Source organism: Strix aluco, chromosome 18 (genome assembly GCF_031877795.1).
Source record: "Strix aluco isolate bStrAlu1 chromosome 18, bStrAlu1.hap1, whole genome shotgun sequence".
Classification (NCBI taxonomy): Eukaryota; Metazoa; Chordata; class Aves; order Strigiformes; family Strigidae; genus Strix; species Strix aluco.
In genome coordinates, this window is record NC_133948.1 from 1,393,800 (window position 1) to 1,515,695 (window position 121,896).

At 47.2% G+C, this 121,896-nt stretch overlaps 3 protein-coding genes across 14 annotated transcripts; all 3 read right to left on the reverse strand.

Moving 5' to 3' along the window:
* Window positions 1–16,674: 16,674 nt before the first annotated feature.
* CRYBB2 (crystallin beta B2) lies at window positions 16,675–20,420 on the reverse strand. The gene is made up of 6 exons (XM_074844097.1): window positions 20,288–20,420; window positions 19,409–19,484; window positions 18,589–18,707; window positions 17,635–17,767; window positions 17,087–17,229; window positions 16,675–16,985 (listed from the first exon to the last, which is right to left on the reverse strand). The coding sequence occupies exons 2-6, from the start codon at window positions 19,463–19,465 to the stop codon at window positions 16,817–16,819; spliced, it is 621 nt and encodes a 206-aa protein (XP_074700198.1). The 5' UTR covers window positions 19,466–19,484; window positions 20,288–20,420; the 3' UTR covers window positions 16,675–16,816.
* A 2,581-nt stretch (window positions 20,421–23,001) lies between these two features.
* Window positions 23,002–29,508, reverse strand: CRYBB3 (crystallin beta B3). Of its 6 annotated transcripts, none has more exons than XM_074844306.1 (7): window positions 29,036–29,508; window positions 27,319–27,949; window positions 25,734–25,813; window positions 24,255–24,373; window positions 23,996–24,128; window positions 23,735–23,877; window positions 23,002–23,322 (listed from the first exon to the last, which is right to left on the reverse strand). In XM_074844306.1, the coding sequence occupies exons 2-7, from the start codon at window positions 27,818–27,820 to the stop codon at window positions 23,157–23,159; spliced, it is 1,143 nt and encodes a 380-aa protein (XP_074700407.1). In that variant the 5' UTR covers window positions 27,821–27,949; window positions 29,036–29,508; the 3' UTR covers window positions 23,002–23,156. The 6 variants fall into 6 exon arrangements, with proteins under 6 accessions (XP_074700407.1, XP_074700406.1, XP_074700405.1 ...); XM_074844305.1 differs by having other exon boundaries at window positions 27,319–28,933; XM_074844304.1 differs by having other exon boundaries at window positions 28,868–29,508.
* Window positions 29,509–31,272: 1,764 nt separating this feature from the next.
* On the reverse strand, window positions 31,273–118,939 carry KIAA1671 (KIAA1671 ortholog). Of its 7 annotated transcripts, XM_074844624.1 has the most exons (13): window positions 118,791–118,939; window positions 96,355–96,490; window positions 94,152–95,811; window positions 92,865–92,958; window positions 87,842–91,051; window positions 87,006–87,128; window positions 45,068–45,186; window positions 38,804–39,059; window positions 36,563–36,737; window positions 35,095–35,222; window positions 34,592–34,731; window positions 34,358–34,440; window positions 31,273–33,815 (listed from the first exon to the last, which is right to left on the reverse strand). In XM_074844624.1, exons 3-12 carry the CDS (start codon window positions 95,756–95,758, stop codon window positions 34,362–34,364), a joined length of 5,931 nt encoding a protein of 1,976 aa, XP_074700725.1. In that variant the 5' UTR covers window positions 95,759–95,811; window positions 96,355–96,490; window positions 118,791–118,939; the 3' UTR covers window positions 31,273–33,815; window positions 34,358–34,361. The 7 variants fall into 7 exon arrangements, 6 of the variants coding, with proteins under 6 accessions (XP_074700725.1, XP_074700723.1, XP_074700727.1 ...); XR_012625682.1 differs by lacking the exons at window positions 96,355–96,490; window positions 118,791–118,939 and having other exon boundaries at window positions 31,273–31,826; window positions 32,225–33,815; window positions 94,152–95,806; XM_074844622.1 differs by lacking the exons at window positions 96,355–96,490; window positions 118,791–118,939 and having other exon boundaries at window positions 31,273–33,628; window positions 94,152–95,806.
* Between the last annotated feature and the right edge of the window lie 2,957 nt (window positions 118,940–121,896).

Sequence of the window (121,896 nt, forward strand, 5' to 3'; positions counted from 1 at the left end):
TCTGTGCTGCAGCTCTGGCCTCCTGGAGAAAGGCGATGGCTCCTCTGCATCTCTACAAATTCATCTGCTTTCTCCTGAAAACTCTTAGCACCACCTCTGATAGGTAAAGCACTCAGCGTGGTTCAGCAGCAGCACGTTCCTTTTTGTAACTAGCTGACATGATGATGAGGCTAAGTTTTAATTAGGAAACAAACGGCAATTAAATTCTCAAAAATATTATTCACCATCAAACATTTGTACTTGAATAGTCTGACTAGTAATAATAATGTCCTCTGGGGATAGAGATAAGAACAGAGTTGAAAGTCATGCAACATCTTAAGTCTTGCATGAGAAAACACAGGCACAAGCGGTACGGGTCCTTCAGTTTGCAATTACATCACACCATTTCTCTCACCACTATAATAAAAATATCTTTCAGACATTTTCCTCTGCACATTTTCTTAAACTGACACGCCACACAGAAATGTCCTGCTGCTGCCCCCTTCCTCAGTCTGCGCCTTGTGGTTCATGATCCGAGGCCGCTATTGTCTCGACAGCTGCCTGAGAGCCCGGCAGATGTGCCCCAGGTGTGCTCAAGGAGTCTCCTGTGATTTTTTTAAACTTTTAAATGGTCCCGCGGGGGCAATTTAGAAGCTTCTCATAGTCTGTCACAGGCAGCAGGTCGAGGAGGCTGCGCTGGGGGCAGCAGGAAAGCTCATCCTCTCTGCCCCGTGCAGTGGCAATGCCTGGCTGGGCTCCTGGCCTGGCTTGATCCTCCAGGAGGAAATATGTGTTCTTCTGAAATGGACTGAAATGATTTTAGCTGTACTTTTTTATCAAAATAAATTGTGAAGAAATAACAAATCTAATTCAGATGATGGCAACATCAGAATGCATTCTTCTGGCCCCTTGCTAATTCGATTGCCAGCCACACAGGACATTCTCCAGTACAGATCATCTCATAAAAACTGGGGCCCCAATTCCGGGCAGATATCGACTGATGTGGCTACACTGGCTTTGGTGGGCCAGTACTGATGGCACCTCAGGCATCTGGCCCTCACCCTCCTGCCGCTCCGTTTTAACCATGCTTGCTCCCCAAAGGCGAGGAGCACCCTGGTCCTGATGGCTCACGGTGGATTTACTGTGGGTCTGAGCCCGGTGATCTCGGCGTCCGTGGCAGCCTCCAGCCTGGCTCTGGTGGACTTGCAGCAGCCCACGTGTGTCCAGTGAGCAGTGCAGGGACCCGGCCTGCCCACGCTCCACCCCAGAGGGCTTTCAGTTCTTGCAAGTGGCTTCTGTGCAACACGACTGGAAATTCAAACGCGTGCTTGCCCAAATTATGAAGTGAGGCTGCAGGAAGAAAATTAAAATAAAAATCTTCCAAAACTGCGGTGGCTGCCTCTGGTGCTGCCAGGCAGAGCGCACCCCCCCGAGCACCCAGCACGGCACGTATCCTGCTGGGCGTCTGGGAGAGCCCTCACTGCAGGGCACAGCTGGACACCAGCGATAACCACTCTGATTTGTCCTTCTGCCCATTCAGTGGGGAATAAAAAGAAGCTAGAAAGGATCCTCTGCAAATTCCCTTTTTTCTGCCCAAAAGAATGGTCCGTATACATCAGCACTAATTCTAGTAATAATCCTCTTCTGTAACAGTCTAACAGCTACTAATGTCATGTACTGCCTGGGCTGCAAGACAATATTCTATTCTACATCTGTCATAATCTGGCTTTTGAACTGGAACAGGACAACTCTGCGAAACACTACAATTCAGATCCCGCTGGTGTGCAACCCACCACACCCCAGCGCTTTTTTCCTCACCTTGCTTTCATGGCACATCTGTGTTCTGTGCTCCCAGCCTGCGCAGGCTCAGTGAGCTGGTCCTTTACCCGCCAGCTGGGCTGACGCTTGGGCAGCGTTGCTCTCTTTAAGAGCCATTAATGGTCGTTAATAGCAATAGAGAACATCGATTTTGTGACTGAGCCCAAATGCCCCACTGCAGACGAGCTGCTGCACCAACGGTTTATGTCCCAGCACGTATCACAAGCTGGGGAGGCTCATCATGGACCTGGAGCCCTACAAATTTTTTAGCATACTGTGGATATCAGTCAAAGTTGTAAGGCAACTCAAACCCAAGAGGCATCCCAGTCAGTTCCCCCCTCTTCCCAGTCTCTCCCAGTTTAACAGAAACCAGCTGAAATCCTGCCTGCTCTTCGCACGAGCTACCAGGAGCTGAAAGCCTCTGAGGGGCACCTTTCCTGTTGGTGTTGGGATTGCTGTCCAAAGTAAGAATTTTGCTTTGGGGGTTACTCACAGAAACGGTGTTTTCAGGTCTGCTCACATGGATGAGCTTTCTCTTCCGGATTATTGCGCGTTGAGCCCTTCGTCCGGACATTTGGCTAACGGGGCGATCAGACCACATCACCTAAACCTTACCGCTCAAGTGTTAACTCTTGAAGCCTTGAACAGTTAATTTCACAGATTTAATCTGCAGGTTTAAAGTCATGTACACGAGTGATTTCTTAATTGAGGATAATAAAAATATTCCAATCCCAGCACCAGCTAGTGGGCAACTCAGGGCCGGCGAGAGGTAAGAGACACAAGTTGAGTTTTCAGCCATCTTTTACTCTACGTGGTGATTTAAAAATGAACTTTATATAAAGCACAAATAAATTGCCATGTGCAGGAATTCCTGCATTATTAAGATATTTTGAAAAAATGGCTGAATACAAAGTCAAATTTAATCAGTTTAAACTCATAAAGAGACTTTTTTTTAAAGAAGGGTGCTCTCTTTCTCTCTTTAAATAAGCATACTGTTCCCTCCTCTGGAATTACTCTACATTTTTAAGACAGTCTCTACCATTTATTTCCCTTCACTTCCTTGCAGTGAAGGAATGTAAACAGGCACAAATGAAAACGCTGAATATTGTGAAGAAAATACGGAGTTTTTTAAAGACAACTTAATATCAATAGTGGGTGCCCCTTCCCTGACACTGCAGGAGACCACTGGGAAGGGTTTCTGAGGCTCATGTGTGAATTGAAACTGCACAGAGAGAAACAGGGTTTGGTTCCCCACCCGCCTTGCTCGGCTCCTTCTTCTGCAGCTCCAGCCCAGCGCTGGGGTGCAGTTTCCCACTGCTTGCACAGGTATCCCCATTGCTGAGCAATGAAATTAGCCCTTCCCCTGCCCTGCAAATCACGGGCACCGGCTCCAACAAGGCAGAGAAAAGCCAAAACAGCAGGTACACCGGAGCGGCTGCTGACGTGCCACGGATCCCTCCTGGGTTGGGTTTTTTTGTGAATAAATTCAACGCGTTTTGGTTTTGTCCTCCTCCAACTGAAGGGGAAAAACCCAGCCTAAGGGCTGGGAAAGCCTGCTCTCACTCGTCTCCAAAGACACAGGGTGCTCTGCTTTCCCCAGGAGGTGATGCTGGTGGTGAGGCAGGTTGGCATAAACCTGTCATGGAGAGGGTGTGCTACAGTCGGGGCCGAGGACCCGAGGGGTTCCCTGGGACTGAAATCGCAGCAGTCCCTGTGCTGGATTCCCCACAGCAGCAGATTCCCCACACTTGTTTGCTCATATTGAGAGCCAGAGGTTGTTTGAGTGGCTTCTCAGCAGAGGGTTCAAACCCAAGCCTTGTGGGCTGAGCCAAATCATTTACTGGGAAGAATGGTTATTAAAGACTATTTATTTATTTACCTACAACTGAGCTGTAAACAGAGAGTTAACGGGGACGTTTGTGTGCTGAAAGATGCCCTCACCCGGGCCACCCACAGAGGTCAAATGTAAAAACAGTCTTAGCACCTGAACAACCACAGGCACGGCAAAAAAATAAAGCTTTTCCTAGAAACCACGAGTGCCAGACCACCTCTCCCTCCCAGCTGTGACACACACCCACCGCTGTGCAAAGCCACCAGTCCCTGGGCTGGGATTTTGCTGTCCCTGCAGCCCGGTGCTCTCGCGCTGCCGCTGGCTCTGACCCCTTTGCTGTATGCATAGGACTGTTACTAAAACCGAGTGTGGTGATGAACCAGCTTGCTTCCCCACCACACACACATCTGAAAAAAGCAGCACGTCTCTGACCTGGGCAGCGCAAGCTTAAAAATCGCAGGAGCAGCATCCCTCGTGCAGAGCCGGGGCTGCAGAGCCGGCGTCACCACGCTGAAGCCAGCCCGAAGAGGATAAAGCACAGGAACAGTGCTGGTGGGACAAAAACACCCACCGATACTGCTACAGGGGAAGGGCAGAGCCAGAGATCCGGGCTAAAACCCAGCCCTGATCCTGCTCCTTAAGCAGCATCACCTGGTGCCACTTGCACCCACCTGGAGTTCCTCTGCGAGGGGGGGGCTGTCCTGCATGAATTGTCACGGGGCAGGAGGGGACCAAGGAGAAGTTCGAGCCGTTTTTACCCCTAGATCTCCACCCTTGATTCTCCTTACAGCTCGATCGCACTGTGGACACAGCATCTGGCTCAGACCTCGCCGGCGAGGCTCGTCACAGCCCTGCCCACGGGGCTCGAGGGGCCTGATGAGAGCCAGGAGAGGTGGGCAGTGACCCTCACAGACCCCCCTCCCAGAGGACCTTCCCCACGTCCCTCTGCCCAGCTCACAACTAACCCATCTTCAAAAACAACAAGAATCTTGTTGTTACAGTTTAAAGCAAATAAACCCAATAAGGACTGTAACAGCAAATGTCTCAAAACCCTAAAAAGAGTCCTTCAGCACTACATGGGAGAGCTAATATCAGCTGGCATTAAAGAAGCTTTTTCCCTGTACAGACTGATTAGACAAACAGATGTCAAGAGGGAACCATTCAGCATTCACTGTTCCACAGTCTGGCTTGAATGTAACTTGATAAAGGAAAAAAAAACCCAACCAATAATTGACTGATTTAGCTATAAATTTTGAGGGATGGAAGGAGGAAAACCGACAACTGTGCAGATATTCTGTCACAACATCTTGTGGAAGGTAAATCATGCAGTGCTGGAAATAAAAGCCCTCATCTCCAGGGTGGTTTTGTTGCCCGTCGCAGGAGTGTATCAGAAGGACACAATTAACTCTGGCAGGCGGTGGAGGGGCACAGGGCTCACCCCAGGCAGTGGCACCCCGGGTGATGCACCAGGCGCGGTGGGAGCAGGTTGGCAGCCGGGGGGGGGGGGGGGGGCTCCAGCGCCGCTGCGCTGCAATCCCCCCGGCGTGCCAGCGAGGCTGCCTGCGCCGAGCCAGCCAAGCCAGCCTGCTAGGAAACCTTTAAAACACGCTCCTTGGAAACAATTCTAGTTATGTGGGAAACGCTTTCTAGTTATTTCTCTTCCCTGGCTTTTCGTACTCAAAGTCTATTTGCACACAAATTGGCGTTTGCTGCCCTGGCTGATCATTCACCCAAATCCAATATTACACGTCTGGTCTCCGAGCTGGTCCTGGGTACCTGATGTCACCGACGACGACAGCAGTGACAGCTCGAAGGGGCACGGTGGTGGAAGCCCAAGTCGCTGGTGGAAGCCCCCATGGCTGAGCTGCCCCTGAGCCAGCGCATCCGCGGTGCTGGATGAGCTGCTCTGCTGCTGACATCTTGCTGGAGGCAGGAGCCCCCCAGGCAGCGGGGAGGGATGCCATCTGCCTGCAGCACCAGCCATCACCCCCCAAATTCAAGAGGTGTGAAAGGAGACTCATCTCCATCGGCTGTGGAAGGAGGAAGCAAGACACGGGCCCAGCCGGGCTGCCCCAGCCTCCTGCTCCTCACCATCTGTGTCTCAGCCCTCCTTTGCCCCCTACCTGGGCATTGTGTTTAAAACCTACACGGGAAAAGTCCTCCCTCCCAGGCTGCTCAGGAAACCAGCGGGGAAATCACACCGTTCTGCCTGAGCCAGCCATTATTCTGTTAATTTTTCTACTTGGCTGCATCACTCTCTATTTCAGTGAGAGAAAACAACCCTCTCTGCAAAACAGAACCAACCTGGTGCTCTCCGTGTTCTGTGACAGTGCAGCGGTGCCGTGGGCTGCTCCTCCACCTCGGCCACCCAGCTCCGGGGCACCCCATGTGCTGCGGATCCAGCCCTCGTGCAGGCAAACCCCAACAGAAAGAGGGGGTGAAGTGACAGGAATGCACTGCCAGCTTGGGAACAAAACAGCATGGAGTTTATTTGCACTTCCATCACATCAAAGGGGCCCTTGTTTGAATTTTTCTCCCTTTAGCCTGGAGGAGAAGAAGGGGAAAGATTGGTTCCTATTAATAGCCTCGCATCCCACAAGATCCAAGCCTTGCAAGAAGCCATGAAAGACTGCAGCATCTGATTCTCTGAATAAATGAGGTAATTTTGGAAGAAGTGTGTGCTCAGCAGCCTTAATTACTGCCTCTCCAGTTTGGTAGGAGATGACAGTGATAACTTACTTCGGTGTCGGTAGTGCCCAGGTCCCAGAGGAGCTGCACAGCGCCGCTGTGCCTGGAGAGCCACCAGCATGGGCAAGCGCGCTGCCTTCCCCCAAAACTGCCTGATTTTGCAGCAAACATCCCCAGGACTGGCACGGAGTGAGGGGAAGGAGCACCCCAGCGAGCTGATGGGCCGGCAAAGGAGGAGCACAGCTCCATGCAGGGATGTTGAGGGATTGGTGCTGGTGGCAGGGGAAGGGGATGCTCAGGAAATCATCCATACCGGGGACAAGGATGCTCGGGAAATCATCTGTACCAGGGACGGAGCCAGCAGGGAGCAAAAGCTGTGGGGTGGCTCCGGTCCTGCAGCCCTGGGGATGGATGAGGCAAAGGCACGGGGGACATCCCTGCTGTGAGGAAGGGCTGGGGGCTGCGGGCAGGCCGGCCTTCTCGAGGATATCTGCTGCCCATCTGCAGGCTCCTGACACCGTCCCGTAAGAGGATTTTCCTCTCATCAGCTGTAGGATGGTGCGAAGGGGCTGTGGGCAAAGCTCAGGGTGCACTGTCCACCAGCACCTGCCTTGGATTAGCATGAAAGCGGGGAGGGACCTGCCCCTGCTCTGCAGAATTGTGTCAGTTCGCCCTGAAGCAGATTTTCAGGCTCTAGGTGCCAGGTTTAACCCAGACACCAAAGGGACATGTGGCAGCGGGTGCCTCGGGCCCTTGTAAAGCAAACCAGTAAATTATCTTCATTTCACAGCTGAGAAAACGTGGTTCCAATGGGGCTGCCCTGCCCAGGGGCACACGGGAGCCAGCGGCAGGACTGTCCGTGGTTACGGGGTGCATCGGTGCAGCTGGGCAGATACCTGCAGCATCCCCAAGGAGAGAAAAGGGACAATTCCCCGAGAGATTTACATGTCAAAAAAGCGCCGTGAATAAACTGCCAGTGACCTTCAAAGCATCTTTCTGCTGAAATGCGTTCCCATGGATTTAGCATCTTTAGCTCAGCTTGACCCCTGGCACTGGAGGAAAGTACCGCTCCGACAGGATGATTTAGTTTGTGCTCTGAAAGAAGCAGTCGGCACCATGCGCTGCACCACGAGCAAATCAAACCCAGATGGGCTGTAGAAAAGACACTTGTTTCAATTAAACACTAAAAGCAGCGAGCGCCTTTCTGCTTGGGTAGGGCAGAGAAGGACTAAACTCCTCTAAACCACACAGAGAAAAAGGCAAACTATTAATTACTGTTGTTGTGTAGGCGCAGGCATCGCAAACTCAGCAAATAACACCTTTCGTGGGGCTTTTGCCGTGCGAGAGCGACAGCGCGGCAGGCCCGTTGCACGCGACAGGTGTACAGAGAGCTTAAACCCAGCCCCGCCATCCCGTCTGCTCACATTTCCCCTGCAACCAGGCCGTAAATAACAGAATCGGGGCTAATTCAGGTACCAAAACGGCATTACTGTGGTGAGGGAAAGGCAGCGCGTGGCCCTGCTGCGGTCCCCGTGCCGACACCCTTGCAGGGGAGGAGAGTCGCTGTCCTTCGGGTACCAATCGGTGTCCAAAGGGACTCCAACAGTTAAAGCATCCTGCTCCCCCGTTCAGCACGGCCTCTTCCTTGGAGCTCCTCTCCGCAGATAATGGACTTCGCCTTCTGACTTAATCTTCTGTAACTCTCTCTTCCTTAATTGCTTATCATCCGGAAACCTCAGAGCGAGCCAGGACAGACGCTCCCTGCCATGTGATACGGCCATCCTCTCCCTCCCCGCTGCCGTCCTGCTGCCAGCGTGCACCCAGAGCACCCAGCACGAACACCCAGACCACCCAACACAGACAGAGCACCCAGAACACCCAGAGCACCCAGCACGAGCACCCAGTGCACCAAGAGCACCCAGAGCACCCAGCACACCCTGCGCACCCAGAGCACCCGCTTGCCTCCACGCGTGGCACATCACAGCCAAAATCCACGGCGGCACGAGCGGCCCCATCAGAGCAGGGGCTGCTTTTCAACCTGCTTCCCCAAAAGTGCTTTTTTCTGAGCAAAATGCCAGGCGGGTTTTACAGCTGTGCTGCGTTTGCCACCAGCCACTGCAACAGGAACTGAAATCCCAGCTCTGCCGCTCCGTCTCAGACGAAAGGGCCCTGCTCCCCCCCGGGCCCCAGTGTCTTTCCACCCGTGGAGGAACGGAGGGAGCCGTCGGGAAGGCAGCTCGTGAACCAGCACTGTACATGAACCAGTCGTACACCAGCCCTGTAAGTCAGAACCCAGCACGCCCCAAACCACCCCTCGTAGCACGAGGGCGACCTGGGGTCTAACTTGGGGCACAAGCCTGAATCAAGAACTTGATGTTAATGGGAGCTGATGTGTCTTTCAATTAAAAATGCCTCTTATGTCAGCAGCGAGCAGCATTTTGCTCTCCTGGCTGTCGAAGGAGCAATCCCGTCCTGCGGAGGGAAGACGTCACGCCACGGGAAGGTTGCTAAGCGAGCGGTTCCCTCCTCATGATGCACGACTTCATTACTCGGCTCCCTAAATGGATGTTACATATAAATGACATTTGCCTTAGAGCAGATGAGCCTCCCAAAATAGTGTGCGTGTTTCTGGGTTATTTGTATGGTTTTCAGAAGAATGTCCCTATTGTCTGCCGGGTTCGCGGTGCCTGATGGCTGGAATCGCGGCTCGACGCTACGCAGAACCCTTCCATGGTGGCTGGGCTGCGGCGCGGGGGGGACGGGGACCCCCGAACCGGCTGAGCCGCGCCGGGGGGTCCCAGCGGCGGGGGAGCCCCGTGGGCAGGATGGAGCAGGTGGGCCGGCCGCTGCGGCTGGGGCGCACGGGGTACAGCGCCAGTTTCCCTCTTGCTCTGATCATCCTCCTCTCCCTGCCTTGAATTTTTTCTCTCCTAATGCTTCACGCGGTGTTTTTCTACGGGCCAAATGTTACGAGCGGAGGACAAAGCCTGAGGGGAAGAGCCTCTCGCCGCTGCTGGGCTCCAGCCTCTTGCAGCAGGCACGGCTCGACCCCAGGGACCGAATCCTGCTCACGCTGCACCTTCTGAGCCCGCCAGCGGGAGCAGAGGCCCGCACAGAGGTGGCAGAGGGGGACAACCACCGTCTCATACCCCCAGGCACCCGGGTCAAGCCAGTTCTCAGGGGCTGCAGCCTTGCACCACGCAGCCACGGCCACGCAGGCAGCGCCCGGGGACCGGGAGGGACCAGCTGCTCACGTGGTCATTTCATCTAAAATTGCTTAAACCCAGCTCAGCGCAGGCTGTCTTTTTAGATTAGCTGAACCGTACAGAGAAAAGGTATGGCACCAGCCCCAGCACGTTACATAAGATACAAATTAAGAAATAATAATAGGAAAAAAAAAGGTTATGTCCATCCTGAAGAGAGAAATTTGTTTTTCATTTTTTCCCTGATTTCCTAAGAACATCCACAGCAGCTGATCTTTGCAGCACTAACATAATCCGGTGATATATTTTAATCCCATTATGTTGCCATGTGCTTGCTCGTAGTCTGCCTGGACTATGAGGAACAGATGTTTCCTAATTGGCACTTCTGCTGCCCAGGAGTTCACATCACTGGAAATAGTTTCTTTGCCTTTTGTGTTGACATTGAAAGCGAGACCCCGCCGCTGGCTTTTACAGCCTCAAATTATATCATGGCGTTGGCGGCTCATATTCCAATTACCCACCTCGAGCTGCTATTTTCTGTACAAAGGCAGCACCGCCGATACCAGGTCGGAGCGCCTGGCTGCCATGGCTGGGTCACGCCGCGTTTGCTGGCGATCGCCGGGGTTTAATTGCCGGCTGCGGCGGGACGAGGAAGCAATCGGGGCTGCCCTGGCCGCTCGCCCGGAGGGAAAGACAACATTTTCTTTTTTCAGATGTGTTTTGGTAAAGCCATTCGACGCAAAACCCCGTCCCACCGCAGAGCACAGCACGGGGTGGCTGGCGGGGCCGGGGGCTGAGAGCCGAGCGCAGGAGGCTCCTCACCCCCGACTGCAGCTGACTCGTTATTTCCCAGCACATACCTTTGGCTTTTCATATTCTTAAAGCGTTTTGGTTTTGTCCTGAGTGTTTCATAATCAAGCATTGGGAGAAAACACACTGAGCGACTGACTGCAGTGCGTGGGGCAGGAGCAGCGTCGCCGAGCCCTGACTGCTGCTGTAATCCCTTGGTGCATTTTAATTCCATTATGTCGCCATGCGGCTGTTTCCAATTCTGGCCTTTGAAGAAGTGATGTTTCTTAATTAGCATTTCAGCTGGACAGGAGTTTGCCTTGCTGATAGAAGCCTAGGAAGCTGTAACGCTTGCTGCCCTTCCTTTTTCTCCCTCTTCGCACTGATGTTAGGAACAAAATCAAGCAGCAGGAAAGCAAACGGGAGCCCGACATTCTGGACAAGAGCATCCATCAGCTCGGATCAGCTGGTCCCGGCGCAGCGCGGGGCCCTGGGCACCACGGGCCGACGGAGCCACGTTTGTCTCGCCGGTTACTGGACGTTGACGTTCCCTCCGCCTGTAAATAGCGGGATCTCCTCCGCTGGCCGCACGCTGTAAGACGGGAGAAGCCAGACTCCGGGCTGGCGCCAGCCCAGCGATGCTAACGGGTCCTGAGCCAGCGGCCAGCACCCATCAGTCCCGGCTTATTTCCTTTCCACTTCTAATCCTGTGTTCTGGCTGCGGCATTCAGAGCCTGAAATGGAAAAATTACTTGACCCACCCCACACACCCTCCACATACAAGTATCAAAACCTTGTCTCCACAAACAGAGGTGACTTTATAAAGCCAAGCCAGGATGTTCTGCTCACCACGCAGCACAGTGCCAGCACACAGCATGCCCCCCCCAGCCCCCCCATCCTCCCGGCCGCTGGCAGGGACCCACCATGCAGCAGATCCCCTCACTCGCAGCAGCTACTTTTTCTCTCCAGATGTTTTCTCTAATCAGAAGAGGGGGAAAACAAAGGGGCAGCAGCGTTGGGAGCTCAGCACCCGGCTCCGCTGCTCCCCCTCGCCCTGGGGACAGCAGGAACCCGGCCTCACTCGCCGAAGCGGCGAGAGGCTCCTCTCTCTGCTGGGGAAATAACGCCAAGTTATTCCACTTTTGTCCCAGCTTTCGCATTAATCAGAGTTGAGATTACTTTCCCGCTCCACATGCCAAAGCTGAGCACTGATAAATCACAAATCTGCCCTGAAAACCCACAAGACTTTAATAATACATGCTGGGTTCCTGCTTATTTTTCCTTCCTTTCTTAAGCCTTTAGCATTTGTGGCTAGGGTCTGTGCGCGTATGCACAAACTTAAGGCTAGAGGCTCAATTTAATTTAAAGAAAAAAAAAAATCGAAGCTAAGAATCTCATGTAATCGTGTGGCTCCAGAAGCTGGAGAATTAAACATAAGAATAACAATAATTTTCAAAGGACAAAAATCTATGAAACCCGCAGTAAACCCCTAAGAGCTGGCAGGGCATATTCAATACCCAAAGTATCCGGGCTGCAAATAAACCTCCCCCCCACTATAAGAACAAACATTTCATACTCTTCAAGACTATTGGTTTTTAGCCAAGGATCTCCCTGACCTTGGTGTGTCTCCCAGGGCCTTGGCACCCTGCGCACAAAGAGGGATTCGCCCCGATGCTGCGGCAGGAAGGGAAAGGAAAGTCAGCGTGAACTTTCATCTCTTTTCATCGCATCTGCAATTCAACAAGGCCAAGGGCAAGGTCCTGCCCATGGGTCGGGGCAATCCCCAGCACAAATCCAGGCTGGGCGAGGAGTGGCTGGAGAGCAGCCCCGAGGAGAAGGACTTGGGGGGGTTGGTGGGTGGAAAACTGCCTGTGAGCCAGCAACGGGCGCTGGCAGCCCAGAAAGCCACCCGTGTGCTGGGCTGCACCCAGAGCAGTGTGGGCAGCAGGGCGAGGGGGGGATTCTCCCCCTCTGCTCCGCTCTGGTGAGACCCCCCTGCAGTGCTGGGTCCAGCTCTGGGGGCACCAACATCAGAAGGACACGGACCTGCTCGAGCGGGGCCAGGGGAGGCCACGAAGATGGTCGGGGGGCTGGAGCACCCCCCTGTGAGGACAGGCTGAGAGAGTTGGGGGGTTCAGCTGGAGAAGAGAAGGCTCAGGGGAGACCTTAGAGTGGCCTTCCAGGACTGAAAGGGGCTACAGGAAAGGGGGGAGGGACTCTTGATCAGGGGGGAGGGCTAGGAGAAGGGGGAACGGGTTTAAACTGACAGAGGGGAGATTTAGATGAGATCTAAGGAAGAAATTCTTCCCTGTGAGGGTGGGGAGGCCCTGGCACAGGTTGCCCAGAGAAGCTGTGGCTGCCCCCTCCCTGGAAGGGTTCAAGGCCAGGTTGGATGGGGCTTTGGGCAACCTGGGCTAGTGGAAGGTGGCCCTGCCTGGGGCAGGGGGTGGGACTGGATGGGCTTTAAGGTCCCTCCCAGCCCAAACCATTCTGTGATTTGTTTCCTCCCCACCAGTCAGCCCATCCCTAGTGGAACATGGTCCCCCATGAAGGCACATTCCGAGGACAGATAATGGTCGATGCTCAAGCTGAAAAACAAAATAGGAAGGAAAAGGCACCTTAATCTCCAATGTGATTTAGCCAGAGTTTTGCATTATTTTTAGTCTGGCATGAATTACTCCGTGGCAAATCACTGCTGCGCGTTCCCTGGCAGGCAGCATCCCTTCCTGCCTCCAGTCCCCCAGCACAGCCAGGCTCCCAGCACCTGGGGGGGATAATTTTATTTATTTATTAATTAATTATCCTCCACCCCCTGCAGAGGGTCCCAAGGAATCCCCCACACCTGCAGCTCCTGCAAGCACCAAACCACCACAGGTGTTGAAGGGCCACCCAAGGGGGCTGAAACCCAGCGTGGCTGGTGCCAATGGGGGTTTGAGCCCCCCCCATAGTATTTTCGGGGTAAAAAAGAAATAGTTTGCCAGTCTGGAGAACAGCTTTAGCTCTCCCGTCTATTGGCATGACAGCAAAACCACCCACCCGCCGGCAGAGCCGTGGGACCGCTGAAATATCACCAGTTACCGCCGCTGACTGTGCCCGCTGTTCCCCCCACAGCCCCCCGGCAGCGAGACCGGGGGGGCAGCGGCGGGGGAGAAGGTCCAAGAGACACAGATTGGGGTGGCCGGGGCCACTGAGCCGCTGCGGCGAGTGGCCGTGCTGGGGGGGGCCAGGCGGCAGGATAGCAGTGTGCCAGATGGCACCTCCGCAGCTCGCGTGGGATGGAGGCGATCTTGTGCTTTTGAATAATTTTTTTTTCAAAATTTAAAAAAAAAAAAAAAAGAAAAAAAAAAATTCCCAGCACATTTCTCTCCCAGCCAGCGACGGCGTCTGCTGAGCCGTGCCGAGGAGCTGCGCCTTTGGGGTGACCACGTCTCCCGCGACGCTCGGTGTGGTGGTGACATTTCCGATGGTGGCGAATCCCCCCGAAGCCAAGGGCGATTTCCGCACAGATTAGTTGCTTTCACCCTCAAATCCACCCCTCACCCTTCGGCTTGGCTTCAGCATTGAGGGCCACTCGGTGGCACTGGCTGTCTGGCTGCCTGCTGAGCGGAACAGCCCCCCCAGGCTCAGATTTCTCTCCCGGCTCCCAGTCCTACTGCTTCTGTGGTTAATGAGGAGGGAAAGGGAGAAGGGAGCTGGAAGGGGGAAGCACCCCGGGGGTGCTCTGTCCTCTGCCCCCCATCCCACCAGCCCCGTGGGTGGGTGCCACAGCCAGGGACTGGCACAGCGGGTGCAGCGGGGGCTCATGCTGTCACCTCCCAAGCGCTGCCGGGCAAGCTGGGTGCCAGCCGGAGCCCCACCGTGTCCCGACCACATTCTGGCATCCGACAGCTCCTGCCTCGGCCTTTGGCACTGGGTGGTACAAGACCAGAGACCTGGCTCTGTCCTGGTGACACCGAGTGACACCGCGCCGTGGGTCTCCGCTCGCCCTCCCCAGACCAGACCCGGCTCGTCGCCTCTCTCGGCCGGGAGCGTGTCTCTGGGAGCTCTGCCTGCTCTGTCTGCGCTCCTGGGCAGATGGCGTCACATTTGTCACCTGTATCTGCTTAAAAATGCAGCCAGATGGGGAAGCGGCTCTCTCCGGAGCCCTCCCAACCCGGGAAGAGCAGCGATGCCGGGAGCCTGGCCGGGGAACGCCACCATTCCCGCTGGCGTGGCCCCGCTCAGGCCCAGCCACAGCCGCGGTGGCACCAGCAGCAACGGGGCCGTCCCTGCAGCTCGGGGTCCCCCCGGGGACAGCGGGGGACGTGGTGCTTTGTCCCAGCACCCATCCAGCCTGGCCGAGGTCGGCTGTGTGCGGTGACAGCCAGCAGCACCGTTTGCAGGGGATGTGACTTCCTCCGGCGAGGGCAGGATTTGGGGCTGGGGTTACCGGTGAGCGACCGTGAGTCAGGCCGGGAGCAGCTGCCACGTTACACAAGTCCTCGCTCAGTCGGGAAAACATGTTTCCTCCTACGTGAGCCCCTGCAGAAACCGCCGGCGCCGGCACACGCTGCCGTCGCCCTGTGGCAAGTGGGGTGCAGCCCACCCACCCCAGCAAAGCGCCCGCCTGGGGACCAGGCTTATTCCACGGCCACTTCATTTCTTCCAGTCTCTTTTAGGCCACTAAAACTTGGGGCCAGCAACCAGGAGTGTTATTCTGGGGGGGTGATGCCACCGGGCAGGACTCCAGGGGGGTCGGGGCATTACTGGGTCCACTTGCCACGGGCACCTGGGGCAGCGCGGTGGCTTCTGATGCCCCAGGGAGCAGCCTGGGGTCAGTGAAAAACCCACCTCAGCAGAGCTAACGCTGCATCGGGGTGACCTGCGGGTGCCCACCTGAGCGCACCCAGCCACCAGACGAGGAAATTCCCCCAACAAGTCCCAGACGAGCTGCCTCTGGGCTCATTCATATTTTCCTCTTCTGCTTTCGGTGCTTTTCCCCCCAGGACCGCCCCCAGAGCTCACAGCCGGGCTCCGTGGTCCCCGAGGCAGCTGCCCTGCTCCCCATCCGCGGGCACTGCGGGTCTCCGCTCTCCGCCCCGTTGCTGATTTTAACCGTTTGCACCCACAGAAGACGCCGTTTCCCACCGACGAGCCACAGCCGAACACCCAGATGAGGCAGAGCTCGCCCGGCAGCGGCACAGCGGGGCGTGTGTCACTACTTCCATTAAAGCCCCATTTTTCACGAGAAATTTTCAGTTCTGGAATCATTCTGAATTTTCCCCGTTGAGGGAAACGCACAGATTTTTTTCGCAGGGAAGCGGCTCGGCCGAGGCGACGCGGCAGCGCGCTGCCAAAGCACGACTCACCGAGGAGCTGACATTTCACAGCAACATTTGGCAAATGATTAATTCAGATTATCGCCCCGTGGAGCTGGGCCTTGCCAAACCGGTGATTTATGCCAGGCTCAGTCATCCTGCACCCAGCGGAAAAGGCTCTGAAACGCGGAGGATTCAGGGGGCAAAACCCCGTCCGCCGGGGCGGTGGCGCGTGGGAGCTGACGGAGGAGGGGGCCGTGCACCCCCACCTCCCTGCCAGCCCCGTTTTTGCTCGTTTTCACACGAAAACGCCGCAGCTGAGCCAGCACGGGGGTGGTTGGGGTGTCCCATTAGATGCTTTGTCACCAGAGGTGGGGAGCAGCCTCCCCGGACCCACGCAGCCCCCCTGAACCCCTGCAGCCCCCCCAGACCCCTGCAGCCCCCCTGGGCCCCTGCAGCCCCCCACACACCCGCAAAGCTGCAGTGGGGACCGGGCTGGCGGTGCTGAGCCCCGGGCCAAGGCGCTCCACAGCTTCCTTTGCTTGACTCACGTTGCAAATAATTAAAGCATTCTTTAGCATTATTAATGCTAAATTAAAGCATTATTGCTAATTAAAGCTTACAATGCCTAATAAAGCAATTATCTGGCTTGGAGGTGTCCTGACCGAGAGGACAAACCCCCCCCCAGCCGTCGTTGCAGCCACCCTGGCCCCACGGTGCTTCGGGGACACCGTTGTTGGCTACAGCGGGACCGCGGAGGAGCCGCTCGCCCTTGGCCGTGCACCCCAGGACAGGGCTGAGCCCCGCAGCCGTCGCGGTGGGGCTGGACCCCCGGGGGTGCTGGCTGTGGAGTTGGGGAGCAGCTCCTGTCCCTCCCGCCGAGCCCCCCCACAGCTCACCTGCCCCCCGGGTGGTTTGATGAACACGGCGAGGGTGGGGGGGACACACTGAGAGCATTGGGGATGCGGCGATGGGCCCCCCCTCCCTGCCCAGGAGCACGGGGTCGGGGGGGTCCCTCTGCACTTGTGTGTCCCCCCCCAAAAAGGAATGAAGGGGCCAGAGCCAGGACTTTGAAACTCCAAGCTTTATTCAGTTGCTTCGGCAGCGGCGGGCATCACACGGGGGGAGGCGGGAGGCGAGGCCGCGGGCGAACAGCGGCGGCCGGGGAAAAGCTTGTTCCGCTCCCCGCGCCCCGGCACGGGCCAGGGGCTCTAGTTGGTGGGGTGGTAGGCGCCACGCTGGTGCCACTGCATGTCCCGGATGCGCCTGACTGACTGGATCTGGGGGTGCTGAGCGCCGAAATCTGAGCTGTCCTTGTAGTCCCCCTTTTCAAACAGGTACTGGTAGCCCCTGTAGCCAGGGTACTGGTATCCCACCCACCTGCCAAGGCAAACACGGGGGTCACCCACCATCACCCAACCCAGCAGCCGCAGCCCTCAGCCACGCCACACGCCGGCATCGCCCCGGTCCCGGGTACTCACGTGCCGCTCTGCACCCGCACGGATGAGACCTTCTCCTGGTAGCCGTGTGCGTGGAAGCTGGGCACATCGTCGTCTATGATTTCGATCTTCTTGCCGGTGAAGCTGGGGTTTTCGTACAGCACGATCTTGTGCTCCTGGCTGTCCTGCAGCGGGGAGAGCAGAAACAGGGCATCAGCAGCCGCCGGCGCCGGGTGCTGGGCAGGGAAGGGGGCAAAGCCCAGGGCGATGGGGAAACCGAGGCGAGGGGCCGCTCCCGCCGATGCCGGGGGTGCTCCGCATCCCTCCGTCCAGCTCCGAGAGCCGGCGCGGGCTCTGCCGGACTTACCGGCAGCCGTCCTCCGCTCTGGGGTCACCTGCCACTGCCCCCGTCCCCGCGCTCCCTCCGACCCCCCCACTGGCTCCCCGGGCCCCGGGGGCTGGGGCGAGGGTGCGCAGGAGGGGGTGCCCCTCCGCCCGCGGGGCTGGGGGGGGCGAGGGAAGGCTGGGGAAGACTTCTGGCTGCAGACCTTGGTCTGGCGGGTGGGTAGTGGCTGTCTGGGTGCTCTCACCACTTTGATGGGTCTCAGGGAAGTGATGCTGTCGCTTCTCCGGCTGTTGGTCCAGGAGTCCCAGCGGGGGTACTCCCCCTTCTCAAACACAAACTGCTCCCCTTTGCAGCTTGCCTGCTCGTAGCCCACCCAGCTGGAAGAGAGCAGGGGATGAGCTTCAAACGGGGCAGCGGCTTGGGGACCGGCACCCCTGCCAACACCCTGGGGCTGAGCCCCGGGCCGTGGCCCCGGCAGGACACAAACCCCTCTGCTCTTTGCTGGAAAACGGCAGCGAGCACCGCGGTGCCCGGCGAAGCGCCGCCAGCAGCGCTTATGTCCAACGCACAAGGCCCAGCCCAGCCAGGCCCAGCTCTGCCAGCCGTGGCACCGCAGGAGCACTGGCCTTGCCAGCGTGGCTGCTCCGACGCGGTGGCCGGTGGCCGCACACCCCAGGGACCCGCAGGGTCACCCACAGGCCCCGGATGGGGCTGTGCTCCTGCCAGGGTGCTGCGCAGCCACCCCGTTGTTCCTGGGTGCAGCGTGTTGCGGGGTGCAAGCAGGGAACCCCCCCTGCTCCCCGGGACTGCTCGGGGGCTCCCCATTGCCTGGGGACCCCCCAGCCCCCCTCCAAGACCACACACGGGGGTCAGCAAGCGGATGGGGAGCGGGGGTGCTGCTGGCAGCGCTGCCAAGCAAGCACCATCCCTGCCTGTCCCTGCTCCCCAAAGGAAGGGATCAAACCGGGGGGGAAGCCGCGATCCGTGCTAGCCCAGCAGGCAGGGTGGGGGGACAGCACCCCGCCCCGGGGACCCTGTTCCCCCACCCCAGGGTAAGGCGGGGGAGCAGCGTGGCCGTGTTGGCCACGTGAAATCCAGGGTGCGGTGCAGGTGCCAGCAGCGGGGAGATCCCCTCCACATCCCAGCCCCTGCCCACCTCCCCACACCACCGCAGCCGCCCCCCCGCCCCAGCACGTACGGTCCGGAGTGCACGAGGATGGAGCCCACTTTGTCCACGCCGGCTTCCTTCAGGTTGGGGCAGGCACCACTGAGCTCATGGCAGCGGCCCTGGAAGTTCTCCTGCTCGAAGATGGCAATCTGGAAGAGAGGGGGGGGACCTCAGAGCCAGGCACAATGCCCCCGGCACCGTGACGGGGGGGCACACGCTGTCCCCGGCCACAGGCTCAGCTCAGCCCCATATCTGCTGCAGCCCAGCCCTTGTGCTGTCCCCCAAAACCTGCCCATCGGTGGCTTTTAACCAGCCCACGAGCATGAACCACGGTTTCCATCCCCTTGTGAGTCCCCACCAGCACCGGCCCAGTGCCCCAGTGCTGTTCGCCGAGGGATGCCCGCGCTCACCCTGGGCTTCCAACAGCCGAGTGAGCCCAGGCCCCGGCTCCAGCACCGGGACACGGCGAGCAGAGCACCCTGCACACACGGGGAGGGGCTGAGCACCACCAGCTCAGCACAGATTTCATGGGTCAGCGGGGCGGCGGGGGGCAGATCTGCTGTGTCTGCAGATGAGGAGTTGATCCCTTCCCACCCGCCTGCGCCGGGGCCACGGGATGCCAGCAAAATCCCGGGCATCTCCCACCCCGCTCCCCATCCCCATGTCCTGCTGCAAACAGCTCAGCACCCGCCAGGAGCACTGCGGGGGTCTGCCGAGGGGCTGCATGGCCACAGCTCAGCTGCCTCCAGCCCCACCAGAGCCCCGGCATGTCCCGGGGGGGTGATGCGGGTGCTGGGTGAGGCTGAGGGTGCCCCGGCCCCGCCGCAGAGCAGAGAAGCTGCACACTGACCTTGGAGCTGGCTTGCTGCTGCTTGGAGGCTGGCATTTGGTGCTCGGAAGCCATCATAAGCTGGGTTGTCCGCTGCCTTGGATGGAAAACTCAGAAGGTTAAAAGCTGCCACCAAGGATGCACCCGGGACGTGCTCGCAGCCCCATGTCCATGCCCCATGTCCGCACCCCGCAGCCCACCCGGCACCTGGCCGCTGGCTGCTCCTCGCCCTCGAGTCACACACAAAGGGGTGCCGGGGCACGGGCTCGCCACAGGGTGGGCTCAGGCTGGGTGTGCTGGGGCCAGTCCCCGCTCAGGGCTGCTCAGCACCACTCACTCACAGAATGAAACCTCCCCGGGCTCGTGGAGGAGCCCAGGTGACAGTCCCAGCCCAGCATCACCCATGGGGGGACTTGCAAAGGGTCTCCAGCCTGGAGCGAGGGGACCCGGGAGCTCAGGACATTCCGGAGTCGTTCCCAGGGAGCCCAGCCCCTGCAGCTGAGGCTTTTCCCACTGTCCTGCCCAGCAAGTGACAGCCAAGGAGCCCCTGTCCCACGCGGGTGCCTGGACGGGGTGACGGGGAGAAGCTCTGCCTGGTGCAGCCACCCCTACGAAGGACCCTCGTCCTTTGAGCAGGACCCCCTGGGTCTGAGCAGGCTCCAAACCAGGTGAAAACGGCTCATTCCCGATAAAACAAAAACCGAGCCATGGCCAGGCAGCAATGCTCCTGAGCTGGCCACCTGGTTTGGGCTGCAGGGACAGGACGGTCCCCAGGGCTCATCCCCCTGCGTGCCTGCACCCCGCTGCCACCTCTGCCCGGCAATGCGGGAGGGAGCTCCAGCGCCGGGGGTCGGGCGGAGGCAGAGACAAAAAAGAGGACAATAAACAGAAAAGTCTTACCAGTTATACCAGTACCCGCTTGAGCCAGTGAAGGGCTGCGGCCGAGAGGTGGAATTTATACCGAGCCGCAGAAGAATGGTGCCAAAACTATTTACAAAATAGTTAAAGCATGATTCAAAGCGAGAATGCTGGATTAAAACCCAATGAAAACCAAGGTCAGCTGATCAGCCGCAGCCTTTGTCTCCCCAAACACCAAGTCGGGGAGTTATTTCATTAGCTTTCACATTCGAGTTGCCCGCTTTGTTGGGTTTGTTGGCAAGGAGATTTGGAGTTTGCATGCATCAGCCGAATGCATGCCAAGACCCAGACTGGCCCTTGCAAACAAAGCGCCCGCCAGCCCTGCTTCAGGAGTTTTGGAGCCAGAGACTTTATCCCTCCAACAAACGGGCGAGCCGCCCCGCCGCTGCAACCGCCGAAAACTGCTGAAGTTGGCTCTTTCCATGCGCGATAAAACGAGCCTTCAAATAACTGGTAAACGTCTGGCTTTGCCCGTCTGCGTCCCCAGCAAGGCAGCGCCCGCACCCCGCTCTGCCGCACAGGGACCCCGCGAGGCTCCCGGGCCCGGGGGGCACCAGGGGAGCCCCTTCCCACTACCGACCTGGGGCTTCAGGGATGGGCAGGGGCAGGATCTGGCCCTGCTGGCACAATGCAGTGGAGCAGCACCCTCAGCCTGGGGTGTGGGAGCAGTTGGGTGCCAGGTGTTGGGCTCCTTCACCATTATCCCGCCCCCCCCCACTTTTGGGGTCCCTGAGAAGCATCCTGGCCCCCCGGGGGCAGCGGGAACAGCAGCACAGAGGCCCCTCCTCCACGCCAGGACAAAGCCAAGGCCAGCGGCGGGGGGTCACAGCCTGGGACGTGTCCCCACAGCCAGGCCAGGCCCAGCGCGGGGGACGAGCCGAGGGTTCAGGGCACCAGCAAAACCCCGTCACTGGCATCTTGCTGCCGGCTGACCCGGGCGGACACGTCAGGGCCAGGGGCTGATTCTGGCTGCAGCAAAGCGAGTTTCCTAGGACACACACACACACACAGACAACGACATGGCTGTCAGACTCCCTGGGCAGCACCCACCGCCCCCTCTCACCCCGTGGAGGAGCGGGACACCCCTTGTCACCCCAACAAGTGTCACACTTTAACGTGGCCCAGACCCACTCTCTTCCACAGGCAGCATTTCACGGGGGCTCCCACTGCCAGCCCCAGCGACGGCTGCAGCCCCCCCCCAGCACCTCTGGCCACGGCCACAGCACCCGGGACGGCCACACACAGGGTCACCCCCGCCAGGGAATTGCCACCAGCCCCAACAGGGACACACGGAGGGGTCGGTCCCCACCGTCTGCAGCCGCTGGGGGTGACGAGGCCTCGGGGTGCACCGACCGTGTGGCTCAGTAAAAACTTTTGCCGAGCCACGGCTGGGTTTTGGCGGGTCACACTGGTGACCTACGGCGCTCCCAGCCCTGTTGCCTCCCTTCTCCCCTCCCTGTGCCTCCAGCTGCGGCACCGCAGAGGGATCCAGCCACTCTCCCCCTCCTCATCCGGGGGTAATTCATAGGGGTCCCCAACCCAGGAGCCCCATGGACCTGCCCCAGGTCCCAGCACCAGGCACGGGCACCCCTGTGGCTGCCGCCCGGCACATCCCAGCCCCTCATGCAGCCCAGCCAGGGGCAGACACGGGGCTGCAATTCCCTCTCCTGGGCTCTGCTGGGTGGTTTTAGCTGATCTCAGCCGCTAGACATGGGCGATGCCGCAGGGACTGGCCTAGAAGCAGGTTTGGGTGGCACAATCTCCTTTAATAGCTGCAAACCGACGTCCAAAGATAAAAGCTCCGGAGTGGCTGTTGGTGACCGGTGTCAAGCGCTCGGGCAGCCTCGAGCCTGTCTCCCATCCCCGAGCGTGGCCGCTGGGCCCTGCGGCGGGGGGGATGCTCTGCACCCCACAGCCGGGATGGCCCAGCTCCCCGCCAGCATCCGCGGGGCACGTGGCAACCCGAAGAGTGTCCCACGTGTCAGAGGGATCATCCCCAGGGAGCAACAACTCTGGTGCTGGGGGGAAGCTCCCTCGGGGCTGGGTTGGGGGCTCTGGAGGGTCACAGCCCTCAGCCTGGGGGGTGAGTCCCACTTTGGCGAGGTGAGTCCCGATTTGGGGGGATTGAGTCCCACTCTGGGGAGGTGAATCCTGATTTGGAGGTGTTGAGTCCCACTTTGGGGGTGGTGAGTCCCACTTTGGGGGGCACAAGGTTTGGCAGCACCCGGGAATGGTCGTTTTCTGCATCCCCACTGCTGCTGGGGCTCCACCACCCCTGAGGGCCCCCCCAGTCACCCCCCTGCCCTTTGGGCTGGATGCCCTCCTGCAGGGGAGCAGGCAGGGCTGGGGAAAGGAGCAGAGCTCCCCTGGGCCAGGGAGACACTTCGAGAAGGGGCAGAGTCACGGGAAAAGCCCTTGGCAAGTGGCCCAGGACCACTCCGGGGGGGCTGGGCTGCCCCCAGAGCGGGGCTCACTGCCGGCCACGCCAGCACCAAGCCGCAGCACCACGGGGGGTTGTATTTGGAAAGCTGCAGCCTTTATGTAACACTGCAAATCCTCTCTCTTCCCCCGCTTCTGCTCTGTACGGGAGATGCTGGGGGCACGGGAGATGCTGAGGGCACGGCCGTGACCCCCATCCACCTCCTCCCACCCCCAGCCCGCGGCCCCACTCACACCACCCTGCCACGACCCCAGCCCAGGACCAGGCCAGGCCCCCAGCAGCCTCCAGCTCAGAGCTTTATTGAGGTTTTTGCACAAAAAACACCAAGGTCACGGCATCAGCCGGTGGCATCACGTCAGCTGGCCCCCGGCGCGGGGCTGGGGGGCACGACGGGGGGGGTCAGGGCGTCCCTCAGCTGTTCTCGAAGCAGCCCCGCTGGTGCCACTGCTGGTCCCGCACGCGGCGTACGGACTGGATGAGGGGCTGGTTGGCGTCCCACTCGTTCCAGTGACGGTACTCGCCCTTCTCGAAGACGTGCTGGCGGCCCCGGTACCCGGGGTACTCGTAGCCCACCCACCTGCGGGGGATGGAGGCTCAGCAGAGCTCCGGGGGCACGTCTGTGTCCCCCCCACAGAGCTGGGGAGCAGCATCCCCGTGCCACCCCCGAGGCTGCAGCCACGCGACGCTCTGCAGTGTTGTGGCGGGAGAGGTTGGGGACCCCGGGGCAGAGAAGGGGCCACGGCTCCTGCAGTGGTGGCCAGCGGAGCCCCAGGTCAGGGCAAGGAGCTGTCACACAGCCCTGGTGACACTGGCTCAGTCCCCCACGCTGGGGGGGGGCACTGGGGAGGGAGTGGGGGACACGATGGGCAGCATGGTGGGTACAGCCACCCCACGTCCCCGCTGGGCTGGGCACCCCTGCTGTCACCCCAGGGGGACCAACCACGGTGCCACGGGACCTCGTTGGGGTGTCCCGGTGCCGCCGTCCTTACGTTCCGTTCAGGGCCCTGACGCTGGCCACGCGGTCCTGGAAGCCGTGGGCCCAGAGGCTGGGGACGTCGTCGTCCACGATCTCCATCTTCCGTCCGGTGTAACCCGCGTTCTCAAAGAGGTGGATCTTGTGGTCGGGGCTGTCCTGGGGGAACGCAGGGGTCAGGGGCTGCCCTGTGCACCCCCAGCCCCACTGTCCCCATGGCTGCAGCTGCACTGCTTGTCCCCAGGGGCGCAGACACCCCGAGACAGCTGCTACTCACGATCTGGAGGGGGCGGATGGACATCAGGCTGTCGCTGTTGTGGCTGTTGGACCAGGAGTCCCAGCGCGGGTAGTCGCCCTTCTCCAGCACAAACTGCTCCCCGGCGTAGGCTTGCCGCTCGAAGCCCAGCCACCTGCGGGACCAGGGGGTCAGGGACGGCACAGCCCCCCCCAGCACGAGGCTCCCCACAAACGGGATGCAGGGGATGCTCGGCCTGTCCCCCCACCCCACCCCAGGGCTTGTCCCCACCCGGACTTACGGGCCAGACTCCACCTGGATGGAGCCCACCTTCTCCAGCTCTTTCTCAGTGATGTTGGGGAGCTCCTCCGTCAGCTCGCATTTCTTCCCCTGGAAATTCTCCAGCTCATAGATCGTGATCTAAAGCAGGGAGAGAGGCTGTTGGTGGCTGCAGCAGCCACACTGCGGAGGGGGAGAGGGGGCCCCGCCCTGGTGCAGGACCCCCCCCTCCTCAGCAAACGTGTCCCCTCCACCCCTGCTGCCCCGCGCTGGCGTCACTCCTCTCCCGCGGCAGAGCTGGATCCTGCCACATGCCGCTGCCCCGACAGACGACTCCCATCTTCACCAGGTATTGGCCAAAGATGTTTGCTTGGTAAAAACGCAGGCAGATATTTCATCTGTGACAGGCTGAGAACACACTGACCACCTCAAACACAGCATCGAAAACACAGAGGGTTTGTGCTAAGAGACCTCCGGGGCCGTGGGCTGCAGTCTCCTGGTCACGGCCCATCCTTTCCTTCCCACTGCTCCTCCAGATCCACTCGCTCCCCTGGCCTGGCCTGGCCTAAGCTCATTATCTGGGTTTTTCCTCAAAACCCTGCCTGGTGCAGAGACCGCGAGGGCCTCCCTGGGCCCTGCTGCTCGCAGCAGCTTTGGGGCTGAGCTGCAGGACAAGTTTGAGCCCGTGTCAGGGAGCAGGGCCCAGGGTGTCCGGCACAATCCGGGGAGCGGGAGGGCCAGCGCGGCAGCCAAGCGCCCCCCAGCCCCAGCAGGGTCCCAGCTGAACCCCCTGAGCCCGGGGCAAGGGCAGAGCCTCCCGCAGACACCGCGTGAGGGGGGTGTCAGGGGACGGGGGTGTCAGGGGACAGAGGTGACACCCGTGCTCCTCAGGAACTTCTCTCCACCCCAAAGCAATGAGCAGCCCGAGCTCCCGGCACCTCATTACCCCATTCGCAGGATCTGCTCCCACCTCTCGCCTTCCCCGGCCACGAGCAGCTTTGCCCGGCCGCAGCCACTGCAACACCCCCAGCCAATTTGCCTCTAACCAACCCACGAGCATAAGAATTATAACCTAAAAAAAACCACAGGAGGAGTTTTACTGCTCAAACCTCCAGCCGATCCCAGCCATGACGGGATACTTTATCTCCTGGATTAAAACGCTGCGCAGCTGCACACCAGACCAGCAGGCAGAAGCACTTGGCAGCCACAAACGCAGCGAGCAGCGTCTCCTCCTGCCAGGCAGCAGCAAATCCCCCAGCCGAAGCCTCCCTCCCCGGCCCACAGCCCCACGCAGCTCAGCTCCGCGGGGGGGGCGAGGAGCAAAATTATCAGAGCGGTGACACCAACACGCTGCTGCGTGAGGAGAGCGGAGGCCGTTTGCTTCCCCAGTCCGACCCGCAGGGCTCGGGTGCTGGTACCAGCCTGGTGCACGCATGCTGCAGCACACGGTGACCTACAGCATCACCCAAAGTCCATCCGTCACCAGTTGCCCCCAGTATACCTTGTAATTGCCACCTCGCTCGCCAGCACCCTCCCCAGTCGCCATCTGCTCGGGGGGACTTTGTTGCTCAGTCATTGTGCCTGGAAAACCCAAATTGTAGGAGGTTAACACAGCAGGTAGCAGCCTTTAGAATGCTTCATAAAATAAAAAAAGATGAAGCTGGCATGGGAACAGGTAGAAAAAGTGAATATGGCTCCCCCCGAACGCCGCAGCTGTGAGTGCCCGGGGGTGGCCAGGCTAGAAGGAAGCGCTCCGTTATCCATCCTCCTCTCGCCCTGCTCCCTCCCCCGGGCATCATCGCGGGGCCACAGAGCCTGTGCCCAAACCAAGCCACCTTCCAGGAGACACAGGGTCCCCCTCTGACCCTGGGCCGCTCGCCCCGTTGCTCATTAAACTCATGTCTAAAAGCCCGTCCTCTGCTTCCAGCAGGAACTCGCTGCGTTCCGGCTGCTGCCATCTTTCCTCGCTAACATAAATCTGTCGGCTCTCCCTTGCTCCCACGTCCTGGGTGGCACCAGACCAGCGCTGGCTGGTAGGGCAGCAGCGAGAGCCCCCTCCTTGCTCTCCAGGAACATCTCAAAGTTCCCACTCGACTAGGAAACCCCGCCTGAACATGCCTCCCCTCCTCTGCTCTCGCCGTGCTAACGCAAGGGGTTGTCGAGAGGTTAACAGGAGATGAATAAAAGAAACCGAGTTTAACCGGCGTCCTTAAAACCCTGCGGCATCACTTCTCGCCAAGCGTGAGCAAAACATTCGCCATAGCGAGACCTCAACTCAGACATATTAATTCTTTTTTAAAGCCCCTTCCAGTCCAAGCAGTGCTGCCGCTACCTCTCCTGGCGTGGTTCCGCTCTGCCGCCCGGCGCGGGCAGCCCTGCTATTTATGGGTTGCTTCTGAACAGAACAGCACATTATTTGGACGCTGATACAGCAGCTGCGTCCACTGAATTCCATCCATGAGATTTCATCTCAATAGCGCGGGCTCGCAGCGCGCTATGGAAACGTTATTCAGATTTCTCCCGGCTGTCCCTTAAAAATGTGCCACTCGATTTACAGAAGATTAACGTCGAAACTCACATCAGCACGTTCACGCTGCTTCTTGCCAGGTTCTCTGGAAAACTCTCCCATCAGCAGTTAAAGGCAGGGTTTAGCCTGGAAACCAAGCCCAGCGCAAAGCAAAAAACTGTGCAAAATATTTACAGCTTGTTTGGGCTCAAACGCAAGACGAGGTGGGGAGCGGGCGTCAGCTCCCGGGAAGCAGGGCAGGGGAGCAGGGGCAGCCGGCCCCGCAGTGAGGGAGCAGGATGGGCACTCGGGGTCTGGGCTCTCGCTTCAGCTTTGACCCTTCCCGGGGGGGTTGTCTGCAGCTGAGCCCCTTTTCTGTCTCAGCACCCCAGTCCCTGTGCGTGTGGGGGGGCTTTGGGGAGCCAAGTGCCTCATTCACGGGCTGGGCCACGGTTACAGGCAAAGCATGATCTCTGCACCGCAGGCCACGCAGAGTGCGGTGACGGGACCCAATTCCCTCTTCCTCAGGGGACACGAAGCCACCTTCAGCCACACACGTTTCCTACCGCCCTGACCGTACCTGCTCTGGGCGCGTCTCGTCTTGAAACGAAGAACCACGCACGAAACATCCACCAGAGCGCTGCTCCACGAGGACAGGTCGGACAAACGGGACATTTGTCCAGTCGGCAGACGGCTGGAAACGCGTCCCGCCTGCGCCAGCACCCAGCTGGAGCCCCCCGTGGCCCTCGGCTGCGTGGCACCAGGCGTTCGAGCCGCTCACAGCGGGGCTCATCACCCCCATCCCACCGCTGGCGGCTCTCCCGGGGAGGCCCAGCCCGGCGCAGAGCGGGGGGAGCGCGGGGGCGACGTACCGGGCCCAGTACAGCTCCGTCTCCCAACAGGCTCCTTCCCACCACCGGCCATTGCCGCGTTTTCTGACGAAGGATGAGACAAATCACCCCCGAAGGAGAGTCCCCCCCCCGCCGTTGGGTGCTGCGCAGCTCCAGTGAGGGGGAGGCGAGGTGGGATGAGGGTCTCGGCGACGTAAGGCTAAACGTGAAGCACAGGGCACTCGGTGGCATTTGCTGTCACTCGTCAAACGACATTTTGGACCTACAAAGAGCCCAGCAGGGACTGCGGTTTGATATCGGCCGTTTCATTGCAGTCCCTTTTCACGTTTCCACCTTTTCTTTGAATACTTGAATATTTGGCTGTAAAATACAAAAATCACTTCTGTACAGGACTCAAAGGAGAGCGTGGAATGGATTAATTTTCCTCCACGCAATAGCATGTTTTCAACAGATTAGTAACACGGAATTTTTCTTGCCAGGGGCCCCATGACACCGAGCTCCGCAGGGGCTGCAGTGCCCGTGAATCTTCCTGTCCCACACTCGCAGAACCGGCACATCGATAAGGCAATTGCGAAAACATGACAGAAGGGGCACTAGATCACATTGATTTGTCTTCCTAACAGAACTCAATTTCCTTTCACTGTCAGTCTCTTAAATCCCTTTGAGAAATGCTTACAGTATGGTGTTAAGAAAACAGATATATTTTTTTTTTAATATCTGGCAAAGCTAAGCTTGAATCATAATTGTACAGTCCAATACACAACAGCCAGAATTTCTTCATTATTTTGAGAACTGTAGTACAAAATATCTTCTACAGCACAATATATTTATTCTGACCCATATTACATATGCTACAAGGCTGAGTGGAACGATACGAAATTTTGATCTGTACAACAGCTCCTTTAAAAACAGGCTTGATGTTTAATACAGAAAGAGAAAAATCCGTAAGCCATTAGACCTTGATTCTTCTGGCGGGATTGGAGATGGAGGAGAGACAAAAATTATTTCAGACAATGTTTCTGCAAGAACGCTTTGAGCTGAGGCTGGTCCTGGAGTGGGGGACACGGGGGGCTGTGTGTGCTCGGGCGCAGCGCTCCCCACACCCCACCTGAGAGAGGACGCCCACCCCTCGCACCAGTACAGCCAGAATGAGGTAGGACCAGAGGTTCCTGGACACCTCAGCCCCAGGTGAGAGGCCTCAGGACACCCACCCCCCCCCCCCCAGATCCACAGAGGCTGGTTTCTGCCCCAAAAGCCCTCTCCTCCCAAGCAGCTCACCCTTGTCCCTTTAATTCACATGAAGATGTAGGACGAACACCGCCGACAGCCTTCCTGAGGGCAGAGCTCAAGCGGGTGAGAAAACAAACACCGGTTTTTCCTTACACCACTACTGGAGGCCAGCGCGCCCTCCAGCCCTGCTCCCCCCGCGAAGGTGGGGGCACTTACCCAGCGCATCCCTCAGGAGGGCTTTGGTGCCTCTACAGCGCGGGCTGGCACAGGTGTCCTTCAGGAGGGTGCAAGCGGCCGTCTTGGCCCAACAGCACCTTCAGGCCACCACGGCTCTTCTGGAATAGCCACTGCGTCGGCAGGGGCCGGCTCCGCAGCAGCTCCTGGGCCTGGCTGCACCTTCCCAGGAAGAGCCAACACTGGGCAACAGCCCCAACACCCCCCCGCCTCCCAGCAAACCCCCACGTGGTTTTACTGTCAGACGTTTGCCACCAGCAAACCCCTTCCACCACACCACGCGTGGAGCACGCGGCCAGCTCCCAAAATACCCCAATTTCACAGAATCCCAGAATCATCTCGGTTGGAAAAGCCCTTGAAGCTCCTCCAGCCCAACCATGAACCTCACACTGACCGTTCCCAACTCCACCAGATCCCTCAGCGCTGGGTCAACCCGACTCTTCAACCCCTCCAGGGATGGGGACTCCCCCCCTGCCCTGGGCAGCCCATTCCAACGCCCAACAGCCCCTTCTGCAAAGAAATCCTTCCTAAGAGCCAGTCTGACCCTGCCCTGGCGCAGCTTGAGGCCATTCCCTCTTGGCCTGGCGCTGGTTCCTTGGCTCAAGAGACTCATCCCCCCTCTCTGCACCCTCCTTTCAGGGAGTTGCAGAGGGCCATGAGGTCTCCCCTCAGCCTCCTCTTCTCCAGACTAAATCCCCCCAGTTCCCTCAGCCGCTCCCCATCAGACCTGTGCTCCAGACCCTGCACCAGCTCCCTTGCCCTTCTCTGGACACGCTCGAGTCATTCAATGGCCTTTTTGTTTATTTAACCAACTTCACAAATTTTTGCAAACCAGAGATGGCCAAGTGGGTGCTGGGCACCCCGCTCTCCCCCAGGGATGAGCTCCAACCACCACTGGGGTGCCCCACACACGGAGCCCCCCCTGGCCAGTGCTGCAGGGGCTCTGGCTGCCGAGGACCAAGTTCAATGTCTGCCAAAGGTGCCCTCGCTTCCCACACGGGTACCACTGCGGGCAGCGATGCTGCAGCGTCAGCAACAGATTTTTTTTCATAGTAAGGGGAGAAAGGTGGAGAGACAGCAGCGCCTTTTACTGGGGTACAGGCTTTTAAAGTGTTGCATTTGAACTATTCATACAATATCTGTCTTCGAACTGCCCTGATCCCCGCTCAGCTCCTCACTGAGCACCCTGACATCACCCCAGCTGCAGTTTAATACCCAAGACAGAGGCACGTTTCAGTGTTTGCACCCACATTCGAGGTTATAAACTGATGCTGCTGCGCCAGATGAAATGGCCAACTAACAGTCTGCATTTATAAATCTGACGCACAGTGCAGGTAACACTTTGCCAATAATTGTTTGCAAACAAGTAACAGGGTGAAGCAAACTTTTGTGCAAGCGAAAAGGTGGGGGGTTTAATTCCTTCAGGGCCCCTTTATAAGAAGGTTTCAGACTTCAAAGGCTGAAGAACAGAAATGTTGCCTCCTTCTCTGCAGGAAGTAAAACCAAAGCAGCAAGGTTCTGAACAGCTAAGGACTCAAATTAAAGCTACACAGACCTTAAAAAGGCGAATTTGCAAACAGAAAAAGGAGTAAATCCACAACTGGGGATTCCAGTAAAGAGAAACAGAACGGCAGGGTAAATCCCCAATTGACAGACTAAAATGGAGGGAGGATTTCTGGTAATAATGAGAGAAAAACACAATCAGAAAAGATTTCTAAATTCCACAAACCATGTACTTTCACTTTTAAAAAAACCCATTACTGATGCAGCTTTTTAAGCAAGCAAAAAAAGCTGAGCAGTTGTAACAGAAGGGACAAGGGCACTGCACCACGGGGACCGCCAGGACCTCCATGATGTTCGTTATTACACAGACACTGTTAGGACAAGAGCTGAAACCGGCTCTAAGCCAGGTTCCAGAAATTAATGAAAAAGGATACCTGAAGAAAGTGCTGAAGCCAAGAGCTCACTCCCATCTTGTATCAACAGCGAAGAAAAAGTACGTGGCAACAAAAGTGTAAGAAATTCAACAAGCAGTATTTGGAATTAAAATAGAATTATATAAAGTGTATTACAGCATGGGCTATCATTTAAGAAGTAGTAACATATTTATAGATCTTTTATTACATAGTGATAACCTGAAGAGAAGGAAGTAGATATTTAATTCATGTACAATATAAAGAAATGATAGAGCAGAAAAAACACTTTCCCATTCAACACCATTCTAAAGATGCTTTTTAATTAGACATTTAAGCATTAAACATTTCTCAGTAGTAGGTTAAACTACTAAATACAGTAAGTTTCAGTGCATTGTCCAAGCAGATGTGGAAATGCATACACATTCAAAGGGCTTTGTGGAAACCTAGTATTAATCCCCTCAGTTTCCTCAAACACAGAGCAAACACTGCAGTTACAGAATTTCTGGCCTTCATTTATTGGACCAAAAACCAGTAAATCCTCCAACTATGGGTAACGCAACACTGTCAACCTGCTGAACTCGAAAAATCAAGCCTGTGTAAATATTTTCGTAAAGCAGGGGGAATTTACCTGATTTCTAGATACTGTTTAAAGTAAGCCCCACTTCATCTGAGCAAGGGTAAGGAAAGCAACCATCCTCTTCTCTCACGCCTGCAAACGCTGCTGCTCGGGGCTGGCCGACGCGTGCGCACGGCACGTGGTACACGACTGCTGGTACCCTCCAGTGCTGCCGTAAAAATACCCAGCCCAAAAGACACATAGGCAAAGCTTATCTTAGAGCTGCCTTTTCCACCATCATCTGAAGAAAAGGGAAGAAGAAAATACGTGCAACGTTTTAAAAAGAGCTAAGAGGAGCTCTCCAACAGCCTGGTGGACCGCGTTCCAAGGGAAGCCCATCTCCCATCGCCCAGGGTTAAAACCACCCAGAATGAAACGCTTGGCAGGAATCTCGGGTGATCGTTTCTTAACTGGTAGCAGAAGGGGCTGTAAAACTGTAACGGTGGCGACAGCTCTGATGTGAAATAGGGCAAAGCAGCCAGTGAAGATTTTGTACATAAGAGAAACGTACTCCTTGCATCTCCATTAAGTATGGGGAGCTGCTATCAGAACTAAATCTGGGAGAGAGATGCGCATATGGGACTTGTCTCCTGACATACTGCTGTTATTTCCTACGAGCAGACTGGGACTAAAAATCACCTCATCTGTGACTCCTCCATGAGAAGAATTGGCACATGGTTTTGGCAGCTACAAGCTTGATAGACAGCAGACCAGGCATGCCACTCTGGCTAGCAGATGCACCATTGTGGTAACCCCACGTAAATCAAGCTTTCCAAAACGCTGATCACAAAAACAAAAAAACAAAAAAACAACAAAAAAGGAAAATGAGTTCAAGTGCTGGTGCTTCATCTTTAATATCTAGAGAAGCCCATCAGCAGGACACGGGAAGTGCAACGCAAGGAGCAGCATCTGCTCGGGCTCCAGCCCCGCACGGCCGGGGGCTCTGCACTCCGGTCTCGCTTCGCTTCCCCACGCTGCCGCTTCTTCGTCGAGTCGTGAGGAATATTGACCCGACAATAACCTCCCTCGTCGGGCTACACTTCTAAAAGTTTACTGAAAAGAGCACTTATTGGGGGAAAGAATAAAGTATGTCTTAAATGGACATCTTGGTTGATATTTCAGAATCTGTATTCAAAGATATGAACATGTTTGAGATATCAGCGATATTCATCACACCCGTGACACGCACGAGATCTACACCGCTACTGTAACACCGGTCTTACCAAAAGAAGAAAAGTAAATCATCTGAGAAACTGAAGATCACATTTAGGTTATCCCACAAAATCAGCATAAAAATAAAAACTTAAACCTGGTATTTACAGATTAACAAATAAAAATATGAAGTGGGACTATCCAAACTGCTATTAAAGTGACATTCAACAATTAACTGGAACCCTGATATGAGTGTAACATCCGCCCTCTTCCCTTCCTTTTTTGTTATAAAAACAGTATTTACATTTTTATTTTTTTTTTTTAAAGAGAACTGGTTGACATTATTGCTTGATCCTTTTTAGGAAAGACATTCCAATGAAGCCATTATTCCACATGCTGACAAAACACAGAATATACCATTTCAAGAGTGACAAAAGTTAACATTTCGTTCATCTAAAAATTATATTCATCTGCTAGGTCAGCAGATCACATGTAAATATAAGCCAATCAAAAATACATTTTACAAAAAATAATCAAGTTTCCTTTTTCAATATGGCAGTAAACATAATTTGTTCTTTCACTCTCAACTTCCACAAACTTCATTCTAAATAGGAGCTTACTATTTTTTCACAAAAAAAGATAAATTTGATTAAAATTGTTATTTTCATAAACAAACACAAAGCCTTACACCTGACATGTCTACCAGAAGTCCTATTTTTGAGTTGCTGAGCACCTGCGTAGGAATGCAGTCTTTGTTCAACAGTGAGGGGACCTTCCCGGTGCACCGCACTCCTAAATCAAATATTACAATCCTTCGAGACTTTCTGACGCGCTAACTACGAACCACCGGCTCTTCTTCCAGGCAGGTCTAAAGCGACTCTCCTCCCACATCTGAAAAGATACAGCTTTGTGTTTGACTATGAATATTAAGCAGCTTTCTCCACAAAACAGGAAGGCACCATGCACATAGCAGTTGAGGCAGGAAGCAAACAGCAGCAACATGACATGTGAATTTTAGGTTCAGATGAGTTAAGGCTTCTGTTAAACTTCTTTATCTTCTTCTAGTTAGAATCACTATCTGCAAAGGAAAAACAGAAGCCACTGAAGTAATGGTATGACATGGTGGAGCGAGCAGTCAGACCCCTCTCGGTGTCTGTAACAGGAAAGCCCCCACAAAGGCACGTGACTGCTGCAGCGTCAACTCGGTCTTGTCTGTCTAACGTGCTAAATGCTCAAGAGCTGCCCAGAATAGTGCTGAGACAACACAGCCCAAGGCTTTCAACACGCGTGCAAGCCTCAGTTATTCAGTGACAGACTTGTTCTTGCTTGATGGGAGCACTGTGAAATCCCAGCACAGACAGACCCAGTGTCATTACAATGAAATGATCCGCAGAGAATCAGTGAAACTGTGTCACCTGTGAACAACAACTTCACCTCTATGAAAACTCTCTGCCTCAACGCACGATCTCCATTCCCGGGTACACGCTTCAGGGTTTAAGTCTGCTTCGATGGCTGTGCTTAGGGAGTTGTTAAACTGACACATCAAGGAACCGTTTGCCACGTGAGTTTTTATCACTGATACTTTCACAGAGCAAAGCCCCTCTTTCTGTCAGAAAGTACCTTTTCAAACCTGATTCTCGTAATGGCTCTGTCTCTTCTTTGATTTCAGCTCCTTCAGCCACTGAGGAGACTTTTCTTCTGACCTAAGATATAAAAAAACCCTCTTTTATTCTTTAATTATGAGAATTCATTACAGAAACAAAAAAATGTAATATCCCATTTCCCCCACAGCCCTGGGGAGCCTACTTGCATTATTCTTTTCTTCCACCAAACGACACCGGTGGAGCCTCTCACCTGTCCTCCTTCTCTACACTGGAGGGCAGCAGTCTGCTACCAGGAGTTCCAAGCGGCAGTTGTGGTTTAGGGGATTTGAACAGCTGAGCAGAACTTATTTCACCAGGACTCTCAGACTCTTGTCTTTTCCGCAGTTGAGCCTAAATACAAAAATAAAGGGCTCATTTTTAAGCCAGCGTTCAGACTTTCTTGGAATGCCAAACAAATCACACAGATGTATAAAAACAAAAAAAGGCATGCATAACCAGCGAAGGGATTCCTTATAAACCTCTGCAGTTTTGAAAGCAAGTTTGCTGTCACAAAGCCAATTCTTTTTTCCAAACCACTTAATATTTCTAGCCAACAGTTAAAAGCGAGAAAGATAACGGCAAGGTTTTTCTACACATCACACCCAGCCCCCCCAAACAACACTTCAGTCATCTTCAGCAACATTTTCTGGCTCTATTCCTGGGGAGCACCTGAACTAGTCAAACTCTCATCTGATCTGTCCTGCCCGTGCTCACCTTGAGAGCAGAGTGGTCCATTCCTGGGAATACGGGAAGTCGCTGAGCTTGGACAGAAGATGATCTTGCAGTATGCTGTGTCTTGTCTTCCTCGTCGGAATCTTCCTGTTGCATAGTTTTCTTCTCTTCTAATTAATTGTTTAAAAAAAAAAAAAGCAGAGGGGGAAAAAAAAACATTAGTCAGCAGCCTTTTCATCTGTACTGTGTTCTAGACCTCTCCCCCATTCAAAAACGTATTAACAGTAATATTAACCCACTGCAGGACTGAGCTCAACACTTCGATAGAGATGAAAGCACGAACCTACTAAGTACTCAGCAACAGAGAGACTTCTAGCTGACAGAGATGAGGGAGCAGAAGGTACTCGTAATTTAATGAGTGTTGCTGCTTCTAAACATCCCAGTTGATCACAGAACGTGAGATTAATTTAGACTGGAAGAGACATCTGAAAGTTATCTGGTCCTCCCCCTGCTCAAAGCAGGGCTTTGATACAAAGAGTCTGAGTACTCCAGGGAAAGACGCGACGGTGTGGTTGCCTTTGCTGATAATTACACTCCAGCTTCCAGTACAGCATTTCCTATCAAGGTAAGGTTTCAAAAATATTTTAGGTCTGTTAGACATGCTCCAAAGCAACACAGATAACAGTCCTTCCATTGATCAGGAGGCTACAGCAGAGCTCAGTTTGATCACACGTTCTTCCCTGCATTCACAGGCTTGACAGGAAAGCAGAAATGGCAGGTCCCAAAATGGACTTTTTTAATAGGTCCCCTCGGTTACAAAAACATCACCGGCCTCTCTAAAGATCAGGCTGCAACACCTGTAATCCCTCCGCTCAGGGAATATCGGGATATCTGCAGCACAGAGCACCGAAGTACATGCAATAAGCCTTTCATTCACTTCCACGAGCACAGATTTTCAATGCCCGATGCATTTCCTTATTGCATCCTAAGGAACAGGACAGGCCAGGAGGGGACGTTTTAGTAGAATGGATTTGAAGGAGTTGATTTATCCTTAACTAGGCCTCTTTAGTCCTGTAGTACTTACAGACGCTAGAAAGAAAGAATATTTATGAGCACCTGTCGAATATGAGCAATTACAGCTGCTCTTACCAAGAACACACAGGCTTAGATATAAAGAACGTGCTAGAGAATGATCCAACCGCAGCAGTTCCCAAACTCAGTATTTTCTCAGTGAACAAAATTCTCTTAAGTCAGCAGCCAGAAATGAAAGGAAATTGCACCGCAGCTCTCCTGCACTTTGGCCTTCTGTAGGTCTGGCTACTGCAGCTTCCCTCACCCCGACAGCTCCAAGGAATGGAGGGGAAGGCTTGATTCAGAGGATGACCCAGAGCGGGAAAAGGAAGCTGCTGTTAAACCCTGACGTTATAACGGGCACGTTACACCACTTAGCAATTCCTGCCCTTGCAACCAAGTTGATGACAGTTATTTACTTCAGATAGTTGAGGGATACCTGTGGAATCTTTAAACATCCAGGTATTATCTGGTTCTTCCGTCAAAGAAAATCTGTTTTCAAACTCCAGCCCTCTGCTTCTTCTAAGAGAGTGGGAAATAGGAGCCCGACGGCGTCTCTTTTTGCTGAGCTGTACACGAGTTTTCAGCGCACTGGAGTCCAGAACAGTGGTTTGCTATAAAAAGAAACAAAGCCTTTACTTTCAAGCAGCCTGAAAATGAAGTCATCTCCTCCATAATGATTTCCCAACCTACTTTAACGCATTAACCCATTCAGTTTAACTATATATATTTGCCTAATTCTTGTTCTTGTAGTTACTTAAAACTATATTAAAGAGAATTTATGATGAGGAAATGCTCCATTGTGGCTAACTGGGTGCAATGCTGGTTCTTTGATCTTGCTTGGCTGTGGATGTCTGATCTGCATGAATTATTTTCAGTATTCCCTAAATTAATAAAAAAATAACTGCAATAAATAGGATTTTGGTTCAGAGAATGTTTTAAGAGTACAGGCCCCGCTAGTTGGTAACAGCTGAAGGCCACTAAGACGATTGGGATCTAAAAAGAGCAACTGCACAAAATATTCCTGTAGTGCGAGTGCTGCAATCTCATTGTTCTGCATCCTGTCCCCTAAAATTCAGGGCTTCGAGCAGCAAAACGAGGCTTTGCACCCTAAAAAGGCTGCCATCCACAGAAATTTCAAGTCCTTCACTAGCAACAAGGAGACCACAAGTTAAGTGTCACGGCATTCAGAACGCTTCTGTGATCAGCCATTTCAAACACATCCACCTCTGTGTGCGACAGTAAGGCAGGAACTCTTACAGAGCAAAAGAAGGGGCTGTAATTTATGTATTTATTTAAAGCAATTTATTGTTAGAGGCTTGCCTGTAATCAGCAAACATCACTGAGCCTCCTCTTCTGCTTTGGAAGATGTGGTTTTGTTTCTTTTCAAGAGATTTCAGGCTAGGAATAAACTACTCCTTAAACCAGCACGTTGCCAGCTGTACTCGCAGCTATTCCTGTTTTCAAGGGATCCCTTTAGCTGCCCAGGGAACAGCACAACATCTCCACTACCTGCAGAACCACTGACGGACAGACACAACGCCATCCGCGCTGCTACGGGCTACACCCGAGTGCACGTGGGATACCCTGACAAAGCGGTACCACAGCCACGGCACACGCCGGTGGGGACCTCAAAGCCATGGACCACCAAATGTGGCCTCTGCTCCAGAGCTGGAGCAGGCTGGAAAGTGAGAGCAGCACCTGCTTCAGCAAAACACAGGTTTCTGCAGTTCCCCAGAGATGGCAACAGCAGCGGAGAGCAGAGCTGGCTGGAGGCACTGGCAAACAGCCTCCGCAGGAAGCGGCTGATTTTAACAGTCAGTTCTGCTGCACCAGACCCAACTGCCTCCAGCACAAACCTGCCGGCACCCTCCCTACGTTTTGCAGAGCAGTCAACTCCTCGATTCAGAAGGCGTCGAGGCACTTCGACAGGCAAGGCAGCTATGAGACCTCCCCAGCAGCTGCACCATCCACTTAAGTTGGGAACCTTGCACTTACCAATAAAACTGCCATCAGATGTTACAGAATAAAAAGAAGGTGCGCCAACCCTGAGTAAAGAAAAAAGCAGTACTTCCTAGATGCTATACTAAAAAACTACAGTTGTGTTAGTGCTTTCAAAGCACATTAAACCTCATCTAACTGTGTACGGCCAGAAATCACTGATCTTATACTAGCTGCAAGATACTTATGGATGGAAAAAAAATGCTTAAAATGCAACTGTAAGCTACTACAGAAAGAGACCAACCATAAATAAGAAAAATATTAGTAAATCTTTATAGCCTTAAATCTGAGTGGCTCATAGCACAGCAGCCACCAGCTATTTGTGTTATTTAATTATGTTTCCCACGTACACAGAGCCATTTAACTCTTCTGTTACAGCTCACTGAGGGGCAGAAAGAGAAAGAGCAACTTTATTAAGCCACTGGCAGACATTTTCTGAGGCCAAGGGCTTTTTGGAATCTCTCAGAACCTAAGCATTACAGGAACTAAAAGAACTTTGTAGCATTGATCTTAAGCTTTTCAGGCAGGAAGTCCGCTGGGAAAATTCAATGTGATAAAGAAAAGACAGAGGAAGATTGAGTGCAAAGTTTCCAGGAGATACTGTGCTGCTGTGATTAATGTGGGTAACAATATAGTTAACACGGAAGGAGAACTTCTGTTTCCCATTAGGGTAACTTACATCAATGAAAGAGAAATCTGTTGTCTTTTCATCAGGGTAGGTGTCTCCTGGAGGAGGTAAATCAGTCCCATCTGTAGAGTCCATGTCAGTGCTGGAACGGTCCAAACTCGTGCTCCTTTGGTCTTTTGAGAAGTCATGGTGATCAACCAGGGAGGCAGGTTCCGTCTGAGAGGACAGCGACGACGGGTGGCTATTTGGAGGTTGCTTTCTGGTGGAAATGACATCGTTTTCCGAGGAAGGAGATTCGGGCACAAAGCTGCAAATTAAAGTGAAATCTCTGAGACTTCAGGGTAAACAAACACATGCAAGTATTGTTCGGATCACACATACTCAGCAGATGATAAATAAAGGTCGAACTGAAATGACAGCTACAAGTAACAGCAGCATCTTTGGAAGCAGCAGGTACCAGCAGCAAGGGCTGGTTTTATCACAGCTTTTTACCCACGTGGATTTACAGTGCATTGAATAATGCAAGTGTGCAGATAAAGTGTAATAATGTGATTGTAACCTGCTTTTATTGCTTGGGGTTTCTTTTCCCCAGCACAAAGGCTCCTTCAAATATACACACGCAAACGAAACGAGGGAAAGAGCAAGCTGCTTAAACGCTGCTTCAACCCGCCCATTTGGTATATAACGGCAGCAGACCTTGTACTTTGGCACCGTATACATTTTAAAACACTGTGAAGGGTAATACCCTGTTTGCAGGCTGCAGACAAAGAGTAACTGCTAAAAGATTGTTCTCTTTGCTCATCCTAATCTATCTTAAATACATATAAATGCTTATAAATACAAACCAATAAACGTTCTTTTACTGTAAGTGTATTTCTGCAGGACACGACAAGCTACGTGCAAGCCCTTTCAAGAGCACACCTTACAAACAATTCTCTTGCTCATGTCCACATCTTTTCCTTAAGAGGACGCTTTTTCTATATCAAAAATATATTTATAGTGTATTTATTTTAATTTAATTCATATTCATATATTATTAATATATTGTTCTACATTCTCTATTTCTATTTTTACATATATGGCAGCACACAAGCTGTACGCCCACTTTCTGGAACCACGAGGCAGCTGTGTTTACACGTCAGGACGTGAGGAAAACGCGGGCGTATTGGGAATGGCCCTGGCCACCGCGGCGGCTCCTGCACCACAGCTTGTGCCCCACACGTACCCAGCAGCAGGCACAATTTCCACTTCACGTGACTCTAAGGAAACTGAAGCATCTTCAGCAGCGCCAGGGATTTAAATATTTTGGGATGCAATTTTTAGATGCTAACAGACATTGGGTTTTAAAAAACTTGCATCCCTTGTGTCCTGACAAAAAGAAGCGTCTCTGTTGGTGCTGTCAACAGCTCCTTCACTGGAGCTGTACTGGATTTTGTTTCTCTTACTGCCTCCAGCTCTGGTCCAACAAGGAACACGAGCGACAGTAGCCCAGTGAACTGTAACGGCCACGGTGTGGAAGAGGAGAGAGGACATTGCTAGCTTAGGTGGATCAGACCCTGCTGGGAAGCTCAGCAGTTCTTAAGCACCAACGCAATCACACAGAAGTGCTACAGACTCATCCCTTCACTCCTGCCAGGCAGGAGGCTGCTGCCTTCCGAGTGGGTGACTTTAAAGCATGCGGAGAGTGACCTGCCACGGAAGGGGACCGGGAAGGGGCAGGAAGAGGGCTGGAAATCACTAGAGAGCGCGATCCAGGGCCAGCGCCTCTGGGCTGGGGCCGGCAGGAGGGACAAACGCCCCGTGCTCCTCCACCACGCTCATTCATAGCATGGAAGCCAACTTGAGAGATGCCCGTGAGACTGCAGAACTGGTTCTCTGAACCAGCCACTTCCTTAAGAGCTTCTCTTTTATTGCAGGATACACTTCAGAGCGCACTGCCCAGCCAGCCAGCCAAAGGTTTTTACTTTTGAGGGACACTGGAGCGTGCTGAAGGGAGAGGTGGGCAGCAGGTGGCACCCGAAGGCCGGGCTCCCCCAGCAGAGGCTTTTGGGTGCCTGGGGAGAGCACCGAGGGCAGCAGGACCTGCGCCCCACTGTGCAATGCTCCTCGGATATTCCCAGAAACCTTCCCCTCACCGAGACTAACAAATGAGCTGTAGTGTCAGGACTGAAAGCTGCACGCAGTTACGTGCGTCCCTTTGTCACGAAGTTGGAGTATGCCTTTAAACAGCAGGAGGCTGTAGGAAACACAATCAGGCTCTACTGTCAGTAAAAGCAGGGCTGTCTTGCTTCTAATTTTAGGAGTTTCTAGTTAAAAAACAAAGCCTCAAGTATTTAAGGAGTTCTGATTTTTCTTCTCTTCTTAACAAGAGTCTTTTGTTAATAAGCACCTTTTCTTCAGCAAGTATCTAGGAAAACTGTTCTAAAACAAAACAAATCTGAACACGTTATGAATATATGCACTTTTTTTAAAACAGTAGATTCTAGAATTTGGTACAGTCCACAGCGACAGCAATCTTGGGAGGAAAACACTCAGGAGTCAACTGTTGACTAACAACTTTCCATCAAGCTGCAGCACATGATTTAATTTCCAGTCTGGCACTGCAAACGCTGCACTGAGGGTTTCCAGCACACGAGGAGAGTGAATGCCTCTTCCCTCTGTCAGCAGTGGGCCCCAGGATAATTAAGAAATGCTACTAATGAGCTCCAGGGGGGGAAGCTTTTGTCTAGTATTTTTGCTTCGAATGATACGCGGCATCTGCAGCATTAGGTTTTAGATTCACTAGAATATGGAAGAATGTGGAGACGAAAGACAATCTGCACACTTATCACCTTTCATGGAAATAAAATGTATATTAAAAGGATCCTGTCTGATCTGCATATCTCCAGGAAGCCTCTTCCCTTCTGCATCCCAGGGCTTCAGCTAATACGACTTCGTACAGTTTTTCAAACTGAAATGTTTGAGAGTAAGCTACGATGGAAAGGCAGATGAATTTACACTGATTGGTGGTTTCTCATTCACAAACCTTTCTAATGGATTCTCCTGCAGAGCTCTCGCACCACTACAGCATCGTTACCCACCACACGCTGTGGCACAGCTCATCACCAAACGCGGCAAGGATGACTGGAGTACAAACACTGCTACGCACAGCAGATTCTTTCCATCTGAACAGCAGATTAGGGGGAAAATTCCCTTCAGAGTAATGGTCAAATATTGAAATTTTAAACATGTTTTCAACCCTCATTACTGAGATGTATTATGAATCTTCTATTCCTTCATTAAGATTTGTAGTTTTATGAGCGTATCTGTAAGCTACCAACAATTTTCAACAAGTGCCATTTACAGACACTTGCTCCTCTGAAAAATTATCCTTCATGTAGTGCACACAAATATCAGCAGAATGGTTATCACAAATAGGCAATAAACTAAGATCAAGCTTCACTTTCTATTGCAATTAAATTTAATTAAGTTTTAGCAAGACAGTGCCAAGAGGCCATAAAGAATGTGTTGCCTCGTCATGTGAAATTAGGAGTCAAAAAGTAAAGGAATCCTACTTTTTACAGTAACTCTGCTGAGGAATTAGAATTAAAAGGCAGCTCTCACTATCTGCCTAAGCCATCACACAGAAATAACACCCATTTAAAAACGCCCTTTTATATTCTGTAACTGCAAATTCCCATCTGTAGGGGGTAGCTGATACACTAAAGTGGGTTTCCTTTTCAAAAACTTTGCTGTAGTCTTGCTTAGAGGATTTGAAGAAACAAACAGCTAAAACCTTATGAAGTCAGACCTGTGTAAATCCATGATCTAAAACACACAGTCCCTTTGCTATAGAAGAGAATTGTTTTCCATTATGAAGACTGTTCTGATCTGGAAGTAAGAATTTTCTATGATGTCAACTTGGAAAAGCTTACCAAAGCATTTGAGAAAAAAATGAAAATAAAAATCTTTTAGAGAAGCAAAGAAGAACCCAATTAACACCTCCAAATTAAATCATCTCCTTCCCTTCTAAGCCCACTGCAACCAGCCAAGAGCAGCCCCTTACGCTTATTCCAGCAGCGACTTAAGTTCTGGCTGAAATCGGTCCTTCCTCCACCTCCCTAACAGCTTATTTAGGAAAACAACCACATTTATCCTGTTGCTGTGTAGTCAGGGGGTTTTATTTTAAAATTCTACTCCTCTCTCAGAGAAAATGAGTTCATTCACAGATACATTAATGAAACACTCCCAAATGGGCTAAAAGAATCGCTCCATGACTGGAAACTGCCGGAAACTGGAAGTTCCTGCAGCAGAGCCGCAGCGGGCCGGTGACGTCGCTCGGTCCCGCCGTCGCGGTGTTCCCCGTTCGCCCTCCCCGGGCCCAGGGCACGGTGCCCGCTGCCCGGCGCGCTCTCAGCCGTGGGGTCGGCTTACGGCCAGACGCCGGCCGGGAGCGCGAGGAACGCACCACCACGGGCTGTACGGCTGGCAAGAGCTAAGGGAAGTGAGCCAGGCAAAACAGGAAAGCTGAATTATCAGAGTCTCCTGTAAGTTCCTGCCTCTGGGCCCAGCAGAGGAGATGACGACCGCCTCGGCAGCGGCCGAACGCAGAGACATGCTGGAATCACCCACGGCAAGAGGAGGAGAACGTCTGCACTTGTCCTGGCAGGGGCCTCCTACTTCATAAAAAATAAACCGCAAACAAAATGCAGTCTCAATATATTCCAGGAAAATTTCCATTATTCATTTAATATTTAAAAGGATGTTACTCTCAGTCCTCTCCAAGTGCTTGAATTAATACACCAGTAATTCCCCGCAATGAACCATAAGTCAACCTAAAGCAGAGCAAGGGTGTGGCAAAATGCTGAAAAGTCACTCTACTGTCATCATTACACCGTAAACAAAGAAAACAATAATATTTCTTACAGCGGTAACAAAATTCCAGGACATGGGGACTGAGTTCAATACTTCAGAATTTTTAGCTGGAACTTTTCTAATCAAGAAGAATCCTCCAGGTTTGAAATAACACTCAAATGCTGTCTGGCTTGGAGCCGAGACAAGCACCTTTATTAAGAAACTGATTTCAGAAAGTGTTTGTAACATACTGAAATCAAAGTTAATTTTACAGAAGACTTGGATGTCACTGTTGGCATGTCACTTAGCTCACTGAACTTCAAGCTGAAAGCTACCCTGATTTCATAAGCAATAAAATATTTATAACACGCAGTTCTCAATTGTAGAACACACCAAACATAATTGACATTAATGTTTGCTGTAAGATCTCTACAAGTACAGGATTAAAAAAAAAACCAGCTAAGATGCTATTTTCATACTACACTGAGCAGATAGGATATTGGCTCCAACAGTGTAGATCAAGCTACAATTTACACAACAGGTGTAAGTTATAAAAAACCTCACACTTCAGTGCTCTAGGTTTATGTCGTTAAATCGTTTTAATAACAGAAAAGCGTCAGTAATACAAGCTTCCATTCAACCCATATTCCATTTCACCCTCCATTTCACCCCACTAAAATGCTCCAGAGTTAATGAGGTGCAGACATCACACCCCACGGATTCTTGGAACACACTGAGGCTGTCGGAGCCGGCGCTGGTGTGCAGAGCACCCCTCTAAATGGGTTCTGTCAAGGCAATGCTAATTGGTATGGGAGAGCCCCAAATTTACGAAAATATAGAGCAAACCCCAGACCTGTTAGCATACCCTGTCTAACCATAACCAGAGACTTCCTCACCTACCTGACAGGGAAGAAGTCAGACAATTTTAGGAAAGCCTTCCCAGACCCCTAGTTCAAGCCATCAGAGGCACATGCCACACAAAGCAGGTAATCACTTCCTAAATGTGGAAACATACATTTCTAATTATAATTACAAACACAAAGCATTAAAAAAAAAAAGTTTTATTACCTACGCTTATGTAGTCAAAGCCATGTGGTGTATTTACTGAGAAAACCTGTTTTCCCCATATCTTCTTTCTACCATTTTAGCACTAAAAAATAGCATCTAACTTGTGTTTTGCTCACCACCAGACTGGCTAAATCTATTCCAGTCCAAGCGGGTTTTGTCAGTGCTTACAGAAGTGTGATACCGTGTTCTCACTGGAGGATGGAGTTTAAATTTCAAAACTTACTGCAATTTGCAGATATTAAAGAAATATTTCTTCACCTATAGACTAAGGAAACTGTATAGTCACCGAAAGTGAGTATGCAATTTAGAAAAGCCATGAATGCACACACATACACAGCCAGACCAACGGTTTCTTCTCGTTGCTGGGCTAAGGAGAAGCTCGCGCAGGGCAGCGGGGACCCGGCTCCCCCTTACCTGTCCCCACTGTGCCGCTGCTCGTTCCAGGTCCCATACTGGCTGTCGGGCTCCTGCACCAGCGTGTCTGTGTCCTTCGCTCCCGGGGGCTGTCTGGAGAAGCACTGCTTCAGCTGATCCTGCAAGGAAACAATTGAAATATTTCAGCATTCCTTCATCCCTTGGCTAAAGGATTAACAGATTTTATTTGCTGTAGTGTTTTGGAATTAACTCGGTGAACATAAAACCAGGAATTAACTTAAACACAGAACATGGCTATGAACTCAGAACAATGACTCTCTATAAAACAAGCATTGTTTTCCTGGGCAAAGAGCCGGTTCTAGAGGCCAGAACTGACTCCCTGGTTTTAGTAACTCCATATTGCTTTAAGATTATTCTTATCTCAGGTTGCACAAAATTTTTTAGAAGCACCTATGCAAACACAAAGAATTCTGCTGGGGCCTACATTCAATGTCCCCAAGCATACAAGGGAAACATCAACTCTACAGATCTCTTCCTGGGTTTAATAAAAGGACCTTTTGTTTTTTCAGCTCTTTGTTTGGAAGTCATTCAAAATAAAAAGCATAAATAAATAAATAAGCACAGTGCCAGACACTAGAAAGCCTTTGACAAATTGATGTGTGCTAATGCAAAGTTCAAACACGATGTACAGCGTAAGACAGACCACGGTGTTTTTTCTGTCTTCCTCTCCAACCTCTCATTTCCCAAGTATTTTTATTTTATAGATCTGCTACTTTCATAAGAGGGAAGCAGTGCACCGAAGGACCCTTCCCTTTCTGGGGAGAGAAGTGGGTCAGCTGTGGCTGCTGGCACCCTAGATTTGCAGCAGACCAATATTAATATAGCACTGCTGCACCTTTTGTTTCACAGTTGTGTTGAGTTACGCACTGAAGTTAGATAGTTACTGAAATAATACATTGTGCAGAGATAATTAAATGTTGGCCCCTTTTGCATTCGTTATCCTGAACAAATACAAGTATGGCTTTCAGTGCCGTATCAATTTTGCTTATGAAGATCTCATCTGACAGCAGATCACATTGTTTTCCACCTGTCCTAAGCTTTTTCTCTCTTTATAAAAAAGAGGAAAACAAAACTAAACCCCAAACCCAGACACCACCCACCCACCCCCTCAGTGCCACCTAGCAGAACACACGGGTGCAAACTACCAACACATCTATTGCACTCCAGGCAGCACACACACAGTAACAACCATATCCAATGGAACGGGATTCCTTAATATTACCAAAAAAAAAAAGAGATTGCATGTTTTCTTGCATCCTTAATTTTGTAAACCTAAAGAATGCTGCCTTACGACTATAATATTGACACTAAGGACAATTCACCACTACTGATACCTGGCTGCTGAAGTCATCCTACAGTGCTTCCACCTTTTGTAACAAGTTGCTATCGCCCCAACCGTACCGTCAGCCACTGCCACTCCCCAGGTCCGTCACGCTCTCTGCTGCTGACAAAGTGGTTTGTCTTAATGCGAGAGAAACAACAACAAAAGGCTCCGCCATTTATTCCAGCTACTACAATGCACCATTACTAGACAAAGTAAAATGCTTAGTTTGTAATACTCAAGTAAAGCCGGGGCTCAGTTTGTGAGCTACAAGAAACAGACGTTTCCTGCTTTTCATCTTCCAGATGTTCCCACCACCTAATAATTAATTGACTGGTGGCGATTCTTACACTTTATATATAGCTATATACACGTACGCCCACAGGCGAGCGGAGTGCTGACATTTTTCAGTCCATTCCAGGGACAAGCTCTCAGCCCTGAGCAAGGCACAGGCTCCTGACGGCTCAGGCAGTGGCAGGGGAAATAGTCTGGTATTTCTTAGAAACCACAGGGCATTTTCCCCCTGCTTGGCTTGGGCCTATGTTTTGCTTTCCACGGATTCCCTCTGTAGCGCCATGATTTCATGCTTTGCTCCAGCGGCTAAGCTACCACTCCTGGGCTCGGCCTTCTGCTGCCTCTTGGTGGCCACGTAACCTCTGGCAAGTTGATCCACTTCTAGGAAAGGCACTAACAAACAGAGATCATTATTCTGGCTTTCTTCCCTACTGTCCACGCTAGTTCAGCAGTTTTTCCAGCCTGAGCCTTGTTATGTAGTCTTTTTTCAATCCCAATCTCACATTACAAGTTACCACATTCTCATAGCCAGTATGTAGAGAGTATTTATCAACTTTTGCCACTTTCTGCACCGAAAAAGTTGCCGTCTGCATTAAGCACTGCAGCATCTGGCAGTTTTAGTGGCAGCACAGCCCTCGCCCGCTACGCCCGGGTGACACTGCTGCACGACAGTGACAACCCACCGGACACAAGCCTGTTGCCCTTCTTGTCGGAAGCCAGTATTTTCCACCAGCTGCAGCTACAGCACATTATCTCTATGCACAGTATCTACTGTACTACTTGCAATTACTCACATTGTTTCTAGCTAGAAGCATAGCCTAAAAAGCTCAGAAACAGGAACGGGAGCAGCAGAAAAGCAACTTTGTTTTATAGCATTTAGGAGACATTGTTTATAAAAAGCGCTGTGTTATCATGAACGTGATGGCTGTAAGGAGAAAGCATGCACAACCCAGATAATACCATTTCAGCAGCAACAGGAAAGAAATTTAGATGCAAATATATCGCTCATCTGAAGGCTCAGTAATTCTTAATAAAATTTTACATTGCAGACAAACTGATCAGCACATATTCCTCAATTTCAGGCAGTATTTTACTTGATGTTATATAGATTTGAATGTTGAATGTGGTTTTATAGCCAAAATGACACAATTAACACTCAGATAGCAATTCTCTACGCTAAAACCAAATCAAGCCTGCAAAAGAAGTAACATTACTAATTCTATAGACATTGTAAACTTAAATTCAATAAAACAAACCGAAAAGTCTAAATGTAAGGAATAAGACACTCCAAATTCTAAGAGATTACTTTGTTACATCGAGAAGTGTTATTGCATTTTGCTCCTGGAGGAAGCTAATTTCAGCAGACTGTACGACTTTCCCTGATGATCCCTTTCAACCCGTATTTTTTAATAGGCCAAATGATTAGTTGGAAAAAATAAACATTCTTTCAAGTCTGCAAATCGCTCCTTAGGCCTAAACTATTTAAAGACTCGGGCTTCTACCAGCTGAGAAGAACTGCAGAGAATTTAATGAGATACGATAACCTGGTCAGCTCGCCGAGAGAAAAAAGGGACCAACTATGACCAGAATAGGGAGAGGTAAGAGGAGCCAATCCTCTCCCCAGCTGGTGGAGGAAAAAGCAATTTGTGCAGCCTGGAGGAGATGGCGTGTGTGGAAGAAGGAAGCAACAACACACCATAAAAATTATTCTTTCCAGCACATGATGATTAGCAAGCACAAGAATGATGAGTTTGAGCATTTCTGTTGAAGATCTCTCTTGTACCACCTTCACTGCACTCCAGAAAGACTCAAGGCAATCTGGTAATATGGAAGCACTGAGCATTGGGACCTTGGAGATGCCTGGGAAAAACCCATTCCCTTTGTTTTCAGAATGTTTACTCTCAGTAACTATAAGCTTATTTTTAAAAAACAGTGGAGACTAGTTAAAAAAAGGGTAATTTACTTGCATCCTCTTTCAGCCTTCACGCTCTCTGGATAGCACTTAATACTTGCTATTAAACTTTTGGGTTTTTTAAATATCAGACAAAATTACAAATCCTCAGAGAACTACACATACGTACCATTGTGTTTTATGGATGAGATGCTTTTAGACACAAGCAACTCAAATTAGATCATACAGATACATTTTCTGGCACTAACATTTTACTTGGAACAACTTGGTGCTACAGACAAAGAGCATGAATGAAGAACAAACTGGGATTACAAATTGAAAGCTTTAAAACATGTGACAGATTGGGAAAATAATGTAAGATTTACTGAATGTACTAGAGTGACAGTTTCCAGGTCTGTCACAAGCCCATTGTATCACACATCCCACAGTGCCCTGCATCACGTTAATTTACATAACAGCCACAGAAGAGCGATCAGAGCACCCTACCTACTGCCCAGTGGCGCCTGCAACGCAGCCCGTGGCACAGTAAGGTGCACTAAAGCCAGTTTTTACCCAAGTTATGGGAAGAGAAAGAAAAAAATACTTTCTGACACATACTGCTCCCAAAAATGACCAGTTTCTGCTTTGTACTTTGTTCCCTAGCCTAAACCCTAATTTAAAGATCACTTCTGCACATGGATGACAATAATATTCGCCTTTTTTTTTTTTTTTTTTTTTTAATGTATAAGCTCCACAGAACAAGAGATCCTGCAAGATAAAGAACTGACACATCTGGCTTTGACTTTTGTTGCTCTTAAGAGCAGATCTGCTCTCAACAGAAACCTCCTTTTGTGTAAGAAACAACTACCCATTACTAACTCCATACATGTGTGCTAGTATGTGTGATCCAATCTGTTTCTTTATCCACCCCTTGGAAGAAGAAACCAAAGCTCAAAGAGAGGTGTACAACATGGGGAGCTAGGCCAGACACAGCCATTTCCTCGATAAACAGAATATTCATGACACAGTAAAACCAGACATTTCAAAGAAAAACACAATAAAAAGAGGGATCTAGTGTCTTCTTAGAGCACAAAATAAACCCAAATGAGGAATTTTCTTATTCATAGATCACAGAAAAATCTCCCCAGTCACATAAATACTACTCTCGATCCAGTATTTAAATGCTGTAATTCTCCATGCTTTGATCTTTAACTTCATAATTCTTATGCCAGTAGCCAGGAAATTTAAAAAAAAAAATCAACTTAATTTTGACATGAAATAAAACAGCCAAGTTGTATACTGATTTGCCTCTAGTTCTTCTTCTAAAATGAGACATTATGATTATGCCTCTTTCGGTACTGCTTTGGAATTAAGCTGGGTTTGGCAATAGTCCAGGGCTGATTACTCCTGCAATTTCCAGTTCCTGAAGATGATGCACACACAATATTGGTCCTACCAGTGCAAAAATTAACCGTAACTAAGAATGAATGCATACATTTCTGTGAAAAACTCTCTTGCGCTGATGTGAAATGAAGACCTGGCAGATGAGGAATACCAGTTGAAAGAGATCTCATGAGTCAGAATCTGCACAGACAGTTTCAAAAATATCTTTGTTTGCAAAAGAGACCGAGACATCAGACAGCCAAAATGACATCCCACAGCTTGAAGTGCAAAAATCGAAAGTTAAAAATCTACTGGCATAACTTGAATATGAATAGGTAATTGTACAACGGAATGCAGTTCTGCCCATCTGCCTTGTTAATAGAAAACTCAAAGAGAAAAGATTTTGATAATTTCTTGAAAAGCCTTTTTTTTTTTCCCTTCTCTTTTCCCTTTTCTCTCTCCTTTTTTCAGTTAAAAGAAATTAGAAATTTGGTCAAATTGCCCATATTCAGAACTCTCCTGTCCCTTAAGTGTGAACTCTCCTTAAGTGCGGTGTCACAAGCCCTTACAAACCCAGAAACTCATCCCAATTGTTCCCCTACAATACACCAGGAAGATACACCTTATTCTATTAAAATTTTATTCTGTTATTTCATAGTTGACTCTGCTTTGAACAGAATGCTGGGCTGCATGACCTCCAGATGTTCTTTCTAATCGGAGTTATTCTACAATTATTCTAATGATTCTAAGGATTATTACTAAAAGATAAACTATATATTTTGGACCACTAACAGAATTATGAAGAACATAACACCCCATCAAATCCAACCAACACCAAAAACAACCCCACCACAGTAAAAGGGCCTTAGAAACTAAACCACATTTCACAACCCATGTGGTTTTTCTTTGCAAGTACCCAAACGCCAATACAGCAAGCGGAAAATCTAACTTTGGAATCAGCCTCCTAGGATTGCCGTCTGTACTTACTATCCGGCGAATTAGTGCTGCCCACAAGGAGTAAGTCATGGCTCAAGACCAACGCTCCAGTTAGTTCCTAGCAATCAGGCGAGAAGATTTACCAACTCAGTGTTTAAATAAATTGTTGAAAGGAGTAACTGCCTTGGTGTAATGTCCCAGGCAGAAGGCAGCACCTTCTGCCTCCCACCCCGCCCTCCATGCTGCAGTGACAGATAAACAGTTCCAGGAATTGGACATTTTCTTTCTGACCTCACTGATGAGGAAAGTTAAGAGACCTCCAGCGCAGGCTCCACCCACATACATGAGGACGACTTCTCCAGCCCTCTCAAATACCCTGTTCAGCACAATATCTTCAAACCAAGGAAGCACTTTAGAAACGCTGGAGACCAAGCCTAAGAGCAGTGACAGAAGTTAATTGAATTAATCAATCTCATAACCTCAAGGTCTTTACATTATTATATAGGCCACCTCCCCTGCTGCCAGCAGGAGAGGAGACTGCAGCGAGTAGCCAGGATCTCTGCGCGAGGGGAGCGCCCCGCCGGCCCCGGCCCGCCTGGGCTGGAGAGGACAAGCTGGTTTAACGGGGCAAAGCGCAGCCACTGCCGGGGCACACGAGCACACACACGGGGAAACGCAGGTCTGCCCCACGGCCCCCGCCTGTGCGCGAAAGCACTCGCACAACATCCAGCACTGTTACGTCCTCAGGATCCACGCTGCTCTGCTCAAAACCCCCTTTCAGTCATAAAATGTTTAATTTTTCTATGTGCAGTGGAGTAGGTACCAAGTCCCACGGTATAAAACATTCTCATAAATGATATCAGCCACTACATCCTCACTGTTGCTATGCAACCTAGGGCTGTCTCAGCCATATGTGTTTTCTCTACCTCTTCCACTGGGATACGATAAGCAACAGCCAATTATATCCCTAATGTTAAAAGCTGACAGCATTTACCTTATGAAACATGGGTTGTTTTTAGAGGGTGACTAGTTTAATTCCCCACCTTTTTATAGCTTCCCAGCTTGATGCACAGGCCTGAACCCCAACCCCTTCTTCCTGGAAAGGCATCGCAAAAACTGCAGAAAAGCAGATCTATGTCTGTAGAAATAAGGGGAAGGGCAGCTGTCCCCTCCAGCCCCCAACCCGAGGAGCAAATGCCCAGGGTCAGCTGAGAACAGCTGGTAGCTGGGAGGACCCGGGTGGCGAGGGCAGACCCCCCCAAGCCGCTACATCCCACGGGCACTGTTAGCTCAGCTGCTCTCGGGTAGAAAGCTTTATACCCCCCGCAACAGGCCTTATCACCAGTCCCACGGCCTTGCTGATATGAAAGCCAGCCTTAAGCTTAGAAGCAAAACTCTTTCCTTCAGTACTGTATTGGAATTGGATCGAAACAGAACTAAATCCATTGTATTCAACGTGTATCCCTTTGAAATGTGTACATGTCTCATGGTAAAAATATTTTCACCTTAACCAAAACACCCAAGCTGTGCAACCGACCTAAACCCTACAAATGATTTGACAAACGGGTTAGTGCAGAGCTGACAGGGACCCTCCTCACCACACCAGCACAAAACATTCGCTGCACACAGCGACAAAGGAGCCAGAGGGAACCAGTGCCAGCACGTTCAGTGTTTTACTCAAGCTCAAACAGCAAGGTCCCAGCAACACCTTTCCAGCCTAAACTTGAACCCACAAGAGCCTGAATACTATCACAGCTCCCCAATCCCCGGCATCTTCCACACCTTTCGAACATACAAAATTACTTCCCCTGCTTGCTGGTCTTTAGCTAATTGCTTCTCCTCCATTAATGGACCTTTCAGTCATAAGCCCCAGCTCTGCTGTGCCTCTGGGAGCCAGGTCCAGCTGAGAGACTGGCGGTTTGAAAGGCAGCAGCACCAAAGAGAGACCCAGAGTCTAGCTGAAGCCAACTGGCCACAACAGAGAACTTGGCCGGGTTAATGCGGATGAAGTTAGTTTTGCTAGGAATCTGGTTACCATCGTGCAATGATTCTACTCACTGCTTGTGAAGTTAACCTCCTCGCCCCATTGAGGATTTCAAAGACGTTTTAGTTTGTCGTCTTTTATACCCTGAAAATAGAGCTGCTGTGACACGCTGCGAACACTCACCACGCACATATCGTGTGGTTTTAGTGCAAGGTTGAAGACAGAGCAGAGGTTGACTTGATCTGCAAAAAGCCAACAAGAACCAAATTCTAAATATATACCTTGCTAGGGCTGAGTGAGCCATGACAGTACTTCCCCTGAGAAGTGGGAAAGTAGAAAGCCAAAGCAGAGTACAAGAACTAGTTGGGAACATCTTTAAAATCCCTCCTATATCAACATATTAAATTTTCTTTTCAGCCTTAGGCAGTCAAGCTAAAAAGAAATTAAACCCCAAGAAAGCAAACCCAGCAGGATCAGAGCCAGAGGCTGCCAGCCTGTCCATCAGGAAGATTTTGAGCAGAACAGCGCTGTCCTACTTCAGAGACTGAGGAATCCACTCTCTCCCAGAGGGCACACGCAACTCTTACCAGCATTAATAAAAGTTGGCACCAAGAGCTGAACAGGATCCCTCATCTTCAACAGAAGAGGCACAAGCCAGAACAAGACAATTTTATACTGTTATGCTAGGAAGTGAATATATTTGCTTTTTTTGAAAAGCTACATACTTGAAATCAACACCTCCTACTTGAAATACTTTATTTCACAGCTCTTCTGCACAGTTAACGTTTTTCCACATAAGACACAAGTTAAACTTCAAACAAACATTCCTGGGAAAAAGTGCTCTTTAGTTTAAAGTCTAGATTTAAAGATGTACAGAAAGTGATAGGATTTCTTGACAACAAGTGAATAACAAACACACAGACTTGGGAAACTGCACTGCTCGTTTAAACAGAAATCTCAGACAACTCAGAAGACGTCTTAGAAGAGAGCAGTCAAAATACACACACAGGTCAATGAAACACCACTAGTATTTCCTGCAACTATCACAACGTTACAAAATTTAAATAAAACGGATCGTCACTGTTAAGAGTTGTGTTCAGTGATGTTTTTAACGCAATTTATTCCCCTCCGAAAGCTAACTGCTATCACTTAGTGCTTTAAAAAAACCCAACCAAGCAAACAAGCAAGCAAAGTGAACAAACACAAAGTGACCACCTCTAAATATATTCATGTTCTTTTCTTGTGCTTTAAGAACATGGTAAAAATCAACTCCTTGCAGGCAGCCTAAGTAAAATCACAAAGTCCTCTAAATGATCATTCCTGTCAAAATAACAAGGGAACAAAGGCAGTCTACTAAATACCCATCACTACAGTTTTATGGCCCAGATTTATGCTGCCAGCTATGTTCATGGCCTGTTAAACCAAAGAAAAGTTATTAAGAATGAAAAAGCGTGAACTGTTTCAGTATTGGCCCTTGTATCTTCATTAATTAAACTGAACAGCTTTACTCCTCCCCCCCACCCTGAAACAAGACAAACAACTCATTTTTAAAAGCCTGCTTTCTGCAAACATGCTTCACGCCACCTTAACAGCTCTCCGGAAATTTAAAGGTAAAATTCCATTCACTGACAGTACAAAACAAATATTTTTGAGAGCAATTCATTGTGCTTTTGGTGAATATTAGGGCAAAATAGTTCAGCATCTATTTGTTGTAGAGTCTGTACCAGAATAGCCAAGCTCTGAATAAAAATGCCAACTTGTATTAATTTCTTTTTACAAGTAGTTTGTTGAGGGGTCTTCACCATAAAGGCCAAACCTTTGCAGACAGACCCCGAGTTAAACCAAAACAGACAGTACCGATCAATGTTCTTTTAAAAGCAGAGATACAAGGCCAGGCCACGTGAAGGTGAAGGGCACGTGTATAATTCACACCAGGTTTTCACAGCACTCTCCCACCAGAGAGGGATCCTACTCAAATGGGAAAAGTCACAGTCCACCAACTCTTCCAAGAAACACACTGACCATACGAGCTTATAGTGGCTTAGAAAGAAGCATCTGTGAAGATTAAAAAAAACAAGATGGGAATTTCAGCCTCTGGCAGAGAGGACGATAGTGGAAGGGCTGTAGGACACAACAAAAACCCTCTGAAGGACCAAGTGCCCTCCCAGCAGAGCTGGGATCCGTGCAGTCAAACGAAACACTTGCTTTTGGTCTTTATTTTGGAACTATATTAAAACTGATTCCAAACAAAATAACTGATGCTGTCAGATCAAGGTTGAACGAAAAGACCGTTTTCATCAACTGACCAGTACAGCAGAAAGCAAAACAGAATCGAATGCACTTTGGTGTGATTTTTAGCACACAGCAGAACTCACGTGAAACACATGGACTACTCACAGCCCAAGTAGCTACAGAATTAATCATTTCTGTTCTATTTCAGAATCTCCTCCCCAAGAACCTGAGACACCTCTGAGGTTTTCCACAGCTTTGTTGTTCACGCTCGCAGGCTGAAGGTAGTTAAATATCTTACAAAGGAACAAACTGCCACACTTTTTTAGCGGTGCAAGGGGATAGCTAAGGAACTGGGGGTATTAAACAATGACCCTGGTTTTATTGTACAGCACCAAACTTCGAAATCTAGAACTAATGGTGTTGGCCGTGAAATCAGATATCGTACCTCTAACAGAAACATGACTGATCCTACCATGATTAAAACAGAGGCAATGTTTGATGAAGGTATCTCTGCTCCTATTACAACGAAGACACTAAGCTGATGAGACGAGACGAAAAATGGAGAAAAGCCTCAAATAAAAATGTCTGGGAGAAAAATCAGCTTCCATTTAAAAGGTTTCACTGTAAAGTAATAACTTCTGCAAGCTCAAGTGCAGATTCCCAGATCTGATATTACTATGCCAGAATAATGAGGCAATTAAAGTCGGTCCTGTGTGATTACGTGCGGACAGTTTTCCGTACACGTGACCCGCACTAGCAGGGCCCAGGCACTCTCGGGTGCAGCAGCCAGTAAGTTTCTTCAGTCCACGGTGACACCTTTTTTCCTTAAATAAAATATGAGAACACTGTATTACATCTATTTGTAGAAAATAACATCAGACCAATTAAATTCCATTTCAGTGGAAACAAAAAGGACAGAGGACTAGCCTTGCTCATGTAGCCATATCTTCAGACTATCACAAGGCAGAAGAGAGGAAGGAAACGCTTGCTGGGGAGCAGCAACTGATGAGAAAAACCGTGTGCTCAGGGGTTTGTGCCATGAATGACAGAGTATTCTGTTTCAGTGAAGAAATTAATAGGAGTACTACAGGGAAAAATAGTAATTAAAAAAATAATCTTTTTTCCAAACAGTCTGCTGTTGAATATACCAGAGAAGCTATTTAAAATAAAAATTATTCTTGCAGATTTGCATATATTAAATTCTGACTGATCAACTGTTGGTTTGGGAAACACAAGATAAATTAGTTTTAGCTCTCAGTCTCATCTTATCCCTTGATAATCCTAGCTTTTAAGTAATTCTTAAAACCATGGCTGTACTTTCTCTAGATTCAGAATCAGATTGCTCTTAGACATTTATTTATCTAGGTGTAATTTCAAGTGTATGGCTTTAGATTTTTTTTTAAAAAAAGTGGAGGATAGAAGAGATTTTATAAGGCGCAAATTCAACTCACAATGTCCTGTGTATAAAGCCTGGTTCCCATATAAAAGCTAGAGGATTACATTTTAAACACAGTATATCCAGCCAGGCTCCCCTCCCAGGGAAGGTGCTGCAGAACCTCCCCTCTGTGGCGCTACTGAGACACACTGAGCATCAGGGAGGGACGGGGGTCAGGAAGTCGAATAGGAAAATGTGACAAGCTATGAACAGAAAAACAAAGTGGATATATAAACCCTGAGCTGTTAGAGAAGTGTTTGAAAATAAAATTATTTCCCCTCTCTTGCAGCCTGATTCCTACTTTGATGACCTCCAACAAGGAAATAACCAATTACATCAAATCTCTTTCACTCCAATCCTAAAGCTCCTCTGTAGTGGATAAAAATCTCTCTTACAGCCCAGAAAAAAATGCGATATCCATGGCCCTTTCCCAGTTACCTCGCTTGCAGTAGTTATCAGCTCAAATACGTTGTAGTATGTTATTAATAAGGTGCTGACCTGTCAGTCTCCCCACATTTGTAAAGACTGGGAACCGCACCTACATCAGACCTACGGAACAGCCCCGAGTGTTCCCACCGTGGGATCCAGCAGACAGCACACACAGCACCAGCCCTCTGCTGTAAAAGCTACTACAAACACAGGATGGCAACTTAAGTACAGAACTCAACAGAAAACAAGACAATTTTTGAGCTCAAGCATTTTTTAAAAGTCACAGATTTAAAAATAAATGGCTGAATGCTTTAAAAGCAATACTCCCAATTCCTCCAGCAGATCTGAAGCAGTGACAGGAGATCCATAGGAACTAACCTGCTATTTCCTTTGGTATTTCATCTGAAAGGCCACCAAAGTCATGAGAGGGGACAACTGGACAGCTACATCCACGCAGCGGAACGCACTCCCACACCTCCGCTACCTTCAGCCTCAGCAGCGAGGCATTTATACTTTAAGAAGTTGACTCACGCTACCTTAAATTGCGCTGTTTGACTTGAGTTTGCACAGGTTTGTTGGTCTTGTACAACACTCAGCGCTCAGCCAGCGGCCACCAGCGATGGGAGCCAAAAGCCACTGGCCCTCGCCGTGTCAGGCACGTGGCAGCATCTGGGCCACAAGCCCGCGAGCCCGGCTGCTCCTTGTTTAGAAACTGCACCGCTGAAGTATCAGCACCAAGGGACTACTCTACAGTACATCCCTAAAACGATGAAGTCCGTTTATGACGAATGACATGCTTTATACTAATCCCATAGCTGTTTTGTAGAAAAATGTCAGTAGCTTCAAGGCCTAAGTAAAACCAGGACCCTGTTCCAGCCAGATGAAAAAATAATAGCTCAGGGTCCGTGTTCGCAAGTTGTTCTGCGGAAGACACAACGGCACACACTACGAACTGTCACAAGCGCTGAGACCTTAAGTTTAAGCGCAGGAGTTGGGCACAAGTTAAACCAAATTCATGCATAAAGCCAAGCACGTGCAGAATTACTGCTGAAACAGAGGAACAGCAGCTCCAGTGGCTGTCACCAGTGAATCAAGTGAAAAGGTCATCCTGTCTCTCACAATTTCCGCTCTGTAAGCAGCCTAGTGTAAGGAAAGTGGTACAGTTGCCCTCTGCAGGTTCCACATTTCCATTTTTCAGTCTTCACTTGTTTTAAACAACTCTTTTGTTCAGATGATTCTAATAAATCTAAAATATCACCTTAAAAAAAGAACCCAACAGAACTCCACCATGCTAACGCTGTAACAGTGGTTACCAAATATTTTGCTCTTCATTCTTTTGTGCTCACTTAACAATATTTTCCAGTACAGCCAAACAGCAGACGAATAGCAAGCTAGGACAAAAATGCTATAACCGTAACTGATAAAAAGTACTGGAAATAGCCCGTACACAAACACCACACCTGCCCAAGGAATGCAACTCTACCTTCAACCGTTCAGTGAACAAACCTCCACGAGGCCACATCAGAACTTTATGCATTTACACTTTACCATGAATAACTACTTTGTTTAAAACAAAACAAAACCAAAAAACCAAAACACAAACCAAAACATTTTAGCCACTTTAGAGAGCAAGCTGGTCAGGATTTACCCACGTACTGGTACCAAGGCTTTGGTCCCGATTCTGCTCAAGCCAACCACAGTAGACCCGCTTCCCGTAGTTCCAGCGTCAGTCTTAAATCATCAGTTCCAGGTACAACTCAAATCACCAGTTTAGGCTCCTCTCCATGAAATAAAACAGAATAAACCAGATTCATTTACCTTTCACACGCTATAACGTAAAAACATTGCTGCTTTGCAGTATTTGCTGGAACTAGAAACAGGGGGTGTCGAATAATGGCTGCAAGGAGGATGGCAGACCCCAGCCCAGCTGCAAGAGCCGGCACCCCTTCCACCGGTGGAGGGGCTTCTCTCCACGCAACCAGCGCTTCCTCCACCGCTTTGGCATGCCACCTAATACAGACCATCCCTCCTGAGAATAACCCAGAGACTAGGAAAGGTATTTAATGGAAAAGGGAGGGGGGGGGGCCTCTGCCTGGCACCCAGTGTGGGGAACCGAGGGCTCTTTGCCTTCCTGTGCTCCCATGAAGTTACAGCCTGCCTCCGCCCCACTACAGCCCTCACAAGTCATGCTGGTCATAGAACTTCTATTTCACGTCAAAGTAGCAATTATACTGAAGAAAAACACCTCTTTTTCAATAAAAGAATAATGACCATTGACCCCAGAGTGATAGCACTTACAAATTTAGCTTCAGGCATTTTTTACTGAAAAATCACCAATTATTGATGTGCATTCAAAGTCATGCTGACCTGTAGTGTTGAAATGACACGAGTGCAGTTTCGGACTAACTTTCTTTTTCGAGTTTCAGACAAATATTTGTCCTACTTACGTTGTTGATCTTTTTTAAAGCAACACAGTGTTTTCCCCATTCCCAAAACCTTGATTAACCATGTTCCCTGGCAAATGAAAACATCCACCTGTGCTGCAGAAAGAAACCAGCTGGGAGCAGACAGACAGACACCACTACCTGGAAGTGGTTTGGGGCTATTTTTACATTGAAAAGCAGACATGATCTAGATTTTGGTGTTAGATAAAATACTGCAACAAAACCAAGGTTTTTTGCATGGTATTATCTACCTCGAGAGTCTCAAAAAGGTGTATAGCTTACAAGCTCAGGTGGCTCTGAACTGGTCTGCCTCTTCCTCAAAGAGGAAAACCTCTGCTGACTCCGCACTGAAAACCTTCGGAAGGACTCTCTGCTCCGGGATGCAAAGTGCCTGAAGGAGGAGGTTCGCTTGAAGGGAGTCCTGCTTCCACCTTCCCCGCTAGTCCGCTCATGAGCAACCGCAGTAGTGACTAAATTTAGTGCTTCCTGTAAGGATCTCCGCACTGTACCCATCCACTGGGTCATGTGAGTTTGTGCCACTGTCAGTTTGTCTCCAAGGTAATCCATTTTTCCAGCAGAGATGAGAAATCAGTATTCAGTAGCAATTACTGTAAAATATATTCTCCTTAACAACCCTGATTTTATTTTGCAAAAAAGATTCCACTTATAAAATGTTTTCAGCTAAGGTAAACAGCACTACACTATAACCATCAGCATATTTCTGTATTTAATTAACAAAAGATATGTGAGGTTGGAGATTGGTATTTGTCAAGCAGGAAAAAATAAAAGACTTTCCCTACTTACAATCAGATTTCCAGAGTTCCATCAAAATATGTTTAATTCAGCCATGTTAAAGAGAGAAATCAAGGTTTAAATCCTGACACAGTCACTTGGAATTAGTCCCTTTACAAGCACCGAATTAGTCTCTTACTGTCTCATTTCAGAGCCGGAAAAGCAACTCCCTTTTTTAAGCCAAGTTTTTGTTTTGCTGTAAATATCAGAAGGATAAAGAAAATCGTATTCTTCTGGCTCGGCAGCTTTTCAGGTAACAGTACGTTAAACAAAGTTCTGATGCTTCTATACAATCCATTTAGCAGCAAAAATGATCAGATGCTCTGAACAATAAATCCAGATTATTTTCTTCCCCAAAAACTCTGCAGGAAGGAGTCAGCACCGGCAGAATCCCCTCCTCAGCAGGCTTCCCATCTTCAGAACCATTCTCAAGATTTCCACTTCCCGGCACGCAGATCACCAGTCGGGAGGCCCGGGGAGGCTGAAGGGGAACGTGTCAAGCCTGCTGCCTTCAAGACCGGACTCGCTGCCTGCTCAGAGCCTGCCAAGAGATCCTCGGCATGACATCAGCTCCGCGGCTTCAAGGGGGGTTCGCCACGGGGGAGCGGAGCTGGGAACGGTGAGGCGCTGGACCAGTGGCCGGCCCCGAGACTTTCCCCACGCCTCTGAAAGCCGCCGCACACGCCTGCTCCTCTCCTTACACAATCTGGAGAGGCACTCTGAAGCAGCCGCTGGCGCTCAGAGCTGCCTGCCAGCCCATCCCAGTCTCCCCAGCGAGGTTTGCCGTGCCCCCAGCGAGGCGCAAGAGGTTACAAGCAGGCGAAAGCTGCCGCTGCCTCCGGTATCCCGTTGCCTCCTCTCTGTCCCTGCCTCGCCTCTTCTCCGGAGAGGAAACAATGAGCTAGGTGAAACCGCCGCAGAGGTCTGCCTAAGGAAGGATCTGGGCTGGGCTTTATTATAGTACAGGCAGGGTTTCCATGGCAACCAAGGGAACAGCATCTGCTTGCTGCCTAAGCAGGCAGGAGTTGCACAGATCTATTGGAATGATTCATAGTTTGCATATGTCACGTGTACTTACTGATTTTAACCCTTCCTTGGGAAAACAAGAGCGACGTCTCTGCCAGGGAATGTTTTACACCGACACCAAAGGGCTTCCTGTTCGGACGGGGCAGGTTGGGACAGAGCCTACACCCGATTCCTGTTGTCTGGTGGCTACTCAGGCAGCACCATCACCTGTAACTGCTCTATCATGCGACTGACAAACTCAAACGAGACACTTTCAAGTTAGTGACCACGGTATCAGTGCAAGATAAGGATTAAGCCAGAAGCTCAAAACAAAGCTGAACAGGTCTGACCATTTGAAGCGTTTTTTTCCCACTTTCATACACTATCAGCTTTTGTAAGCGAGGGCTCGCTGCCATTCCCCACCTCTGCTCCCTCCCTGGCAGCTGGGAGACCCCGGGGCCAGCACCACCACGGCACAGCCTGAAACGGGTCGGGGGAACGAGAGGACCCTGTGGACAAAAGCAGGTAACACTGAGCAGTCTGATGTCACCCGCCATGGAATTTCTGGAAACAGCCCATTTGGGAGCACTGCAGAAATAAAAGCTAAGGTTTTAAATCAATAAACAGGTGTCCAGAGTCAAGACGTGACTAGTTCAGAAGTGAGGGGAAAGAGAGACACAGGTATGAAGGCAAGGAAGGCGTGTTGAAAGCTGCTCGCCTTCTTGTTTATTCAAGGGATTTTTTGTTGCTGTTGCTTAATTTGCCATACAAAGTACCATGGTCTTGCATCATCCGCTCCTCCTCTAAACCGTTCAGGAAGAGATTGAAATGGAATGAATAATTTCTAGATCATATTTTATAAAATGGTTCTCACGCAAAGTTTTATTCTATCAGAAATGCTATTTATAAACATGCACACAAGCACAAGATGCTCGGAGGAAATGGGGTGTCTTGCCTTTTAAGCACTGTTTTTAAGAGTGAAACTCCAGCAACCTGTAACTTATCTTCAAGAAAAACTTCGGTGACAAAATGTATTCAGAAATGAAGAACAAGATGTGGAACGCTATTTGTTTTGAACATTCTCAAATTAGCAGTCTAATAAAAACCCTCAGTGTTAAAAGGGAATCCAACCAATAGAGAAAAACCTTTCTTCTCACACAGCTCTTCTTTTAAAGAGCTACAGAGTTGTTTTTATATGGAAATGGGAAGAGATACTTTTGATCAGATGACCCAAGAGCTGGGTGTTTCTTACATTTTTAAAGAAACAGGAAAAAAATTATGTTTATTCTGACACAGTTATGGACAATGCTTCATGAGCGATGGAGAACTTGCATCCAAGGTTGAAATTTAAGACTTACTACACATTTTTATGCTGGTTAATCTAAGCTCTGTATTTCAAACATCTGTGCATTTGCAAGTTCAGCTCTGTGCCTGCTGCAGTACAAGGATTCTTCATGAGGCACTTGGCTATTTTAGATGGTTTCAGGCTCTGATTCAGTAGCCCCCCAAAATAGCAATCCGAGCGCTCTGCATTGTAGCTGCCATGCAAGTTAGTCAGCAGTCCCTTCACCTAAACAGGACGGGCAGAGCAGAACTGAAATTTAACCAACCTTCTGGTGTATCGCCTGTCACAAAATGGTGCATCTCAGAAAAATGAGATGCACGACCAGATTCAACCCAAGATCCACAGAAGGCGGCTTTCCTACAGCTTGCTGCAAGAACTTCTGACACGTCTGTGACTTGAACGATCTGAAAATTCACTAGAGAACAGATTCCACTTTTTTTTTTATTAGACCTCTCCTGAAAAGAGATGTTATGCCCAATTTACCATTTTCATCCTTAGAAGATTGTAAAACTGCTGATTTGAGTCTATCTGCAATACTAAATTTAGTATCTTCTGGCTACCACGTGAACATACTGCTAGGTATTTAAGTATACTCAGCATCTAAATTCTTGCTTAGATTTACACTTCCATTAACATCATGGCAAAATGTTTTAGAAGATAATCAGATGCGCTTTCACCATCAAATTCAAATGGTTGAAGATTTTTCCACCCCTTCAGCTGAAATGCAGTAAGTGACTGCATGTTCTCCCGCCTCAGCTCCATGCCAAAACTGGCCGAGTTCAGCAGCTGCCAGGAGACTGACAGACTACGCGGTCAAACTTAGGTTCCTTAGAAAATCCATCTAAAAATAACCAAGGTCTGAAAAATACTGATTAAGTGTTAAGAAAATTTGTAGGATTATTGCTTTATTAAAGTGCATCTGCATAGCAATTACAGAAAAGAGACGCCCTCAATAATACGTCTCACTGGACACTGCAAGGACTGGATAGATTCACAGTTACTTTTTTTTATTTTTGTCCCTCCCCATCAAAAGCATAATATGCTGACCTCTGCCCTCATCTGTGCAGTGCGTGTGTGAGAGGACGGTTATTACTCTACTTTATTAAAATGGACTGCTTCTATCCCTTCTATTCTGGTAAGTAAAATAATCCACCGAAACCTCAGAGGACCCTGTTACATCAGCCAACCGAAGCTGGAGAACACTTGGAAAGTCTAAAGGATGGAGTTTCAAAAGCGGTAAGTAGCAAATCATGTTTTGGGGCTTTTCTGATTCAAGTGAGTTTTCACCCGTATGAAAAACATAAGCCACTATTAAAAATCATTTTAAAAGACATAAATCAACTTCACAATAGATTAAGGACCACACCAGCCAGGGAAGAGTACCAGCTTTGAAGAGCACGCTGCCACGGCCAAGATCTCCTGCCTGTGGGCACGCACACAACGGACCAAGCAAGCCTGGGCTCCCCGCGGAGCACACTAACTTGTTCTCTATTTCTTTTCTAAAGCTCCCCAGAATATGATGCTCTGTAGCACTTCACACAAACTTCCCAGCTGGCAAAAGCTCACAACTGTATTTTAATTAAATAACAGCATGTGGGTTACACATGGGCTCTGTTTACTCCTTCTGTGGTGAATCCACATATCTTTTTATAACCATCAGCCTACAGAACATAGCTCAAACCATACAGATGTTCTATAATTGTCTCCCAGCCACTTCAGCAGTCTTTCCGGCTGAGTAAGGGCGTGTTTCTGAACAAGAACAGCACAAGACCATCTTCTGCCCTTGAGAAATACTAGTGATTATCTCGCACTACAGCCACCCTGGATCTGTCAAGGGTCTGCAGTTTCCAAAAACGGAAAGCAGACATTGCTAACCAGTACTGCATGACTAATTACCACAGCAGCAAATGGGACTTCATTATTCAAACATTGCTGGATGCTTTTATTAACAATGCCTATTCCACCTACAACTCAAAAATATAATCCTGCACAAAGAAGTAACAATCCCCATTTCTCCCTCATTCAGTAAAAAGCAAAATTCTATGGTTACATTATGTTTTCCAAAAGCTTCTTTCAACTCATTCTGAGCTTCACCTGTTCTCAAATACATATAATTACACTAACAACTACATAGGATTGGAAGGTCAAATTAAAACCAGGCCAGCACATAGCACAGCCCATAACACACACACTGTGAGAGGCAGGAGGGACTTGCCTCATGGTGAGCAGGAGCCGTTCAAGACCACAGGGTCTCCAGCTGTGGCTGGGTGCCCCCATCACCACCTCCCCCCGGGCAGCGCTAGCACGCACAGGACTGGGCAGGCCGTCCAGCCAAGGAGCTAAGCCCACCAAAGCGATACTGGGGATTAGTTTTCCCCTAGGCTGGATCCCTGAATGATCATTCTCTGTCACAAAGCAGATGTGACAGAGAAGATGGGCAATGCTAGTTTCAACTAACTGTGAAAACAAAGTCTCAGCTTTTCCCTTGTGGGACCCTCACTCAGAAACCTCTTCTCCTGATGCCTACCTGCCTCACGCCCCAGTGCTCCACTTAAGTTAGCAATTATTAACAATTCACGCATTTCTTAAGTGTTTTCTGCGAGTCATCATCCCACATACAGACAAATATCATGACCAAGTACTTGCAAAGATCATGACAGCTTCAATTCCATCTCGGGCCTCTCAGTTTGTCCATCTCGATTACGCTCAGTCTTCAGCAACCACCGAGGAGCAAAGCCTGCCCTTGTAAGGCTGTTCTGGTCCCGCATTCCACACTGACTCTGTTTCATTAGTAAGAGAACTTAATTTAACCTGTTGTGTTTGACATTATGGACTATTTAAAGACGCAGCACCGTGCTGAGCTTTGTTGCACGGCTCCAGACTCAATTACTCCTTGGGTTCCTCAGACACTACAAAACAACTTATTTTTTCACATGCTCCTTATTTTTGTCTCTGTATTCTCTGCCATCTGAACTGTCATGTTCAAAGAAGGACTAGCAAGCACTCCCAGCTACAGGCTGAATTTTTACATGTAATATCCTATAATAGAAGTTTTAACCACATCACCTTCAAATTCTCATTTACAGTAATAAACCAATGCCTGTCCTCACAGGGGGGTGCTCCAGCCCCCGACCATCTTCGTGGCCTCCCCTGGCCCCGCTCGAGCAGGTCCGTGTCCTTCTGATGTTGGTGCCCCCAGAGCAGGACCCAGCACTGCAGGGGGGTCTCACCAGAGCGGAGCAGAGGGGGAGAATCCCCCCCTCGCCCTGCTGCCCACACTGCTCTGGGTGCAGCCCAGCACACGGGTGGCTTTCTGGGCTGCCAGCGCCCGTTGCTGGCTCACAGGCAGTTTTCCACCCACCAACCCCCCCCCAAGTCCTTCTCCTCGGGGCTGCTCTCCAGCCACTCCTCGCCCAGCCTGGATTTGTGCTGGGGATTGCCCCGACCCATGGGCAGGACCTTGCCCTTGGCCTTGTTGAGCTCCATGAGGTTTGCACGTCCCCCCTCTCCAGCCTGTCCAGGCCCCTCTGGATGGCACATCCCTTCCTTCAGCATGTCCCCACACCACACAGCTCGGTGTCGTTGGGGAACTCGCTGAGGGTGCCTCGATCCCACTGTCCGTGTCCCCGACACAGATGTTAAACAGCGCCGGTCCCAACCCCGACCCTGAGGACGCCGCTCGTCACTGCTCTGCACTTGGACATGGAGCTGCTGACCCCAACTCTCTGAGTGCGACCGTCCAGCCAATTCCTGATCCCCCGAGTGCTCCATCCGTCAGACCCACGGCTCTCCAATTAGAGACAAGGATGTTGTGTGGGGCAGTGTCAGTATAGTATGTTTTACTCTCCACATACAAAGAACAAAGCTTGTGTATCAAGTTGGTTTCTTTAAAATGCTCCTATCTATAAATTGCCAGTTCTCAATTCCCCCCTTCTCTTCAGAATTACTTGCTATTACAGAAACAAAAAAAACCCACCCCATTTTGTAGGATATCTGGGTCTGGGAAAATCTGAAAAATGCACACATTTCAATCATGTTATCAGATTTATGGGTAAAAACTGTCTAAGTTTGTCTGCCAGGTCAAATCTCACTTCACTGGCAAGAAGTCAGACGTACAGAATCAAAGGCACCTCCTCTGTTACTGTCAGTGAGCTGTCACAACTGTTCATTAAAGTCTTACTGCACAAAGTCTTTAATTTTGATCTTTGTTCATAGCACATAGCAATCTTTTTAATTTAAGCTAAAAAAGAAAAATTAACACAGCACTTAAGTTAAACAAAAGGCTTACATTTAGGTCCATGAACAAAAGACTGGAATTGCTCAGGCTCCGACGCTCAGTTATACTCGACAGAGTTCAACACTTTGCACTGTTTCAAAGCCACAAGCAGCTGCTTGGTGCATGGGCGCAGAAGATTGCCGTGACACACATTGAGTCTAGGGGAAATAGAAATAAATCCCCTGGTCCTATCAAGGTCTGTTCTGAGACAGGAGAAAGAGATGATACGACTCACACCACAGCATCCATCTCCACCTCGAAGGCAGCAGACCAGGCACCTGCCTACAGCTCCCTCAGACTCACACCTTCCCCGTACGCTTCCAACGCGCTGGGGGGGCATCATCACCCGTGATGTGGGTACCTCGAGTGCCCAAACCCGAACAAATATAGGACACAGGCCCCAACACAACCAGCACTGCTGCACTGGTACTCTGATGACCACAAGAACTTTGCTTCCCCTCTGCTTTTTACACAGTATCACATACACCATCACAAAATAACTGACGTGACGTGGGCTCTAAGCCAGCCACTGCGGTAGGTTTGCTTCTTACTCCATCCTTTTTCCCATTTCCTGTACCTGGCTTTCCCATCCCTCAAATCCAAGATTCCCCATGAAACTTAACACAGCCAAAGATGAAAGGGCTTAGTGGTTTTACCTGGTTTGTTTGGTTTGGGTTGGTTTTTTTTTTTTTCTTTTTCGTGGCAGTACGATAAATGCAATTCATTCAGATGCTTGGACTGCTTCACTGCCACAATAACCATAAGCAGTCTATGATCAGAAGTGAAAAAAAAAAGGTAAAAAGATAGTTGAATGGAGTGTTTTAACGAAAGGACTTTGCACAGTGTCTATATACAGTGAAATCTCTTTTGCAACCTGAAACACTGGTTATCTCAATATTTACACCAAATATTTGTTTTCTGTTCCTACTTTCATCTCCTACTGAAACTGAGCAAATTAAGCTCACATACACAGTTTTAATTTCAGAATTTAAGACTAGTTGCATAGAACTTGACATTAAAGGCACCCATAGCCAACTACAAAAGAGACTGAAGTTCCAATTCCAGACTTGTTCTTCTTCTGTTAGTTTATTTTAAAAGCCCACAGAGGCCTCACAAACTAGCAGGCAAGGAAAGACTGCAGTAGCAACAGGTTCTGGATCAGTGGTTGGAAAGCTTACACAAGCACACATTAATACAAGAGACTTTTAAAGAAATGTGCTGAAGTACTTCATAAAGTATCTCATCAATGTAGTCCACGGCTATTTTTAAAATCTTTAAAATAAAGAGAGATAATAATAACCTCAGAGTAAGACTAATTTCTTAAAGTAATGCATTTTAATCATGGGAAAACAATTCTATTTTGTAATTCAGTGCCAGTGGCTTTGCAGACACATACTTCAATTTATTCCTCCAGATTGAAGAGCAAAAATGAAATTTCTTGATATTTTTGCAGCATAACTGCAAAAAGGCCTATGCAATAAAACTGTCTTTGCAATTTGCCTCTGAAATCTGAGTCTCATCTGATCTGTAACAGGACACAAGAATTCTTTATTTATCATCCGGTCAGATTTGGTTCAGGACAACCTTTGCTGAGCAACTAATTTGTGTCCCTTGGAAGCCATCACGTTCCCTAGTACACAGGCGTCCGCACAGTCCACGCCGCGTTCGGACAAACACCCATCACAGCTCATCTCCCGCCCCGCAGCGTAACGACAGGGGGGCAGCACCAGCTCTAGGAGAGGACTCAATCACCGACAGTGGGTGCTGAAAACAGAAACGATACCACCCACATGCTGCTCATCCTTATTCCACAACTACCTTATTCTTGGAGTTCACCTGTGGTATCATACTTTTATTTGACAAATAGAATATTTACTCAAATCAAATGTTGATTTGAATAGAATTCTATCTGATAAATAGAATATTCAAATCAACAGAGCTGAGCTCACTTGACAGCCACTGTGTTATCCTGCCTACTCTGGGTGAAACGTCCGGGGTAAGGAGAAAACAATCCAGAACGGAAAACTCCCAGGCACAGGCGGCAGGGGAAGGCTTTAGCCTCTGGCTTGCTGTGTGCTAACCTGACAAACCTCTCCAAGCACAAACAACATTATAAAAATAATCACATTTTATGGCAAGCACAACAGAGTCCCCTCGTGCAGGGGCAGAATAGGAGTAAGAATGTTCCCTGGCACAGAAAGTGACTTCAGGGAGGGAACTCGCAACTTCCCTGCAGACCTACAGCACAGGCTTTGCCACTTCCCCAATATAAATGAAGATGCTCTGCCAAGGTTTCATGAACAACCTCATAGCTCATAGTAACTGCACGTATTTTCTTGAATATCAGCTAAGAGAGGACAGTAAAAAGGAATAAAGAAAGACAAAATAAGAAAACCACATCCTTTCTGCAGGTCTTGTACAGAAAGAGACTTGCTTAGACTACAGGAAGGACAAAATGGCAGTGAATTAAAAAAAAACGCGTAAGAAGAAACAAAAACCCGACACTCCTTGGGTACAACTGTCACCTTTCAGCATTAGTGGCACGTCCCTGGCCAGGTGAAGGAACAGGTATGAGCCGTTCCCAGAGCAACGTGCGAAGGGACAGCAGAGACGCTGTTCCTCGGGCTCGGCACGGGCTGAGCGCTGCTGGCGAGTGGATCCAGCGCTCAGGGCTGATAAAAACAGAGCTGACGTTGGACGAGGCCTCCCCTCCTCGCCTGCAGGCCAGCTCCCCTCGCCCCCGCTGCAGAGCGTGAGGTTTGGTTCCAAAGGTCTCTGCAAGTAGTGTATTGCCTGTCTGGGGAGCAGGAAGGAAATTTTTTTCACCCTGTTTTGTATCATTTGTCTCGATCGTGGGCATTCCAACCTTCCCACTCTATACATTCATCTGTGGTGAGAATGACTTGGAGTTAAAAGCATGAAAACAAGCAGAAAAACACATCTGGTGCTCAGGAAGTAACGGTTAAGATGGCCAGCTCTAAAGAGAACTAGAGGATTCGGAAATGAGTATGAGGCAAGTCCTTGACACTCTATAACCCCAACAAGATGGCAGGAACTTTAAAGGGGTGAATGTCTCACACCTACCTACGGGTAATTTATCAAAGCTGAAGCTTATGCCTGAACATGGATTCCCATCTCACCCACATCTTCTGACAAATAAAACATTCTCCCCAGCACACAGTAAGAATTGTCCAACATAACGCTGTGAAAACAGCAAAAAGCTGTTGAAGTGTTATGTGTGCAGTTGATCAAACTTCCCTGTGCAAGGTTCCGAACCATTTTTATATATAAAGAGCTACCACTTTTAACATCTTTTCTTCTTCAATCTTTAAAAAAAAAAAAAAAAAAAAAGAGGGTGACCCAGTCCGATCAACAAATTTGAAACACACAGTTAGACATCCACACGTATCAAACAAGACAAGAAAAAGATTAGAAGTTTTGCTGGGACATCATCTTCTCCCCTCTCACGCAAGAAGCACGTTAGCGCAGACGAAATGAAGCTTTTTATCACAGAGAAACATTTTGCAATGTTTGCTAAAAAAGGTCAGATACCAAACGCATCTGATCCACCTGCAAGTCCACCCCGTAGCCTGACTCTTCTCACCAGGAGCGCCTGGGCCCCCCCAGCCGTCGTGCATCCTCTGCCCACTGTTGTGAGTTCTCATCCACACCCCCCCCCCGCTACCACCACCCTTCCCAGCGTGGTTCATGACACCACGTGGCTTACATCCATCCTTCAGATTATGAACCTTTGAGGGTACATTTGTCTTACTGCTTCTGTACAAGATATGTAACTCACGTACACTGTAACGACAAAACAAAAAAAAAATCATCCCAGCAAGAAAAAATTCTGTACCTTGCATTCTCATTTAAGAAAAGCCACATTTAAGTACAATACTCACACTTCTTAGGATTTAAATAAAAAAAAAAAAACACAACAGAAGGGGCAAGAACAAGGAAAAGCAGAGACACAGATAAGTACCAAATGCATTTGAAAGCTGCACTTTCCTCCGAATTAACCACTATTAGAGAAACCAGATTAAATTTGCATTCCTTGTTTTCCTTACAGAACTACACTTGTGATAAAAGAAAACACATAAATAATTTCCATGACTGAACGCTCCACATACTTGTTTATACCTGCCAAAATAATTTTACAATTCTACTACCACGGTCATCCTTGATGGAATCAGTGAAAAAAGGCAGTTTCTCATTTCATTTGTAATCCCAGAAGTCAGCCAGCCATCCTTTCCTCTGTACAAAATTCTGCGCACTTTTACAGTAGTATGTAATTATTCCAAGATTAATAAAAATCTGTAAACAAAGGTAATTGTTAAATAGGAAATTTTAATCTAGGTTTTTTAACAATCTAAGTTTCAATATGATTACCGGCAATAATTGCAACAACTAGAGTGCCAAAACAATTTTTTGGAAAATGTTTATTCTTTAGTCCCCCAAACTATGTTTCTCTTGAACTTAAGAAAGGCCCAGTTAAACATCCTGACCATGCATAGTTTTTGTACCTTGAATTGTTTCAGTATAAAACAAAGCTATCAACGTTAAAGCTGAGGGAACAAGCTAAAAATACACTACGTTGTTTGAAAGCTCATGTACATAATCATCCAGCACTTCCCTTCCATCTCAATGGAGGAGGAAAAACTGAAAAACAAAACAGAAACAGGAAATTCCTACAGCACAAATACTCTGGAAAGTACTAAAAACATTTTCTTTACATTTGTTTACGTCAAAAGGATCAAGCCAAGCAACGGATGGAGAGTTACAGGGTTTTTTCCATTTATACAAATAAAAATCCATGATGAAGAAAGCTTTTTGTTGATGAACATTACCATACAAACACTGGACATCCCCTCCAACGTGGGCTGAAAACTACAAACAAATGAGCTGTGAGCTTCGCCACAAGCTAAACATTAGCTTTTGTATCACTTAAGGAAGACGCTATGGAACACCTGGAGCTCTCTTACAGTAGGGGAGATATCTGATATCAACAAGAAACCCAGCATGAAACTTATCCGTAAGAAAAGGAAGGTGCTTGCGCAGTGAAGTGAAAATATGAGCACGTAAACAAACCCAAAGCAGGCTGACCACCACGTGCTCCCTGCGAACGTGCCCAGGCCTTCGCAGGAGCAGCTCTGCTGTTTCGACCAAACACACCATCTCAACACGTGACTGATTCAATCCTCCCCGAGGTCCCACTCTCTGGTTAGGGAACCTCCCCGGCACGCCAGGCAGCCACGGGGCAAAAGCTGCAGCCTCCAAAGGAGCAACTTGCACTGGGGAGGCAAAACAAAGCAGTGCCAGAGCCAGGGCTCTTAAGTCCAACATGGGAACAGTTATTTCTCCTTCACTTGATCCAACAGACTCAACATGTTAAACACAGGTAACTGCAAAACATCTTCAACATCTTGAGGACAGAATGTGGCCTAAAATACCTCCAACTGCTAAACTTTTCTCACCGGGCAAAGAAGGTAAGTGAAGTGAAGTGAAAGAAAACAACCATGAGAACATGCTGCTTCTGCTCAAAACGATAACAGGAAAGAGAGGGGTTGGGAAATCTTTTGTTCCTGTGAGTCAAGTTGTGTGCAAACAAGAAAGGACAATCCAATGTGAAGAGACAAAGTATTTCCTTCTCCTTGACTGATACAAAGTTGTACTGTCAATTCAGTGACATTCAAACCCTTCCTCACCAACACCATTCTGCAAAGGCATCAAAATCCGACTTCAGGGATAACGTCCGATTCAAAATCCAACTCCAAGGATAATGCCAGATTCACCAATTTCATTCCATCTCCTTAAAATTTCACCACAAAATTCTGATTCATCTCGTTAACGGCAGCCTGAGCAGTTTTGTAGCGTTACAGCTCAGGCAGCATCTCACGTCTCATCGGTACATAGGCTGGGGCCTGTCACCCCCACCCTGTAAGAGCAGGAACCCCCTTATGCGAGCGGAGCCCTTCATGTGCCCAGCGGAGCTTCTGGGGAAGCAGGATCCGGCCCCCACACATTCGTTACAGTTATTAAGCAGGTTCTAGCAGTCAGAAAATGTCTCCTCAAATTGGTAGCACTAGAGCTGAAGCCAGGGGCCGTTTCAGTGTGCTCCCGAGCAATTCCAAACACAACAAACAGGCAGGGCCAACTTCCAGAAGTGACAGACAGACAGACAGGCTGCACCTCCACCAGGGAATGATACCTTCTCTGAAGAGTTGGATTTGGCCCAAAGCATGCTACTCTCTTAAATCCATCACCAAAAGCTAAGTTTACTGTTTCTTAAATAGTGGATTTCTGTCATCCTTTTCAAAGGGATAAAACACAGAACTTGTCATTACCGTCTGCCTGGAGAAGTTTGGTAGTATTTCTCTTTCTCACAGAGGGTGCTCAGGTAATCTCCGACTACTAAAGGTTCAAATCTGACGTTCAGAATTCAAAGAACTCTTGGCAGAAAGAGCATGCTTTTTTGTGCAAAGGATCTCCTTCTTCAAAGAGTAGTAACAAACAGCTGGAAGGTAAAACTGCATCCTAAATCATTTCAGCTCTTCTCAGCATAATCACACGCTCCCTACGAACTGTGTAAACCACCTTCCCAGCACACAGCTGGGGAGCACCGAGTGCCCGAGTGTTCTTTCCATTTTCTCCCTACAAAACACTGCTCCACGAGTCTTTCGTTTACATCAGCCACCTCTTGATCACAGTAAGTAGAACAAACAGCAGGTGTAAGTTTATACAATGCATCCTTCACCCATTTTATCTTGCAACATGCCATTTTTATGAAAAAAAAAGTAAGAGTATTTATTTGCCATTGCTGTCTAACACTGCAGGCACACACAGCTACGTTATTCCCTTGACTCTTTGCTCTTGCTGCTGCCTCCTCCTCCCCTGCACAGCGCGTCAGCCCCACGTCACCCGACAGGAGGTGGCTGCACAGCCCAGCCACACACAGCCCGATGCTCCCGCGGCCCTGGCACGCGGTCGGGGTGTTGCTGGGGGACCACAAGCGACCCGCCGCCCCGCCTGCACCAAGCTACACCCAGCCAACATGCTTTTCTGGCACCCAGAGCAGCAGCAGGGTACAGGAACAGCCGTGCCACACTGCAGAAGGCAACATCTTAAATTGCTTATCGGGGCCATTGTTACAGGTGTGCCCTTCATTTACATTTTTTAGATTAAGCGCATTATTTCCTGCCAGGTCTGGACTTTGTGGGTCTAAATGATTGATTTGCTGAAATTCCTTTTGCGTTCTCAACCAGGTTTGCTGTTATTTCCTGCCCTGAATGGTGAAATACTGCCAAATTATGGAACAAATCCAGAAGTAAATCCAGTCTCTCATCTGACATCTGCAATCTCCAACCCTAGCAATCAAAGCTTGCCAAATATGTCCTATGGTTTGCAAATAATCTATACTGCCCTTCCTTAATGTGGCAGGCATTTATTGGCCTCATCCATGAATCACTAAACCAAATACTACATTTTTTCCAAGCTTCATTCAGGCTTAAGATTTACCTTAAGTTACTTTTTAAGAGCAGCTTTGCACTGCAGTACAAAGTCCTGTCATATCTTGAGGAAAGTCCACTACAAAGAACTACTTTCACTGTGCTCAAGCTGCTCTCCAAAAAGCCGTTTCCTTTCAGTACAGCAAACACGCACTGGCTGTATGAACAACTCACAACCACTGAAAGAACAGGAACAATAGTGGGAACTTGGCTGTCTCCCAGCATTAGCGACACGGACAACAGCATGGGAAAGCAGGAACTGAGTCAAAACAATTTTAGATCAAAATATTAGCAGGGAAGCAGTGAAGTTAATCTGCTATGTATAAATGAGGTTTAACAATCCACATTAGCCTCGTATCAGAAGCGTGGTCACTATTTGAGACTCTATTTAAAGGGAAGGGGGTCAGGGGCGGGGAGACCCCCGCTCCAGCTCCTCTGCGCCGGGAATGACACCGTCATTACCAAAAAAAATTACCAGGTCTACAAATGGTTACATCTTACTGAATGCAAACCTTATTGCACCGAGTTAACCTAGAATGCACTATTTCATAAAAGCATTTTATGGTAAATTAAACTTAATACCACACCTAATTATAACAAACTGTCTTGGATTCTGCACTGTTTCTCTCGCGCGAGCTCTGAAGCTGCGTGGGGACGAGTGGCCTCGGGCCAGCACGCCGGCCTCCCGCGGCCGAACAGCACTCTCTCGTGTTCCTGCGGGGAACGGGCTTCCTCAGCCGGCCTTCGCTTGCCTGCTTGCTCTGAGCAACGACACAAAAGTTAGAATTCCTCCTCTACAACAGCATTCAGGCATTAGGAAAACGCCTTTGCGAACAGATTTTTCCCTGTACCACGGCTTCGTTTTGCTCAGGTTATCTGAAAGGAAGCGTTAGCTGCTGACATCAGCACAGCAGATATACCTCAGGCACTACCTGGGTGTGAGGGATTTCTAAGTCTTTGGAAAAAACGTACGCCTGAAATGTGATTGCCCCATCACCAGGAGCAAACCCTGTAACAGAAGAGCAGCAGACACCATCCGCAGGAAACCCCGCGGCAGCGCCCACAGAGGGAAGCCACACAGCGCCAGCACCGGCCACCGTCCCTCCCCGAGAGCAGGGGCGACCCTTACCCGTGGCACGCGGAGCGATGATTAAGGTTTCCTTCCAGCACCCACCAAAACCCTACTGCAGTGACGTGCAACGGCAGCGTGGCTATTAACCAGCTGCCACTTCCTCTGGAGTCACCTGATAAAGGGGTATCAAAACCACTCTTAAAAGGTAGCAACTAAAATCTTGTCAAAACCAACTTTAGATCTTACTTCTTACTTAAATACCCCAATTTTCTTTTTTGTCTTTGTAACTACTGTTTAATGACTGTCAATAAAAAAATAAGGTCTTTTTAAACCATCACAGTGCTGCAAGATAATATTTTATTTAAAACATTCTGCTTTCTGTTGAATGCTTTCAAGATGTAGCATTTGTTTGTTATTTGAACAGAAACAAGTGCCAGACTGAGGGGAAACACCTCCTCAAGAATGGTACCTAGCACGCTCAGGAGACTCGCCACCATCATCCACACCAGGCGGCCAAAACTGAGCAATGAAGCTGGAGCCCACTTTCATTTCAATGCTGTAGCCCAGTATCATGTGTGTGTAACACAGAGCTACAAGATTTATGAGAGATTCTCTGCTCCTGACAGGACACTGGTCTCCCACAGTGACCTCCCTTTTGTCAAAGCAGAGCCAAGGCCACTCTCAGACCACACCTAAAATGTTTCCAAGGCATCTTCAGCCACTCACCTGCCCCAGATGCTTTTCCTTCACCCTCAGTTGCAACTAATGAAACTATCCATTTTATGAGGTGCCAAGGTTTATGCATCTACCTCAAACACTGCAGGGGATCCAGAGCAGGCCAACACCTGGCTGCCAAGAATCCCAGAATCATCTGGGCTGGAAAAGCCCTTGAAGCTCCTCCAGTCCAACCATGAACCTCACCCTGACCGTTCTCAACTCCACCAGATCCCTCAGCGCTGGGTCAACCCGACTCTTCAACCCCTCCAGGGATGGGGACTCCCCCCCTGCCCTGGGCAGCCCATTCCAACGCCCAACAGCCCCTTCTGCAAAGAAATCCTTCCTAAGAGCCAGTCTGAAAATACAAGACCGACCTCGTATTCACTGGAGCTCACCATGCTCTCTCACATACAGGGGTGCACTGGTAGCTGCTCTCGGCTCTTCCAGCTGTCTTCTCTCATCTACTGACTTTATCTGTCCTATCTGGATTGAACAGCAATCACATCGCTCTCCAACGAGCCCCGGGATTTTGATTTTGTCTGTGATACCACAGCAGTGCAGCTGGAGGCCCAGCCAGCTCTCTGCACTGGGCCCCTCACCAACCATCGAGCCAGCCAGGACTGTTCTGAAGGTGGCTCAGCAGAAGCAACCACCGAAGTCACAGCTGGTTCCTGACCAAGGTACCAAAAACTGTAGCTCATGTCCTGACATCAACCCTTTTCTCCCTGCAGGTACTGCAGCACCAGTTCAAAATCAGCCAGGACTCCTCTTTTCCTTCAGCACCTATCCTGGAACAGGTCCAGAGCTCTCCTATCTCTTGCCAGCTCTGTCCCCCCTGCACAAAGTCTGGCCTCGGCTCACCCAGCTGGTTTATGTTACCTGGTCCTACTTGTGACACGGATTGTGTTTATCAGCGTGCTCCTACGGTAACCTCAGACACATCAAAAAAGAGATTACATCATCAAAATTGCATCATCCCACAAAACACCCTGGGGCAGAGCAAGAATTGCTCCCAACTTGGAGATGGCTAAGGACAGGAACAGAACCAACTGGGAGCGCTCCAGGAGTGGCTGTGTCCACAAGCAAACCAAAAAAGCTGGTTATTGGACAAAAGGCTTTACAAAGGAACAGGAAACCTTACTGTGGCTGCATACCTGGCACGCTGGCCAGCACAGCAGCATCCCTCATGCAAGTCACTGGACAACAATTGACCTGCACTTAAAGGACTTCTTATGCAAGTCAAACCTAAAGATGTCTGGCATCAGCTGCAGCAAAGCTCCTCACCAGCTGGAAAAGGGATGATGAATACCCCATGTACCCTGGAAAATACTCAAATATAATAAATATAGCATATGGTCACTGAAAGACTGGCTCTTGAATACATAACTACAATAATTAGCCAATTAAAGATGATGAAAAGATCTCAGCTAGGAGGAAGGTACATGGCATAGCAGAGAAGGAAGTGATGACGTGGAATACAGAGAGCTATGATTCAGTCTCTGAATTTCAGCTGCTGAACAACAGACAACCACAGCGGATTTGGCGATGAGTGCGCAGTGCTCTGCTTTATGCTTATCTGAGTGTTTGACTGAAGGGGTCCAAATGACAAATACAGGCTGTAACTGAGAATATGACTGAAAGCAACTCAGTAAGTTTGGATTCCAGGTTGATGGAGAAGGCAGCAAGAGGAACCAGTGCTGACACCAGGTGGATGGTGCCCTGAAAATGCCAGCCTAGGGGAAAAGAGGCTGAGGCAGGACCAGCCCCAGGCAGTCCTAGCAAGGGCTGCAGACAGGCCTAAGAGGCAGCCTGGACCCTTTACCCTGATTGCCGCCAACAGCTCGGTTGTATGCCATACCGGTTCCATCTCCCACCAGCTATAGTCTGAATGGTCAGAATCAAAGAAGGAGCGATAGATTGCTCGAGTCACAAAACCACAAGCTTCTGAGAAATTTCTCCAAACAATGAGCATATTTATAGTACGAAGAGACAATTTACTGAGAGCAAACCAAACACAGAGCGGTGTTTAAGAGTCCTGCTCTTCCCCCTCTCAAAAAAACATCAACTAAGTTGATCAAAACCAGACTGTGTTATCACACCAGGCAGGAACTTCTGGATTCTTTAACAGCCACCCTAAAGACTCATAAAAGCCTTATGCAGAAATCTGCAAGGCTCCATCAGCACTCTTGGCTTTCTTCTTTTATTGTTGCTGGGGTTTTTTTTCTAGTTGGTACAGTTACCACAGTAGTTCTCAGTAGCTCTCGTTAGTCCCATCTCCTATCATCAAGAAGTTCGATGCTCAGTCCTCCCTAGGAACCTGCTTCTCAGTAACCCCTGTTTCAGTGTTACATATCACACTGGAGAACACACCAGTCAAGAGGGAGCTGCAGTATTTCAGAGTCCTGCAGCACACCTCATTAAGAGTGCAAACGATCCAGGTTTGGTAAGCTTGATCTTCTCCTCATTATTACAACTCACATTGAAAAGGGAGCTCAAGGTTGAATTACTGAACAGAACTCCACCTGCATCTAATACAACCTACTGAACAAAGCATTTTGCTGGACACAAAGACGACTTTTCAGAAACTTAGAGCTGTCACTCAACACCCCTGACCACAGGACACAGACTTCTTGGTGGTCAGTCATCATTTCGCACATACTTGGGCAGACCACAAACTATGCTGTGCTCAAAAAACACTATGATTTCTTCGGACAACTCTTCTACACATCACAATAATACATATCCTATTCAGAGATCAAAAGAGGAATCAGCAAGCAATTAGCAGATAGCTGGCACTGAGCGGGTCCACTGATGTCCAACTCCAACACTGTGTAGGCGTAAAACAAATACACAGCAGAAGAGATGCAACCTATCAATAACTCAAAATATTAGCTTTAAAAATGGGTTTTCATTATAATATTTTTTAATTAAGAGTTACAGCTTCTTCAGGTACATCTACCTAATGAATAAAGTATCTTAGCTCCCCAAGATAGATTAAATAACTCAACACAAAGCTCGACAACTAACCCCGACATCTCTGGTTACTCCTGATTATAAGTGGAGAGAACCGATAAGTATCTCCTTAGTAGCCTTCAGCTGAACATCAGCACAGAAAGTGACAGAAGGCACAGCTTTTCATTTAAAATGTCTTTGTTTATATATTTAATATTAGGAATATCACAACTGCCCTTCAAATATTTTCTTATGACACATCAGGAGAGTGTACACTAATGAAAATGCCTAAGAAATACCTGAAGGCCTCTAAAAGAGCGTATACACACAGAAAACATAACACACCTGTTCAGTTACAGACTACAACTGTACGATATTAGATGTCATCCCAGGGATCTTCTGGACTCAAAGTTTGTTTGGTGTTGGTTTTTCTTCCTGGCCTTACGGAAAATCACCAGTTACATGTGAAAGCAAAAGCATTCGGAGATCTCTTTCAGACTTCTCACACTGTCAAACCACAAAGAACATCCTCCCCCTCATCAAACTAAAGCCTGATATATCATGCTAATCTTTTAATGTGCAACTTGAAGAAAGCTTGCCTCTTAAAAAATCTAGCTAATCAAATAAAAAAAACAAACTTAAGAAATGTCCAAAGACTTCCATGTTTTACAATACTACAGTCTCCAACAGGAAAAGATTTTGAAGAAAATGCCCTGTTCTTCAAGTACTATCTTCTCTCCCAGCTGCAAAAAAATTTACAGCAGGCAATCTCATTTCACTGCTGATCAAAGCACATACAAGGCAAAGATTGTAAAATTAACCTCTAAATGAGGGAAGCCAACTCTCTGCTAGTTTCAAAATGCCCTACCAAACAGCTAACATTGAAAGGTTTAAAGTGTCAGTGCTGATCCCACGCTGAATTTACAGCTAAAAAAATTACTAGATGAATGCGGACAATACTACAAGCAAATGAAAACCAATATCTGATTAGTACAGAAGAAATTAAAACAGTAAGTAGTAATTAGGTTTAAAGTAATATAGTATCTATTCATAAAGGCTTTAAAAATCAAATTCATCTTTTATAAATGTGAAAAACTGAGACAAATAGCAAGCACTGTGCAAAAGGAACCCTTCAGAGCTGGCAGACTAGCACAGTAGAAGCAGCCTGTTAAAAGAGCTTTTTATTGAAGAGGACCCTAAGGATTGTTTAAAGAGGAAGTGCTCACCGAGACAAGCGAAACCTGTTAACACAGTCAAACCAAAAATAGTCAGGAATTGTAAAACTGCACACTTCTAAAGCCATTAGTACTGGTCATTTTACTGAAGCAGCAGGCAGCAGCTCTAGCCAGCAGCAGGGGAAGGAGTGCTTCTGGAAGCAGCAGTCTCCAGAGTCCAAGGACAGCTTTTAAACAAATGAGGAAGAACGTTTCTAATATGCGGTATGCAAAACTACAACTCCTATGGTCGGACCTAAGGAAGGAATTCCAGTTACCAAGAGGGTTTTCTGAGGCACATTCAAGTAGTCTGCACTCTCCTCATTTTAAGTGAGTATTAAAGATAAACCAGCCTTTCTCACCCAAAATAAATTCCAGGTTTAATGTTACTATTCAGAAAGATCAGAAAGATACGGCAAAGTAAAGCCATCGCTACATATGAACATCCTCAGGATTTCTGAAAACAGTTAAAAACACCCAACTTGGCAAGGACAATTACATTAAAGAGTACACTTACCCACAAATATTGCAGAAACTTTAGCAAGCGTGGACAGTAATAATACTCCATCTTCTGAAGCACAAAGCTAACGCAAAACCATCTTCGTTAAGAGTCAGCCTCCCCACTCCTCCCTGCCTCCAGCAGAAGTTAAGAGCAGACCGGAGCAATTAAAAGCAACATGAATAATGTACAGTGTCTGTTTATCCAGCCCCACGTCACCACGCTGAGCTCTGTGCCTTTAACAGATGCTGTGGCTACTTATAAGCAGTAGCTGAGCTACCAGCACCATGTGACTTAACCACTTGTTATTTAGGATCTAACTGCTCAGACTTCTCCCATCTCGGTAATCCCTAACGTGTTAGTCTAGAATTAATAATAGTACTTTGGGTTTCGCACTAAAAAGCCCTTCATCTGGAAGGAAAGAGAAGCTTCTAAACACTCTGTTTTGCAGGCTGGGTTATGAAATGCTATTAATGCCACCGCAGTTGTCGGGGTTGCTAGCTGACCTTATTTTTGGGTAATGTACAAGAAAAAAAAAAAAAACACACGTGAAAGAAAAGCTCCTGCTTTTAATATAAAAATGTCTTTTGTGAATGAAAAGAAATAGACACAACAAAGTGTCTTTTTATATACCACTGGAATGTTCCCAGCAAACGAATACTACCAAAAAAGGAAGAAAGCTGGGCAAACCGAGTTATTAACCAACGCTGGGTCATCCTCCTCCGGGCTGTTTTGAGAAATAGGAAGCAGAGCTAAATGATCAAACGATGGTAGGTGTTTTGTGAAGAGCAAAAGTGAGAATCATAACCTTTCTATCTCTTCCTACTTTTGTGACCTCTGTCCTTGTTTGGATGGGAAAAGGAAAGCCAAGTGTCAGGGACCCATCCACGGAGGACCCCGACTGCCTTCCCCCGCAACCCGGCACTCCTCAGGCCCTCACCTGAGAGGTGACACAACACAGAGGTGACAAAACAGCTTCCAGGACACCACAGCCTCCTTTGCCTGCAATTGTGGGTCTGGATGTTGAAGAAAAATACCCACCCATCCTGCTTTTTTAATGGCCACCTGTAAGATCCTGTAGAGCTGACAAATTCTTTTGATTTCCTTCCAGGTTGACTCAGTTCTTAGGCTAACAGAACATTTTGCACACGATGGCTTGTTCAGTGCATCTGCTTCCATCTGGAAAGGAGTGAAGCTGCAATATTTGAGGCTTTCTACAATCAGAAGATGAGAAGGCTTGCTTTGTGGTGGGCAGGAGAGAGACCTGTCGTGGGCACAACTGGAAACAACTGGTGAACTGTGACAAGTCAAACTATAAATTCATCTGAACACGTTTAGAAAATATTTACCTTCTCCCCCTTGCAGTTAACTTCCAAAATATTTTTAAGAGTCAGCTCATGATTTTCTTAAACAAATCCTTTCCCACCCACACATCAAATACGTGCATCTTTATATGGATACCAGATTTTCCTCACAAAAGGACAAAAAACCCCAAAGTTTAATATAAAATAAATGAAGCACATAACCAGAGGCTTCAAAATAATTCATGCCTACCCCAGTTCTAGTACCAGAGTGCTCTGTTTTAACTACACAAAGCAGCAGTTTTGGTTATAAACCCTAGCTGCATTAAGCTGCTCTGTTTCCAGATGAAGGCCCAGTCCCTTCAGCAGGCGCAGCTGCTTCTATCTGGGAGATGAGCCCATTGCACATTCCTCAGTTTTTAATTCATAAAGACTTATCAAGTCCTGATGACTCAATCAGGAATTGAGGTTTGTGACTGAACGTCAGAGAATTAAAGATCTGTTGTCGGCTGTGATGGAATCATTACGATTTGTGACAGACAGTACTTGAAAACGTCTTCTGACACTGAGGAGGTTTCCGTAGCACGTTGCAGTTACGGTGCCTCCTCAGGAGCACAGGGCGCTTTAATAACCCCGAGTCTTACAACAGGCTGCAGAACCAGGGAGCGGTTTGTTTTACAGGTAGTCACACCAGAGGCTCACAGTCCCTCAAACTGCATTCGAAGTCTAAGGTAAAAGACCCCTACGCCTCGTCCAGAGAGATTTGCGGCTAATTCTGTGAGCTAAAATCACAGCTGGCCAGAGCAAACCTAAGAACAACTTTATTTTTATACCTATATTGTGACCCGGGCAGGGCCAAAGCACAACACACAGAGTATGTGACTTCATGAAGGAGTAAATATTTTTAAATGGGCAGGGAGAAGTTTTGTCTTCTCAATACTGTTAGCTCTAGCAAAGCAAACAGGGAATTATCTATTCACGTAAGTTCTATCCTTTTCTTTAATCCTCTACTAGGTGAAGGCCTTCAGTCTGAAACTACCCCCTTCTTTACTAGAATCAGGCTGTATCAGAGTGAGAATGGAAAGGAAAAAATCTTATGTTGGAATAGAATGTTTAAGTACTAAGCTACAATTAGCAGTAATATTTATAACACAGTTGTTAAAAAAATACTAACAACAAAGCTTACAATCATAAATGTATTCTAACCTCTAAAAAATAGAAAGGCCAAAATATTCACACAGAAATCATAAATTAGAAGGATTTGCCTTGCTGTTCACCTGTATCTTTGTCACTCACACACCCCAGAGAGCAGAAGTCCATCTCCAGTCCTGCCCCAAGGACACGGCCTGAGCCCTGCCATGCAAGCGAACACCTCAGCAAAAGGCAGCCACGAGACCACTGAAACATCCGACTACACAAGAGCAGAAACAGTTCTGCAGATTGTAACGTGTTCTCTGGTACAGGAAACGTATAATGCTACTGACCTCAGAGAAAAATATCCTTTAAGAAATCCTTCAGACTTCAAAGATCTTCTCAGTTTGAAAGTTTTAAGCCATGACACATCCGTAGTCTTAAAGACCATCACATTAAAATGCAGACTTCGTTACCCTCTATTCTGGAATAGCCCAAAGAAATAAGGGGGCAATTCCAAACTGCAATATTTTTATAATCCATGGGGAGAGAAACCATCTTTCCAGGTTGTAGAACACGTGATTTATTTTTTTTAATTACATAGAGATGTTGTAACCCAATTCTTCCCCAAACTCCAGCATATAAACAGCTGGTGGTATGGTATGTTCACAGTCATTAATTCACCACAATCTCCAAAGGTGGTGAGGTCAGGAAGCTACTGCTGTCAGTGCAGAACACCTTTCCTTTCCAGCAGGAACACCACTCCTTTGAATGCTGTGCCGCTTTACCAGCCTTGTAATACAGCACTGAAGATTTTCTTTGTTGAAGACATACAGTGAAAAGTACCAGCCGTAGTAAAAACAGACGATGATAGTCTAGCAACAATGTTGGAACCTTTATAAAAGCCTTATTCTGTTTTTAAACAATACAAACTCAAAATAGCAAAAAATGCTATCTAGATGAGTGTTAAAGCCAAGAGTATCAACCTTTGAAATTTCAACGACCAATCCCATATCACCAATTGTATATTTCAATGGTTTGATTTCAAAGAAGTCCTACATGAAGTTTTGAAAAATAACCTCATTGGAAGTAGATTCCCTAGAATATAATCACAAAGAAATCACTTCTCCAGAAGTAAAATTATACTATTGCACCTTGCTTCTATTTAGAACTGTTTTCGTCCATACAAATCTAATTAATCGGCTGTACTGGAAGATTTCATTCAAGTAGTTATTTATTATCATAGGCAGATGAGAGATAGTGCAACAAATGCATATTAGTTGAAGTTGGTTTGTCAAATATCAAAGACTACAGGACAGCTCATTACACTACTTTAGTAGTGAATGTGAATGAAAGCGAGTCTTTTATTCTACAATAAAAGTAGCAGCTTGTCACTGAGCTCTGCAGTCTCGTTAGAAAGATAACAATGTCTTGAGTGACCAGTGATATGTGCTGTGGCATATTTCTTGTCACTATGCCACAAGAAAAAGCGAGTGATTTCCCAACTAAACAGACAGACTTTCTAGAAACTGTTCAAACAAAACAGCGGCAGTTTTGTTCCCTTCTAATTCTCTTTCAAAAGGTGTTCAAAGCAAAACACAGACCACATTCAAATTCAGAGGAAGTTATGTCACTTAACTGGGATCCTCTGTGGATCTCTGTCCACCTCTCACCGCCCTCGAACTCAAACCCAGCTACAACGCAGCTCTCCACCAGAGGGAAGTATTGAAACGCACCGATGAGAGCAGCGACAGCACAGCAAAAGTCTTTGATTTTTCTCCGAATGAAAACAAAGGTATTAACCTTGGTGCCTGAAGAAATGGTTCAGTTTTACATGATCTTCTGCGATATTTACGTGGGGCTTTGGAAAACATGAAAGTGTGGTGAGCCTCCTCCCGAACGCATGTAAAAATTGCTTCTCTGCACCTGCTCGCTCACGATTTATATGCGTGAAGGCCAGACTGCCCTTTCTGCTACCATGGCACTGCAGAACAACAAATACACCACGATCAGGCTTTTCAAAGCAATACAAAGGAGTAAAGCACTTGGATCCTAATGAATTCCAGAGGATGCTGGACAGGGGAATTTTCTCTTTTAGTGGGGCTGACAGCCTTCCTTTCCTGTCTCAGGCTGTACTTGATGAAGTCAAAGGGTGATTCTGAGTAACCTCACCCTTAATGACCAAGTTGGAGAATAACAGTCATATTTATCAGAGTTTAGTACCTGAATAGTTCAATTATCCCAGCACTATTTCTGACAGCGCTTTTCCCCCACATATTCTACCCTGTCAATGACACCTTTACATATCTGCACTGTAAGCTGATGGCATATAACAACTTTTAGGGATTAAATTATAATTGTCAATTCTGTAAATAACCCAAACTCTCCCCAAGATGAACATTCAGCCTGAAGACCACGGGAAAGACGAGGGGATATCAGCCCTTGGATACCTTCTGTCAAGTTTTATGACTAGAACTGGAACAATATGAGCCTGCTTCCAAAACTCCTATTAGGAAACTTGTTTACGAAATCCATACAAGTTTGGGTGGTTTCTTTTTCTTCACTAGAAGAGAACAAAGAGCTCAGTTCCTTTCCTTTTTTATCTTCTTGTCTATTCTCTATTAAAGGGCTGTAAGTAACAGTATGGGTAATGACAAAACCGGGGTCTCTGCAGAGGGCAATACATGCAGTCACCACACGAGTGTGCTAGCAGACAGATGAGATTTGACCTTGGGACAGCACGGTAACATCTTCCAGTCACCCCTTTTCCATACAAGTGGAAGAGTTTTGAAAAGCTGTGGGACATCCAGATTTTCAAAAACTGCAGATATGGATGTGTAAAGTTATAGAAGAGTGCACTCTGAAGCGACCACAGTATTATTCCAGTGAACAAGGTTAAAAAAACAAATTAAAACCAAAACAACCCACAGCACTTGCAGTGGTTCAAAACAAGTTCTTCCAGTAAGGAAGGATTTCAGCGGCAGCAGCAATGTCTCTCTTACACTTGTAGAGTTCTATGCTGCTGATGTGGGTTTTAATCCCTTTATTTTCCACAGAAAATGTTGATATTTCATTTATTATGTAACCTTCAGAAGACCCAGATCTTAGCTTTGTATTTCAGAACAACATCTGGACATAGGATACTATTTCCCAACACAAAATTAATCTGTGGGCTGAAGTCAGAACATCCTTCTGCAACTTCAGAGAATATCACCCAAAAACTTTAAGTGGGAGTTTACCCCAAAAATATGCATATTAGAGACAAATCAGACTACCAAAAATGTCAGCTGTGATTCTTCACATAAATAGTTCTCTGTGTGTTGCCTACAGAACGAAAATTAAACCCATCATTTTTCAGGCTATGACATGGTTCTATTTGTCTGCACAATTCTCCAGAAAAGATTTTCTGGAATCTAACCAGTTTTCATTATCTAAGCCGAGAAACAAACAAAAAGCATAACGATCTAGACCCATCTTAAGTTTTCAGGATGAAAATTCTTTGCTTAGAAAGAAAAGTAAACAAGCTGCATGGTTAATGCTCTTGTTTGAAGATTTGGCATAGATGAGTGTGGTGGAACCTCAGGGAGAAGCGTTCTCTGCCAGTTAAACTCCACAGCAAGTGCATCTGCTCCTTCTGCTAGGAAGACACAGACTTTCTTTCACAGCTACTTGCAAAAATAGCTGAATGGAGTAAGCCTGGTGCATCTCCCTTATCTCTCCCCCAGCCCCTGCCCAAGAACCTCCTCCAAAATAACATACCGTCCCGTTATCTGCCCTTCTGTCCTCATAAAAACTGTGGCGGCTTCTCTGAGTAGAAACCAGTGGAAATTCTGTTCCGTCTGTTTTGTCTGAACTCTGCTTGGTCCACTCTTTCCTAGAAGCCTGTTAAAATACAGTTATGTATGTTGTTACATATACACACACATACGTATGCGTAAAAAATGCCCTTTTGGAAAAAAAAAAAAAACAAAACACCAGAGGAAGTTTGTATCTTAAAACAAAAAATGGAAGAACATTATAACCATCAACTTCTGACTGGCGATGCATTAATGCATTCCCGTGTTCCGGGAATCACTTGTGTTTCACCAAAGCAGTATCAGCAGTGAACTTCCACATACAAATGGGGGCCATTCACCCAGTTAAAAAAAAAAAAGTGCTTCCTTCAGAGGAAAAAAAAAAACCCAAAAAAACAACAAAACAAAAACCCAAAGGAACTCCAAAAAGATCACTGTTGACAACTTATAAATTAAACCCAAACTACTTCTTTTCAAATAATTATAAAAATGCTGAGTTAGCAATTTAACATCCTCAGTTCATAGCATTAATAAATATGCACGTTTTAAAGTTTTTTCAAGCTCTCCATGGTAACATCAATAAATATTTATACACATGAAACAAATCTAGTCATCTACTACAATACAAATTCCTCCAGAAAATACAACCCAAAGGGAAATGAACTCTATTGAAAAGTATGTATCTGCTCACGTGCTGCACAGCCCCAGCTAGTGCTGAAAAGCAGAAGAGAGGCATAATAAAAGCTGCTCCTCACTTTCAATTTTAGGTACAGGAAACACTTGGACACCATTTGGTAATACCTTTTTATCCTCATGGAAGAATGACTCCGACTGAGATGACATCTTGTGTTTCCACCCACTATCGACACTTTCCAACGGGAAGCTCTGCCTGGATCGGTGCAGATCCTTCCTTCCCCTTACCTCTTGCATAAGGGGTAGATTGTCTTTTCCTTGGCGGCTCTTTTCTGAATAGGATCGTCTTAAATCTGGGGGTGCACTTCCTAACCCAGACGCATAGCTCTTCCAATCAGTTTTAATCTTCACATTGGAAGAGTCGTTCTCGCGCGTCGTTTTATTTGCGTTGTCTTTGTTCCTCGTTATAGAGCTCCTTGCTACATTTCTGCTCCGATCGCCTTCTGGAGACACCTCCAAGAACTGCTCTTTTGTGACCAACTTCTTCTGTAAGAGGCTATCATCTGCCTTTAAGGACAACTTGGAAGCAAAATTAACTTCCCACCTTTGGCCTGTAGCAACTACATTTATAGGCTGAACCTTATCAATTACAAATTTGGGACTTGGATTCCTGGAAGTTAAGTTCACTTCTTCATCCTCATCAATGATGAAAGTTTTCTTCCTCGTGAACTCCACAGGTGAATTATGTGAATTTACAAACTTATCTGAAAAGAAGCTGCTAGGATTTCCCCAGTAAGGAGGGCTGAACTTTCTATCTTTGGACTTTTGCTTATCAAATTCAAGGCTACATGATTCCAGTTTCTCTTTGCTCTTTTCATTTAGAATTAATTTCTCTGGCCTGTGGTACTCTTCTGCATAGTCACCTTGTTTGTTATTAACAGAATAATGATCTGATCCCTTCCACTCTTTCCAGCTGTAAGAAGTTGTCTTATCTGACACATTTCTTTTGTTCTTTGATTTCTCCCTCCGAAAGGAACTGTGATCTTCAGAGAGCCTGTCTTGAACATTACTGGCCTTCAGTGATTCTTCTTTATAGTCTGCCATAATCGCATCAATATCAAGAATTTGGGATCTGTAACCACCCTCAACCTTCCTTTCAGATAAATCGTAATTATTTTCACTCCTTTTCTGGGGTACTAATTCACTGTCTTTATGTAACTGTGCAAAATGCAGCGGGGATCCGGGTTCACGGTAAGAGGAGGCTTTTCTTCTGCTACTTTTGAGATCAGTTTGAGCTGTATTTTCCAGATCCTGTTTTAACAGGAAAGCATCAACATCTATAATTTTTTCTGTAGAATGATCCAGACCTCTGTCGTGATACTGCTGGTTACCTTTTCTAGATACATGAAAATTACCAAATGCAATGTTTTTGGAAAAAGTGTCATCTTTGTCTTCTTCTTTGACCCAATCCTTGTTATTTCGCACTTCCCATGAGTCTTCTCTACAACTTGCACTTGTCAAATTTTTATTTGGTTGCTGCAATAAAGGTTTGGACCTTCCAGGAAAAACAGGGTCCAGATTAATTGTTGCGCCCTCACTTGAGCTAGAAATTGTATTAGTCTGACTTGCACCAGCAGTATCAACAAAGCTTTTCTCTTTTTTGTTACCAGGAATCTGATAAGTCACTGCAAAATAAGTTGCCTGTGGCTCAAAGGCAGAACGCTGACTTTTCAAGTAATCATCAGGACTGCCAAGAACAGTTTGGTTTGCCTCACTCCCTTCCATCCCTTCTTTGCTTTTTTTGCTTCTTTTTTTGACTGAACCTTCATCCAATTGCAGTGAATCTGTCCGACTCAGCCTTTTGCTATTTTCAGGAGTGACAACTTCTTCTGTCTTGGTAGAATCCCGAGGCAAGGTCCTCCTCCTCCACCTTTCCGAAATCTTCAAGTCAGAAACGCTACTTCTGGTTCTCCTGACTTTTTCTTCTGGATCTATTACTCTGATTTTTTCGCTGTTTTCATGAGCTGTACTATCTAAGCTAAAGTCTTGTTCTTTGCAATTGAAGTCTAGATTTTTCCTCAAACCAAAGGCCCTAGATTCCTCTTTGTTAATGGTTAGTACTTTCATGTCAGCATGGTGGCTACTGGAAGATTTACAAAATTGTCCACCAGAAAGCACTGAAGAAGACTGGGGCCCATGTTTATTTACACTTGTTGAAATAACTTCACGATCAACGTTGGTTCTCAATTCATAGCTGTCTGTCCCAGCTGGTCTAAAACTCCTCTTCTCAGAAGAGTATTTCATCATGTTAGACCTCTCTGTTTTATCCACGGAAGAGACTTCATTCTTATCATTTTTAATTTCAGTAAGTGGTTTGTCTACTTTTTCATTCACTCCCAAACATTTACTTTTGTTTGTAGAATAAGGTATTTTCTCAGCTATTACTATCGGATCAGTTTCAGTTCTATCAGAGTCTTTTTTCTGTTCAGGTGTGCATTCACTGAAGAAAAAATCATTAGGTTCTCTCACCGCAGACTTGCTTGTAAAAACTTTTGTGTCTCTCACTTCTGAAACGTTATCTTCTTTCAGGTAGAGAGTTTTATTATTTGCCCTAGCTGACTGAGCAGTGCGTAAGACATCCTCATCATTTTTATTCTCTTTCACAGATGACTTTCTAGTTCTGAGTGTCATGGCCTTTTTTTCAGGAGCCATTGTAATGGCTTCACTAAGAGCCCTTTCACCACACGTCTGAAAGATTTCATATCTTGGCTCTATTCTTTGGTAAATTAGAGAGTCTTCTGCATTTTTAGGAGTGATTTTTTCGCTCTTCTCAACCAAAGATTTTTCTAAGAGAATTCCCAGAGTCATCTTCTTGTCTTCACCCGAACAAGCTGGTTTTCCACTTTTTTCTGCATCTGCCATATGTTTTGATGAATCAGATGACTTATGATACTCCCTCTTTATGCTAGTGGTTTCCTCCACTTCTCCCATCCACGACCGTCTGCTGTGCCCCGAAGTCACCACATCGCGCTTTGCCTCCCGCTCGTTATTCGTTTTCAGCGCAGAGTCAGTTCCCGGATGATCAGCAGCAATGTTATGTCTCTGAATATTATGGTCAAACATGGTGGCTCGGACAGTTTTCATGTAGGTCTTTTCCATCAGTGTGGTTGGTTTTAATTTTTTTTCCAAGCTGCTTGTGAACGAGCCTGAATTTTCACTTTGCTGAGAGAAATGCTGACCATCTCCAAGGAAGCTTTCTTTCCTCTCTACCTGATCAGGTTTATTTGTCATTTTTAAAATCTGCCGGGGTTTCCAAGGGTTCCCAGCAGCATGTGCTTCAGTGAAGTCTGTGCCATGTGTAAGCTTGATCTCTTTACTCTGAAACAAGAAAATCCAACAGTTAAGATAGTTTATTTAGAAGATGCGCAATAAAGTTTATTTTAAAACTTGCTTGCGCTACTCTGTGCAACACAGCCTGAACAAGTTAAACACATCCACGTCCTCTGAACACAAAACCCATGGAGACCAAGGTAAGCTAAGCAAGTGTGCAGCTCCAGCTCCTGAATCTTGATTATAACAGAATTATCTCATAACTTGATTTTTATTTTTAATACAAAAAAGGAAAAAATGTATGAAGTGTTGATACAGGAGATACGCATGACTGTGTGCTCCCGAGCTCAGATTTCATAAGACATTTTAGTCTGCAGTGAATTTATGTCCACATCACACTCCAGAGAAAGCAACACGTGCAAAAATAGTACAAAACTGTAAAAGGTTCATAACCCCAGCTACCACAGAAACACTTATGGGCATTTATGTTGCAAGCCCTACAGAAATTCAAGTTCAAAAGCAAAGCATAGAGCAGCACCACAGGGATGTAGGCACCTTCAGAGCAAGTCTAAACTCCTGGGGGACACCACCAAATATACCATATTTTGTCAAAACTGTCTTTTCAAATCTGGCTGTTCACTAACTAGTTACATGGTCAGTAACTGCAAGGAACATGAAGATCTGAGTAAATATCACAGCTGGAGCTGCTCAGCTAAGAAGAATGTTAAGGCTGAGCTGAAGTAAAAAGAAAATGGAAATTAATATTTATTGCCAATTTTTTACTATTACCTACTTGCAGGAAATACAGCTAGCATCTTGAAAGCTGTTATGTTTAATAACATTAATTGAAAAAGCACAGCATGCAAATAAACAGATTTAAAGAATACTCCCCAGTCCTACAAGAGTTCTACTTTTAAAAAAATGTAAAGCTTGGAATTGACTTTAAATTCTCTTTAAAAAAAAGCTGAAGAATGTAAAAAAATTAACACTAACAACATTTATAAATAAAGATTTTTGAATCTGATCTATATTCTTCTAGGAATTCAAAGGAATTTTTTAAATCCTATTTTATTGTCAGACTCTGAAAACAGCACTTCCATTAATGAAAGATTTCCTTTTTAAAACAAATTGATCTTCTTTAAAATGATATTGAACCACAGAAATTGTGTGTCTACCTACTAGTTTCCTTACCATATATTCCTCTCTTAAACCTAGACAGGAAAAGCACAGCCATGAGAACTCACAAGAAATACCCTTAAAACTTCTTAGTATTGGTGACAATGTAGTCTCAGCAGATAAGTTATGTTTTGCAACACCAAAGTGTTGCATAGCATCAAAGCCAGCCTAACAGCTTTTACAGCAACTCAGAACCTGCTGTATAATATTTTCATGTCAATACTTCTACAATAGGAGATCCACATGACATATACAGCACGTATTTAACAAGGAGTTGCGACTTAGATGTAGAAGTGTACTACACTAATACTACGCTTAGAGAAAATAAAGGATAATCACTGCACAAAACCACAGCAGCCAGTCGATTCACTATTGGTTTTCATGCGTTAAAAGTCCCTTTAAAATAGCCTATAAAACACTCTTCGCTCTGCACCACTGCACGCATTTAAGAGCATGCTTATTTAACTTCTAAAAACTCAACAGACACGATACTCCCGCAGTTTATCGGCGTGCCCTAAAGACAGACTTACACAGGAAAACCCTCTAGATTAGGTCATTCTTAATACTCTCAATACCCATTTTCTGGCCAGCGGTCGATAAAGGCACACAGGACACAGGACAGTGCTCTCTGCCTTCTGAACGCAAACCCAGCTGGAGACCACATCAGCTGATGCCATTTTCTTACTTTTTGATTTTCTTGCATTTCATTGATGGAGTCGTTTCTAGTTTCGGCAGGTTTCTCAGGCTTTGCTTCACTGCTTGATGTGGGACTTGAAAACCTAAGACAAAAGACTTCTGTTACTTCTTCTAATCGAGCTAGTTAGTTAGCAGGTATGCTTCCTACCAAAGCACACTTGTAGAAATCATCCAATAAATTATATTTCTTAAAGGCAAAACATCACTATTTCATAGTAAGTAACTGTATTTGGTGGTTTAATTGTATCTAGACCAAAGGATTGTTGTTTCCCAAAAAATGGTTAGTTATGCAGCTTTATTGTATGGTATAAGATTTAGAGATACCTAATGAAGCAGTGAAAGAGATACCAATACTCTCATGCCTCAGTCAAATTTCTTTTCCTTATTTTCATCACAATCTTAAAAGACCAAGGTTTGCTGAAAAAATCTCCTATTCCACTGTTCACAAAGCAGGTTCTGTTTGCCAAACATCTGCTGCGTTCATTCGCAAAGCACGCTTCCTTTACACTTCCAAAAAACGTTATTCTTCTTTCCTTATCGCTTTGTCATCACACACAGAACATGAATTATCCAGACCAGCACCAGCCCGGCAGTGCGGCCTCACACCGTACTGCGAAGTGCACAAAGAGCTTCCTCATTCGTGTCACAAATTGTTATGATTTTGAATAATCAATTACCCAACTTTGTACCGAGAGAATACATTTTATCTTGGACTAAATCTCTTTTTACTGGACAAGAGGGTTTTTTTTTCCTGGTTTGGTATGTAAAAATTAGCAGATCTCACATTACTCTAACAACACTGCTCATCGCCACAGCTTAGGCAGAATAAACATCACAGAACTTTAGGCTTTAATATGACAGCGAAATAAGATTCCTGTCTGGCTGAAAACCTGACACTCTACACCACTGTCAAAGACATGGTAACCATTCTTTTGCTTTCTCACCAATATATAAGCTTGCAGCCTACAATGCTCCCCTCAAGATTTCAAAATGCATGAAATTTTAATAATAGATATACAGTTACAGTAACATGCAAAGGCCACAATATTGACAGCTTTTTTTTTTTTCTTTTTTAAAGCTGTTGTCAGGGTATATGTCATTAAATATTCTTTTTTTGGCATATGAAAAGGTGGGAAAGGGGCTCAAGAATAATAGTACACAGAATAAATACATTTAGTGGAACCAAAATCATCAGTTATTTTACTGTACTGAGAGAGCAATTTTTACTGAACAAGATGAAGTTAAGAGGATTAAATACAATTTCTCTGCAACCTACATCTTGGTTAAGTCTGCAGAAAGTGGTCGTGACTGAAGTGACCTGCGTAGATTTCCTGGCTTAACATCGGTGTTTTCTGCTGTCAGTTCTTTGATTCTCTGTTGGATGTTCACACATCTGTTTTCTTTCTCAGCAGTTGATGGGAGCAGCTCTGTATCCACCGAGGTACTGGGATTTTCCAAAGTAAACAAACTAATGTGTTTTTTAACACTACCTCTTACAATATTAACCTCTTTTTCTGAGGAAGCAGTGGGGCTTTCAGAGCCTAGAAACATACATGTCTCCTTTCCATCCAGTCTTTTCTCCCCCTTACTAGTTCTGCTTTCACTAGTGGTTTCATGGCTTCTTTCAGAACTGTGCAAGTTAATTGTTATTTCTGGCTTTGTCTCAATTTGTTCACTTTTAGATTTAAGCTTTGTTTCCCATAGGTATTTTCCACTATTTAGGACGCCAATGTCCTGACTACTGCACTTCAAGTTCGTTTTTGAAGAACTGCCTTTATTAAATTCAGTTTCTTCAGGTTTTGGCCCCGTTTCAGACTGATTGTGACAGCCCACATCAGTTAAAGAAATTATCGATACGTTCTCCTTGCTTTCATGAGACGAACAAGTCTTCTTGGAAGAAGAAATATCTTTATGTTCAAACTTAGCTGTCAGGTCCATGGATAGAGGCCTTGGTTTTCTCACCCAGGATTTCTCTGTAGGAGATTTTTCCTCAGAAGCTTCCACGGTGCGATGCGTTTGATCTCGTAATGATTCCAGAAAAATAGCAGATACTGGTCTATGTTTCGGCCTTTGTTGCACATCAGTAGAGAAGTCAACTTTACTGTTGATATTATTTGCATCATCGTTGTTTTTCTCCCTTGGATGAACTTCATAAGCATCCTTTTTTTCACCAGTTTTGAGGGAGTTCCAAGAGACTGGTCTGAAGCTGGAGGAAAGCGATATCTGCCTATGAAGAGACCCTTCAGGACTCCTGAACGTCTCAGACGGCTGAGATGGTTTCTCCAGCTTCGCACTGCACTGAAGCTCTTTTGTTTGCATAGTACTGAACACCCTGCGGTCATCGGCAGCCCTTTTTTCTTGGGCCAGGCTTACCTTTGATTGCTCTGTGCCTGCTGTCTCAAAAAGAATGACAGTATTCGCACTGGGACCAGTGTAGAAAGTCATGTTTGTGACTACTTCGCTGCCAGACTTACTGTCATTTTCAATTACTTTCTGATCTACTAACGGAGGAACACTTCCACTTAATACCTTAACAGATGATGTTTCTTCAGTGGCCTTTCTAATGAGACTGCTTGATCTGAAAGCCGGAGTAGGTGGTTTTACATTTGCAAAAGTATCTGAAGATTTCTCTTTAGAAAAAGGCTTTGGGAACAGTCTTGGCCTTGATCCTAGCGACGGCATTGTTGCAGATCTCAGAGTACTCCCAAACTTGTTCTTCTCTTCAAGACTTAGCGATGCTGAAGCCTCCTTTGTCTTGTTACTTGCATCTGAAAGCACACTTACATACACACGCTGTGATTTATCCTCATTTCTGATTTCATTTAAGTCAGGTACTGTCGTCAAAGACGCCAAAGTAGAATTTATTTCTACTCTTGTTGCCATAGTTGTAGTTACACATTCAACAAAATTGAAAAAATCCAACAAGGAAAAAGAATCTGGAAAAAAAAAAAAAGCAAGTGTTGATGTAGAGTCAGCATGAACATCAAATACATCAAATAACATCATTCTAATTTAAATTCATACAGTAGCTAAACTCAGATTAAGGTGCCTTTCAGATATGCTGTTTACAGAGTGTATCACATAATGAAAGACATACCATTGTTCCTCCTCTAAAAAAACACCAAGAAACACCATTATTCATTGATTAGGCCTAACAACCAAAGAGCACACCACAAAACCTACAAGAGCATCTGCACAGCACTGAGTTCCCATTAGTCAAGTAAGTTTCAAGGGTTGAGACACTTAAAGAGATTAATTTCTTTTTTGAAGCTGACATCTCAATGTTGACATACAAACACCAGCTCCTTTTTACCATACAAATAGCTGGCCAGATGCACTGAGTATGTACTTTCAAACTAACAAACATCAAGACTGGTGTGACTGAAAGTGTTATTTGTTTTCTATTAGCTAAGGCCTAAATTAAACAACGGAATTATATACATATTCTACAAATCTCCAGAAGCTTTGCTACCACTTACCATAATCTGCATTTTCTGCTGCAAACAATCCATACGACCCGATTCACTTCTCATAGTGAAAACAAGGTCTCGGTCGCCAAGATCACATTAAGAGCAGTGGGAAGCGATCACTTCAGCAACACTGATCAGGCCTCTCCTGCAAATAAACAAAGAGCGTTCAGACTCAAGCATGGCACACACCCAGACCTACACAGGTAATACCCCATGAGACAAAAATCCTGAGCATTTTAAGGAAAAAAAGCTGGCTCTCAGCTTGAAGTGTAAAGCCACCTGATTTAACTGTATAAAGCAGAATGCTTATTTTTCAGACAGTTATTAAAGAACCAACAAGAGATTATCACCTAAAGCCTGAAAGGTGAAGGGTAAATAACTTGGTCTGGACAACAGACAGACCAAATTTGAACACAGTTAAAACCGCATTTCAGTGAGCGCTGCCTGCAGATCCAAGTGCTGTCAATCACTGGTTAAACACAGAGCTCTGTATTACTGTAATCTCAATTACTGTAATTTACTTTATTGTAAATCTCCGTTCTGTTACAACAGTATGCAAAGCGCTACCTGTGAAGCTGACCTTGAAACGGCTGATTTTCAAATAAAATATAACTTTTACCATGACAAAGGAGCTTTTCCAATATCTCACCAACAAAGGCAGGAGGTTAGCTTTGGCTTTAATTATATTCTTACTGCAGAGACGAGGGAAAACCAGCAGTAATTAGAATTTCAGCAACAAGAAGTAACCTGAATTTTTCCTAACAAAAAGTACATTTAAACTTTGTAGCAGATGTGGGTGGCTATGTAAGGTTAGATGCATTTTTTTTTTTCCTTTAAAAGCTTTCATACTTTTAATTTTTAGGAAATTCATACTGTATTTCATAGTCTTTCACTTAGCAGCTCAGTTTTGTGTTGCCATCCTCTTGTCTACTTTTGGGCAGCCTTTGAAGGGGCAGTCTTTGGATTCCTCTTGCCTGATGTAGTTTGGTGTGTATTTACCCTACAAATATGCCCATTTCTAGATTCTGTGGAATATGGAGCCCCTTGCATATGAATATTTAAAAAAAAACCCAACAACTAAACAGAATATTGCTTTCCTGAGCCTGCAGTCTGAAAAAAATGGTTATTTCACCTTCAGCGTCCCTTGAATAGACTAACACCACACTGGCACCATAAATTGCAGAGATTTATTTTTGTCCCTTGTGTTTATGCCTTCCTCTCTCAGGCGGGGTAATGAACTCTGTTCACCTTGCTCACTCCCTTTCATCTTTCAATCCATTTGAAATTCTGTCTCAACTACTTACACGCTATGCTAGTCCCCTCTGAGTCCATGACCTCTCCTGTCCAAAATAGTCACTAACCCAAATCAGCTTATCAGAATCAATCTGTCCCTTCCACAATCTCACAGATCTTAATGAAATCTTCCTCCCTCTCCCACTCCTTATTCTAAGAAACACCATCAAAATCCGATTAAAATGCTCTCACATTCCAAGGATGCAAAGGTTTTGTGAAAGGCAGTTATGCACTAAAAGTAAAATAGTTACACTTGCTGAAATAAGGGCGATGCTAACAGGAAATACCACAAAGCAAAAAATTAAGCTGTAAAAACAGCATCTGTCTTGCAGTACTTGAGAATATGTTTGCTCCCATCATTCTGTACTGCTTTTTCTTTGGAAAAGAAGAAGGGGACACAGAGCTTCTTAAATGGAATAAAACCTGATCCTCAACGGAACGCAAGGCAGTGAGTATACAACGTGAGGCATAATCCTGGCTAACAGCGTACAACCCGTTTCTCCAGCCAGCATTCCTAAGCCACCACTTACCCATTCTGATGATATTTGCTCCTTCATTTTATTACACTTCAGCCTTACAGGATCCCATTTTTTTCCTCCATGATCTAGCGAAGTCAGTGTTCAGGTTTTACATTCTCATTGCTCAGATACCCTACAACAGGTATGTGGCCCAAAACAGACAAGTACTCAAAAAAGGAGAACAAAATATTTGGGGAAAAATAACAATCACCCAATTTTGAAAGTTATAAAGCTCCTGGAACTTCAAAAAGCTGTATGCCCGACAAAAAGGAATCGTATTATGACATACCCTGGACATTGTGTTTTGGTTTGGAAATACAGAGCTTGGTTTAAACGTGCTTCTCATAAAATACTATCTGGTCAAGTTGGCAGCGTACAAAGTTCTGGGCAATTTAAAAAAATCACCTGGAAACTAAATTGCATGAGAATTTGAGATGCTATGAATATTTAGTATTACTACTGTACTTGTACTATTACAGTTGTAAGTCCCTCACAGCCAGCTACAGTTCATTAATCCCTTCCCTGACCAGCCTTGAGCTGCCGTGGTCGCCGCGCCGGCTGCGCTGCCGCTCCGGCCCCCACGCGTCCCCACTCTGTTCAGCAAAGACCCAGGCCACGTTGTCACCTCTTCTGGGCACTATTTTCCTTCGTGCTCCCTAAGCTTCGGACACGCTCCCCTCGGCTGTTCTGGGGTGCATTCCTCATGGACAACATTATAAACGGCACTGAAGCATCTTTTGCAATTCTTCCTGCTTTCCATGAGAAGAACGGCGCACGAAGGGCCAGGCTCTTCCCCCGCTGCTCTTCTCGCTCAGCTTCAAAACAACTGCAACTGTGATTTTTCCTGGGCCAAGCTGAACCACCACAGGGTGTTACAGAGATGCACACACAAACACGGCTCCAGGCACAAACCAAGTCTGAAAGTCTTAATGTCTTGAGGTGTTGTTTTGATTTTAATTAAACAATCTATCCTCACAAAGATTATTAACATTGCTCATTAGAAATCAGAAGGGATTATTCACTCCACAGCGTTATTTTTGCAAAAATCATATGGGAAGGGCTTTACCCAAAACACACCCTTTCTATTTAGCGTCTGCCTGCCCTGCCTTGCCCACCAGCAGCACACAGAACTATTATTTACATCAGTGGTAATTCCTTTAAGCCTATTAGGACAACAGGAGCAGCAGCCTGCAGATAATTTTTCTACCATGAATCACGTGATTATTGTCAACTTCCTTGCTCATAAATAAGAATGTTTTAAATGACACAAGCAAAATAATCTATAATCTGTTCCTGAACCTCACAGCAGATAAACATGTCCATCTGTCTTCTGTAAGGATGGAAAGTATAAAAATTCTTCAGAAAAAAATCTTTCTGCTATAAAAAAGGGAAACAAAACCAACCAAACAAAAAACCCACCCCAAACCCAAAAATCCATCTTATAAACTTGAAAACAATCAGAAAGCATGGCTCGAACAGTGAATATCCATGTCTGTTTATACTAAGAAAACTCCAACAGAAAACTACCAAATAAACACAAGGTTTTCCTTCTTTAGAGGAAACTTTACCACCAAATCTCCAACCAGCATAAAAAATATTACACCCTTAATGTGTAAATACAGGAAGCGATTTGTGTAACTACATATATTAGCAGCTTCTGAAAACACAGCTTTGCCAGTGCCTACACACTCCTCTGTCCTGCAGGCTTTCACTGCTACAGCAAGCCACAGAAGCTACTCAAAACAATGCCATGCCCATATCCACAAAATGAGATTTCTCTCATTAATTTTACAAAAGGCCTCCCCACTGTCTTAAGTGTTTCAGTCTTTAAAAAAAAGTCTTTTTCTTTCTTTTTTTTTTTTCTTCCTCTCCTCACTGACCATATATTGGCATCAGTCTACAGCAGTTCATGGCGGTTATCCTAAGCAATCACCCTTCTGCTGCTTCCTACAACACTTGGAGAGTCGCTGATAGGATCTGCTCTGTTAATTCTTATTTAATCCAATCACTTACTGGGCATGTATGAAGAGAAGAATACTTTAACCATGTGTGTGAATACTGTCAAGGACATAAGACTTACTATAGCACAATCAAAATAACACAAAGGAAAACAAATCTTTTCCGAAACTTTTGTAACTAAGTAGATCATGCAACTAATTCAGTAAAATAAAAAAATAAAAAAAAAAAAGGCTTTTTCTATGTAAGCCTAATTCATATTATTAGTACCATCACTCACTGAAATGGGATCCACCAGTTGTATTTAAGAGGACATACAGGGTCTCTTAAAGAGGAAGATTAACGAAAATACTGTCATACTGCCTCTTAATTTTTAGAAATATCCCTGGACAAATTTATTCACAAAGTAAGAACAGGTAATCAAATGCATTTAAATTACCTTTTCCCAGTTTCACAGCGAGAAGTTCAGTGGAACCAGGCATTTGTTTTGCTTCTCAATAATCAAAGTTAACAGGTTGAGAACTAAAAATACATATTCCCAGTCTCACCAGCCAGGTATCTTATGACCTGCAAAGCCCCATAGATCTTTAATACGAATATTCCAATTTAAAATATTCTTTCTCCATTCCCCATGTGCAAGCCTATTTGAAGCCTCTAGGGTTTTTTTGGAAAAAAAGGACAAAGTACTGTTGTTTCAGACATTATAGTCCAGTCCCATCACAACGATGAAATATTCCACGCTGACATTTTCTCCCACTGCAGAGAAAGATTAGCATTTTGTTAAATAAAGTGCCCATCCTATAAATAGCAGCATTTACAAGCACTTGTAAATCTCTAATTGCTACTGCCAGTACAATTGCATAACTATCATCACTTGTTAGAGTTTCACTGAGATCTAGACATGCACTAAAGAACAGAAATATTTTCAACAATCCTTTTGATTCTGTGCTGCCATCTCAGTACTAGAGTGAAAACTTTACACCTTATATTTTAATATCCGTGTTACAAAAGTAAGGCAGTTAAAAGGGTAACAAGTTATAAAGCACCACAAGCAAGTAGCTTCAGTAATTCAAACTGGCCACACAGAGGCAATTACATTTACAGGAAACCAAAAATTCAATGCTAAATAGACTGGCATTGACCACATAAATTTAAGATTACATTCTTGATTGTAGGACAATCAACTGAGACAAGCACTCAGGAAAACACATTGATTTATGTTAAAATAGGCTTCAACAGCAAAATACAACTGTCCATAACCAAGATGGAATGCCCTGTGACAGCCACAGGGCAGGGCGAGTCATCCGCCAAATTTCCTTGGATTTGTAAAACAAAGATCGGTCTGGAGGGAATGACTTGTGAAAAAAATTGTACGTAATTGTCTGCTTCCGTAACTGACAGTCCTATAGAGTGTTCACAACAACATAACACAGTCTGTGTGTCATGTATAAAAAGTAACCAAACAGGATTAATCTGCAAAAAATCAGTCACCACTAGTGAGCAGTTACGTCCCTGGTCCTTGTCTGTCCGGCAGCACCTGCACTGAGCTGAGGAAGAAAAGTCAGCGGGGTGGAACAGACCTGGAACTAGAGGGGTTTGCTTCCCGTTATTTCTAGAACACAGCAAAAAGAGATCCCTACAAACATCAACTGCGACCATACCTTCCCCTGCATGGCCACCAATCAATTACCCATTTGCAGGGTTTTCAGCTCTGAAAAGACCTCCAAAAGTTTCTGCACTCTGACATTTGGGGGCAATTCCCACCATTCTACAGACAATTATGGGCAACTACTCCTCTGTCAAGATAATCTTTGTCAAAACCAGACTCTTGGTTAGGGTTTTTGCTCTTCACACATCATTGCCAGTGTGTTCTCCTCAAGAGAGATCCCTCAAGAGCACACAGGCTGGAAGAGCACGTTAGGCATTTCCTCTGCCCTGTACAACTACCTCATTACATCTCATTCTTCCATAATTCCATCCTCCGCAACCCTCTCATTGACAGTTTCAGAGTAAACTCTTTTCTCTTCCAGGTTTCAGAGAGTCTAATTTGTTTTGAAGGTCTCATGAGACTAAGCTAGAACAAACCCTGACCAAAGGAAAAATGCTTTGAAATGTTGGTGAATCACCATTTTTTGGTGGCAGATGCTGTGCATCCTCACCCTTCCGAGTGAGTCATCTCTTATTTCCAGCTAGTATTCTGCACCAGGGATTCTACCCGGCTCATTACTGGGTGGGTATCTGCAGAAAGCCCAGTTCTTTTGGCAGTTCAAATAGAGAACAAAAGCAAATTCTTGATTTCTGCCAATGGAGGATGACATTCAGCAGGACCAACATGATTTACTGGATAAGGCTGAAGTCAGGCTAAAAGTGTGTTTGTGCAGGTCGGTATTCCCAGCAGGCCTCAGATGTTTGCTTATGTTATCAAACATTTGCTTTTGTGGTCAGCTTCACCTCCGTTAATATTTTTTTAGGTTTCATCCTCGTAAATGCATTTCACCCACAAACAAGACCCACAAATAACTTCCCCCCCCACACCCCTCCCCCCACCCTTATACACAGTTTATCAGGAAAAAAAAGACATTCCAGAAACAACTGCATTGCATGCCAGATGAAATATTAATGATCAGGTTTGGCTACAAGCAAGAAAAATTGACTATGGAACTGAAAAAAAGTCAGACCAAGGCTCTTACAGGAAGATGTTTGGTTGCTCCAGGGAGAGCTCAGCTCTACCTGCAGCTCCCAAGGTCACCCTGACACAGCGCAGGGTGGATACTTTAACTTGCAACCTGGCAGATTTCTCCTCAAATCTTTCCAGGATCATTATAAAAACTTCCTCCTGGTTAATTTGTACGAACAACATGATCATCTTGTTGCAGGAAGCTTAACTTCACTTTTCACCATATTTAAAATAAATTTTTATCAGAGTAAGTTTTTCTGTGCAGATTCTAAAGGAACAGGGTTAAAGCCCTGGTTATGTCTTTTTCATACTCTTATGCTGTATATCACAAATATGATGAAATTAATCACACACTAATTTATTTATACCTCCTTTGAGTGTATGGTCTTCATGACCTTGCTTTAAGAGGTGAAATTTGGTTCATTACTGTTTCAGAAATACATCAAGCAGCTACTGATCGCTCTGACCTCGAGCGGGCGGCACTTTCGACCATCCCTTTCCCGTTGAAGCCCGCAGAGGCGAGGCAGGGCGGTACTTTCTCTGGAGGCTCCAGCTTTGAGTGTGAATGCTCTGATTTGGCAGACACACCATGGACGTGGCTGAAGGAGAGTAAGGAGATGGATGAGCCAGCTGTCTGCAGCACAGATAGAAACACAGGTCTGAAAAAACACTTTGGCATTCTTCCATTTGATACTCCCCTACGGAATACCATGTTCAGTACCAAGTTTTGGCAGTAAAAGATGCTTAGAGACCACCCACACCTGGAAATATTTACTGTGCTTGTGCGTACTTCTCGTCCTCTTGGCAGTAAGGGAAGACAAAGGACAACTGTCTCTGATCTCAGAGCTGACAGGACACAGATATCACCCCTGGCTTTTCTGTTTCACTCACCCCATCCGGTGCCTTCAGAGCTACCAGCTGCTGTAAATGCTTTATAAGCAGCAATGATATTATTGGGACAGTTTCCTCCCAAAACGCTAGTGAGAACTACATGGACGCTGACATTGAAACTATTTACTTCATGGAGCAAATGCGGAGTTAAAATACCCCTCAGAAGATCCCTGCAGTGAAACACCTTGCTAAGCCTGCCAGTCAGCACGAAAACACGCAAAGCTGAGGAGAACTGGAATGCTCCCATCACTCTGGAGAGAAGGGTCTGCCGCTGACCCGACGTGGCACACAAGTCAGAGCATGGAGTAAAACAGATCTGTGGGCTTCAGTTCATTAAAAAAAATCCACCTACTTGTTACAAAAATAGGGAAGTGTCTTCACAGAAATACTGCTTGCAAGCAAAGGCTATGAAGCCTTCAGAAATAAACCTGACACATCACCCTCTGCACCCAGGAAGGGATCAGAGGGAACGGATCATTTCATATAAACTGAGCTGCTGAAGGTCACTGTATTACAGAAATAGCGTGATGCAAGAAGATATTTCCTGCTTGCTTTTATGCGTGGCAGGTGCTTCTGTGTCAGAAGGGACTGCAAGAAAGAACAAAGTCCATACTCCTCTGATCTTCCTCTTCAAATTCTAACAGAATTTCCAGCACTGGAAAACGCATTTGTGGCCTGATGCAGTAAACCACCTTCAGAAAGTATAACCAGCTCACATTGTTCTGCGATTGACTTGGAATCGCCAGCACTAATTTATAAATGCTGTGTCTTTTATACATTCATCTGATTGCTGAAAAAAGGATTAAGGTGTTGCCATATGGCGAAAAGAACAAAGTAGTTTTATCAAGACTTTAAGAAAACCCGAAGCTACCGACCTTGGAGCACCACCTGCAACACATTGGGAGATCACTTCAGCAGTTTAATCATCTGCAGAAAACCTGAACCCATAAAATGGAGGACAACGGAAACAGAGTGATGGGTAGAAGACCAAAAAGAATCATGGCAGATTAAAAATTATGTGTGTATACATATATATATACACACACACAATGTGCATCTTCTCCAAGACAGAACACCTGGGCAAAGCTAAACTTGGTTTCCCCGAGGCCGACAGCTTTCCTCCTGTTCTAATCCTCAGGATTTGTTCTCACCGTGGAGGTTCCAAGCCAGCTGTTTCAGGCCACTACACAGCCATTGCCAACAACTATTAAAGAGCGACTACTGACAGACCCTAGGAAAGCATCTTTGGGGAAAACACAGCTTGCTCACGAGGCAGAGCAGAGCCAGACCTGTCGGGCAGTGGGGAGAACATGATCCCCCTGCACAACAAAGCAGGGGTGCAGAGCCCCACGTCCAGGCCAGTGCCTGCTCAGTGAAGAGCTGTGTAACATCCACAGCCCCCATCCTGCACGCATGCAAGGGCAACTAACATCTGTGTTTGAGGCCTAAGCATTAAGATTCCTTTGCTTCTGCAAAAAGAAAGAGGATTTACACTGTATTAGTTTTATACCTGTACTTGTCTTGAAGGACAGATTCTGAAGCTGCACCATCACTAAGAGACTTGCAAAAAGCACACGCCACCTGCAGACAAAATACTTAGAGCAAAGATGCTGTAATAGATTATGCTGCTTCTAAGCTTTCACCTAACTAAAAAGAAATTTGTCATTGTGTATTCTTGTTACAAATGTTTATGCTCTGCTTCACCTCTTACAGCTATACAATTTGATGTCTTCACTGGCTGATTTTCCACTTGCTTGCTTTAGAAGAAAAAAAATTTTTAAAAATCATAGAATAGTTTGGGTTGGGAGGGACCTTAAATATCATCTAGTTCCAACCCCCCTGCCATGGGCAGGGACACCTTCCACTAGCCCAGGTTGCCCAAAGCCCCGTCCAACCTGGCCTACATACACTAAATCACACACTAAAAAGCTCTGTGTTCAACAGCTTTGGATTTTGCTGCTCACAACACATGTTCTTTCAATACAGCCAGCCAGTGTTGTCTAGCAGCAATTTCTCCATTCAGTCCACCATACTACCTTTCAAATATTTGCGTTAGTCATAACAGAAGCATGTAGTCTAGCGTGGTCAACAAGCAACTGTACTCAAGCCCCAAACACTCATCCCAAGCACTGCTCTAGAAATGAACTGCAGTGTAATAAGACTCCGAACTGGCCCTGCTCTAAACAGGGGCTTGGACCAGATGGTTCCCAAGAACAGATTATTCTGTTCCATGAACAAATGAACAATTTCTAAGCCTGCTCCTCTAAGCTGTAGCAACCTTTGTCTTAAAGATCAAGCTTGCCACAAAGCTGCATCATGGAGGGACTTGGCTGAAGCGGGCAATAACAATACCTGTTTCCGCTGGAAAAGACAAACACTGTGGTAACAGGCTGACAGTGTCAGCGTTAATAACGACCACAACTGGATCTTACTCTCCCCCATTCGCATGCCAAGGCGAGCAGGTGGTCCCGGGGAGCAGCTTTCGAAGGCACTGCCAGCAGGGACGCGAGCGCTGACCCTAGAACGCCTTGCACCCAGCTTCACTTCCCCAGGGTTCAGCTCAGAATTACAACAGGATGCACTAAGTGTGCTGGGTACAAACATTAATAAAAAAAAAAAAGCTGTAGGCACTACCTAACAAATTTTGACTAACGACATTCCTAACAGCTGACAATAACAGTGGTGGCAGCACACGTAACACTGAGTTGCCTGGAAATGGGGAAGCATCTCCGTCGCGAGCCCCGGGGTCTGCAGGCACAGGGCAGACCGGCACTGCCAAGACAAACCCCAGCTTCGCTGACAGGTTCCTTTTGTGCGCCAGCAGAAGCAGATCCCAACACGTCTCTCGGACGTGTGCATTCAGAGGAGTTTTTATGACTGACCCTTTTTTATGCATGGTTCCCATAACCCAAAAATGTTTAAGGTAAAATGGAGGGAATAGTAGAACTGACGCTGGACTTGGGTTTACATGTCATTGGCATCAACCCTGAGGGAAATTTTCCAGTGCGCTCAGCAACGGCCTGACCACGTTGAAAAACCAACTTCAGCACCAGTTCTGGTAGGCCAACACCACACAGCACGGAAAATGCCCATCTCAGCTGTTTTACCCAGCACTACGTATGATACAGGCAAGGTTATCTGATAAAAATCCTCCTTTGCCCAAGTTCTTGCTCCTATTGCAGCAATTCAAATGCTTTACATAAAAGGTGACCTGATTTCGAACAAGCCAATTATTAACAATCTTAAACTCGATTAATTTTATTCTAGTTGCGCCTTTCAGTATACAGATGGAGCCATTAAAATGCATTCAAATTCAAATGGATATGACCATCAGATTTACAATTTCCGCTCATTTCCCATAAATATTTAAAAAAATTACTGGACTAGCGAGAGACAGGTGGATCTGTTTTGAGTCAAATAAAGTATTGTCGTAAAAGCAAAATACTTGGTGGTATTTATCATTCTCTGGGCCAAAATCCCTTATGTCATCCTCTGCTCTACAAAACATTTACACACTTTGAAATTAATCTTTTTGCCTCTCGGGTTTGTTAACAATTTTCAGGCAGCTCTTTGATCTCTTCCTTGTATACTCAACACAGCATTAATTTGGGTAGGATGTGTTACTGCAGCAGGGTGCTGCCTCCTGTCAGGCATCGATCTGCCCCAAGCTGAACACCAATAAAAAAGCTGCTTGTCAAGAATGTTTTATGTGCCAGAGGAGCTACTGCTGCTACCTCGATGATAAGGCGCCCATTTTTCCTTCAGTGGTCACATCTAGCTTTCACATATGCAGGAAATAGGATTAAGTTTTTTCCCCCCCAACAATGCAACACCCGTTTCAGAAACACTGGCTGGTTTTGCTGATTTGTAGGTATGTTTCTTTTGTTACCTGCTAGCAGGTTATCATTATCAGCATCCATAATGAGTTTCTTCTTCCTCCAAAAGTGATAAGAATTGAACTGAGCATCAGGGAGTTCTGTATTGACTGTGAGGAATCAAAGCAGTGACACTGCATTTCTTCCTGTTTTCTGAACAAAAGCATGTTTAAGCCAAGAACTCCGACAGCACAAAGCCTGCACACGCACACTAGCCATCGTTTTCTACCTTGTTCTTCAGAAACATGATGTTGTTCAGCAAAATCAAGGCCTGTAATGAATTACTGGTCAACACACTACCTAGAAGCTTTATGACTACAAAACAATCCCCTCCACCTCCCTATATGCTTCAGAAAGCACGGAAGGGGAAAATTGCCTATTAATTGAAAGGCCACAGTTCAGACACTTAACATTTTTATTGAGGGGGGTGGAAGAAAAAAAAAAATATAGCTGAAGTGCAAAAAAAAAAACCCCAAAACCAAAAAACCAGCACCAAAATCCAAACCGTGGAGGCACTATGAACCTGGAAGTGCCTGGCTGTGAAGAAACACTTGTGTGGAAGACACCCCCGCGTCCGGCACACGGCACTAGCGGGGGCACGGGGGGGAGGAAGGCAGGCACAGGTGGCTGCTTAAATGACATTCACAAGCTTTAGCATACAAGTGCATTTTCAACCACAAGTGAACAGTGGTTTTTTTCAAACTTTCTAGTAAGTTTTAAGCACAGAAGCCACAGAACCACTCTCACACATCAAAATGAAGATAAAAGAGTAACATAAAAACACTTTTTTAGAAAAAAAATTGTAGACGCTGTCAAAGAATACATGGTACAGTGTGGAGATCACCTACATTTTAAGGCAGGACAATAATGAATAGCTGACCCAGGTATATTTTGGAGCTCTCAAAAATGAGCAGGAATGAAGGATCACTGGTATGTTCCCAACAGTTCATGCAGACCCCAGAAGCTGGGCATGAGCACTTACCTGCCTGGGAGCATCCAGCTTCCCTCAAATCCCACCCGCACCGGTATTACAGCAGCCCCAGAGCCCAACCCGAATTTCTCAGGCCATATCCAAAGGGATTTTAACTAGTAATTTAAGAATGATCTTACAGCAGACTTAGAGACATCATCTTTCCGATGTTATTACAAAGAAGGTTCCTTTGACTGCATTCTGACCCAAACCAAAACCAGAATACGAGTTCTCCCAGCTCCCCACCTCTGTCCACTCCTGCCCCCAGAAAGCCACACAGCAAAGCACAACTGATCCTGGCTTTAGCTCCACTGTTAGTACCGCTGGATGCCTCTGGAAGGGACAAGACACAACCACCAACTTCAAGAGACACAGTAAATCCTGCAGGTACTGGGAGACCCGTTGAGCTGACTCCCTCGCTGGCCTTTTTGTTGCTGCTCTGCAGGTTCAAGTAGTGGCACAATGCTGTCATGAAAACAGGTAATGACACTGGATCCAGAGTTTCTGCGGGAGGAATCCCAGCTGAATCAGTCATTCACAGAGCAGGAGCCACGCCAGTCCAAGGAGCTGAATGTTAAGGCCAAATGTACCTTCAGCTTCCTCAAGTCAGTGGCAGACTTGGCAAGTGAAATCAAAGATTCACACATCCCAGCATCTTTCACAAAGCAGCAGCCAGCAGAGGATGCTTCAGAAGTGACACAGGCACAAAATATCATTTCTTTTCAGTTTCCAGTCATATATAGTTTAGAGACTTGTTGAACCAACAAGAGACCAGGTACCTGCTCAGTGAAGAAGGCTGGGTGGTTTTTTTCTTGTGTTTCATCACATACAAACCAACCAGCACACCATGGACAAAAGATACATCTGAACCACTGGACACAAACCCTGCCCAGGAATCGCACTGATCAACTTGAGTTCCCCTCCCCTGAAGTCGTCAGGTTCAAGAGCCAAAGTTATAAAAATCAGGGTGAAGAAATGAGATACAGGATGGGAGAAGAAACCAAAACTGCCCAATGTTCAGGCAGCGCCTGGCCTGTTTGTTTTGCAGCAAAATGATAAACGCTACAGATTTGGATGCCTAATAAAAGCCAGTCCAAATTATAAACATTGTCTTGCACATTGGTTTAAAGCCAGTATTGGTTAAACAGTTATAAGCAACCTTCTGTTAATTATATAGTTTAAAATACACACTCATACCTCAAGTTCTTCACTCCAGCCCCCTCCCCAGTACTCTCTCCAGATGTAACAGAGGGCAGAGCCATCGAATCTGGCCCACAGCCCATTCTCTAGTTACAAGCCCAAGTATTGACTCTCTCCGATCCGTTTGCAGTTACTAGCCCTGTCTCAAACAGGTCAGACGGCTCCACAGCCGAGCCCACCAAGCACTGGCAATGGCCACCACACTCAAAGCAATGCCAGGGACTGGGACTGACCCCCCCCCCGGGCAGGAGCAGCAGAGGAGGAAGCTGCCAGACGGCCAGGCGACATCCTTTGCCTTCCACTGTGGGCTGTTAGCAGTCTTGAAGCTCTCCAGATGCCAACTTGCCATCTGCTTCGTTACCTCCTGCTCCACACTCCTGAAGATGTTCCCAACACACTGTGTTTGGGTGCCCCTCCCATATTCACTGGCTTTTTCCACACACTCCCATCAGCAACCGAGTCCTGGTGGAACCAGTGTAATTAACAGGATGCTGAGATGCAGATCTCCAGAGTGGAGCTGCCTCACAGTATCTGAAGGAGCCAGCAGAAGCAGAAAATAAGGCCACAGCTTATAAAGGTTTTAAAGCCGTAAGAAATATCCAGACTACAGCAGCCCTGCCCCAAGAACTTGTGGGAAGGCTCCGACTGTGCTGAGGTGTAACAATGCTTCTAATTCCTCAGGAGCAACACCACTGAGTTCAACTTTCCAGTGCCAGTAGAAAGGACGTAACAGGCATAAGAGCACAATCATTTCTAGAGCCAAGCTGAAGAGAAAAGATGGCAAGATCTTTAACCTCAAAGTAACCATTTTCAGCATCTGTAAAAGCAGCATTTTGACAGTATACTAATCTGGAATTAAAGCTGTTACTTTAAAAAAAAAAAGAGATTAAACTCAATGGAGCCAAGACAAGACTTCTGGAGACAATTTGAAAAATATACTAACCTGCTTCTTACAGTCAAGCTTGTGCAAAAACCATCTCAGGCAACCATACATCTACAGTACAAAAAAAATGGATTCAAAATGAACTACTTTTTACACTGTGTGCAACAGTCCAGTATCAAACATGACACTCTGTGATTGTTACTTTACACGTATATCCCATACGCTTTAACGCAGAGATAATCTCTAAAGATATTACACATGCTGGTTAGGAAACAATACTAACACACATTCCTAGTATTCAAGACCAAAATAGGAGAGGAAAGGCTTAGTATTGTTTGTAAGAGGTGTCAGACACGGGGCCCAAGTTACACATCTGCTTCAGCACACGCTCTCATTTCATTTTTGCACGCACATAAACAATGAATTCCATCACTGCAGCTGCGAATCTACCCTAGACCTTTATCCCAATATAAAGTGCCCTTGGGAGAGGAAAACATGTATTTCATCTTAAACAAGGCTTCAACCTCTCCATCAGATTTCATCGTCACGCATAAGCAGCAACATGACAGTGGCACTACTTAAGCAAGTACTTCATGTAAAGAACTCGCTTCAAACCGAGATCTGCAGACACGTTTCTCGCACGCTTGCAATACAGCATACAAGAAAGCTTCTCCCTGTCCAAAACTAACCCTCTGTACTCCAAGCGCAGAGCAAAGGCGCCGATGGAATCTGCAAGCGCTGCAGAAGCAAAAGGAAGCGCAATTCCAATATGTTTAACAACTGAATTAGCATAATGCTCACCACGCAGAAACCAGTCTCCCTGACCTTGAAATGCTGATCTGTAACTATTGGCGAGTCTTTCCTATGTGTGCTGTGATTCAACTATTTTAAGGAAGAAGTCAAGAAAACATCTGTTGCCCTGTCAAGTTTAGTGAGATTAGGTCAGACAGGCAGAAACCTCTCCTGCAGCCTCACACAGCCACGCTGCAATAGCGAGCATCTCTTTCCTACTAGGTAAAATTGTATTTAGGGGAGTAGCAAAAGATCTGAAGTTGTACTAGAAACCTCTACTGTAATCAAATCAATTAATCCCTCCTGTGCAAACGGTAACCACTGAGAACTGCACTGATTTTTTTTAATATTAATTTTGTGAAGAATGTAAACTGAACATTATGACAACTAGTAAGAATTACAAGATACATAAATTCAAACGTGTTTTAGAAATACTTACTATTATTTGCGTAAGTCAAGATATCTATTTTCTTGGACATAACTGTTATTGTAGGCTTGAACATGCAAAAGAAAACCCCTGCATCATGTGTACATGTGTGCTGCAAGAATAGGAGGATATTTAGATGTCTGCAACCATCATGTGGCTTAAAACATTCTAAAGGCAGATTATACTAATATCTGACATTTAATACTGCCAATACAGTAAGAGCCCTGTTTGACAACAAATAATAAAAATGACATTTCTTGTAAGGTCTCTAAGTAAAGGAAGGAGCCAGCTGAGCTGCACCACTGTAGCATAAATGCCCGTTTTAGAAAGGCATCTGGGCTCATTTTGTTCAATGAAGAATTCTGAGTGTTCTCATGAAATATCAAACAATTACAGTGGCCAAAAATTCCAACCCTGTTTAAAATGTACCATGGCTTCGCTGGGCCGAATGCTTTCCTTGTGGATGAGACAGCTTTGTCCATCGAAAGCCTTGTATGGTTGAACATACTTGCAGCAGATAAACATCCCTCTTAAATTTTGGCACAACTGACTCCCTACCAAGAGTTACTGATACTATGGCTGAACTGAAAAAGCAGCCAGGCTTAATCCAAGCTGAAGTCTGAGCTCATTAAAAGACAGAATAAAAAGAGAAACTTAAATTCCATTCCTATTTATGTTTTTCAAATTCTCATCAAGACTGTAAAATAAAGATCATCCTAGTTTCACAACAGTAGGAATAACAAGTTTCAGAACTTCATATTTATTAACATCACTTGCTGAAACCAGAAAAAACAGTCACTATGCAAATATAAACAGAAGAGGCTGATGTGTATGGCAACAACATTTTTTGCATCAGCAAAGCACACACAAATACTCATATTTTCATACGTTTCACTCAAACACTGGCAGCTTTTTACCCTTAGGAAATATGAAGAGTAAAATTGTTGTTAACTACTAGAATTAAAGAAAAACTAACAAAAGAAAGCATTTGCATCTTCACTTCTTCACCTCTTCTCCAGTGTGCCAAATCTATGCATTTTAGATTTAAACACAAAAATGCAGCCCATTCCTTTCTCTTCTATTTTTGCCATCCATCTTATTTGCATCCAAGTGCCGCTTCTGCAGCGAAGTTCAAGTTGTCTATTCCTGGGCTGGCCTAGCTCAAAGAGCTCACCCGCTTCCCAGCGATGCCCCAGCTCCGCAGACCTCGCTGCCGAACTGTAACTGGGTCACGCCTGGAGCTGGAGTTAACAGGCCACTTGGCTCATGGCAGTTCTCTCCCCAGCCCCCAACCAAATTAAAAGGGTATTTTGATCTGGGGGAAAAAAAAAAAAAAAAAAAAGACACTGACGTCCCACCACCCCACATGAAAGTTTACGCTAATTCTGTAAAATAAGACAAGCCGTTCGTACACTCTTGGAAGAAACTGCTGGAACACACATGCACCCTTTTTCCCTTTAAGTGAAAATGGTGCAGATAACAATTCAAGTGCTGAAGCTTTGGTTATCTTTTTCTACTTGTTACAGCAGGCTAATGACCATCCTGACTCATAATTACTACAATAGTAAGAAGCTTTCAGTTCTCACACTGCTGCAAGACCAACACTTATCTTCTTTCAGGCATGCAACAGCTTTATTACAGCCCAAAAGTGAAAGTTTTGGCACTTAATTCTGATAAGAACTTTTAATGAAGAGCTCTGTAAGTGGCTTTAAAGGAGACCAGATTTCCCCCCCCCCCCCAATGTTTAAGTGCGTGTTCATGGGACATGACTCAAAACAAAAACAAGCAATGTTTCAGATAATAATCCTCTGTAGTCCCACACTGCTCAAATTGCATCACCACAATCACACAAGCCTAAGAAAAAATTCATTTCCTCTCCTCAAGCGTGTTTTGTAGAGATGAAGAGTATAAAATGAAAATTCAACTCCCATTGTTTCAACATAGTTGTAAGGTATTCATGAACTGTAAAAATATTCATTAACAATCTCCTATTTATACAGATGCATTGAAAAATAACCCCAAACAGAAAGGCTTTCTTGTCTGCAGAAGTTCCAGCATTACTTATTTCCAGAACAAACCAAAGACAGAAGCAAGAAAATAAGCCACCTTGATTTGAGAAAAGAATCTAAAGATTAAATTATCTACAGGAATATACTTCTTTTAAGAGTCTAGATTATTTAAGCCTAGGCCTGAGGAAAATCATCATTCAGCAGGACCTACATATCCCTTTCTGATCAGATGGTTAGGTCATACTAGCATAGAATGATGAGAAAAAAAGGGAAACATCACTGATTTTTTTAAACCAATAGCTGCAAAAAGACAAGAGTAGTCATCACACTAAATTTAGTGCGTTTTGCCAAAACTCAATACCCAGCTTTTCTTAAGAATTTGTTTTTCCTGACACTTAACAGAACCTGAGATATTGGAAGTCCACTGTGCACAAAATTGCTTCACCCCCAGAAGCCCATTCAAAGGCAAACTGACTTGCTAGGTTTTTGATTTGCTACTTTTTTTTTTTTTTAAAGCATTACTAAAACACAGCTTCAAAGAAAAGTCCTGAGAGTTCAGACAAAAGTTTATGTATGCCCTTCAAACTTACTGAAAGTCAGTCAAGGAAAAGCAAGCAACTTCTGCCACCTCTTTCAATGCAGCACGCAGAGTATCTCCTCAGAATCGGCTCCTTGCAGTCACATCTCCCTGGAGCACGTATATGGGCAACAGCAAATCCTCTATGTTTTTAGGAAAAGTCTGTACCCCCAGCTGCACGAGGCAGGTGCGTCTAGAGTTTATCAAGCATGATGCCTTCCAATTAAACTGTTAAATCTACCAGGTCTGTGGTCATTCAGAAGGTTGTGACTAGGATTCAAGACGGTTTGCTGCGGAGGGAATTCCACAGCTCTCCTGTTAGTCCAGCCTCTTTGGCTGCAAACTCAAGACAACCACACGGTGGTTTACACCGCAAAGGCTACTACTGCAACCAGGGAGCCTTCATTTAAATAGATTTCTGAGGCAAAAACAAAAAGTTTGTGGCTTTTTCCGTATGTTGTCTTTGGGTGCTTCCTACATACAAAACAAAAAACACACCTAAAACATTGCAACATTCTCGGGTTCTAGTCACCCTTGTGCATCAAGCACAAAGTAGTGATACAGACCATGCTCACAGCATCACTGCAAGCTTCATGCCTGGGCTTGCAGGATTAAGTAGTTTACTTCAGTCTCGCTTTTACAAACAGCCCACTGAATACAGTGTGATCTCCTACTCCATGAACGTCTCTTTAAAGAATTGTATAGACATAGTACTTTCCTCCCCAAAAGCTGCCTAACACTTAAAAATCAAACAAGGAGCCCCAAAAGGCTGCACCTGCGTTAAGAAATAAATTAATAAGCAGAAAAGCAAAGACATTGAATACCTCCCTAGAACCAACAGCATCACATAAATTTACCAAGCTATGAAAGTGAAAGACTTCCAACTAGCATTATTGTTTTCCTGCATGAGTATATAAAAAGAAATAGCTTGAAAAGAAGAAAAGATGCAGAACATTCAAAACTTGTATTTAGACACGCATGCCCACACACATCCCTTTTACTAGTCACATTTTTAGGTAACTACACAGCACACAACTCATCAGGACAAATTCATTTGCCAAAGGAAACTTCTGGCTAGTGAGCTGCGCCAAGTTATCAATTTCTGTGGAATATCAATTTGAGAAAACATACCAAGTCTTTGAGGAAAATCTTGATCTAGAGACTCCTCAGTCAGAAACCAGCACAGTTTTTAAACACATGAGCAGTCAAAGGTATGAGAGAGGTAGTTTTCTGCAGCTACAGGTGTACCATGTCCCTGCCCCTCAGAGTAATCCTCTCAAATGTGATCCCGAGCCCTGCATCCCAGATCTGCAGAGCAATCCCCACAAGCACTTATATACTCAAATTTTCAAGACTATGGGAAGTTTTCTTACCACTATTTAAAAAGTCAAGGACAGAAGAAAAATCACTAGGAGTTCTATCAACTTGATTCTGATGATACGTGGAAAACCTACCAGAAGAGAGAAAGCTCCAGGACCAAAGATCAAAGGCTAATCCCGAGGAAAGGACTAGGCAGCGAGCGCAGCAACACATTCTTCACCAAGGAGAGCAAGTTCATTTTCTACTTTACAGCAACCAAGCACGTGTGAAAGAGAAGGGAGGTGACATGACTGGTTTCAAAATTATCTAGTAGCCAGAGAAACAGAAGCACTGAATGGAGCAGAGTCCAGGACAACACCCAAGCGAAATCACAGAGCCATGCAAAGAATCCCAGGAGGTGGAATTCCCGAGCTCTCCATCGACCTGGGACCGGCTGGCCAGGGCTGGCCTCTTCCACACAGGGGCTAAACGTTACGGTCAGCCCATAGAGCAGTGAGGGCTGGCAGACTTTTCAAACACAGTCCTTAAGAGTCTGAAATTCTTTCTTTCAATAAAATCTATTTCCAAGTCATAAGTGATTTATTTTTTTTTCCTTTGGGGAAATCAGGCATCCAGGAAGCATATTACTACTGTCCAAGGAGTCTGCAAACACACAAGGGGCTCGGTTAGCATCCACCATGACAGTGCTACACATGGTTGGAAACAGCATTAAAAAAAACCAGCCATCACAATCATTGCTGCACGTCGCTCTCAGTATGGCAAAGATCAGAGGTAATGAACTGTTTAATCATCAGACATTAAAATTTTCCTAATACATTGGCACCTAGTCAGTTAAGAGCCCGGGTCAGGACAGCCGGAGGTGGGTACTCTGCCCTTTCTCCTCCAGCTCTAAGACAGGCAGCCTCTGGAACTGCAGCGTGAGCACAGACCTTGCGTTGGTGACATTCACATCGTTTACTGCCATATATAAAATGAGATAGTAAAAAATGACAAACGCAATGACAATTAGAAAACAGCCCTAGATTTGACTTTCCATACCATGACACTCTAGAGTCACTTTGTTCTATGTTTTCTACATACTGGAAAAGAAACATTTGGCTTAAAATTAGTTCAGAGCATCGCCTGAAATAGAACAGACTAAAGTTTACAAGTATATTTTCAAGAAACTATACGCCTATACAAGCTATGTCTTCTATTTCAGTGGGATTCCTACCCCTTTCGTTATTCTAAAGTAGAAAGGCTTTATAAATTTACTTGCTAATAAATTTCCTTGACAGTTTTTACAGTTGCTGCCAGGCAACTTTATTAGCATTTCTGCCATACATTGTCTGTTTCCCTACCACACCCTAAAAATGTCACAGGAAAACAAAGAAAAATAATATTTTCATGTGGTTGTTAAAAAGATGCAAATCCTTCTGATTTATGGACAAGAGACAAGGAAAATACCAACAACCTTCCATTCTGGCAAAAAAAGTACCTCTGAAGCAGCTAAACAACTTCACAGTTACCCTGGAAACATAGTTTACCTCTTCAGCCTACCATGAAAATTGCCTGCAATTACCACAGTGGAATAAAGCGTCAGTTTTGACAAAACATCAATTGCTGTATGCTGCAATTTCTTTAATGCAGTACCAGTATTTTATCATGAGCAGTACTTTATCATAGAATTATATTAGTAAACTCTAGAGAATCGAATCCGTAGGTATAATAAAAGGTTACGGTATCTCATGATGGTATAGAAGAGCTCCGCCATCTGCCAAGTGCGATTCCCTTAATCCCATTCCTCACACACCAATCGAAATCACCCGGATTACGCCACACAAATAGAAGTCAAGTCAATACCTGAATCCACAAAATTAATCTCCTACCTTCAGACGGGAGAAACAGAAGAGCAGTAACAATGCTGCAAACAGACTGAGGGAGGCAAAGCTTTTTACACGACTCGACGCAATACCACACAGGAAACAAAGTGATTTTACAGATTAGCTTCACCCTGTCAGAATCCTGATTTTGCTCCCTCCCAAATCCCAGCGCAGAACTCCACGCAAATTGAGGGAACTGGGGCAGCTATTCCCACCCGTAAGCGGAACTCCACATCCCTCCATCCTCACATAAATCACTGACATTTGGAGTTAGGAAGAAAAATGGACAGATGAGTTGCATAACACAAGGGAGCAATACAAATCTGCCCACCCAAACGTCAGACGCGCTTCTAAAATAAAAACATACACACACGCATGGGCCGATACGCCAACAAGCAAAGGTACGTGCACCCGCAATTAAAAAGAAGCAGCACGATGACCTTAGAGTGGCACTTTAAACTAACTCCAGGGAGCAGATACAGCTCCTAAAGTCCAAGAGAGTCACACACCGCACTTGTGAATGCCCGTGTGCTGTTAACCCCAGCTGGAGTCGGCACGGCTGGAAACTCTTCGGGGGGAGGGTGGGGGCATCTTTATTTGTACATTTAAGAACGCCAAGCACATTACCGTCACTAATCCAGAGGGGGGACAGATAATTGCAGCGCTTACAAAAGTCATCTTGGATTACAAAAATAAGGCTCTAATCTGCAGCGCCCGCCAGCAGAACATTACACCCATGAGCCATCAAAATCACCACGAAACCACCTACCACCCCACGCAGACGCTCGGTTAAAAAGCACGAAGGGGTGGGCTTTTTTGGGGGGGGGGGGGGGGGGGGGGTTCTTCTTTTCCACCCGGAGCACACGCACACGAGGACCCAACTTCTCCCCTCGCCCTTGGCTCTGACGCAGTGAAAAACCAGCAGCGAACCGAGCCCAGCACCACCGTCACCGACCCCCACTGGCCGCCAAGACCCCCGTGGGTGTGTCCGTCCCCCCGCTACCGGGAGCGGCACCGGCAGCAACACCCCGGGCCCCCCCTTCCCGCCTTCGCCCTCAGAGCCGGCCCGGGGGAAGGCGGGAAGGGGGGGCCCGGGGCGGCGGCCCCTCAGGGCGAGTGAACCGGACCCACCCGGTGCCTCCCGGGCCGCCTTTGTCCCGCCGCCGCCGCCACCACCACTCCCCTCACCACTTACCCTGCCGCGGCACCGGCTCGTCCCTCAGAGAAAACGAGGCGGGACGGCGCCGACTCCGCCGCAACGGGGAAGTTCCGAACTAAGTTTGAGCGCGGCGGAGCCCAGCGGCCTGCCCGGCGGAGGTGCTGATCGGCGGCCGGGCACGGCCGGACACCCCTACCCGGGGGAGGCGGGGGGGGGCGGAACGGGGCGGGACGGAGCGCGGGAGCCGCCCCTCCGCGCTCCCCGGGGCGAGGGGCTGCCGGGGGCAACGGGAAGGGCCGCGGGAGGGAGGGAGGGAGGGAGGGAGACGCCAGGGTGTCCCGCCGCCTCCCGGGTTGGGAACGACGCCAGCGGGGCGGGCCCGGCCCCGCCGTCCCGCTGCCAAAGAAGCCGCCGGTGGCGGCGGACGGCGGCGCGCGCGCAGCCCTCGCCCGGCGGGAAGCGCCTCTGTTGCCATGGCGACCGCGCCGGGATGGGCGGGGCCCCTGCGCGCGCAGCCCGGTGACCGGTCACGGGGGTGGCTCCGCCTCCTCCACCTGCTCCCCCCACACCCCTGAAGGACCCGGGTTCGCGTCCCGGCCCCGGCGCTGAGGGAGAGAGCCCGGATGGAGGCAGCCGCCCCTCGGCCTTGTGCCACCTCCCTTCCTCCTCCCTACGGACAGCACAACCCTCTGCCCCTTCACCCAGTCCCCCGGGTCTCCCCTTCCCGGGGCAGGAGTGGCCCTTCCTGGTGAGCTCTCTGCCACCATGGTTCAGGCCCCCCCCCGCGCTTTGGGCTGCAGAGAGGGACCCTGCGAGAGCCTCCCCGCTACCCCTGCCAGAGCGCTCAAATGGCCGCAGGCACCCAGTCCTCTGAGGAGGGACATTTCCCCTCGGACTGTGGGGCATTCCTCCTCAGATGGAGAGCGTTTCTCCTCAGCCACACACCCCTGCTCCCAGGAATGGCGACTGAACGCGCCTGTGGGCACCTCGGCGGCCCCTCCAAGGCCCTGCCACAGCTGCAGTAATTCAAATGCTCCAAATGCTGCTTTTTGTCGTTACAAAAGGTGTGGTTTCGTGTGACAGAGGAGTCCAAAGTCGGCTCGCGAGGCAGGGCCGGCGCAGAGCCTGGTGACTCGTGGCAGTGCCCACGCCACGGCCCAGAGAGAAAGCAGGGCCCGGCTCGCGGCGGGTATCGCAGTGCGGGGCCGGGAGGGCTGATGCTGTGGCACGAGGAGGAGATGGCAGCTCCTCATCCTCGCCCCAGCTCTTAGCAGGACCTTGAGAGGTCGGGTAGCAGGTCCCGCGTCCCTGTCATCAGCGGGGAACTTACTGTTCTGCCATTAACCAGCCCCCCGAGGGAGCCAATTCAAATCTCACCTCTTTTGCAGGGGGTCCTGAGCAAATCAAGCTGATTGATCTCTCCGTGACCTGTCCCCGAACTGCATGAGGGAGGTGACACTTCTTGACTTGCCTTAGCTATGACGGGTGCACAGTAGCTGCCTCTCGGCAGGTGCGTGGATGAGGGTTTCAGCAGCAAAAATATCCAGCCCTGCAACAGCTGCAGGAATAAACGAGCGTGCCTCACCTCCTCCGTCCCCACCCTTGCTGTATAGCCTCACATCCCATTTAAATGAAGATCCCTTTCCCACAGATCCCCCTTGCTCCCAAATCAGGATGTCTTTTCCCCACCTTAGCAATCCTTTTATCTTCACCACACATGCAAACACAAAGGAATCCCAATTCCATGACTCATTTGCCTTTCTCTTTTCCAGAAACCAAGACTTAACCCATCCCATCATCCACCTATCCCCCCCAGCACCCCTCCCCGGCAGCCTGGCAGCCGTCGCCTCCGTGCCAGCACCCACCCTGCAGCTCAGGCTGTTGCTGGCGACTGGTCCCTGCCCGTCGGAAGAGGGGGATCCACAGCTCGGATCGTGCCTCTGCAAAGAGGGTGTTCCTGCTTCTCACACCTCTTTGAAGTGGTTCTTGTTTCACCCATGGCTTGGGAACCCCTGCTCTAGCGCATGGGGCTTTCAGCAAGTAATGTGAAACAATTAAATCGTCTGATCAGTTATTCAGGAGCCGCTCTAATGGCAGCATCCTCCACAGAAACACCTACATGCGGCGACACAGCCAGAGAACTGGCCAAGCCAGGCTCCCGAGGCTCCATAGCCTCTGGGAGGCTGCATTCAAATGGCCGACTTCAAGAAGAGCAGACGCGTTCCCAGGAAGCTGCTGCCTCGTTTCCCACTGTCTGAGGAGAAACCTCAGCATGTGCCTTTGCAAACGCTCGGGGAGACGAGACCTGGGAGCTTCAAAGGAGCCACAAAAACTCTCGATGCTTCAAGCCCCAGCAGGCCAGAGGCAGCAGCAGCTGCACCGGCGGGATTGCAGAGCTGCGGGGTAGAGGCAGTGGCACGGAGCAGGCCTGGTCTCGACGAGCCTCCCGTGCAAAGCTGGAGGGGCCGTATCCTCACCCTCACTCAGCCCCTGTTGCCCCGGGGACATCCCGACCGTGTGGGAAAGGGAACGGCTGGAGCGTGGGCCCGGCACGGAGCTGGGAACCGCGGGACCTGCAGCGCTGCTGCGGGGAGCTGGGCACCCCACCGGCCGCCACGCTGAGCCCTTGCACCCCAGCTCTGGCACCGGGCAGGAGAACCGAGCCCCTGCATGAACCTTTCTGCCACCGCGTTTATCAGCAAGTACTGGGCTAGAGTTTACCGCAATCTATGGGCAGAGTTAAACGCAGAGTCCTGTTCTATCACCCCATGTATATGAATTAGAGCTGTAATTCCACCCTGCGGTGTGGATGGCAATAGCAAACAGACACTGCCAGACCCATCTCCCATGGACATTTGAGCTCTGAACCTTTGGTTTATGATTTCACCAGAACCGTCAGCGCGATGATGTGTGGGCGATGGACAGTCAAGGAGCACCTGCGCTCACAAAGAAACGACGGGCCCTTGTCTTTGCCATCAACCAACAAAAGGCTCTGCCAGGCTGATGCACCAGTTTACTCCGCTTCTCAGATGGGTAATGCCACTGTTTCTCCTCTCTGCCATACAATTAACAACCAGGGTGGGACCTTTTCAGAATTAAACTAAAAGAATTCCATAAAACAGTGAATGACAGCGCATGTCGC

What these genes read in the sequence shown, in the direction of transcription:
- CRYBB3 (XM_074844306.1), bottom strand. Translation starts at nt 27,820, where the DNA reads ATGCCACCGAGTGCCCTGTGCTTCACGTTTAGCCTTACGTCGCCGAGA. An exon ending in ACGAGACGCGCCCAGAGCAG is followed by an intron (nt 25,814 to 27,318) that starts GTACGGTCAGGG and finishes TGGGTTTTCCAG; the next exon opens with GCACAATGACTGAGCAACAA. An exon ending in ATCCAGGTGGAGTCTGGCCC is followed by an intron (nt 24,129 to 24,254) that starts GTAAGTCCGGGT and finishes CTGGTCCCGCAG; the next exon opens with GTGGCTGGGCTTCGAGCGGC.
- CRYBB2 (XM_074844097.1), bottom strand. Translation starts at nt 19,465, where the DNA reads ATGATGGCTTCCGAGCACCAAATGCCAGCCTCCAAGCAGCAGCAAGCC. An exon ending in AGCAGCAAGCCAGCTCCAAG is followed by an intron (nt 18,708 to 19,408) that starts GTCAGTGTGCAG and finishes CCTCTCTTCCAG; the next exon opens with ATTGCCATCTTCGAGCAGGA. An exon ending in ATCCTCGTGCACTCCGGACC is followed by an intron (nt 17,768 to 18,588) that starts GTACGTGCTGGG and finishes GCTCTCTTCCAG; the next exon opens with CTGGGTGGGCTACGAGCAGG.
- KIAA1671 (XM_074844623.1), bottom strand. Translation starts at nt 95,881, where the DNA reads ATGATGTTATTTGATGTATTTGATGTTCATGCTGACTCTACATCAACA. An exon ending in TCTTCCATGAGGATAAAAAG is followed by an intron (nt 87,129 to 87,841) that starts GTATTACCAAAT and finishes GTATTTTAACAG; the next exon opens with GCTTCTAGGAAAGAGTGGAC. An exon ending in GAAGGGCAGATAACGGGACG is followed by an intron (nt 45,187 to 87,005) that starts GTATGTTATTTT and finishes GTTTCCTTGCAG; the next exon opens with GATCAGCTGAAGCAGTGCTT.